This window comes from Rhinoraja longicauda, chromosome 14 (genome assembly GCF_053455715.1).
Source record: "Rhinoraja longicauda isolate Sanriku21f chromosome 14, sRhiLon1.1, whole genome shotgun sequence".
Classification (NCBI taxonomy): Eukaryota; Metazoa; Chordata; class Chondrichthyes; order Rajiformes; family Arhynchobatidae; genus Rhinoraja; species Rhinoraja longicauda.
The window spans coordinates 50,974,396-51,118,574 of NC_135966.1; the positions used below are offsets into that span (position 1 = coordinate 50,974,396).

The 144,179-nt window shown below is 43.1% G+C and overlaps 1 protein-coding gene and 1 long non-coding RNA gene across 3 annotated transcripts; one reads left to right on the plus strand and one right to left on the minus strand.

Annotated features, from left to right (window-relative positions):
* Positions 1-8,651: 8,651 nt before the first annotated feature.
* syce3 (synaptonemal complex central element protein 3) lies at positions 8,652-15,997 on the minus strand. 2 transcript variants are annotated; one of them, XM_078411240.1, is made up of 3 exons: positions 15,903-15,962; positions 11,612-11,714; positions 8,652-9,141 (listed from the first exon to the last, which is right to left on the minus strand). In XM_078411240.1, exons 1-3 carry the CDS (start codon positions 15,939-15,941, stop codon positions 8,987-8,989), a joined length of 297 nt encoding a protein of 98 aa, XP_078267366.1. In that variant the 5' UTR covers positions 15,942-15,962; the 3' UTR covers positions 8,652-8,986. The 2 variants fall into 2 exon arrangements, 1 of the variants encoding a protein (XP_078267366.1); XR_013548062.1 differs by lacking the exon at positions 11,612-11,714 and having other exon boundaries at positions 9,013-9,141; positions 15,903-15,997.
* A 180-nt stretch (positions 15,998-16,177) lies between these two features.
* Positions 16,178-44,280, plus strand: LOC144599961 (uncharacterized). Its single transcript, XR_013548063.1, has 4 exons — positions 16,178-16,263; positions 17,405-17,452; positions 33,971-34,093; positions 42,750-44,280. It is a non-coding gene; the product is annotated as an uncharacterized LOC144599961 (long non-coding RNA).
* The last annotated feature ends 99,899 nt before the right edge of the window (positions 44,281-144,179 follow it).

Sequence of the window (144,179 nt, forward strand, 5' to 3'; positions counted from 1 at the left end):
CAGCCGAGCCGCACCCCGCGCCGTGAGGAAGAGAAAAGTTCCCCACACCCACCCACCCACACCACCACCCCCTCCCACACATACACAACCAAAAAAATATATATAAAAACCATCCCAACACCGACACACAACAAAAAAAGGGAAAAAAAGACGGACAGACTGCTAGTCAGCCGCTGCCGTTAGGCGCCGCCACGTCATGTTTTAATAGTATGTGTTAAATGTATGTTTTTGGTGTTCTTTAGCTTGTTTTAAGTGGGGGGTGGGGGAAGCTTTTTCTAATCTCTTACCTCGACGGATATGCGATTTTTTTCCATATCGTATCTCCGTCCGCACTGCAGCCCAACATCGAGGAGTTGGCGGCTTTTGCTGGAGACTAATTTTGAGAGCTCCACCACGGGTGCCTGCAGACTTACCATTGTGGAGTTCACAATCCCTTTGCCAGGGATCGACCTCGGAGCTCCAACCGTGGGTGCTTGTGGACTTAACGTCACGGAGCCAGCGGTCTCTGGTCAGAGATCGACATCAGGAACTCGAAGATGCAGCAGCTTCGACCGCCCCGACGCGGGAGTTTTGATAGCCCTGATGCGGGAGCTTCGACCGCCCCGACGCGGGGGTTTTGATAGCTCCGATGCAGGAGCTTCGACCGCCCCGACGCGGGAGGTTTGATAGCCCCGATGCGGGAGCTTCGGTCGCCCCTACGCGGGAGTTTCGACCGCCAGCTGCAAGAGCTTCGATCACCCCGACGATGGTTCGACTGCCCCCACCAAGGGAGAATAAAGATAAAGAGGAAGCAGATTGGACTTGTTTTGCTTTCCATCACAGTGAGAAATGTGGGGAATCCGTTGTGGTGGATGTTTATGTTAACTTTTATGTAGTTGTGTGCCTTGTTGCTTTTTTTTTGCGTATGGCTGTATGGTACATGGTACTTAATTGGTACATGTGACAATAAAAGACCTTTGAAACCTTTGAAGTGTCATGTACATCTATGCAGAGTAATAGATTTGAAACCAGACCTGCTATGCTCATTAAATATAACTTACTTACATTGTCCTAAACTCCCTTTTTAGTTGAATTACTTCTCATGTATTTAGCTTAGTTTAGCGTGGAAACAAGCCCTTCGGCATTGACCAGCGATCACCGCACATTAACACTACCCTACACACACTCAGGACAATTTACACTTATACAAAGGCAATTAATCTACAAACCTGTATGGAGTGTGGGAGGAAATCGAAGATCCCGGAGAAAAACTGTATAGACAGCACCCATAGATGGGATAGGACCCGGGTCTCCGGCGTTGCAAGCGCTATAAGGCAGCATTTCTATTGCTGCACCACCATGATGCCCACTTACAAAAGCTCGAGTCTTAATGTCATCTTTGGTAACTGCAAACCTCAGCTATGGCTCCCCCTTTCTGTTTGTCAGGAAATACTCATGCTTCAAGATGAATGGGCCTGTGCTTCCATGAGGAGAGCTGTGCAGATGTAAATGGTTGAGTTTCAGACCTTCACGGGAACCACAAATGTTATGTTTGTTTACACCTTTGACACGTTGAAATCGTAACTCTCAACATTTAACGTAGCTGACACCTTAATTCTTCTCTCTGGTGATCACCATTTCCAGTCATTTCTGTTTTACTATTGAATACTTATTTTCAAAAATAGCCTTGGTACAGGACAACCACAAAACACATAAATTCTACCTCACTTTTATTCTGAAATACCACCTGAATAGAACAAAGAAACAGAAAGAACACAGAATTTAAATACATTTTCTTACAGTTTTCAACACCATGGCAAGCAATAACTGTTCAAAGTTTTAGAAATTTTGAAAGATATCATTTTTTTAACTACTCTTTCTGGTCTGATATTTCCCGATAATGCTTGTAACTTTCTTCTCCACGCTTGATTACTTCCATCTTTTCGGGAGAACTACAGCATATAATCAAGTCACACAGCTGGAGCTGAGTCTGCACTGAAATACAAAAGGCAGTAAAGATATTAATTATTTGACAAGGAAATATCATGCATAATTTGTAATCGAAGGATTGGAAGCAGCGTTGCCAAAGAAAAGTCGTGTTGTATTGCAAAGAGGCAATGAAAGGAACATGGAAGCATTCTGAACTTTGCCTATGATAAGTACTATCTATAGGTTGCACAGCAGCAGATTACCAAAATTATTCCAGCAACAGCGACAAGTTCAAAATCTCAGTTATCAAGAAATTGACAAAAGAGACTCAGAAACATCTTCGTGTCCATGTCACACACTAAACTAATGGACAAAAATCTAAACAGCCTTTCCAGGTGAGGCAGAGATTCACTTGAACCTCCATCAACCTCGTCCATTGAATTTGGTGCATTTGATGTGTCCTCCACTACATCAGTGAGCCGATGGAACCATTTTGCCGAACACCTGTGCCCTGTCATGGTTACTTGAAGCTCCTGGTCGCAAACCATTTTAATTCTCCGCCAGATTCCGCCACCTACCTGTCCGTCTTCTGCCTCCTCCACTGCCAAGGTGAGGCCAAATACAAACTAGAGAAACAGCACCTGATAATCCACCTGGGTATCCAACCCTGTGGCATGGAAACTGAATTCTCTAATTTCAGGTAAGCTCTGCCCCTCTGTCTTTTCCTCTTCCTCTGATCAACACTGGTCCTCTCATGCACATCTTCCATTCCAATCCCTCTCCCTATCCCCTATTACCTAGTTTCTCTCCCCTCCCCAATCCACTTCATCTGTCCATCATCCCCACACTCTGCCGACTGGTCCCTACATCCCTCCACTGTGTCCATCTGCCGTTCCTGACTCTCTTATTTGTTCCATGCGTCACCTTGATCTATTTATTCAATCGTCTGCACTTTTCTGTTGCCTCCATCTATCACCTCCCAGTCTCTGTTGCTTCCTCAATCCATTCCTCCCCCACCTGACCCCATCTACCCCTCCTCATCTGGATCCACCTATTGCTTGCCAACTCTTGTCCCCCATCTCTTTATACTAGCTATCTCCGTTCTATTCTTTCAGTCCAGATGAAGGTACCGACCTGAAAAGTCAACTGTAAACTTTGCTCCACAGATGCTGCCCGTCCCACTAAGTTCTTCCGACAGATCTTTTTCTTTTGTTTTGCACAAAAGTTACTGTTAATTCATTGTCACTAATTCAAAATTCTGGGGTTTTTCCGCACCATTGCAAGTAGAAAATCAGCACAAGGACTATAATACTTCAAGAAGAACTAACATCACATTATCTGACTAACTATCTGTAGGCGATAAATATAATTAAATTGTATAGCAGTCTTCATATCATTTTTGAGAATAGTTATTTTGTATGAGCAACTATCAATTAGAATAAATCTAAATCCTCTTTATAGATTACCTAAAATTTTGAGGAACACTTAGATTACAGAAACCCAAATGAAACTCTGTTTGATATCAGTTTTCAAGATGCGAAGGAAAGGGTAGATAGTTTCACCATTTATAGAATAGGATCACTAGATCTATGATATGCCTCTACTTCCTTAGAAGGCTTAGGAAGTTCGGCATGTCCCCAACAACTCTCACCATCTTCTACAGATGTGCCGTAGAAAGCATTTTATCGGGATGCATCACAGCATGGTTAGGGAACAACTCCATCCAAGACCGCAAGAAATTGCAGATAATTGTGGACCCAGCCCAGACCATCACGCAAACCAACCTCCCTTCCATTGATTCCCTTTATACCTCACGCTGCCTCAGCAAGGCCACCAGCATAATCAAGGATGAGTCGCACATGGCCACTTCCTCTTCTCTCCTCTCTCATCGGACATAAGGTATAGAAGTGTGAAAACACACCTCCAGATTCAGGGACAGTTTCTTCCCAGCTGTTATCAGGCAACTGAACCATCCTACCATAACTAGAGAGCAGTTCTCATTGGAAACCCTCAGCCTATCTTTGATTGGACTTTACTAGCTTTATCTTGCACTAAACGTTATTCACGTTATTGCCTTTATCATGTATCTGTACACTGATCTGTTGACTGGTTAGCACGCAACAACAATTTTTCACTACACCTCGGTACATGTGACAATAAAACTGAACTCAAACTCAATGATAAGATGAAAATTTGACTTTTGGCTAATCAGTGTAAGATCGTTAATATACCTAATAATAATAATAATAATATTCATTTATTGTCATTGCAACGAGTACAACGAAATTAAAAAAATAGCCAATCCTGACGGTGCGTACAAACATATATGCACAAAATGCAAAAACAAATAAATACATAAATACAATTAAATACAATTATATTAAGTACAAGATTTTTTAACGGTGTTGCCTAGTGCAAAGGTAGTGTTCAGTTCTCGTATGGCCCTGGGGTAGACATGGAAATCTCCATTTTATAATATTCACCGTGATCTCTCACTGATTAAGTACAGGAAGCTTTCAGGAGGCAGATTTCCCTGTTTCATCTCCCATTCCTGCCTAACATATTAGTTCAAAGATGTTGAGTGAGAACCAGATTGTGCTCAACTGTGTTCCCCTCACACCTTAAATAACCTATGACTTGTCTTAATTCAGATCATATAGGAACAATGGTGATTGGAATAAATAATGAAAGGAAACAGAGAACTATAACATCATTCAGATGAAATCAGTCAACAGTTTTTAGATGAGGATGGTCAATATTAATAGAAAAAGCAATTAGCATGGAGAATAAAATTTAAGTGTTCATCCATTAAATGAAAATATAACATTTCCTCAAAAATTTTATATCCTAAATTTTTCAAGATTAGTATAATTTAATAAATCAATTCATCCCTAAATATACTATAGTTACCATATATTTTGTCCATATCTTCTGACATTATTTCTAAGCATTTAATAATTTCTTCAAGAACGTTTTTATTTTCAGCTACACAATGATTATTCATTAATTCCTTCTGCATCTAATTCAAGAAATAAATATAAATTATTACCTAAAATAACGAGTCACTCATTTTACTTATCAGCAATTTTGACAAAATAAGAGAAATTTAAAATATCAGAGAAGTGACAAATAAACATTCTAATTTTCTACTGCAAATCTATTAGTCTACCTCTAACACTTTGACCTGATAAAGATGCACCAAATTCAGTTGTTGTTATATGAACATATTAAGCATTTTTCTGAGTATAACGACTAGCACAGATTTGTTAAGGGGTAGATTATGTCTCAATTGGTTGAATAATTTAACAGAAGCAGCACAGCGGCACTACTGGTAGAGGTGCTTTCTCACAGAGCCAGAGACCTGGGTTCAATCCTAACTTGGGTGCTGTCTGTGTGGAGTTTACACCTTCTCTCTGTGACGATGTGGGTTTCCTCCAGGCGCTGTAGTTTCCACCCACACCCCCAAAGACGTATAGGTTTATAGGTTAATTGGCCTCTGTAAATTTCCCCTAGTGTGTAGGGAGTGGATGAGACAGTGAAACAACATAGAACTAGTGGAATGGGTAATGGTCGGTGTGGACTCAGTGGACCAAAGGGTCCACTCTATCTCTAAATTAAATTAAACTAAAGAAGCAGTCAATGGTTAGGGAAGTCTTCGATATTTACACAATCTTTCAGAAGCCAATTTTACATATTTTTTATTTATGGGAAAACGCATCATTTCAAGTGTAGCATTTATTATATTGCAGGATTATACAGAAATTAAGAGTAAGAAAATGGACTGATAACATTTCTCTGTCGGGCCAAATGTTCTCCTTCTGCACCTTGTAAATCAGTCATGATGGTGCGTGACTTGTGGAGGAACATGTAGCTGATATTACTGCCAAATGACTGCTGTGCATGTCCTTCCAAGAGGTATGTGCTATAAATTGGGAGGTACTATCAGGATGGTCTTGGCATGAAACTGCAAAGCATTTTGCAGATGGTTCACACTGCAGTTTGGGTTGGAGGTTTTGTTGCCAATCAAGTAGGCAACAAGAAGGTCAGTTCCATCCAGACAAAGCAAACTACTTGGTGGCATTGTAAGCAGTTTAATGCCAGCACTAAATTGCAACAAGGTAATTACAGATTGAACAAAGGAGTAAAACTGTCACAAGTATATTCATGTTCATTCATTTGTTGGAACTAAAAACGCATAAACCAAATGCATTCTAAATGGTGAAAAACTACAAGACCTGAGGATCTAAAAAATGGGGGCGGGGGTGAGAGGGAGCCAGTGGGGGAGGTGAAGGGATTTTTGTAGATCTATCATCAAAATATCATAAACTGTCACAGAAAATAATCAAACCATTGAAAGGAATATTGGCCTTTTTTTGTCCGACGAGGGAATTAAATGTAACATCTCCAAGTTTGCGGATGACACAATGTTGAGTGGCAGTTTGAGCTGTGAGGATGCTATGAGGCTGCAGTGTGACTTGGATAGGTTGTGTGAGTGGGCAGATGCATGACAGATGTAGTATAATGTGGATAAATGTGAGGTTATTCACTTTGGTGGGAAGAACTAGAAAGCAGATTATTATCTGAATGGTGTCAGATTAGGAAAAGAGGAGGTGCAATGAGACCTGGGTGTCCTTGTATATCAGTCACTGAAAGTAAGAATGCAGGAACAGCAGGCAGTTAAGAAAACAAATGGCATGTTGGCCTTCATAGCAAGAGGATTTGAGTATAGGAGCAAGGAGGAATACTTCAGTTGCACAGGGCCCTGGTGAGATCACACCTGGAGTATTATGTGCAGTTTTGGTCTCCTAATTTGAGGAAGGACATTCTTGCTATTGAGGGAGTTCACCAGGTTAATTCCCGGGATGGCGGGATTACCATGTGATGAAAGATTGGGTCGACTTGGCTTGTATTCACTGGAATTTATAAGGTTCAGAGGGGATCTAATAGAAACATAGAATTCCTAAGGGATTGGACAGGCTAGATGCAGGAAAATTGTTCCCCGTGTTGGGAGAGTACAGAATCAAGAGTCACAGTTTAAGAATAGGGGGTAGGCCATTTAGGACTGAGATGAAGAAAAGCTTTTCAGCCAGAAAGTTGTGAATCTGTGGAATTTTCTGCCACAGAAGGCAGTGGAGGCCAATTCACTGGATGTTTTCAAGGGAGAATTAGATTTAGCTCTTAGGGCTAACGGAATCAAGGGATATGATCATATTGAATGGCAGTGCTGGCTCGAAGGACCAAATGGCCTACTCCTGCACCTATTTTCTATGTTTCTAACATAGTTATGCCACAGTTGAATAAAAACACTGGCAGAAATCATATGTAGCTAGTTTTTAACTGTACTACTTTCAAGAGGAATGAGCAGGAGTAATTTATTTTGCTGCGAGCTACTCAATAATCCAAACTCCCATCCCACCCATCTGCTCCCCACACTGCCGCCACCATCCCAAAAACTAGATGCTTCCTCTGACCACCATCTGCATCTCTCGACCACCTGAAATGTACATTGTGCCCCCTTTGGCTTCAAAATAGGGACCACTGTCAGACCACAATCAAATATTTACTTTGATCAGAGCCCACTGGGAACTTCCATCCAACATTCTGTGATCAACTCAAACCCATAGACAATGTGGAATGCACCCTACGACCAACCACATATTACACACAAGCCTCCAATGACATGAAACGAGTAACTGCTAAATTTTAAATTTTGCATTGCCATTACATGTATGAATTATATTAAATCATTTTGATTTAATATAATAACATTGTGAATTATTGTCATTTCAGAGAATGTAGCTGCATTAACAAGGTTGTGTAGTTTTAGACTCAAGGTAAGAAATTAGTTGAGGTTAATTATAAATATGGCTTATGACTTAAGAACAGTTATGGGACAAAGATAACAAATCTAAAATTCTGGCCCCAATCTCAGGAAAAGCAGAACAAAATTGAGAAACAGTTCCTGCGTAGACTACATTTTTGACAAAGGCCAACGAAGGAACATGTTAAATTGAGAGCCACTCAATTACTGGTTTGATCTTAGAAAGGAGATAGGAACTCCTATAACAACAAACACGACAAAACATGTAGCATTCAATATTGATAGCACCCTGAGGATTTTTGTGAATGTTTGCACCCTAAATCAATGGAATCAAGGGAAACCACTTGAACCAATATAAAATGAATGTGTTTAGAAACCAATATTATTAGAGTACCCTGAAAATCTGAAGCTCTGGCCTCTGAGTTTTGAATCATGTAACATCAATATCACAGCTCTGGCCTCTGAGTTTTGAATCATGTAACATCAATATCACAGCTCAGCAGAACCTTATAAAAATTAATTGTATGAATGTGGTATGTGGACAAGTTGAGTATGGTAGGAATCTGTACATGAACCCATATTATTCATGCAAGGATTGTAGTCTTAGATTATAGGGTTGTCTATTTAAAGGAAACGATGATGAATCACCTGAGATATCAAATAAGACAATAGTGTCCACCTACAGTAAAAAAACACATTATTCTCTAGGATTTCTAAAAAATTCTGCCATGTAGAATTTCCTATTTCCGACCTTAACTTCTCAATTAAAGATGCTAAAAGAGAAAAATATTCCAACAGTAATAATTTTGAGCGTCAGCTATTTTCGGGGTCTATTTATATATCTTTCAACTCTAAAGTTGCTTTCTTAAAATAGAGGCCAATAGAAAAACATGAGGAAAACAGGCTTTTAATAGGAAAAGACAAATTGCAGACAAAATACAAAACAATATTGCTATTGCCTATCAAAACAAACACAGCTCCATCAAGTATATTCATACAAAATATTCTGAACAAGTAATTAACATAATGGAGTAGACATGTGTCTTTGGCTATGGTGCACAAATCAGATTCTCATTACTCATTAGATGATATTGAAGTCCTTTGGCTGTAAGAAAATTAAACATTGGTTCCTTATGTAACATGCAGCTGATCCAATATCTCATGTTGTGTGCCACCACCCACAGCTATTTTTTTACTCCAATGAATCAAAAATATGGAACATGTAATCATGAATGCAACACATCATAATTGTTCCAATTAATCTTCTTTTGGCTTGTTTAAAACTTCTTTGTAGTCCTTTGAAATGGACTGTTTGCAGCTCAGATATGCTTCATTCAGTCGCATCATTGATTCCACAACAGAGGGGTCTGTACGCATGGTAACCATGTCATAGGTCATACAAGTTGCTTGCACTAGAAAATGTCAGCAAATAAATTAATTAGAAAGCCATATAAAAAGAACTCTGACCCCCAAAAATAGTTTACAGCATGGAAACAGGACCTTCGTCCCAATTCGTTCATCCTGACCAAAATGGCTTCCTGAGCTATTCCTATTTGTCTGGATTTGGTGTATATCTCTCCATTGTCCAAATGTATTTGAAACATTGTAATATCCATCTCTATCACCTTCTCCAGCACCTCATTCCATACATCCACCAACCTGTGTGTGTGTGTGTGAAATCTGCATCTCAGATTCTGTTAACCCTTTCCTCTCTGATCTTAAATCTATGCCCTCTAGACTCCCCTATCCTGGGAAAATGACCGTGATCCACCTTATCTATACTCAACATGATTTTATAAAACTCTCCAAGGTCACCCCTCAACTTCCATCGCTCTTGGGAAAACAGTCCTGCATCCCCAGTGTCTAACTATTGTAAAATCTGAGTTGCTGGCATGGAGACAAAAAAAAATGCAGATGCTCGAATCTTGAGTGAAAGTCACTGAGTCAGACAGCATCTTGGAAGGAAATGCAGACAATGTTTTGGGTCAGGACCCTAATTCAGACTGATGGAGTAGTGGGAAGCTGGAAAAGAGGCAATGGTGGGGTAAAACTTGGCACGTGATGGGTGGGTAAATGAGGGGGGGGGGGTGATTGCCAGATGCATGGTGATAGTGACAAAAGCTAGTGGTTAAAAAGAGAACAAAAGGGTGTCAGATATGAAGAGGAGTGAAATATAAAGCTGGTGAGAGGATATGGTTGGAAGAGGACACGGGAGAAACAAAAGAACAGGGAAGAAAGTGAAATGGGGGAGTCCGAGTCTCAAAAGGGTATACAGCTTCATAGTGCAATTGCAAAAGGAATGCCCAAAACAACAAATAAATGTATGTCAGTAAGATAGCCATATCCTGAGTATTTTTGAAAGTGTCAGACATTCAAAATGATTCAGAAGCAAAAGCAAAACACATAAATAAAAAAACTCACATCAAATAAAAATTTAAGAAGTTGATACTTTTCCATGTCCCTTATGATCATTATCTTCTTTTGAAATTAAAGGTGAAGCACATCCTACACCATGTTCAAGCTGGCACAGAATATTCATGTAGATTTTGCACCAAGCGATGGGAAATTACATTTTAAAATCTTTTGCAGGATTCCATGAAGTCCATAAGTTATAAGGGCAGGATTGGGTCATTTGGCCAATCAAGCCTAATCCACCATTCAATCATGGCTGATCTTTCTTTCTATCTCAACCCCATTCTCATGAAATATCATGAAATAGATAGCACCAAGAACCAGAAGATCCGGAAACAAGTAACTGTGCAATGTCAACAGCACTGCTCAATTGACGTGTGTGCTTAACAAAAAAAATGTTTTGTCTTATTCTAATGCTCCTATTAATTTATTTTCAGAGCTGTCACTGTCACCTGCAGAATCCTCCAAACTAATCATGGTGTGGAAAGTCATTGACACAACCTTTAAGACCTTGACAATGTGCTGAATCTTCCTCGAACTGGCTACTGCCTGGTCTTGCTGTCTGGAGTCCCTGCCATTATGACCTTAATTGTTTTGGATGTGGAGGGTTTAATAAACTAATCCTTTGCATTTGTGAAGCAGACCAGGCTCTAAACAATGAGTATGTTTCAGTTACAACACGCTCATACCCACCCCTGAAACAACCTGACAGACAGAATAATTTAAATGACATAAGGTGAGTAGCTAAATTACTTGGAAGAAACTCCACCATGGGGGTGGAGGCACCGGTGACATTGAATTTCTGTCCTTCTAAATGAGTAAAATCCATACTCCAATTCAGGGAGCTATTCTTTGATGATTGAGTGGTGAGTATTGAGAATTCTGGTGATGGCTTGGGAGACCCATCTGTAGTTACTGCATTAAAGTTTGTTTAATTTCTTAACAGATCCAAGACCCTCTGGTTTGTCTTCTCTTCCTATACATGGGACTGAAGGCTATAAATTTACAACTGAAATTTCTCAGTTTATAAGATGGCATGTGGTGACCTTTAAGGTTTCTTGTCGGTTGTTAAGGCAGCAGACTAGTGCTTGACCTATTGAATATTTCTAAAATCTTCCCTTTTATTTTAGACTACTTGCATCTGTAGTATATTACTTGCATGAAGTGCCTAATGACATACATTTACACAATTTCTCACTATTCCCAGACATATATTCATATCACCTGATTTCAGGATTGCTTGTAAACCTTTTATTTCCTGAGATCTACTTTCTTATTTTGACTAATCTGAAAACTTCACTCATTGATGTCACCTCTTGGCTTGTTGATCCAGGATTCCCTGGATCTTTCTCTCCAAGGTGACCAGAACACCCGTCAGATCCTGGAAATCTCTTACATGTTTGCTGATGAAACCGACCAATTTCCCCCAAAATATAATAAAATCTAATCACAGGCAGTAACAGGCTGCACCTGACAACATCTCCAACTCATTTAAATTTTCTTCCAATTCATTGCGTGTATCTCCAAGCAATTTTATGAGATCTTCATGGGAACACTCTATTGCTTCTGTTATCTATAAAAAATTGAGACCATAAAATTACCAGAATAATTTTTAAATGTGGTTTTTAATAATGCACTATAACTTACCTATTTTAAACAATGATGTCCTACTCTGAATGATCCTAAGGATACTGAACAATACCAAAGGACAATTTCATTTCTGAAGAATTTCATTGTATTGAAATGTCAAAATAGTAGCCTTTAAGTTATTAGTCAAAGTAAAAATCAAATGTCACTGTAATTTCCTCTGATAACTCTCCTGAGAAAATATACATAGGATTATTAATTTGATGGAAGGCATACAACTTAAGTGCAATAAAACTTGAAATTAATCAGATGCCTGCTGCATCTATTAGAAACATAGAAAATAGGTGCAGGAGGAGGCCATTCGGCCCTTCGAGCCAGCACCGCTGGCATGTGCAGAGGGTTTAATTCAGCGGAGGCACCGACTACACCCAAACATAGGAAGTCTGAAAGCCAAAGGCAAAGTAATCAAATGGTTATTAAGTCCCCAAATCAAATTTATATTTGGTGTCTTTCCAAAATGTCACTTGAGCACCTATGAAGGGACTTCAACTTCATGATTCTAATTTGAAAAAGGATTGAAAAGTGAGTCACCTATCCTGCGTCGTTTTCCTGGAATGATGTGCATAATTCATGTGGTAATACGTGCCACATGCAAAATGGAAGATATATAGTAAAAACATTGTTCTCCTCCAGACCTATTTTGAGTTTTAGTCTTTGGTAGATACCATATTGGTGGATCTCTGTAAGGGATGTATTTACAAGCATGTGTACTCAGCAAGCTTTAAGAAAGTAAGCTTCCCAAAAGATGAAATTTAGTCTCATTAATGTTTTGTATGTTAAGATATAACACACAAATTCTGAAAAACATGTTACTTGGTACCTTTTCCATGAGTATAAATAAATAAATGTAATACCGGTTCTTCAAAAATCTATGTTGACTATCTCCACATGCCATGCATTTATGAAATATGCTCTTTTATTCTCTCCTTCCTTTCAATATATTCAGTCAGTCTATTTTTGCTTTAAATAATTTATATTTTATGTCTACTACTTCATTTGGAGGTGAATTTTAGTTCTGATCAATAATGAGATGGAAGCTCTAGATTACAATTTCTTATCAGTGATTAATTCTTCATATTCATTACAAAATTTATATTTCTTAAAATATTCTTCAAATGTTCTTCCTTAAAGTTAACAAAGATAGTTGTGAAACTGTGCAGTAGAGACCTCAGAACATCCATGACCAATCTGCTGTTTGTAACATAAAATTAAAGATTCTAATACTGTCTATACGCTTTCAATGGGTGCTGTGAAATCAGCCACACCTTTCGTTCCTGCCCTTACTAAAGGTAATTTATGACAGATGCTTGAGCATTAATCACAAACAGGTGTGAATGTCACCTGTATGGCATACACTTTGCACCTGCTGCAATTCATAATTTGCATTTTATTTCAAATTTTAATCAGTTTAATTAGTTGGGGAACAATCATATTTGACTTTCAAACTGAATTTACTTTCTAGGCTGTAACTAATGTTCTAGAATGCAAAGAATAGCATAGGCAAATATACTGTGTAAGAAAAGAAAATAACTGCAGATGCTGGTACAAATCGAAGGTATTTATTCACAAAATGCTGGAGTAACTCAGCAGGTCAGGCAGCATCTCGGGAGAGAAGGAATGGGTGATGTTTCGGGTCTCGACCAGCATTTTGTGAATAGACAAATATACTGATCTTTATTGTTGGCAGCATTTAAAAATAAGGAATGCTATAAATATACTAGGTTCAGGAATGAGAACTAGTTTAAACCGAATATAGACACAAAAAGCTGGAGTAACTCAGCAGGACAGGCAGCATCTCTGGAGAGAGAGAATGGGTGACGTTTCAAGTATTCAGGAAAGAGTTCAGGAAAGTGTCATGGTGTCAGAAAAACAATCTAGCCTTTAATGTCAACAAGACAAAAGAGTAAGTTGAAGACCTAAGGAAGTGCGAGAATGAACACAATCTATCTTCATCAATGGGGCTGCTGAGGAGATGGTTAACAGCTTCAAGTTTCTAGTTATCCACATCACCAACAACCCACCTTCATGCTAATGTAGTGATCAAGAAAGTACATCAGCATATTTACATTCTTAGGTGTCTGAGAAGATTAAGCTTGTCCAAGAGAATTCTCTTGAACCGCAACAGATGCCCCATAGAAAATATTCTGATGTGCTGCATCTCAGCCGAGATGGCAACTGTTCTGTTTTTGACTGCCTGAACCTGCAGAGGGTGGTGAACACAGCCATGTTCAACACAAGTCTGTCACTTCCTTCCACCTAGTCCATTTTCATGGGTGCATTACACCAAGAAGGCTGGCAGTATCGTCAATGATGCCTGATATGTTGGCCATTCTCTGTCTTTTTTCTATCTCTGGGCCAAGATATTGGAGCTTGAGAGCCTGAACATCCAGACTTAAGAACAGTTTTTTTCCCGACTGCTATCTGCCTCATGAACCAATTAACACCTCCTTATCAGAGGTGCTGCCACGTAATCTTACCCTTGACTCTATCGTGTTAGTTATTCCATTATTGCACTTTAGTATTCCTTATGCACTACTTTCCCACTTTGCACGACACAGAAGTTCTGTATGCCTCCATCGATGCATTGTAGAAAGCATCTTTTCAGGATGCATCTGTTTGTTTGACAATTGCACTTCCCAAGACCACAAGATATTGCAGGTGTAATCACTCAAATACTGGCCCCACCCCACAAATTACTCCATCTACACCACGCTGCCTCAAGAAAGCATCCAACATAATCAAGGACCGTTCACATCCTGATCATTCCCTAACTTGCCCTCTCTCCTGTCACACGGAAGATGCGAAGGCTTCATAGCATGAACCACCAGATTCAGGATCAACTTCTTCCCTATTATCAGAATACTGAATATCAGAATTCTATCAGCCAGGGTGTTGTCCCAATCTCTCAACCTACCTCATTGCAGCCTTTGCACATTTTTTTAATCTGCACTTTCCTCTGTAACTGTATTGCTATAACACAGTAACTGTTTTTTTCCCCATTGCAGTGCCTGCTGCACCGTGGAAATGGTTTGACTGGATAGCACACACCCACACACACAAACTTCTTCACTGTGTTTTTAGATGACACTGATAAACCGATACCAGTATCTTGCATCATTCTGCTGTTTTGTACTGGTTCTTCTATTTACTGTTGCATTTATTATTATGTATCTAGTTTATACTGCGAGCTTCACGTGAAGAAGTAGTTTCATTGCCTGTACATGGCAATAAACTAATCTGGAACTGAAAACAAAACACGAGGAAGGCTGGGCTGGGCAGGGGCCAGGATCATCGTCTAGAGGGGACAGTTCTGTCTCCTCAGACGCTGTCCGGTTCACAGAGAGCTCCCAGCAACGTCTTCGCCTCAAGCCAGTGTCGCCATTGAGGATTTTCATTGTATTTACACCTATAAATCAAATAGACCTGATAAACATTGAAAACAGGTGCAGGAGTGAGTTGAAGGGCCATTTGAGCCAGCACCGCCATTCAATGTGATCATGGCTGATCATCCACCATCAGTGCCCCGTTTCTGTTTTTCCCATTAGCTCGGGGAGAGGGGGTGATTTGCCACCGGTGATGGGGCAGCGCTCTCCACACTGGCGCCGCTGGTGGGGCAGCGCTCTCCACACTGGCGCCGCTGGTGGGGCAGCGCTATCCACACTGGCGCCGCTGGTGGGGCCCCGCTCTCCACACTAGCGCCGCTGGTGGGGCAGGGCTCCCACACTGGCGCCGCTGGTGGGGCAGCGCTATCCACACTGGCGCCGCTGGTGGGGCCCCGCTCTCCACACTGGCGCCGCTGGTGGGGCCCCGCTCTCCACACTGGCGCCGCTGGTGGGGCAGCGCTCTCCACACTGGCGCCGCTGGTGGGGCCCCGCTCTCCACACTGGCGCCGCTGGTCGGGCAGCGCTCTCCACACTGGCGCCGCTGGTGGGGCAGCGCTCTCCACACTGGCGCCCCTGGTGGGACAGCGCTCTCCACACTGGCGCCCCTGGTGGGACAGCGCTCTCCACACTGGCGCCGCTGGTCGGGCAGCGCTCTCCACACTGGCGCCGCTGGTGGGGCAGCGCTCTCCACACCCCCCCCCCCCCCCACCCGGTCGGCGAGAGCGCGGTACCTGCGGCGGGCCGGCGGCCGCGTCCTGTCCGTGCGCCATGTCGGCGGCTGCACGCGCGGGCTCGGGGGGCGCGGGCTCGCGCTCTGTGGCTGCGAGCTGGGGGGGGGGGGGGGGGGCGCGGGCTGGGGCGGGCACGGGCTCGCGCTCTGTGGCTGCGAGCTGGGGGGGGGGGGGGGGGGGGCGCGGGCTGGGGCGGGCACGGGCTCGCGCTCTGTGGCTGCGAGCTGGGGGGGGGGGGGGGGGGGGGGGCGCGGGCTCTGTGGGCGGCGCGAGACTCGGCGACCGTTACAGCGCTCGCGACGGGCGGGCGGGAAGAAGCGGCGGGTCACTGACGGCTCAACCGCCCAACGCCCGCCGTCAGGTAAAGCGATGGGGGGAGGGGGGCGGGATGTGGGGGGAGGCGGCAGTGGGGGGGGGGGGGGGGGGCAATGGTTTGGGACGTGGGGGGAGGTGCAGAGGTTTGGGATGTGGGGGGCGGGGTTTGAATCGCGAGGGGGCAAGGGTTTGGGATGGGGGGCAAGGGTTTTGGGATGGGGGCAAGGGTTTGGGATGGGGGGCTCAAGGGTTTGGGAAGGGGGGCAAGGGTTTGGGATGGGGGGCTCAAGGGTTTGGGAAGGGGGGGCAAGGGTTTGGGATGGGGGGCAAGGGTTTTGGGATGGGGGGCAAGGGTTTGGGATGGGGGGCAAGGGTTTGGATGGGGGCAGGGATTTGTGATGGATGGGGCAGGGATTTGGGAGGGGGTGGGGGTTTGAGGCAGGTGGGAGGGGTTTGGTGAGGGGGCAGGAGTTTGGGAAGTGGGGTGGGGGCAGGAGTGTGGGGAGAGGGAGACAGTGGTGTGGAATGTGGGGTGGGTTTGGGGAGAAGGGGTAGGGGTTTGGGGAGATTGGGGCAGGGGTTTGGGGAGTATAGGATGTCGGGGTGGGAGTTTGGGGAGAGGGGGCAGGGGCATGGGGAGGGAGGGCAGGATGTGGGAAGGGGCAGGGGAGGGGGGCAGGGATGTGGGGAAATGGAGGGCATGGATGTGGGGGTGGAGGCAGGGGTTTGGGATATGGGAAAGGGGCAGGGGAGTAGGAATTGCAAAAGGGGCAGAGGTCTGGGTTGTAGGGACAGGCAGGGTTGTAAGTGGTGGAAGAGGGTGGCAGGGGGAAGTTGGGAAGTTGGGGGGGGGGGGGTGGTGGGATTATAGTCTTGAGTGAGGAGATGTTACCAACCAATATTTCCAGATTTGCACATGTATGAATGGGCATAATAATACACATCAGCATGTTTACACAATAAAATCTTGATCAGCAACGCCAGTCATCTTTTACCATGCATCTGAACATTTTCCATTTGATATTACTGCAAAAATCATGCATTTTTCACAAATTTCTTAATTATTGTTGTAATCCACATGTTAAGAAAACTGTTGAGACAATTTTAGTATAGGAAGGAACCGCAGATGCTAGTTTATACCGAAGATAGACACAAAATGTTGGACAATTTTATGGTTCTCTTTGCAGAATGTATGGAGACGAACTTCCATCAAATATCATGCAGTCAATGAAAATGTACGTATAAGCATTGGTATAATTCTCATTAATGGAATTTAATAAGAATTGACCGAAATGATATTTGCCACCTAGTGAAACATTTGAAAACTGCAAACAAAGTCAGTGTGGTACAGTGGATTTTAAAAGTCCTTGATTTCTTCATTCTATCTGCTGCACATTGTGATTGTTGTTATTTATTTTATGCATCCAACTTTTCTTAACCATATTTAACAGTGTTATTTATCGATCAGTGCATCTCCATTTATTGTGCCATATTCAAACATTCTCTCTGGAGCACCTTAACCTTTGCTGTCTTAAAGAAAGGTTTTCCAAAAGCAGCAACTTCAAATCTCTGTGTCAGTGGGTCAGGCAGCATCTCCAGAAAAGGAATGGTGACGTTTTGGGTCAGGACCTTTCTGCAGACTGATTGTAGGGATGGGGGGGGGGGGGGGGGGGGGGGGGGGGGGGGGGGGAGAGAAAGAAAACCAGAAGAGAGGAAGGGCAGGACAAAGCATGACAGGTAATAGGTTGAAGGAACGAGGAATTGCAGATGCTGGGTATTACTCCATACTTGTATGGAGCACCATACTTGTAACAACACGCAGGCTGTTCTCCTTGTTACCGTCAGGCAGACGATACAGGAATATGGCGCCGCGTACCGCCAGACTTGAGAACAGTTTCTACCATCAGGCCATCAGGCTTCTGAACTCATAAACACATTTCAAATCATATATGTTGATTATTTTTTAATATTGTCTTTTTAACTATTTTTAATATTGTCTTTTTACCTTACTAATGTCATTTTTTAATCTTATTTATCCTTGGAATATTATTGCTGAGGTGACCCGTTGTCTTGTCAAATACATTTCATTGTACTGTTGACCCGTGTGCCAACCTACATATGACAAATAACATTTATTAAATATTAAAATAATATGTTTCACAGCAGAGCTGTGTAGCAGGGGGCAAGTTTGTACATCAAAAAGCACAGACCTTTTCTCATCCTTTGGAAACTATTTTTAATGAAGGCTCACTTCAATGATAAAATTCATCATTACCTTCAATGCTCCAGCAGTCTTTATTCGATTGAGGAAAAAAGTGTTTGGACATCAAGACCTCTAACTAGCAGGAAAACTCAATCTGACTGCAGGTTTTCCTGCACTCCCATATGTTACTGACACCTGGATTACCTGCTGAGGCAGATCAACACACTAGAAAAATACCACCAATGCTATCTCTGCAGATGTCTCCAAATTCACTGGAAGTATAGACAAACCAACATCAATACCTTATCTCAGGCCAACGTCAATAGACAATAGACAATAGACAATAGGTGCAGGAGTACGCCATTCGGCCCTTCGAGCCAGCACCGCCATTCAATGTGATCATGGCTGATCATTCTCAATCAGTACCCCGTACCTGCTTTCTCCCCATACCCCCTGACTCCGCTATCCTTAAGAGCTCTATCTAGCTCTCTCTTGAATGTATTCAGAGAATTGGCCTCCACTGCCCTCTGAGGCAGAGAATTCCACAGATTCACAACTCTCTGACTAAAAAAGTTTTTCCTCATCTCTGTTCTAAATGGCCTACCCCTTATTCTAAAACTGTGGCCCCTGGTTCTGGACTCCCCCAACATTGGGAACATGTTTCCTGCCTCTAACATGTCCAACCCCTTAATAATCTTATACGTTTCGATAAGATCCCCTCTCATCCTTCTAAATTCCAGTGTATACAAACCTAGTCGCTCCAGTCTTTCAACATAGGACAGTCCCGCCATTCCGGGAATTAACCTAGTAAACCTACGCTGCACGCCCTCAATAGCAAGAATATCCTTCCTCAAATTTGGAGACCAAAACTGCACACAGTACTCCAGGTGCGGTCTCACTAGGGCCCTGTACAACTGCAGAAGGACCTCTTTGCTCCTATACTCAACTCCTCTTGTTATGAATGCCAACATTCCATTGGCTTTCTTCACTGCCTGCTGCACCTGCATGCTTCCTTTCAGTGACTGATGCACTAAGACACCCAGATCACGTTGTACGTCCCCTTTTCCTAACTTGACACCATTCAAATAATAATCTGCCTTCCCATTCTTACCACCAAAGTGGATAACCTCACACTTATCCACATTAAACTGCATCTGCCATGCATCCGCCCACTCACACAACCTGTCCAAGTCACCCTGCAACCTCATAGCATCTTCGAGGCACTAATTGACTCAATTTTGGTCATTAAAACATGCAGTGCCCTCTTCTAATCAACGGCAGGTTGATCATTCACTTTACAGTCTTGAGAGATGGTGGTAATCAGCTCTCATGGATATTTTATTTAAAATCTAGCTATGTCTTTGCAAAGTGTTAAAACTGCACATCAAGAGAGTGAGGGATATTGATCATCTTTAAGGATTTAAATTGGTTCATTATTTGTCCCTCGATAAGGAGTACATACAGCTGCTGCTATTTACACTCTTAAGAAATTAGCATTGTTGCATTGTTTTATTTAAATTTGATGTATAGCCCATTGATCTGATACTGAATGTCACTTAACATCATGCATGTATTTCTCCTTGTAAAGCAAGGTCTGGCTCACTTTGTGTTAATTGTGGGGAAGAAATTGATCACAGACTAAATTAAAATAGATCAATTTTAAGATTGGTGGTACATTTGTGTTCTTTTATAAATGTCCTGTTTCCACTTAAAATGAAAGATACACCTTGCATTTGAACATTATACAGTGAACGGCTAATAGTTTGAACAGAAATATAGCAAAAAAGAAAGAAGCAATGTTTTACTTTCCTTCACTCGTGCATTAAATCCTAAATCTTTGTGTATTCTGCTTCTAGACATGTAATTCAGTCAGCAAATGAAGTAGTAACGAATAATTACAGTATAATCCAATTGTAAGGAGAGACCAGACAGGTTAGATTTGTTTATCGTGGAGTGGAAGAAGCTGAGGGGTGACCTGACAGAGTTATGTAAAACTATGTAGCGGATAGATAGGTGAACTGTAAAAAAAATTTAAGTAAATGGTAGTCTAAAATGGCATAGGTTGAAGGTGAGAGGTAGGTGGTTTGGCAGAGATCTGAGGGAATTGTTTCACTCACAGGTGGTTGTACTCTCTTGCGCTGCCTGATTAAGTAGTGGATTCAGATAAGTTCATGGCATTTAAGAAGCATCTGGACAAGCACTTGAATTACCAAAGCATAGAAGGCTACAGACTTAATGCAGGTAAATGGAACTCATGTAGATAGGAACACATTGACTTGATGGATTGAAGAATTTGCTGTATGATGCTGTCATTAATAATGGTCCAAAATGTACCCTTTACCTGTACTTCTACATTGAAGTCCTTTTCTTTCTGTTTATAAATTTTCCAAGTAACTTTTAAATGGTTCTCCAGTTCTTGATTAAAATCATATTATAATCAATTTGGCACCCAATATACAAATAGTGTTTCCTAATTCTTCAATCGTATTATTTCCAATTTACAGTATGAAGATGCACGTTATTGTTTAGCTACCTGTACCAGAAACTACTGTGTACTGATAGAGCCTCTGTACTCTTATCAAGCTTACATAGGTTTGACTGCTAAACTGTTTAACTGCTAACTATAACTTCAATTCACTTGTAATTCTCATGATGATTGTGAACGCAACTCACCACAGCGATTGTTGGAAGCTGAAGTTTTAGTTAATCTTGGCTAGATTAATTTAGAAAAGGTCTAAATTTAAAGCAAGATGTAAGGAGTTACATTTTGACAATGAGAGGGAAGAAGGCAATACTTAGTCCCTATTCTATGTTTATCTTTTAAATGTTCATATTTGTTTTAACAGCAGCATTGACATTTTTCTCTGTGGTGAGGACAGCTGCAAAGTATTCATGAAGGGGGTGAGCTGAATGAGAAGGTTGAATAAAGGATGAAGGTGCATAAAGGTTTAAGGTCAGTAAAGGAGAGGGAGCTGAGAGGTGAATGAAGTGGAGGGAGCAGAATGGGGTGGTGGGGAAGAAGGTAAGGATGTGAACCGAGAGAAAGGTGGGTGGGTCTGCAGTGGCTACCCTAATGTTGCAAAATACACGTTGGCATCTTCTGCTCCTGAGAACTGCCGTGGATGGAGTGGACCCCAAAGGATTGCCAAGGAAGAACGTTCATTATAATATTTGCTATGATTAACAGACCAAACATCTACCACAGCTTAACCTACAGGGTTTTACAAGTATCACAGGTAAGTACAAGCTTTTATGGAACCAGTTAATAGAGAATGTTGGATAAATATTGTTGTGGCCCATCTGCCATTTTAAATGTAACGTGTGTGGGTTAATGGTTCTCCTAAAATAACATAAAGAAGAAATACATACAAATTGACAATAGAAAATTGTCAGTATGATATGGTATTCCCTTTTGTCTGGATGTACTCAGATATATTGTTTTCTTTTTGGAGCTATATATTTCTAATTAGAATTCTAAATAATGCTTCAACGTCAACTTTAACTGGATAAACACGGGAAGATGTTTCAAAAGCAATATTTATCATCAATGTGAGAACAATTTATGTATCCAAAATATCCAATGTATTTCAAGGTTTGCTGCAAACATTTACTGAACCATGTTCTATTGTTAGTTTCTCTTTTTATGCTGCTGATCTAGATATAGTTCAAGGAAATATTTGTGCAGGTATTGTATATTGTTCTCCGGCATGACCTATGTTTGGTCTAAACATGTCTGTGTAGGGTGAAACTCATCAAGATTTACAGTACATCCTAGAGCCTTTAAATGTTTATTAAAACTAGTAAACATTGTATTATACTATAAAATGTATAATATACTGCAGCTAATATGACACTATTATGCAAGAAGTTACAAAAGAATTATGGAATAACACGATGGCTGTACAATGCTATAACACAATAGTTATATTCAAGATAAAGATAGGGATTTTCCTACCCAAAACATAACAGTTTTAATGTTCAGATCATAAAACATTGCTAGGTTTACTAATAAACATTTTGTCCCATATCCTCACCGTATGTTCTTGGTAGGCTGAATCCACTATGGCGGTTGAAATTTATGAAATCTAGAGTGCAGAATTTTTTTGCATGAAATATATCAAATATATTTGGATATATATTGGGAAGTCAAACCTGGGCAGGACCTTCACGGTGAATGGCAGGGCCCTTGGGAGTGTTGAAGAGCAGAGGGATCTAGGAGTGCCGGTACATAGTTTCCTGAAAATGGTGTAACAGGTAGATGGGGTGATCAAGAAGGCTTTTGCTATATTGGACTTCATCAGTCAGGGTATTTGGTATGGATGTTGGGATATTATGTTACAGCTGTACAAGACGGTGAGGCCATATTTGGAATATTATGTTCATGTTTGGTCACCCTGCTATAGGAAGGATGTCGTTCAGGTGGAAAGAGCGCAAGAAGATTTTAGAGGGTGTTGACATTTTCAAGGGCCTGAGCTATAGGAAGAGATTGAGCAGGCTAGGACTTTATACCTTGGAATGCAGGAGGTCGAGGGGTGATCTGATAGAGGTATATAAAATAACGAGGGGAATAGATAGGGTGAATGCCCAGAGTAGGGGAATCAAGAACCAGAGTGGGACAAGAATTAATGGGAACCTGAGGGGCAACTTTTTCACACAGAGCGTGGTGTGTAGTTGAGTTTGGTACTACAAAAAAATTTGAAAGGTATTTGGACAGGTACATGGATAGGAAAGATTTAGAAGGATATTGTACAAAATCAGGCAGGTGGGACTAGCGTAGATGGAGCTTCTTGGTCATCATGGGCAAGTTGGGCTGAAGAGCCCGTTTCTGTGCTGTATGTCTCTATTCTCATCTGGCAATGCAGATTCATGTAAAAAATTGAGATACAACCTTGATATGGCCATCAAAAAGGCTAAGAAGGATTTTTACTCTAAACTGGAGGATGAGACTGACTTTTGCCACAACTACCTGTGGCAGGGTGTGCATGTCATCACTTCCTACAAGGCGAAACCAGGGGTCAGCTCAAGTGACAACGAGGCACCGCCTCTGGATGAGGTCAATGCGTTCTTCACATGCTTCAATAGAGAAGACTACTGTGCCATCTCGAGCCCTCATATCCATCGATGGTATTGCAATCTCAGTCACTGAAGCCAATAGCGGAAGATTCTTCGGAAGAGTGAACTCTCGGAAAGCATATGGACATGATGGTGTACTTTGGCACATTCTCAAATCCTGCGTGGATTAACTGGCTGGAGGTTTTGTGGACATCTTCAACCTCTCATCACTGAGGTCCAAGGTCCCCAACTGCCTTAAAAGGACGTCAATAATACCGGTGCCCAAAAAGAGTAATGTGACCTACCTCGATGACTACCGACCAGTAGCACTAACGTCCATGGTGGTGAAGTGCTTTGAGAGGTTGATTGTGGTGAATATCAAATCCTACCTGAGCAAGACCGGGACCTGCTACAATTTGCCTACCGTCACAATAAATCAACGGAGAAGCAATCTCGCTGGCACTCTACTCTGCACTGGACCACTTAGATAATAAAAACATATATAGATACAAAAAGCTGGAGTAACTCAGCGGGACAGGCAGCATCTCTGGAGAGAAGGAATGGGTGATGTTTCGGGTCGAGACCCTTCTTCAGACTGGTTAGGGAAACAAGCGATTAGACGATGATGTAGTCCATTGTCAGAGGGATCATCGTCTATTTCTCTCGTTTCCCTTCTACCTAACCAGTCTGAAGAAGGGTCACGACCCGAAACGTCACCCATTCCTTCTCTCCAGAGATGCTGCCTGAGTTACTCAAGCTTTTTGTGTCTACGATATAAACCAGCATCTGCAGTTTTTTTCCTACACATAAAAACATATATGACAGGCTGGTTCATAAACTACAGCTTGGCATTCACCATCATCATCCCATCCAACTTTTCTGTTACTAAGCTCAGGGAACTGGGTCTCTGCGCATCTCTTTGCAACTGGATCCTTGACTTCCTCATCAACAGTAGACAATCGGTATGAATTCAGCAACTCGAACGTCTGGGAACGAAGGAGTGGTGAACACCACCCCAAACATCAAGGGTAGTAACCTCCTCACTATCAAAGGGATCTATCAGAGGTGCTGCCTCAAAAATGCAGCCAGCATCATCAATGATCCATACCACCCTGGCCATGCTTGCAGTTCATTCATGCCAGCAGAAAGAAGGTATAGGAGTCTGAAAACTGTGTTGTCCACCAGGTTCAGGAACAGCTTCTTCCCAACAACCATCAGGCTATTTAACGCTACAAACTCCAACTAAACTCTGAACTACGAACTGCCTGATTTTACTAGGGACTTCTGGCTTTTATTTAGCACTATATATTTTTTTGTTATTATATCATAAGTACTATGTTTAGAAATCTGATCTACTGCTGCAAGCAAGTATTTCATTCTTCCATTTCACACATATGACAATAAAGCACTCTTGACACTATATGAGAATTGAATCAGTATGCATTAGCATTAAATGTCAACGTTGTCGGATTTATAGAATTAACTTTTCTTTTTAAGTACTTTTATGCAGATAGTTCTGTTATAACACCTTTTCTATAATGCTATTTGGATATAATGCAATAAAATTATTTGAGAACAATGTTTGGTTCAATGGTACTTTATTATTACATGCACCAAGGTACAGTGAAATTCCATTTTTGCAAACAGTTCAATAAAAGTATTACTTACATAAGCACAATCTTAGATATGTACAAATGTACAGAAATAGTACAAGAATAGTATACAAGAGTCGCCATGTTTTGCCGCCTGAGTCAAGTCCAAGTTATAAATGTAGAGTTCTTAACTACATCGTAAAGACCTGTTGTCCTGGTGGTGTTGCAGGGTCAGCAAAGTCAAGCAAAGTTGTTTGTGTACTCCACCACTGGATGCCGCCGCTCATCTGATCCGCTTGCTTGGCCTTTTGGAGTAGCATTCGATTCAATCGAGCCCCATCCTGCTGCAGGACCTCCTGCGGCACTTTCCACCGATGTCTCGATCCGGACACATCGGCCCGTGAACTGTCGGCCCTCGCCTCACCTGGCCACCATTTAGTCTTCACGCACCTCCTGCAGCGGACCTCATAGCGTCCACAGAGATTTTGAGGGTGTGGGAGGTAAGACCCCAATCAGCACCTTTGTTTCTCTGCGCTGCCACCGCCATTTTGAATCTGAACATATCCAGTTGACCAACTTCAGAGACCAGACACTGACTGCCACGCTCTACTCACCCTCCTTTCTAGCCCTTGGGTACGAGCAGGGCTCGGTGGCTTGTCTCTTGGGGTCGGGTTTCCCAGCTCCATAGCAATGGATGAGCCAGGCCTGCTGCCGGGGGAAGGTGCAGCATCAGGGTCTGCAACATTAGTGATATTTCCAAGGTGGAGATTCAGAAGTTTGATCGATTTCCAGTATGGAACTCCATTCTATTGGGTGCACAATGATGCAACTGTTAGTGATGCTGTCTCCTAGCTCCAGCAACCCAGGTCCTGAATTTGTATGACACTGAAATACACTTTAATACATTTGCATTACACTAGGCGAATTGATTATAATGCAATTTCTGATAGAAGCTTGAGAACTGCTTACAAATTAGTTAGGAAACTGAAAAATAGAGAAAAAGCTGTCATGCAAAAAAAAAGTCTAGACCTTTCCATGTAACCTCCACACAGTAATCTTGTGAAATGATACTCTAAACAATATAACAGAGAGTGTTTCATAGTTTTAGCTCGCAGTAACGCAAAAATACTTATGGCTGTTTAAAAGGCTTTGTTTTTAAAATTTCGGCTAGGTAAAGAACTTTGCTTTTGTGGGTCTAAAACTCTCACCCCTTATCCTCTTTTCTCCATTGACACAATTGTTTGCTAACCTGATTTTCTATAATACGAGGTTTCTTGGGAATGCAACTATCACTTAATAGCAGTACTTGTATTAATAGAGTACTGTAGAACTGTCCCAATGGATAAGCTTGAAGCAACAATATTCTGGAGGAAGACACAAAATGCTGGAGTAACACAGCGGGACAGGCAGCATCTCTGGAGAGAAGGAATGGGTGATGTTTTAGGTCGAGTCCCTTCTTCAGACTGATGTCAGGAGAGTGGGCGGGACAGAGATAGAATGTATTCAGTGGACCTTAATCCAAAACAGCAACAATTTATTTCCCCCCAGAGATGTTGCTGGACCTACTGAGTTCATCCAGCAGATTGCTTGTTGCTCCATATTCCAGCTCCTGCAGTCTCTAAGGTGTGCGTAAACTTGACGTCGGCGGTATATTTGAAAGGGGAAGATTTGCACAATCAGTTGTTCAGGGTATACTTTAGCATCATAAGAAGGAGCATCTGGGTTCATGCTTCAAGTGGCTTGCAAAGGACTGTGGGCAGGATTGATCACTTATGCAGGTGGGAACAAGCTCCTTCAAATGATCGCCATGATGAGTTGCATTTAGAAACAAGAGGAGAATTATGTCAGTTGAAGATACAATTAACAGTTAAATTCTCTGTATCCCGGATAGAGTGCAGAGGCTATATCAGTACACAGTATCTTCACGTACAGGTAGTTCTGCTACAATGCACGTTTCCATACACAAATTGGGTGTGACGCAAGTATTGAATCCAGGAACAGGAATTTCTAGCGCAAAATTTGTTACTACTTGATTTTGATGGGGAGCAGCCCTTGCATTACGAGGGATTTTCATTTCCAGAAAATAGCCGGTCTCGCAATTTTCCACAATGCAGTCATATCATCTGTGTTTGTGTCAAAAGACACAAATTGAAAACAAAATTTTATGTTTACTTATGTACTTTTAAATCGCACAGGAAATTTTATTTTGTATCTCAAACTTTTTGGAATTCTGTGAGAGTAAATGTCCTTAACCAAATGGCCGTAATGCAGAAGTTGTCTGTCTGGGTAACAAGCAGCAGTACGTTACATCTTTGTATTGACTTTACATATTATAGTGATATATACTCTCTTCCATTTGACAATGACATTAATAATATGTGAAGATTACTAATGTGAAACTAGGATAACTAGAATCTTAATTTAATTTGCATGATAAATCAGGTGGAGCGTTGTGGACCCAAGAAGCCATATGTGATTATGATGTATGCAGTAGGAAGTGCAAAGCCGAGAATCAACAGAAGGAGAAATGGGCACTCAGTATTTCTAGTTAGGAATTAATTTGGAGTATTCATTTTCTGTTTATTTTATTTCTGGAATAAAATGGTCAGTAAAAGAGGGAAATTGTGGATTGCTGGTAAATGACTAATAGGAGAATATTGCAATAGAAATGAGCCTTGGTCAGGCAAAAAGATGTTTCAGCACCTTGTGTAACGTTCGCCAAATATTTTTTTAAGTTTTGCAATAAATATGGAAATTACCATGATTCGTGGAATTGTATCAATAGTGAGATTAATGAAGCAAAATCTACCTGATGGCATATTTAACTATTACCTGGGACAGGTCCTTTCATATTCTGATTGTTTTGGACCTATGTAAGGTTGGATTGTGTTGGCTGGAATGTTATGCTTCAATAAACATTAGTTGCTGTTCAGCTGTAGTACCATAGAGGTCAGTCCTCTTCATTTTTAGTCTCCTTCAAACTCCAAAGACGTACAGGTATGTAGGTTGATTGGCTGGGTAAATGTTAAAAAAAAAAATTGTCTCTAGTGGGTGTAGGATAGTGTTAATGTACGGGGATCGCTGGGCAGCACGGACTTGGAGGGCCGAAAAGGCCTGTTTCCGGCTGTATATATATGATATGATATGATATGATATGATATGTTTAAAACAGAACTGTCCTCAGCTGACATCCAACTAATGTATTTATTACTGAAAACTCTGGATTGTTCATGAGACATTCCACTTCCAAGTCTTCTTGTGTGGCAATTGTAAAATATGATTAACATTTTGTTGATATCTATATATAACTAAAAGTCTTATCTTACTCACCATTCGCCTGCGGTGTGCAGAATCAAGTTCTGTTATATTTTAAAAGTAATTCACTTTATAAACTTTAATAAACTTTATACTGTGAATGTGACAAGTTTCAACGGCCCGGCAGTCGCACCTGTGCAGTTGGGGAAGCGTTGCCGGGCCCAGTATCCGCGTGTGCGCAGTTGGGGGAGGGTTGTCAGGCCTGGCGGCGACGCGCCTGTGCAGCAGCACTGGCAGGACCGGCGCCCGTCCTGGCATTCCCGCGTCCTGGCATGCCCGCGGGAAGGTGGTGCAGCGTGGCGGCAGAGAGAAGGTCAAAGAAGATGTCCGCCAGCAGGACGAACATGGGGCAGCACCTTGCGGCCGCTCTCCTGCAGTATAATCGGATGGAGGCAGGGGGGCAGGTGGAGGGGATGTATGGTGGGGGGGTGGTGGGTTAGCTGGGCTCGGATGGAGGCAGGGGGGCAGGTGGAGGGGATGTATGGTGGGGGGGTGGTGGGTTAGCTGGGCTCGGATGGAGGCAGGGGGGCAGGTGGAGGGGATGTATGGTGGGGGGGTGGTGGGTTAGCTGGGCTCGGATGGAGGCAGGGGGGCAGGTGGAGGGGATGTATGGTGGGGGGGTGGTGGGTTAGCTGGGCTCGGATGGAGGCAGGGGGGCAGCCGCTCTCCTGCTGCTGGCCGCTGTGATGGCTGCCTGGGGCCGGGGTGAGTGGCTCTCTCTCCCCTTTCATCTCCCCCCTCGCCTGCCCCCGGCCCCGGGGGAGATTCCCCGGCCACCCCAGCCTCGGATGTACCCTGGGATCTTGCTATGCGCTTTTGGAGTGGGGCCCGCTGTCACAACGGGAACCCAACGGGTCTACGGGTTGTGTTTCGTTCAAATCGTGTACCATTTTGGCTGCTTTCTGCCCAACCAATTGTTCAAGCACTTTTGATTGCAACATGCACCTTAATTTAGTTCAACAAAGAAACTGACAAGTTACTAAAGACCCTTTATTAACAACGGGAGCCCAACGGGTCCACGGGTCATCTAGTTCATTATAAAGACTTGTGAATGAAGCCTATCTGTTACAATTTGTTCTTTCCAAAATTTTGTTTCCTCGATTTGTGATTTATACACTGTTTACTTTTAGCCTTGCACCACCAAATGTCAGAACACATACTTTCTACAGAGATCATAGCAAAACTGTGATTAATGTTTTGCAGCAAGTGTAACTTTATAGAGATCACTAATCATTCTTGGAATAATAAATCTTTTAAAAAATCTTAAAATCTGTTTTCCTTAAATTTGTTTTTGCTTTCATGCTTCACAAAACATAATTCACGTTATATCTCAGTTGATAAATGCTGCATCTCTATTTTGTGGACTTTGATGTAGGGTCTCCTAACTACCATGAATTATTGCATTGTGTTGATGATCAGGTGGTTGTTACTTTTGTTTAGGAATTACACTCAATCTTGCTGGTGTTGTTGCCATTATTGCTTATACAATCACATGCCACCTAACCAAAGTCCTGTAAAGCTGCAAAATGACCGCTTGACTCTTAATCTCAATGACCCGACCCATGAAGGCAAGCATATCAAAAGCCTTTTTTACCTCTCTATCTACTTGTTTTGGCACTTTCAGGGAGCTATGGACTTAAAGTCAAAAAACCCTCTATTCATCAATGCCGTTAAAGGTCTTGCTATTAACTGTATACTTTCCCCTTACATTCGACTTCTCAAAGTGCAACATCACACACTTGCTCGGAGTAAATGCCATCTGCCATTTCCCTGCATGTTTCTGTTGCTGATCTATATCCTGCTGTATACTTTGACAGCGTACCTCCTTGTCCACAACTCCTACAGCCAGCTGCTGATATACTTGCATGTATTTAGTGACTGTAACCAAAAATCAACATCTCTACTGTAACTTATTTTCCTAATCAAAGATTGGGTGTGCACGTTCAATTTCTGTTGCATTTCCAATATTCTCAAAAAAGAAAAACAGGATATTAAGATTACTTTGAACATAGAATTATGAATTGTTATTTATTCAGAAAGAGTAATCTATTCAATTCCAGTGAATTACTTCAGTTTGTGGACGAGTGGAAACAAATAGAACTATTTAAAATAATAATTTCCTTTGATAGTGGAGAACAGCTGTACGCTATTAATTTGAACTTAGGGAGTGACAGCAGATCAAATTATCTTCAGGTGCAATATTCAGATACGATTGTTGATTCACAAACAGTAATAAGTTAATAAATCCAACATGATATTGGAATTATTTCTTCATCAAAGAAACATCGTCTTTGTGAGCAAGTCTGGCCCAGATGTCAGAAAATAGTGATTAAAGCACAATTATGTTTCATTATCTTTAATTACATAACCCAGTTTAGTAATTTATAAGACCATAAGATTTATTTTGGGATGCACCAAAGAACTAAGAAAACCTTGATGCACATTAAATTGTGAAGATTGCAAAGTTCAATGTAAGGCAGAGGAAGGAAGTAACTAATTAATTTGAAATATGTTGCTTGGCACTAAACTGAAAATTATATGATGAATGGGGTTAAATATGATGAATGGGGTTAAATAATTTTATTTAATGCAAACATAGCAGAAATCAACATTGTTAAATACTCCAATCTTGTGGATTCTGGAGATGAAATTACAGCTTTTTGATTTTTGTGGGTTTGATTAATAATAATACTTTTTAAAGTGTATTTTAAGAAATATATTTCCCTGCATCTTGACAAATATTTGTACAATTTATTAAATGTCATATGAATTTTACATTGTCTAATAATTGCCTACTATACCTGAAGAATTTAGTATTATTATGGAGAAATATTATATTTCCATTCCTACTTGTATTTGGAAGGACTTCACCAATAAATATATGACAATCTTATGTTCCATAGAATCCTGCACCTATCAAGAGGCGGTGACTCCAAAAACAAACCCATCTTCTTTTACTTTGAGGCCAAGCTGAGAGTGCTTAAGACTGGGCTGAAACAGTCACAAACACGTTTAGCTTACAGTACGAAATAGATTATGCATTTTGGTTTTCTCCTGAGAGCTACATGTGTTAGTCCAGCCAAATCGATTCACTCCACATGACATCTAGAAATGAATCTGGGCATTGAATACAGCAAAGGCTCTGGAACTAGACAACAGTGCAGCTGGAGGACTGAAGATTATACTCCAGAACTAGCTGGTTCCCTTGAAAAGCTCTTCCAGTGCAGCTACAATGAACATCTTCTCAGCAATATGGAAAATATCCCAGCTATGTTGTATTCATAAAAAGCAGGGGTATTATCTATTCTAACCAGTCCACAATATAATCAGTCTGCTCTCAATCATCAGCAATGTGATAGGAGTCATTGACAGTGGTATCAAGTCTCATTTATTAAAACATAACCTGCTTATGAATATCCTGTTCAGGTTTTGGGAGAATCACAGCTCCAGAGCTCTTCATAGACTTGATTGAAACCAGAGAGGAGATTGAAGTGACTGCTTTTTACATCAAGGCAGCATTTGACCATGTGTGCATTAGTGCACCTTGATAAAATTGGTTAGCAAATTTCAAGGGGAAAATATTCTAATGGTTGAAGTTATCCAGCACACTAAGTCGTTTATGGTTGTAGGAGGTTATTATCACAGTCCCTGGGCATCACTCAATCAGCATTCTAGGCCCTGCCATCATCAGCTGTTTCGCCAATAATATAAACAAGGTCAGAAGTGATGTTTGACAAGGACTACACAATTTTCCATTTCATTCATATCTTCTCAGTAAGTATAATCCACATGTGCAGGTGTCAGACAAAGACACCATTCGGGCATGGTGTGATCAATGGCAAGTAATATTTGCACCACAAATGTGCCAGATCATGACCCTTTCCTGCAAGAGACAATGTAAGAACGTCAATGACATTACTATCATTGAGTCAGCTTTCACTGTAAACTCAACCATTCCAGCCATTTAAACAATGTGGCTACAAGAGCTGGTCAGTGTTTAGTTTGCCACCATAAGTAACTACCTTCCTGCCACCTCAAACCCATTCCACCATTGTCAAGATAGAAGTCAAGAGTATGGAAGATTTTTCACTTGCCGAGATGAGTGCTGCTCCAACAAAGGGAATTGCATTTTCCAGAAGTAGGCAACCAATGCAATTAGTTTCCAATCCACTATCCTAAATATTCATGCCTTACACTATTACCATATGGCTGCTGTATTGTGTAGTATCTACAAGTGCAGTGCATTTACTTGTGAGGCTAATTCAGCAGCATTTTGTGAAACCCACAGACAGCCAAGGTACTCCAGGCAACACAACAACCTGATCTGGAAATATATCACTTTTTTATTGTCACCGTTTCAAAATTTTGGAATTCCTTTCCTAACAACATTACGGGACTATCACGATAAGAACGGCATCTGTCCAAATGTCTTTTACAGGTTGTATTGTACCTGCCTCAACTACTTCCGTCAGCTCATTCCATATACCCACCACTCGCTGTGTGAAAAAGTTGTCCTCCAGGTTTCTAATAATTGTTTCTCCTCTCACCTTAAGCCTATGCCCTCTAGTTCTTGATTTCCCTATCCTGGGGAAAAAGACTCCATGCATTCACCCTACTTGTTTCCCTCATGATTTTATACACATCTATAAGCTCAGCCTCCTGCACTTCAAAGAATAGAGTTCTAGAAAAACATTCTCTGAGCTTCCACCTTGTTAATCCCCTTTACATTTTTATATGTTTCAGTAAAACCATTTAAACTTTCCAACAGGTTCCTTGACAGAGTCAGTAAAATAACTCCATACACCCACCTGTACCCGAGCTCCACAGTACCTTTGGGAAACAAAAATAGCTCAATCTCAGATTCAAAATTAATTGTAAACTAAACATTAAATTCAGTGAAGATTTTGCTATCCAAATAGTGAAGACACTAAGATTTCAGATTATTTTTAATGGAAAAAACACGCAACATTTGGGAACTACTCATTATAAGATAACAAAAAATTCAAAATTTACAGTGCAATCCATTCCTCCATAAACTACGCAAAAGTAATATTTTTACACAAAAGGCTCCTTATTCAAATGTATGGAATGGTGTTAAGTCCCTGCAGTAATACAACTAAACTTGCCACAGATGGTAAAGACCTGTTCACTTAAGTTTCTGGGGAATGGTAACACAAAGAGGTTTGACATGTCTAGAGACCGGCCTTTCAAAAATAAAAGTGAAATTTAAGACTGAAATCTGCATCTTATATGATTTAATGACATGGCGTTGTGGAAAGCAAGGTATTACTTGGTGCTAGATAGTATTTATCACTCATCAGAGTTTGTATTAGGTCACCAGAAGAAGGGTCTCAACCCAAAACGTCACCCATTCCTACTCTCTAGAGATGCTGCCTGACCCGCATTTTGTGATACCTTTGATTTGTACCAGCATCTGCAGTTATTTTCCTGCACAGGTCACCATATATAGATGGATCACCTGCTCAATGTTGTACCAAGTTCCATAATGTGCTTTTGTCCACTTGACAATTCATGTGGTCCAGGTATTGGGGAGAAGAAAATGTTTTTATAAATGCTGCTCTTTAATCTAGTTAAACACACGGCAATTTAACAACGATGATAAACCAACAACAACAACAATAAAACCATGGTGAACAGTGGGGTCCTCAATTAGGACATAACAGTCATGGAGAAATCTTCACTGAACCCAGAAGGTGGGTAACCATTTCATTCTCAAGAAGTAATTAAAGCTATTTGAAAGCTACCTAATGGTAGGCTAGGGAGAAAGGTGGCAGGTTTTGACCAAAAGACTGGTGCATGTAAATAGTGGACTATATTTCAACACTTCACATGAACTCATTTACACTATTTATAAAGAAGGAATTTTTTTACAAGTTAAAATGTCAATTTATATTCATGAACTTTAAAGTAAATGAGTTCCGTTGTTCATAAACAAATTTTTGTAATATTTCAAAAAACTATAAAAACAAGGAAGGAAGGAAGGAAAGAAGCCAGGAAAATAATTTTAATCATGAATGGCATAATTATTTAAAGCAAAATGAAATCTCTTCAAAGAATACTGGACATCGTTTTCTGCAGATATCTATTCTTTAAATCAAGACATATTTCTCATGGTGCTCTTCTGTGAAGTGGAAACATTTCAATGTTTGTAGAGCGTGAGAAAGACCACAATATATTTCTGCAAAGCGCAAATGGAGTGTAAACATATGAGTTCCACGATATAAAAACAATACATGCCGTTGATGTTGAATATTTTGAAATGGAAATTCTAATGCATTGAATGATTAGAAATTTGTAATGTTTTGCTTCCCATCGGTGATCTTTTTTCTAATAACCCTTCATGGATGCACACCAATATACTGAGCTGCAAATGTATATTAGGCAATTAAAAAAAAAAAATTATTGTCACCCCTTAGTTAATTCTGGCCTGTGGACTTCTGTTATAGTGTTATAGTTTTGTATATATACAGCACAGTAAATGCATGCAACCATTTGTTTATATGTATATTAGGAAAGCATACCAGGTGCATAATCTAATTGGTTCAACTGGAAATTGGCAGCAGAAATATATTTTTTGTAAGGAAAATAAACTAAGAGAAATATTTTTGAATCACTGGTACATCTGTTGTAGTCTGTGGCCTATTAGAAAAAACAGGCAGACAACCGAATTCGTTTAACCTCTTTATTCTACTCACCCAGGTGGGAGAGAGTCTAGAAACCGAAGCGTTTAGAAACGCTTAGGAAGCTAGTGTAGTCTCTCTCCCCGAATGCTAACAATTACACATATTTATACCCGAAATACATGTGTCAGTACATTTCCTGTTGCTACCTTATATGGCAAGTTTTACAATGTCCTATAAATCTTTGTGTCTTTCGGGACCTCCGTGTCCGTTGTGTCCATCGTGACCTCTTCTTTCTTGGGAACAAAGGGCAGTCCATATGGCAAGTTGTTCTTCTTAACACTTCAAAGGATGGCTAACCATCAAAGCCTTAAAGCCAGTTGCCCATATCAAAGGATACCCTTAGCCATAAACAGGATGTCCTGGCAACATAATCGAGCTGGAGCTTTTACACCTTTTTTACACCCCTGCAATAAAACCCACATGGCTACGCTGAATTTGAGCCCTTACATCCCCTCTTTGATTATACTATAATCACAGTCTTTTAAAGTGGTTGATTGACAAATATTTGGCATATACATGGACCGAAACAATAACAGATTAACAGAATCACAACAATTAACGCAATGATACTGCCATAATGGAGAATCGGCCCCCACACATATCCTAAACCAAACCAATCCCATCCTGAAGCATTAATTCGATCTTGGGCTAAATCTGCCCCTATTTTCTTAGTCAAGTCAAGTCAATTTTATTTGTATAACACATCTAAAAACAACCCACATTGACCAAAGCGCTGTACATCAGTTCAGGTACTAAGAACAAACATACAATGGCACACAAACATAACAGCACATACATAAACAGTTCACAGCACCCCCTCAGAGGGCTCAAACGCTAAATGCTCTTTCTATAACCTCCTTCACATGCCCCGCGATATTGGTGATATTAGAGGATACATCTGGTACAAATGTACAACATTCTTGCCCTATCATAGCACAGGTATCCCTTTTCTCGGCTAGCAGGAAATCTAGAGCCATACGATTCTGGAGAGTGACAAGACGCAGGGCCACCATTTCAGTTGTTAGCTGGCCTATTTGTTCCTGAGTCTCGTACAGTCCATCAGCAGTACAATTTGCTAATTGTTCCAGGGCACTAGCTAAGTTTCAAATTTCAGTTCCCGCCCGAGCGGTTCCCCATCTCGGGAATATTAGCCACCAAAACCCCTCAAACTCCGATACAGCTCAATTAGAGCTCCACTCTGGATGCTGCAGAGGATGATTTATGATTCGTAAAGGTGGGATCACAAAAGCTAGATAACAGCACCCTGTCCAGGTCTCATAAGATCCCTGATCATACCGTGGCGAAAGTCCTGGTAACCAGACATATGCTCAGCTCCCACATATTAAGTAAGTCCCATTAAGAGGTCTTGGGGGAACTGCAGTACTGATATGGGTGCATGTGCTGAATCCCACAGACAGAACAACTTCATTTGGTCTAGATCCCATTTTTTTAGAACAACTTCATTTGGTCTAGATCCCATTCTACAGAAACAAGTTGTATTTATTGGTGTTTCTGGAGAGTCATGAGGAGAATTAACTTGTATCCGGGGCCAATTCTCCTGTGTTTGATTAAGATAGGGTCTCAAGGACCACCCATTAAAACATTGAAATCCACAGTCATCCCTCATAATCCGTACACCAATTATTGGAGCCAGGGCTCTGTGAGTGATTCAAAAAGAACCGGGCAGACCTGGTGTACTAAAGCACCAGCTCACCCTCCGAGCAAATGGTTATCGCTCTCAATACTAGGCAGTAAATAAGTCAATAGTAAAGCGTGCACGGAATAGGAGTAAGGAAAGGTGTTATCCATAAAATAGTTCACCATGACGTTGCTACGCCTGATTAAAAGCTTTGTCAACTTGTAACATGAATTTAAAAATACCTGGACTGAAAGACAAAAACAAAATTCCCATGTAACCTCCAATTTTTCCCAGTCTATTCTTCCCCTCATCTCCTCTCGTAGGGACGACTGATGTAACCCTCGAGTTCGTCTACATCAACCCTGATACGGCTGCTGCTTCTTACATGGAAAACTAAATTCATCTGTCAGGCATTGGAAATTAAGCTGGCACAAAGCATGTCCACAGGGTACAACCCAATAGGCTTGGTCTCTCAATTGTTTAGCTCTGGTCTTATTAAACCATTAAACTATCCTGAGCAGGGTCCTATTCCTTCTGCCTTCCAGGGTATTGTGCCTTTGTCTCCTCTGCACATCATCTGATCGTCTTTACATAAATGTCATGGAGTAAATACAGATTGACCACAATACCATATAATTCTTGAGTGCACTTCCCCTAATAGCAGGAGTAACAATAGCTAAATAGCAACATCAATAGCTAAATCAATCCATCAGCTAAACACATCAACAATAACTAAGCAATACTTATAACTATGTACAAGTGGCAATTCAATAAAATCAATTTGTAAACCCCAATGTATTTTGGGGTGATACCATGTAGCATTTATTACATCCAACATTCCCCTCTTACCAGCATAGGTAAGAGAGTGCACATAATACAACAAAACAGGTAAAAGCGCGTTAGGGACACAAACTTTGCCAGAGGCAGTAACCCAAAGCAAGTCAGATTCGCAAGGGGAACACCCATCCTGGCTCCACTGGTGTCTCTCAGCCTCGGGGGCGTCCCCCTGAAGCTGGCAGAATTTCCGAAACACTGGGCATAGCGGTAGTTGCAGAAAACTGCTGTTGTTCGCCTGAAGAAACTAAAATGGTAGGGGTCAGGGCCTCTGTGCGTGCCAATGTGTCAGCCAATGCATTCCCGAAAGAAATGGGATCCTTGACAGATGTATGCGAATTACATTTAATGACAGCCAAGGTTTTTCGGGAGTGTTAAACTCGCTAGTAGATTTCGGAAAAACAGGACATTTTTAATAGGAGTACCTGCTGCAGTCAAAAAGCCCCTGTGCTGCCACAGGTTACCAAAATCATGTGCAACCCCAAAGGCATATCGTGAGCCGGTGTAAATATTAGCACATTGGTCAACGCAAAGGTGGCAGGCCTGCGTGAGGGCAAATAATTCAGCCTGCTGGGCAGCATGAGGTGTACTGAAAAAGGCGAGGGTGGGCAGCATCCTCAATCTCTAGCGCCGATCGTGCGGATTCTTACTCGTGGCGCAACTTAACCCTTTGTCTGGGACCTATCCATATTCCCTGATGCTGTCTCATTATCGGGGGGTAGTCCCCAATATCCTGACGGGGAGGGTAGAACCGGGACTGGCACCACCGCAGCCGGTGGCTCTGCCTGTGGGGCTGTGGGGATCGGACACGTCCAGGGTTCCTCGTCACCCTGGACTCCTGATTACCTAATAAAGCCGCTATATACTCCAGTGGTTCGGATTCTGACTTTTGTTGTTGTGCGGGATATATCCCTTTGGTACCGGTTTAAAATTCACCTCGAGCTCGGGTAGCACGGTCAAGTCTTAGATCATACACCTTCATTTTCCCTCCAACTTCGCTCCCTCGACTCCTGATGGCGCTTCTGCACCCCCTCTGTGATAGTCTCTATATTCCATGGACCTCCTACTGGCCAGGCCTCATTTCCCAATCTTTTCATTAACGAAGCAAATAAATAAATAACACATGTGTTGTACCGGGGCACCGCCATCACTCTTATCCAAAGACTGTCCCATATGTCTGATTGCCAATTATCCGAAAATATGTTATCAATAAATACTACCAATAAATATTACCAATAAATATTAATTGCACCCAGACCAAGACAATGACAAGAGTGACCGCCCCTTACCTTCCAAATCCGGAACCTTATCCTTATCCTTATCCTTATCCTTATCCTTATCCTTATCGGTTCGTCTGTGAATCTCAGTTGAACACGAAATCAACCCCAAACGAGGGACTTCAGTGTCTGAAAAACGTCAACGTCCGGGGTCTCGAACAACGGTCGAGAAGTGCACTCTGTCCCCTGCGGACGTGTTTCAGCCACCGATGCCGCTTAGTCGTTCGTGGTTGACGGTGCCAAAGAGATCCTGCCGACTACGCCAAATGTTGTAGTCTGTGGCCTATTAGAAAAAACAGGCAGACAACCGAATTCGTTTAACCTCTTTATTCTTCTCACCCAGGTGGGAGAGAGTCTAGAAACCGAAGCGTTTAGAAACGCTTAGGAAGCTAGTGTAGTCTCTCTCCCCGAATGCTAACAATTACACATATTTATACCCGAAATACATGTGTCAGTACATTTCCTGTTGCTACCTTATATGGCAAGTTTTACAATGTCCTATAAATCTTTGTGTCTTTCGGGACCTCCGTGTCCGTTGTGTCCATCGTGACCTCTTCTTTCTTGGGAACAAAGGGCAGTCCATATGGCAAGTTGTTCTTCTTAACACTTCAAAGGATGGCTAACCATCAAAGCCTTAAAGCCAGTTGCCCATATCAAAGGATACCCTTAGCCATAAACAGGATGTCCTGGCAACATAATCGAGCTGGAGCTTTTACACCTTTTTAACACCCCTGCAATAAAACCCACATGGCTACGCTGAATTTGAGCCCTTACACATCTAGAATCGGCATGGTGAAGCAGGGTTTTTATTTCTTATTACTGTCCTATGTAAGTATTAAAACAATATGATACTGGAAACAAAATATAATTATAGGTTGTTGGCTCTTGACCAAATGTGTTGGGAATAACTCAATGGATCAAGCAGCATCTTTGGAGAACGCATAGGTGACGTTTCAGGTCAGGATCCTTGTTTAGTTTGATTAATTGTGGTGGTTTAGGTGGGTTTACGGCAGATTGTGGTACTTTTGGTGGGTTTATCTCAAGCTACTGTTTTGTTCTTTGGTAGATACCATTTTGGTTGATCCCTGAGAAGTTTGTGTCAGCAGATATGTGCACTTAGCAGGCATGAAGAAAATAAATAAAATTACTGAAGCAGGAAACTCATTCTACATTTCGTTTTGTCTTGCAATGTTTTGCTTCAATGTGAAGATGAATAAAATTATTGCAGATAATTTTCAGGGAGTCACTTGTATGTTTTCTGCCTTTGTAAATTAAAAAAAAAACTTAGGGATACACATCACCAGTGTGGTATTACTATTCTTTGTTTTTGATATAGATTATACCTCTACTTACTGTGAGAAGCAGTCACATAATTTAATTTTGATTACCCACCCTGGACTCGGACTCTTTGATTTGTGGACTCATTGATCCAACAAGAACAAAAGAATCAGATCCGTCCCAATTATGACTTCTCAGCACAGCCATTACATGAACCACGTCCAGCTACCTATGTGAATAAGAAATTGAAAATTATTCCTACTGTCTTTACAATCAGATAGATGAGACTTTAAATAATTACATTTATTTGAGTTATATTTGTGGCTAGTCTTTAATTTTAATTATATTCAATTTATGATGAAGATTAGAACATATGCCTAATGCATAGATTAACTAAGTTTTTTAGTCAAATCATATTGCTTTTAGAAAAGGTGCAATTAATTATAAAGGAAGTGCAGGGGTAAGAAATTAAAGGGTAGAATTTCACATTTTGAAAAAGTGTACTGGTGGGTTGTGGTCTACAGGGAAATAACAGCAGTTCATGCAGGCAGCAAGGAGTGATTTCCCTATGCTCGTAATATTCAAGACATCATCATAATACCTGCAGTAATGCACAGGGGATTGAATCGTGCTTCATTTGAACTACTTGTACATTCACCCACTCATTTTTCCAGTGGCCCCACATTATTTTTATACTCCTGTGAGACAAATCATTGCATGAGAGTTGAAACACAATTGAAAAATAATTAAATTAGTTTAGTTTAATTTAGTTTATTGTCACATGTACCGAGGTACAGTGAAAAGCATTTGTCGCGTGCTAACCAGTCAGCAGAAAGACAATACACGATTATAATCGATCCATTTACAGTGTATAGATACATGATAAGGGAATATTGTTTAGTGCAAGGGAAAGCCAGCAAAGTCCGATCAAGGATAGTCCGAGGATCACCAAAGAGATACTAGTTCAGCACTGCTCTCTGGTTGTGGTAGGATGATTCAGTTGCCGAATGATGGATTTACACTATAAAATATCTGAATGATAGAAACTAATTAAGATTGATTAAAGTGAAAAAAGAAAAGTAACATGTAACTGCAATTGCCTCTACAGTACACATATTAAATAGGGTTGAAGAATAGAGCATCTATTTTAGCAACTTCGACAATTCAGCTCAGCATTCAGTAACTCATTTCTGCACCCTGGCTCTGGACTAGGTTGATAAGACCAGCAGTGTAGCAGAACATCTGATGTGGTGGTATTTGTTTTTTTAGTACACTTCTGACTTCTGCACTGCAATTTACAATTATGGAAGTCGGAAACGCATTGTTCTGTGTTCTGCAGCCAGCTGGTGGCTCTATGAAACTGCCAATTAACTGTCAGCATGATTTTGGTCCATTACTTTCAACGTTATTTTTGAGGTATAACATTAAAAGCACAATCCTGGTGGGAATTCTTAAAATTTCTAAATGGGAGCCATGGAATCAGAGACATAGTTCAGGTTAAGACAGTCTGAGCTTTGCTTTAAATGGCAGATCAGATATGAGGAGTGTTACATTTCCTCTGGTTGCAGAGAAATTTCCTGGGGCGAGGGTAGGTTTGGTGAGAAGGGACGAGTGAATCAAGGAGTTGCGGAGGGAGTAGTCTCTGGAAATCGGAAACTGGGAGGAATGGGAAGATATGTCAGATGGAGGGTTCACCTTGAAGATGTCGGAGAGTAATGAGTTGGATCTAGAGGCTTTTGTGGTGAAAGGTGATGTCCAAGGAAACCCTGTCCTTGTGTTGTCTGGTGGGAGTGGGATTGTGAACAGAACTGCAGGACACAGAGGAGACATGGGTGAGTGATCCATCCACAACCACGTTTACTCTTGGGAGCATTTGCGGTGGAGATGGAGAAATTGAGAGGAGAGGCTGGTGTCCTTTCAGAGGCAGGGCGGGAGGAAATGTAGTCAAAGTAACTATAGGAGTTGATGAGTTTCTAGCCGACATCGGTCAATTGCCTGTCCCCTGTGATGGAGAAAGTAATTGAGAAAGTGGAAAGAGGTGGCAGAGCTAGTCCAAGTGAGTTTGAGGACAGAGTGGAAGTTAGTGGTAAAGTTGATGAAATCATTTGAGTTCTGTCGAGGTGCTCTTGATATGGCTCCTCTTCTATTGGTGAGACCAAGGGTAACCTCGGCGACAGTTTCACTGAACATTTGTCATTGGTCTGCAAAGGTTTGCTGGATCGCCTGGTTGTTAATCATTGTAACTCCCCATCGCATTCCCATATCGACCTTGTCCTGGGCCTCCTCTATTGCCAGAGTGAGGCTACGCATAAACTGGAGGAACTACACTTCCTGTAGGGTAAATGACAAAGCAATGGAATAAACATTACATTTTCCAATTTTAATAATACCCTCCCTTTCTCCTGTCCCCCACCCTAGTGCACACCCATTTCTACCACTATACCACCCTTCGCTCCTTCCCTTTCCACCTAAATCCTTTCTTCTTGCTTTATAATTCACTTCTCTCCTTTTCTGACACTCTTTTGTCTCCTTTTCATCTCTAGCCTTTGTCACTTACTCCACACATCTACCGATCAAGCCACACTCACCTCTATCAATTTATCGCTCACCAGATTTTGTCCTGCACCTTTTTTTCCAGATTTCTCCCCTTTACTACAATCCATCCAAAGATGCGTGCGTGCCAGAGGTTGGACGGGGCCGCCTGGGTGCCGGACGCGCCGCCGTGAACAAAGAGCTGCCAAGAGAACAAAGGGAGACCCACATGATGGAGCCGCCAAGAACAAAGAGCTTAAGACTAAATGGAATACTTTGTAACTTTGTCAGCACCCTTTACAAGGCGATTCTGCATACTTGTATATGCAAAACAAAGAACCTCACTATGAAATGTCACGTGATAATAAAGTATAATTCATTCATTTATTCATTCATTCATTCATTCATTCAGATGCTGCCTGACCAGCTAAATTACTCCAGCATTTTGTGTTTTGCTCAAGGTTCCTGCATCTGCAGTTCATTGTGTCTCCACGTTATATCCAATTTGTATTAAGGAAACATTCATCATTGTAGAAATAGCCCAGAAAAAGCACGCAGCCACATAATTTCTCAGACTTATTTGCAAAATTTTAATGATTTTTATGCCTGGAATCTAGAGTATCTTTGAGCTATCACTAATTCTAGCTATTTGCCATTCTGAAAGCACTTTGTTCTGTGCTCATTGTGTTCAAAGTGGTTAATCTCACTTTATCCCAAATTAAAATCTATTTCCAAATACTTTTCAATTTTTTCATTTTATTACTATCTCTGTAATTTATTATTTCTATATACATATAGTATATTCTACAATCTATCTTTGTTATTGAGAAAAGTGAATGCAAGATGTTCTATCCCATTGTGGCCCTCACACATATCTTTGCTGGACTATCAATTTGTGCAGTTGCCTATTATCTATTTTCTGCTGCACATTTACTTCCTTACCAAGTCAATAATATGCCTTCAGTTAGATATACGTTAACTATTACTTTCTAGTGCTAGATATTATCAAATGCTTGTTGGAGGTCCATATAAGTTGCATCCAAATACATTCACCTGTCTATTGCTCCAGCAAAGTACAGAATCATCTGACTTACAACACATTCTAAACCATAAATCATCATAAAGCTGCCCCATACTAAGTTTCTAATCATAATGAATAGATATAATAAATGTTTTTTAAAACTTACTGCATAGTTGTGATTGCATATTTAGAAAAGATAGTTTAGTTGTGTAAATTGTCTCAAGCAATGTTGAATGTACCTGATTTTCCCCTTGCTCAGAAAGTATCATTTAGAAGGCTGGGTTGATGAGCTGTCAATTTCTGACCTCTTGTTGCAACTCATTTGTGCCCAGGGTATCTATCTCAGTACCCTTCCCTCTGATTACTTCCTAATTTGCATCAGTTGGATGTTTGCATTGGAGCTGAGGTTGAGTTCAGAAAGAAATCACATCCGAAGACATTGTAAGATTTCTTTCAAGTGGTATGAACTGTCATTAATTAGTTTGGAATTTGGCTTGTTCTATTGCTTTCTCTTTGTAAAATGCAAGTACAGTAAACCCTGATTTTAATGAACCTCTTTATAAAGGATTTTGGTTACAGTGGACAAACCTACAGATGACATCCCCGACTCGTACTGTCTCCCTTGCTGTTTAGTGCCCCAGCTTGTGAGGCCCTTTTCACCCACCATACGGTCTGGTGATACGGCTGTTGTTGTGGCTCATGTTGTAGCCTCTGGGGACGGAGCTTTCTTTGTGCCACCGCGACTGACAGGATGGGCTCAGTCACTGGTGGGGGTCTCTCCCCTCCCACCTACTGCTGTTTTTCGTTGTCAGCGGTGGCTTTGTCCACTCCCCGCTCATCCACCGCCTCCTCCTTCTCCCGTTGCTCTGTCCACTCAACGCCCTCCTCCTCTTTCTTCCCTGGAGTCGCTGACATACTCCAGCCTGGAGGCAGCAGCAGGTGAGAAGGGAGGGAGCCCCACGGTGACCGAGCCCGTCCTGTCGTTAGCAGCGGCATGAAGACAGTGCTCTCTCTAGGGGCTACAGTGTGACTGGCGAAGAAAGGGTTGCTGGTGCAGACCAGCGACGTTCGCACCTAGACACAAAGTGCTGGAGTGCTTAAACAGTCTGAAGAATGGTCCCGACATCACTTATCCATGTTCTCCAACGATGCTGCCTGATTCACTGAGTTATTCCAGCACTTTATGTCTCATTTGTGTATTAACCATCATCTGCAATTCTTCGTTTCAACTACATTCAATGATAATACCTTACTCAGTTATAATGGACAATAGGTAATAACGGACACCACACTCCTCCCTCCCTTATGGTCCATTCTAACAATGGTTTTACATGCTGATGAGTGCGATCTCCACTATTTCTTGATGAAGCCACCATCAAAGCGAAAAGACACGTTTAGTCAAAACTGGAGGGTCTGATAGACGTTTGGCAGCTGTGGTAGAGCTTGCATGACATTACTTCCCATAAGTGGAAACAAGTAGTAGCTCAAGTGACAGTGAACCCTCAAAATGTATCCGGCCCTGATGGTGTATCTGGCCGCATTTTTAAAACCTGCGCAAACCAACTGGCTGGAGTTTTTGTGGACATCTTCAACCTCTCACTACTACGGTCTGAGGTCCCCACCTGCTTCAAAAGGACATCCATAATGCCGGTGCCCAAGAAGAACAATATAACATGCCTCATTAACTACCGACCAGTGGCACTTATGTCCATTGTGATAAATGTTTCGAGAAATTGGTTATGATGCATATCAACTCGTAGCTTAGTAAGGACCTCGACCCATTACAATTCACCTATCACCAACAGATCAACAGCAGATACGATTTTGCTGGTTTTCCGCTCTGTACTGGATATTTGATACGTCAGCCTGGTGTATATTCGACTAAAGCTCGGCATTGAACTTCATCATCTCCTCTAACCTTAACGTCAAACTCGGGGAACAGGACCGCTGCTCATCCGTATGCAATTAGATCCTTGGCTTCCTCATCGGCAGACCTCAATCAGTATCATTTGGCAACAACATTTCATCTCAATGACAATCAGCACAAGAACACCTCAAGACTCAGTCCCCTGTTCTACTTTCTTTTTTATCCATGACTGTGCAGCCACATACAGCTTTAATGCCATCTTTAAATTTGTCGACAATGCCACCATTCTTAGACAAATAACAGGTAACCATGGTTGATAATCTGATTCAATGGTGCCAGAATCATAATCTTAGACAATAGGTGCAGGAGTAGGCCATTCGGCCCTTCGAGCCAGCACCGCCATGCAATGTGATCATGTCTGATCATTCTAAATCAGTACCCCGTTCCTGCCTTCTCCCCATACCCCCTGACCGCTATCCTTAAGAGCTCTATCTAGCTCTCTCTTGGATGCATTCAGAGAATTGGCCTCCACTGCCTTCTGAGTTCCACAGATTCACAACTCTCTGACTGAAAAGGTTCTTCCTCATCTCCGTTCTAAATGGCCTACTCCTTATTCTTAAACTGTGGCCCCTTGTTCTGGACCCTCTCCCAACATTGGGAACATGTTTCCTGCCTCTAATGTGTCCAACCCCTTAATAATCTTATACGTTTCGATAAGATCCCCTCTCATCCTTCTAAATTCCAGTCTATACAAGCCTAGTCGCTCCAGTCTTTCAACATATGACAGTCCCGCCATTCCGGGAATTAACCTAGTAAACCTATGCTGCACACCCCCAATAGCAAGAATATCCTTCCTCAAATTTGGAGACCAAAACTGCACACAGTACTCCAGGTGCGGTCTCACTAGGGCCCTGTACAACTGCAGAAGGATCTCTTTGCTTCTATACTCAACTCCTCGTGTTATGAAGGCCAACATTCCATTGGCTTTCTTCACTGCCTGCTGTACCTGCATGCTTCCTTTCAGTGACTGATGCACTAGGACACCCAGATCTTGTTGTATGTCCCCTTTTCCTAACTTGACACCATTCAGATAATACTCTGCCTTCCTATTCGTACCACCAAAGTGGATAACCTCACACATCCACATTAAACTGCATCTGCCATGCATCCGCCCACTCACAACAACCTGTCCAAGTCACCCTGCAACCTCATAGCATCTTCCTCACAGTTCACACTACCACCCAGCTTGCTCTCAATGTTAGCAAGAACAAGGAATTGATTAGTCATAGAGCATTGGATGGATAGAGTCATAGAGTGATACAGTGTGGAAACAGGCCCTTCGGCTCAACTTGCCCATAACGGCCAACAATGTCCCAGCTACACTAGCCCCACTTGTCTGCGCTTGGTCCATATCCCTCCAAACTGTCCTACCCATGTACCTGTCTAACTGTTTCTTAAACGGTGGAATAGTCCCAGCATCAACTACCTCCTCTGGCAGTTTGTTCCATACACCCACCACTCTTAGTGTGAAAAGGTTACCCCTCAGATTCCTATTAAATCTTTTCCCCTTCACCTTGATTCCCCTACACTGGGCAAGAGACTCTGTGTATCTACCCAATCTATTCCTCTTACGATTTTGTACACCTCTATAAGATCACCCCTCATCCTCCTGCGCTCCAAGGAATAGCGACCCAGCCTACTCAACCTCTCTGTTTTGCTCACACCCTCTAGTCCTGGCAACATCCTTGTAAATCTTTTCTGAACCCTTTCAAACTTGACAGTATCATTCCCATAACATGGTGCCCAGAACTGAACACAATATTCTAAATGTGGTCTCACTAACGTCTTAAACAACTGCAACATGACGTCCCAACTTCTATACTCAATACTCTGACTGATGAAGGCCAATGTGCCAAAAACCTTTTTGACCACCTTACTTACCTGTGACTCGACCTTCAAGGAACCATGCTCCTGTACTCCTAGATCCCTCTGCTCTACAACACTTCCCAGAGGCCTACCATTTACTGTGTAGCTCCTGCCCTTGTTGGACGTCCCAAAATGCAACACCTCACACTTCTCTGTATTAAATTCCGTCAACCATTCCTCAGCCCACCTCGCCAATCAATCCAGATCCTGCTGCAATCTTTCACAACCATCTTTACTATCTGCAAACCACCCACTCAGCAAACTTGCTAATCTTGCCCTGTATGTTCTCATCCAAATCATTGTTGGCTTCGGGAAGGGATCCATGAACCTGTTCTCATTAATGGGACGGTGGTGGCGAGAGGCAACAGCTTCAAGTTCCTGAGCATATGTATCTTTGAAGATCTGGTCTAGGCCCAATACAATCACAAAGTTAGCTTATCAACACCTCTATTTCCTTTGAAGATTAAAAAGATTTGGTATGTAACCGATTACTCTCTCAAACATCCACAGGTGTATAGCAGAGAGCACACTAACAGGTTGCATCAGTGCTGTGTTTGATAAGAAATGCCCAGGAACAAAGTAGGCTGTAGAAAGTAGTAGACATACTACTGCATCATAGCTTTGACCTTTCTTCCATCAAAGGGATCTACTATAGACGCTGCCTCAAAAAGACAGCTAATATCATCAAATGTGCACACCACGTTGGCCATGATCTCACCTTGCTGCTCCGATCGGGAAGAGGGTATAGAAACGTAAGAATCGCTACTTGCAGGTTCAAGAAAATCTTCCCAGCAACCGTTAGGCCCTTGAACCACACTTCATGGTCCTAATTACAACCCAACCTTAGCAACGACCTACTATTGACTTTGTTTTTGATTGCCCTATATACTTTGATTTTGAAGTATTATGGTCTGGTTATCTTGTATTACTGATTATTCATTTATAGTATTATTGATTATTGCACATTCATGTGTGTTATTGTGTTAATGAGCATGTAAAGCTGAGCAAATAAGAATGTCATCATTCCATTCTTGGTAATATGACAATTAAACAGTCTTGACTGGTTCCAAGGAAGATCAGGGCCTTTGATGCATGCATGTCAGATAGAAATGTCAGCTCCTTAGTTACCACATCCAAATTCTTACATTTGATCAACTTTTCTAAATGAATTAAAAAAGATTAATTTCGCTTTAAACTATCTGAAACTTTTTAAGTTTACAGTTTTAAGTTAAAAATCATACCTTAATATTCAGAGGCTGTCAAAGATAAATGAATCATTTATATAAATAATGCACACAATAAAATTTTGTAGAAAAAGAATTAATCCTTTTCCTCTTGAATTTTTTTAATTATTAAGATTGTAATGACTTTCCTTGAATAGTTTGAAGGCTAACTTCATGGCCTGTACCGTAATCTAAGTGAACCGGCTTTAAAATAGCAGATATACAGTGCCCTCCATAATGTTTGGGACAAAGACCCATCATTTATTTATTTGCCTCTGTACTTCACAATTTGAGATTTGTAATAGAAAAAATCACATGTGGTTAAAGTGCAGATTGTCAGATTTTAATAAAGGCCATTTTTATACATTTTAGTTTCACCATATAGAAATTACAGCTGTGTTTATACACAGTCCCCCCATTTCAGGGCACCATAATGTTTGGGACACATGGCTTCACAAGTCAAAGAAGCCATTATGAGACTGAGAAACAAGAAAAATACTGTTAGAGACATCAGCCAAACCTTAGGCTTACCAAAATCAACTGTTTGGAACATCATTAAGAAGAAAGAGCACTGGTGAGCTTACTAATCGCAAAGGGACTGGCAGGCCAAGGAAGACCTGCACAGCTGATGACAGAAGAATTCTCTCTATGATAAAGAAAAATTCCCAAACACCTGTCCGACAGTTCAGGAACACTCTTCAGGAGTCAGGTACGGATTTGTCAATGACCACTGTCCGCAGAAGACTTCATGAACAGAAATACAGAGGCTACATTGCAAGATGCAAACCACTGGTTAGCCGCAAAAATAGGATGGCCAGGTTACAGTTGATTTTGGTAAGCCTAAGGTTTGGCTGATGTCTCTAACAGTTTTTTTCTTGTTTCTCAGTCTCATAATGGCTTCTTTGACTTTCATTGGCACAGCTTTGGTCCTCATGTTGATAAACAGCAATAAAAGTTTCCAAAGGTGATGGAAAGACTGGATGCTGAGAGCTCTCTTATACCTGCATTAAGGAGGCATTTAAACACCTGAGCAATTACAAACACCTGTGAAGCCGTGTGTCCCAAACATTATGGTGCCCTGAAATGGGGGGACTGTGTATAAACACAGCTGTAATTTCTATATGGTGAAACTAAAATGTATAAAAATGGCCTTTATTAAAATCTGACAATCTGCACTTTAACCACATGTGATTTTTTCTATTACAAATCTCAAATTGTGGAGTACAGAGGCAAATAAATAAATGATGGGTCTTTGTCCCAAACATTATGGAGGGCACTGTAGTGAACTTCAAGAATTCTCAAGTGTAGAAATATTCCAGTGAATTGGAATATAACAAATGTAACACAGGCGCAAATTGTAGGAACATGGTGGAATCAATAATTAAGGAAGTGATGAAGCACGTTTAGAAGATCATAATGTGATTGGGAACAATGAACATAGTTTAATGAAAATGAAATCGTGTTTTAGAAATCTCATGGAGCTGAGTGAATGTGTAAGCAACATGATAGGTAAGGAAGAATCAGTAGATGTAAAATGTGTGAATTTGCAAAAGACATTTGATGGCATTGTGCATATGGTTGTTACAAAAGATGAAGACTTATTGTTTAGAGTAATTTATATATGTGGGTAGATGTAAAGATTGTACATCAAATGGATCTCGTTTTAGCTTGGCAAACTGTTTCAATTGAGAGATGAGGTCCAGTTACCAGAAATTACATTGAACATATCATGAGTACACTGTTGAATGCTCAGGACAAAGAGATCAGAGAAGTAGGGTGCATAATTAAAGTGACAAGTAGCATTAAACTCTGAGTCATGGTTGCAAAATGAATGAATGATTTCTGTAAAGCTGTCTTCCAATGTAAAGTATGATGCAGATTTTTCGTATTAAACTGAAGAAGTTGCAAGTAATTTTAGTAGTTGTTTCATCTGGGAAGAGTACTTGGGACTCTGGACAGTCAAAAGGGTGAATATAAAAGGGGAGTAAGTTATTTCTCCTGTCATTGCATGCAAAGGTGCCATTGACAATAAACAATATTGGAGTAGGCGTATTCCTGGAGTAGGCCATTCGGCCCTTCGAGCCAGCACCACCATTCAATGTGATCATAGCTGATCATTCACAATCAGTACCCCGTTCCTGCCTTCTCCCCATACTCCCTGACTCCGCTATCTTTAAGAGCTCTATCTAGCTCTCTCTTGAAGGCATCCAGATAATTGGCCTCCACTGCCTTCCGAGGCACAGAGAATTCCACAGATTTACAACTCTCTGACTGATAAAGTTTTTCCTCATCTCCGTTCTAAATGGCCTACCCCTTATTCTTAAATTGTGGCTAGATTAGCGTAAAGCAAGGCGCCAGGGGTTGCTCCCGACGGTGGGAGGGATTTTCGGATCTCACTGGACAGCTACCGCCCGCCTCAAGCTGGGCAGCCCCCAGCCAATAAGGTGTTGTCCCACCACGGCCAGCTATCCTCACTGGGTGCACAGAGATTAGGAGCCATCCGAACAGCAGATCACAACCATCGCACCTGCCAATGAAAGAACACATCAAAAGAGACCAGCTCTTAAACTGGGAACCTGGAATGTCCGGACAATGATGACCGTCCTCTCTGAAAACCCACAGGACATCAGCGATTCCAGGAAAACAGCTGTCATAAACAATGAGCTCAAGAGACTCAATGTAGACATAGCCACCCTTCAGGAAACAAGGCTGGCAGACTCGGGCACATGAAGGAGAAGGACTACACGTTCTATTGGCAGGGGAAGGACTCTTGTTTCAATATGATCCCCTCTCATCCTTCTAAATTCCAGCGTATACAAGCCCAGTCGCTGGGATGGAAAAATTCAGTTATGTGGAGAGATTCAGTAGGCTGGATTTGTTTTACTTGGAGCAGGGAGGCCTAAGGGGATCCTGAAAATGTATATAAAGTTCTGAGACATTGATGGGGTAGATATTTGGAAACTTGTTTTCATGGTAGAGCTGTTTAAGACTGGAGACCATAGGTTTAACATGAGTACAGTAAAACCTCGTTATTACGGACCACTTATTACGGACTACCAACCTTCACCACCAGGCCACACTGCCAAAGCCGCCCCTAGCCGCTTCCAGGATGGGCTGCTGACCCCACACCCATCCCTTACTGTCATCACAGCAGCTTCTAGGCCAGACCTCACTGTTGCCATCATCGGCCCACACAGCTTCCTGGGCCACTTCCAGGCGGCGCCTGTTGCTGCCACTGACCGTTGCCTACACCCTCAGACCGATTCTAGCCTCTTCACTGGCCGCCGGCAGTCCAGGCCATCAACTCACCTGGACTCCAAGACTAGTTCCAGACCAAGAGTCTGAAGAAGGGTCTCAATCTGAAACATTTCCTATCCATGTTCTCCAGAGATGCCCCTGACCTGCTGAGTTACTCCAGCATTTTGTATCAATTTGTGTATTAACCAGCATCTGCAGTTGCTTGTTTCTATTGCCTGCGGGGGGGGGGGTTAGTAGAGCACAGTTCTGAAATGTTCACTTGCAGCAAGACCAGTTAAAATTGATGAATGAACAGAAGATCAGAGATGATCCAAAGGCTAATGAATCTTGACCTGTTTACTCAACAGTCCAAGTTGGTGTATTGCCTAAGGATCTCTGCAACAATGATCTTGAAAACCTTAGTATCTAAACGTATTACTGGTCAGAGATTTGGAGGCAGAGGTATGGCTCCATATATTTTCTTGGTGTTTGATCTCAGGCGTATCTGTCTTGCCTTTCTAGATTCTGCCCATGCAGCACACCAATGTTAGACCATTATTGCAGCAGCCACAATAGATAAATTATTTTTGCATTTATCATGTTGCTTTTCCAACTCTGGTCCCACACCTGAGGCATCTGCCAACCTTCTAAATCTGTTGCCAGTCATTACCAACTACGTTTAAGGTGCCTGATTATCCCTTTCAGCAGTACAACCAGTAGGCAGCTTTAGAGTCGCCGCCTTACAGTGCCAGAGACCCGGGTTTGATCCTGACTACGGGTGCTGTCTGTATGGAGTTTGTACGTTCTCCCTGTCACCTGCCTGGGTTTTCTCCGAGATCTTCGGTTTCCTCCCACACTCCAAAGACGTGTAGGTTAATTGGCTCAGTATTAATGTAAATTGTCCCTAGTGTGTGTAGAATAGTGTTAATGTGCGGGGGATGGCTGGTCGATGCGGACTCAATGGGCCGAAGGGCCTGTTTCTGCACTGTATCTCTAAACTAAACCAAACGAAACTGCTGTTTATATGGGGGGCTGCAAAAAGCTAGCTCCCTGTGAGTGGCACGCACCATTTCCGAATCAGATGTATTTCATTAAGGAAGGTTCAAAATGACTATGCAGAAATGACATAATTACATGACTCAATATCCTGTGTACAACCCATCAGAAGACTCACTCAATTCAAGAGGAATTGAAGATGGGCATTAATGCCGATCTTGCCAGCAGCAATAAATATGTAAATAAAAATTCCTAATGTAAATACTAGGTTAACTCATGGCAGGTTTTGAGCTTGCTACAATTAAAATTAAAACACTGCCCAAATATTAAAGCTCAAAGTAAAAGCACATTATTATGTGCGAAATGTGTAATATCATTTATAAAGTTATATTAATGGGACAAAGTTAAATAAATGAAGATAAAGAACAGAAGGGAAAGAAAATATAAGGAAAATATGTACAGGCAGGACCTACTAATGCCTTCATCGATGTGCTCGAAAATGAATTGAGGGAGTGCATCTGAGTCGGAACTGAAATGAAGACAGTTATGCATAGCCCTCAAAAATATTGGCCTAGCTTGGGTCCAAGCTGGAGCCCATAGCCACACCTTTGATATGTAGAAAATGACCAGAATTGAAAAAAAAGTTGATCAACGTGAGGGCTTCAGCCAGGAAATGATTTTGTGGAGGGGCCTCATTGACAAAAGAAGTGAAGGGTCCTCGAACTATGCTAACGGAGGTAAAGAAATTGTACTTCCATGGTAAAGATGAGGCTATTGGGATTAGGGAATTGGAAACTGTCAAAGTGGCGTTGGGCATCAGATGTGTCACAGATGTAAATGGGAATGGGTGAGAACAGGAGAAAGGATAGAGTCAAGCCACAAAGGAGCAGGCTGAAGCAATGAATCTGCCAGGGTAGTCCTACTTGTGGAATTTGTGCAGGAGACAGAAGGTGCCAATGGGAGTTGGCACACAATTAGGCCTGAAACTGGAGAGCAGTGCTCCCAACAAAATGTTCACCATGACTATCTGGAAAACTGTAATTTGATGTTCAATACTGTGGACATTTTCCAAAGGGAGGAATGAGGTGCTGAGTGAGAACTGATGTCTGACCACTGAGAGACATAACCGCCATTACTTGTGGGTTTAATGTTAGATTTGAACACCCAAACAGTTTTTCCAGAAGAGGCAGTTATTCACTTGTACTTCTTCTGATTTAGTGTACTGCACAATGTGATCTCTGCTACATTGGAGAAACCAAACGCAGATTGGGTAATTGCTTTGTTGAACACCTGTGTTCAGCCTACATCGGTAACCCTGAGCTCTCTGTTGCCTACCACTTTAATTATCCATTACATTCCCACACTGACCTGTTGGTCTGTGACCTCCTGCACTGTTGCAATGAATCCCAATACGATCAAGGAACATCTTATTGTCTATTGTCTATTGTCTTATCTTCCATCCTGTTGCAACCTTCTGGACTCAATATTAAATTCCACAACTTCAGGTGACTTTATTTCCCTGTTTCAACCAGTGATCCATCTATCATATTGGTTGAATTTGTGTGATTTATTTTAACCTTTTTCTCTTTATTTTTCTTTTGATAATGGACAATAGATAATGGCCCAGCTTGACCTACCAGACATGACTTTCCTTCTTTGCATTTCATAACTCTTACAAAGTTTTATCTCTGTTCTTCTCTAACTGCTCCCATGACCTCACTAAGCAGATAACCTTGCTTACACCTTATGGTCACCCTGGTTTTACCCTATCAGAGATATAATCTCTCCCCACCGTCCCTGTATTTAACAAGGTTTCTTTCTCTCCTCCCTGACTTGACGTGTTAACTCTGTATAATTTACTCCAGATGTGGCCTGACTTGCTGGATATTTCCAATATTTTCTGTTTTATTTTAGATTTTTTTATTTTTTTATTCCATCATAAGTGCAAAATTCCATCATAAGTGCAAACTTCAGCCTATTATAGTAAGCAAGGTGTGGATAGTTAACAGTTTATTGTACCTGGGGCCATAATTAAGTAATTATACTGAACAAGTTTACAATCTAAATAGTCAATGAAAACATTTTGAAAAACTGTATTTCCCAGATGTTTAAACTGCAGGTGAACACTAACTAAAGTGCTAAATGTGACGTATAAGAAAATAACTGCAGATGCTGGTACAAATCGAAGGTATTTATTCACAAAATGCTGGAGTAACTCAACAGGTCAGGCAGCATCTCAGGAGAGAAGGAATGGGTGACGTTTTGGGTCGAGACCCTTCTTCAGACTGATGTCAGGGGGGCGGGACAAAGGAAGGATATAGGTGGAGACAGGAAGATAGAGGGAGATCTGGGAAGGAGGAGGGGAAGAGAGGGACAGAGGAACTATCTAAAGTTGGAGAAGTCGATGTTCATACCACTGGGCTGCAAGCTGCCCAGGCGAAATATGAGGTGCTGTTCCTCCAATTTCCGGTGGGCCTCACTATGGCACTGGAGGAGGCCCATGACAGAAAGGTCAGACTGGGAATGGGAGGGGGCATTGCAGTGCTCGGCCACCGGGAGATCAGGTTGGTCAATGCGGACCGAGCGCAGGTGTTGAGCGAAGCGAACGCCGAGCCTGCGCTTGGTTTCGCCGATGTAAATAAGTTGACATCTAGAGCAGCGGATGCAATAGATGAGGTTGGAGGAGGTGCAGGTGAACCTTCGTCTCACCTGGAAAGACTTTGGGTCCTTGGATGGAGTTGAGGGGGGAGGTAAAGGGACAGGTGTTGCATCTCGTGCGGTTGCAGGGGAAAGTGCCCGGGGTTGGGGTGGTTTGGGTAGGAAGGGACGAGTGGACCAGGGAGTTACGGAGAGGGGAGGGGAACGCAGAGAGGGGAGGGGATGGGAAGATATGGCCAGTGGTGGGGTCCCGTTGTAGGTGACGGAAATGTTGGCGGATGATTTGTTGGATCCGCTGGCTGGTGGGGTGGAAGGTGAGAACGAGGGGGATTCTGTCCTTGTGAGTGGAGGGAGGGGGAGCAAGAGCGGAGCTGCGGGATGTAGAAGAGACCCTAGTGAGAGCCTCATCTATAATGGAGGAGGGGAAGCCCCGTTTCCTGAAGAACGAGGACATCTCTGACGCCCTAGTGTGAAACACCTCATCCCGGGCGCAGATGCGGCGTAGATGGAGGAATTGGGAGTAGGGGATAGACTTTTTGCAGGGGACCGGGTGGGAAGAAGTGTAGTCCAGATAGCTGTGCGAGTCAGTGGGTTTATAGTAAATGTCCGTCACTAGTATGTCTCCTGTGATGGAGATGGTGAGGTCCAGAAACGGGAGGGAGATGTCGGAGATAGTCCAGGTATATTTAAGGGCAGGATGGAAATTGGAAGTGAAGTGTATGAAGTCAGTGAGTTCTGCATGGGTACAAGAGGTAGCACCAATGCAGTCGTTGATGTAGCAGAGGTAGAGTTCGGGGATGGGGCCAGTGTACGCCCAGAACAGGGATTATTTGACGTACCCGACAAAGAGGCAGGCATAGCTAGGGCCCATGCGAGTGCCCATAGCTACGCCTCTGGTTTGGAGGAAGTGGGAGGAGTCAAAGGAGAAGTTGTTGAGGGTAAGAACCAGCTTTGCTAGGCGGAGGAGAGAGTTAGTAGATGGGGATTGGCTGGTTCTACGGTCGAGGAAGAAACGGAGGGCTTCGAGACCATCTTTGTGAGGGATGGAAGTGTAGAGTGACTGGACATCCATGGTAAAGATGAGGGAGTGGGGGCCTGGGAACCTGAAGTTATCGAGGAGATGGAGAGCGTGTGAGGTGTCTTGGACGTAGGTGGGGAGGGATTTAACCAGGGGGGATAGGATGGAGTCGAGGTAGGTGGAAATATGTTTGGTGGGACATGAGCAGGCAGAGACAATGGGTCTGCCGGGACAGTTCTGTTTATGGATTTTGAGTAGGAGGTAGAATTGGGCCGTGCGGGGCTGGGGAACTATAAGTTTGGAGGCATAGGGGGGTAGATCGCCGGAAATGGTGAGGTCCGTGATGGTGCTGATGATATAGGTCTGGTGTTTGTCGGTGGGGTCATGGTCCAGGGATAAGTAGGAAGAGGTGTCTGAGAGTTGTCGTCTGGCCTCGGTCCGGTAGAGGTCAACACGCCAGACTACCACAGCACCTCCCTTGTCAGCAGGTCTGATGATTAAGTCCGGGTTGTTGCGGAGTGAGTGGAGGGCTGCAAATTCAGGAGGGGAGAGGTTAGAGTTAGTCAGGGGAGTGGAGAATTTGAGGCGGTTAATGTCACAACGGCAGTTGGAGATGAAATGCTAAATGTGAGGAATTGATATCAATGTTACTAAATATATTTTACTAAATAAGGAAGGAGATCAGCCAGTGCAAGACATCTGTTTATTACCTTGCAATGTGTAATTGTATAGCAAGGAGTAGATCAGCATGTTGACTATAAGATTCAAGTCTGAAGAAGGGTCCCGACCTGAAACCTCACCTGTTCATGTTCTCCGAGGATGCTGCCTGACCCGCCGTGTTACTCCAGCACTTTGTGTCTTTCATGAGATTCATTTTAGCCACGAGCCAACTGGATTAAAATAGTGAATTCCAATATATTATAAGATATTAAATTCTGGGGCCAGTTTTGCCACTTTTACTCCATACAGAATAGTTAACTTCTGTAAATAGAAGATGATGGACTCCTGTGGAGTTTCCAGCCTTTATAGGAAAGCTTGAAAACCTAATGTTTTTATTCTTTCACTCAAGTCAATGAGGCAAGGGTGTAAATCTGATAAATGAGTAAACCACTACAGACAATTCATCCAGCTTTTTTTTAATGAGGGGTCGTTTGGTCTTGTCTGAAATTTCCAAGAGTGCATTACATGCCCTGCCACCGCATTTCTGTCCCCAATCAGGCAGTAATCTATTTCCGTAATGTCTTCACTAGGCATGATGACGCTTTGCTGAAATTAGCAAAATGTGACACTTTTGACCATATGGATTATTTTTATTTCTGCATTTTGTCTGATTATTTGCTGAGGAGGTGAACCAGCGGAATAATTCTAGGGCTGCTTAAACGCTTCTCTCATGCCAATCACGAGAAGAATGTAGTTTCTGCTCCAATTACAGCTCTTCATTGCACCTGTGGGGCAGCTGGTGAATAAGAGTCATTATGTTCACACTGAGATTATTCACACTGATTTTATAGCTACGGGTGGCATCACATATTAAATTCACATAATTTGTGTGGCAAGATCTTCTGTAGAATTGGAATGAGTGCAGGATCTGAAGATATTTGTACGTTCTCCCCGTGACCTGCGTGGGTTTTCTCCGAGATCTTCGGTTTCCTCCCACACTCCAAAGACGTACAGGTATGTAGGTTAATTAGCTGGGTAAATGTAAAAATTGTCCCTAGTGGGTGTAGGATGGTGTTAATGTACGGGGATCGCTGGGCGGCACGGACTTGGTGGGCCGAAAAGGCCTGTTTCCGGCTGTATATATATGATATGATGATGATAATACAGGGAGTTAATTTGCAAGGGCTGATCAGTTATATCATTGTGAAAAGAATAAAGGAATGATTTTATGCCTCCTGCTTTGGACAATATTCAGAGAACACTACATGATCCAAATACCACTGTATCACTGATTTTCAAATAGAAAATAGGTGCAGGAGTAGACTATTCGGCCCTTCGAGCCAGCACCACCATTTAATGTGATCATGGCTGATCATCCTCAATCAGTACCCCGTTCCTGCCTTCTCCCCATACCCCCTGACTCCGCTATCCTTAAGAGCCCTATCTAGCTCTCTCTTGAAAGCATTCAGAGAACTGGTCTCCACTGCCTTCTGAGGCAGAGAATTCCACAAATTTACAACTCTTTGACTGGAAAAGTTTTTCCTCATCTCTGTTCTAAATGGCCTACCCCTTATTCTTAAACTGTGGCCCCTGGTTCTGGAGTCCCCCAACATTGGGAACATGTTTCCTGCCTCTAACGTGTCCAACCCCTTAATAATCTTATATGTTTCATTAAGATCCCCTCCCATCCTTCTAAATTCCAGTGTATACAAGCCTAGTCGCTCCAGTCTTTCAACATACGACAGTCCCTCCATTCCGGGAATTAACCTAGTAAACCTACGCTGCACGCCCTCAATAGCAAGAATATCCTTCCTCAAATTTGGAGATGAAAACTGCATACAGTACTCCAGGTGTGGTCTCACTAGTGCCCTGTACAACTGTAGAAGGACCTCTTTGCTCCTATACTCAACTCCTCTTGTTATGAAGGCCAACATTCCATTGGCTTTCTTCACTGACTACTGTACCTGCATGCTTCCTTTCAGTGACTGATGCACTATGACACCCAGATCTCGTTGTACGTCCCCTTTTCCTAACTTGACACCATTCAGATAATAATCTGCCTTCCTATTCTTACCACCAAAGTGGATAACCTCACACTTATCAACATTAAACTGCATCTGCCATGCATCTGCCCACTCACACAGACTGTCCAAGTCACCCTGCAACCTCATAGCATCTTCCTCACAGTTCACACTGCCACCCAGATTTGTGCCATCTGCAAATTTGCTAATGTTACTTTTAATCCCTTCATCCAAGTCATTAATGTATATTGTAAATAGCTGCGGTCCCAGCACCGAGCCTTGCGGTACCCCACTAGTCACTGTCTACCATTGTGAAAGGGACCTATTTATCCCCACTCTTTGCTTTCTGTCTGTCAACCAATTTTCTATCCATGTCAGTACCCTACCCCCAATACCATGTGCTCTAATTTTGCACACTAATCTCCTATGTGGGACCTTGTCGAAGGCTTTCTGAAAGTCAAGGTACACTACATCCACCGGCTCTCCCCTGTCCATTTTCCTAGTTACATCCTCAAAGAATTCCAGAAGATTAGTCAAGCATGATTTCCCCTTCGTAAATCCATGCTGACTCGGAACGATCCTGTTACTGCTATCCAAATGCTCTGCAATTTTGTCTTTTATAATTGACTCCAGCATCTTCCCCACCACTGATATCAGACTAACTGGTCTATAATTTCCTCTTTTCTCTCTCCCTCCTTTCTTAAAAAGTGGGATAACATTAGCTACCCTCCAATCAACAGGAACTGATCCTTAATCTATAGAACATTGGAAAATGATCACCAATGCGTCCATGATTTCTAGAGCCACCTCCTTAGGTACCCTGGGATGCAGACCATCGGGCCCTGGGGATTTAACAGCCTTCAGTCCAATCAGTCTACCCAACACCATTTCCTGCCTAATGTGAATTTCCTTCAGTTCCTCCGTCACCCTAGGATCTCTGGCCACTAGAACATCTGGGAGATTGTTTGTATCTTCCTTAGTGAAGGAAAAACTTCTTTGGTGTTGTGGCCCAAAGACTCTCAGTGTTTTTGCAGAGCAACAACTTCATTGACACGTCAGTGCAGAAAGCAGGGGTACATGGTTTCACAGGATGTCTGGAACATGCAAACGTCATCTGGCACCAGATACAAACTGCCAAGAAAGAAAAGAGAGATCTGCATGTGGTTTTCTTAGATCTTGCCAATGCCTTTGGTTCGGTGCCCCATGAGATTCTTTGGGCAGCTTTTAACTTCTTCCAGGTCCCAGAGGTCACCACAAAGCTGGTAAAAGCTTACTTCCAGGACCTCCAGTTCTGCATCACAACACAGGACAACACCACCGCTTGGCAGCACCTTGAGATAGGCATAATGGTGGGTTGTACCATCTCTCCTCTGGTTTTCACCATGGCAATGGAGCTAATCATTCGAGCATCACGATGGGTAGTTGGAGGGGAACGCTTGAAGAGTGGGCTGCGTCTTCCTCCAATCAGGGCGTACATGGATGACATGACCACTATAACAACAACAAAAGCATGCACCAAACGCCTGCTGGATAAACTCCAGGAAAACATCAAATGGGCATGAATGGAGATTAAACCCAGCAAATCCTGCAGTATTTCCATCATCAAAGGCCAGCTGACTGACGAAAGGTTCCGCATCAACAACGAGACAATGCCAACTGTCCTGGAGAAGCCTGTCAAAAGCCTCGGGCGATGGTACACCGCACACCTCAAGGACGCAGAGCAGATGGAACAACTCAGGCAGGATACAATCAGTGGCCTCAAGCAAATCAACAAAACTGCTCTCCCAGGGAAGCTGAAGCTTTGGTGCCTTCAATTCGGTCTGCTGCCCCGACTCATGTGGCCAATTACCATCTATGAGGTCACTTTATCTCATGTCAACCAGCTGGAGAGACTTGTGAACTCACAAGTGAGGAAGTGGCTTGGGCTACCGAGATGCCTCAGCAGCATAGGAGTCTATGGGAATGGAGCCCTCTCACTGCCAGTCTCAAGCCTGGTGGAGGAATTCAAATGCGCCTAAGCAAGGCTGGACATGACACTAACAGAATCCCGGGACCCAATAGTTAGAGGTTCGCTCCAACCCTAGCAACAGGGAAGAAATGGACTCCAGCAGCAGTGGTACAGGATGCAAAATCAGCCCTCCGACACCGGGACATAGTAGGCCATGTCCAAGGGGGCTTTGTCCTGGGAGCAATGAAACCTACCTGGCAAAAGGCTACTCCAGCTGAACGTCGGCACCTGGTGGTGGAGGAGGTGCGCCGCCAAGAAGAAGCAGCCAGGTGTGCCAAAGCCATATCCCAAGCCAAGCAAGGCCGCTGGATGAGGTGGGATGGCACTGAGAGGAGGAAGATCACATGGAGTGAGCTGTGGAACATTGGGAGGAGCCAGCGCTGCCGTCGCAGCTGCGGCTTGCCTGCAGTCCATCTGTCTTTTGTGCTTTTTGTTGTTTTTGTCTGAATTGTAGTTTTAATATGGTGTAGGGTTTGTATGTTATCTTTGGGGGGGGGGGGGGGGGTGGGAGGGAACGGGAACTGTAAAATTCTCTCTCCCGAACGGAAACGCGACCTTTGTTTCTGTGTCGTGTCTCCGTTCCCGCTGCGGCCTACCACCGGCCATGCACCTGGGACCACCTGGGGCTCTGGTTCGCAGAGCCCGCGGCCCGGACTCACCACCTGCGGCGCTGGCCGCCTTTGGATGCTGCGAGAGCGGCTGCGACTCGTCTCCGGAGGCTCCGGCGCGGGCCGCGTGGACGTCGGAAGCCCGCAGGCCCCTGGGTGGGGGCCGACATCGGGAGCTCCGGCAGCGGCAGAGGCAGCGTGTTCGCCCGTCCCGAATCGCGGGGCTTGGGTCGGCCCGCCGCGGACCTTTCACCGTCCAGCGCGGCCTGGAATAGGCCGCGGGATTTTCACCGCCCAGCGGGGACTTCAATGTCGGGAGCCCCGACCGCCCTGACGTGGCAACTCCAACAGCCTGACCGCGGGAGAAGACGGCAGGGGAAGAGAAAAGACATTGTGGCCTTCCATCACAGTGAGGAGGGACTGGAGGAGACTCACTGTGATGGATGTTTCTTTTTGTTTGGTGTTAGTTTGTGATTGTATGTGTTATTGCATTTTTATTGATTATTCTTATTGGTCTTATTGCTCAACTGCGGGTAATGTTTCATTTTACTACACATTTATGTGTATGTGACAAATAAACGACTATTGACTATTATTGACTCATGGAGTCAAGTATGTTGAGCTTTATTATCAGAGCCACGTATGACGTCCTTCCCTCTCCCACAAACTTAAATCTTTGGCTGGGAGAGGATCCAGCCTGCCCCCTGTGTGCAGTTCCAGCAAACCTCAAGCACATCCTGGTCAGTTGTAAGACCAGCCTAACCCAAGGCAGATACACCTGGCGACACAACCAGGTGCTGAGGTGTTTGGCCTATCAATGGCCATGCCTATCAATGCCCAGCTAACATTCCCGCAAATCCCATCGTTCATCCGGGAAGGAGAGAAACGGAAGACTACCACCTCACCTCTCAACTCATGCCCACTGAGCGCAGCCAGAGACTGGGAAATGCGGGTTGACCTAGGCCAGAGGCTTTCCTTCCCAGTTGAAATCGCAGCTACCAACCTGCGACCAGACCTCGTCCTCCGGTCCAACTCTTGTTAGCATGTTTTCATCATTGAGCTGACGGTGCCCTGGGAGGAGGCTGTGGACGAGGCATTTGAAAGGAAAAGGCTGAGATATTCCAACCTTGTAGTAGAGGCAGAGGAGCGAGGTTGGAATGTAAGAGTGCGTCCAGTGGAGGTGGGGTGCAGGGGCTTTGTAGCCAGTTCCACTGCAAGGCTCCTGAGGGAAGTAGAAGTCAGAGGGCAGGCCCAAAGGAGGGCAATCAAAGAACTTGCCAATGCCACCGAACGGAGCAGTCACTGGCTGTGGCTGAAAAGAAGAGATGTTGTCTGGGCTGCCACGTGACCATCTAGAGGCTAACCATAAGACACACACCCAGGTCTGATCACCCTGCGGTGGGTCTGCCTCGGCTGAGGGTGTCTTGTGATAAAAGGCCGAAACATCCAGTGACGTTGAGGTACACAACTGAAGATGTGTCTGAATGGTAGCAACATTACCTAGTGGTCACCCCCAAGAACAACACCAGTCAATTGTAGTGCAAACCTTAGGGATTGTAACATCTAGTCCTACTAATCAACCTTAGTGAAAACAGATCCAAAGTACCGGTTCAACTCGTCTGCCATTTCCTTGTTTCCCGTAATAAATTCCCCTGCTTCTGTCTTCAAGGGACCCACATTTGCCTGCACTATTTTTTTCCTCTTCACATACCTAAAGAAGCTTTTACTATCCTCCTTTATATTATTGGCTAGCTTACCTTCGTACCTCATCTTTTCTCCCCGTATTTCCTTTTTAGTTATCTTCTGTTGCTCTTTAAAAGAGTCCCAATCCTCTGGCTTCCTGCTCTTCTTTGCTATGTTATACTTATTCTCTTTTATTTTTATGCTGTCCTTGACTTCCCTTGTCAGCCACGGGTGCCTCTTACTCCCCTTAGAATCTTTCCTCCTCTTTGGGATGAATTGATCCTGCAACCTCTGCATTATTCCCAGGAACACCTGCCATTGCTGTTCCACCGTTTTCCCTGCTAGGGTCTCCTTCCAGTCAAATCTGGCCAGCTCCTGCCTCATGCCTCTGTAATCCCCTTCGCTATACTGTAATACTGACACTTCCGATTTTCCCTTCTTCCTCTCAATTTGTAGATTAAAACTTATCATATTATGATCACTGCCTCCTAATGGCTCTTTTACCTTGAGTTCCATTATCAAATCAGGTTCATTACTCGACACTAAATCCAGAATTGCCTTCTCCCTGGTAGGCTCCAGTACAAGCTGTTCTAAGAATCCATCTCGGAGGCACTCCACAAACTCCCTTTCATGGGGTCCATTACCATCCTGATTTTCCCAGTCTACATGCATGTTGAAATCTCCCATAACCACCGTAGCATTACAATTTCGACATGCCAATTTTAGCTCTTGATTCAACTTGCACCCTATGTCGAGGCTACTGTTTGGGGGCCTGTACATAATTGCCATTAGGGTCTTTTTACCCTTACAATTTCTCATTTTTATCTATACTGATTCTACATCTCCTGATTCTATGTCACCCCTTGCAAGGGAGTGAATATCATTCCTTTCCAACAGAGCTACCCCACTCCCTCTGCCCACCTGTCTGTCTTTTCGATAGGTCGTATACCCCTGAATATTCAGTTCCTAGCCCTGGTCCTCTTGTAGCCATGTTTCTGTAATGCCCACAACGTCATACTTGCCAATGTCGAACTGAGCCTCAAGCTCATCCACTTTATTTTTTATACTTCGTGCATTTAAATACAACACTTTAACTTTGGTATTCACCTCCCCTCTCACACCGGTCACCATTGGCCCTGACCTTACTCTTATCCCATCTAGAACTTCCTTTCCCATTTATTCGAGAGTCCTTTGCAATTTCTCCTGTATTCGCTTCCCCTTTAACTCCGTCTTCATATTCCCAATTTGTCAACCCGTCCCCCCCACTACTTAGTTTAAACCCACACTACTTAGTTTAAACCCATCCAAAGGCCCAGGTTCAGAAGAAACCATAAATTTTAACACTTCTAAAATAATTCGAATGAATAATATATTGACTTCCAACAGTACTTGTTAAATTTTAGGGATAAAAAGGCTTTCTTGCCTCTTCTTTGTCGGCAGCTGCAGCTGCACCCCCTGTCAACGTGCGCTGTAGCTGTCTCTGAATTGTTAGCATCATTAACTTGTCCAGTTGATGTGCCATGAGGTCCAGCTACGGTGACAGCGTTATATGGTGGAGCAAAGCACAAACTCTGCTTCATATATCACCAATTAGACACATGCATTAAAAGGAAGCCTCTGTGAAAATAGATTAGATATAGAAAAAAAAGGAAACAATAATAGATATGGCAGCTATTTGAAGTGTTATTAGGCCAGTAGTTCAGACGTATGAATTAAGATGTCATGACAAATATGAAAATGGAATTAATTAAATCTACAGTTGGTGTGCTGTCACGTGATCAAATGAGTTGTACGAGCAGATAACAATGTGGAGCTACAATGTTGTGGCCAGATTTATGTACAAACGTCATTGGTTCACTAAATCCTCTGTGAATAGTCCTTGCCACTCAATTCCAGAAAGCCATCCAGAAAGGCAGCAGTCCCATACCACTTAATTCACATTTTGGATCATCAGGACAGCAAGACAATATAGTAAATGTGGCCATGCCAGCCCTAACCACATCCTGAATGCAGATATAAAATTAATAAATTGAAAGGGAAATCATAGGAGCATATGGATATTTTAAAGCCCTAACTGGTTTGAATGTGCCACCAAAGTAAGGAAAAGACAACACAAGCATTAAAGAGAACATTATTTCTGGTGACCACCTGTGTTTCCTGCCCATGTCATCTCAGATCACTCACTGCATGCTTTAACAACTTTGAACCTGCTGGAAAATTCCGCTCCATGGTTGTACTGCCGACAGCTGTTTCATATGCTTATATTATGATGGAAACTTGAGCCACGATATGAGGCTGCATGATGCACTGGGCTTGTTCAATCACTGTCCCCAGCCCTGTAATTAAACTCTTTTTTTAATTAGATGATTTTTTTCTCCCAAAAAGTTACAAATGTTCACATGGAAAAAATGCAGAGTAGTTAATGTAGTTTCAGAAAGTACATGTTATTTGCAAATGAATTTAAATAGAGAGAAGTGTGAAGTGTTACATTTTGATAGCGAAGCTAAGAGCCAAAAAATATATATGAAGCACATAAATCAACTACTGCACAGTCCACTAATGGCTGTTTTGGACATTGCCCTGCCACTTGTAAACACATAATGGCTCAGTGCTGGTTAAAAAACACAAACTAAGTACTGGTGAGAGACATCAGATGACTAAAGATACATAGGAGATATAGAAAACAGTTTAAGGGAAGAGACATTTTATTAATCAACACGATGTCAGCATCAGTGCAAGGACATCATCAATTGTGCTCGAGGCAGTGGTGGGGAACCATCTTTTCAAGACGTCTAAACATCTGAACTATATCAGTTTTGTGTCCAGGCATATTTAGTATCCAGTTCAGTTTTTAATTTTAATCCCAGGTCTCTTGTGTCAGCCACAACATCATAATCCCACGTGTCATCTGCAAACATCTGCATGTATCTGCATGTATACATCTAAATGTAATAGTTACCCCACCACTACCTCCCTCATTTCCACCCAGGGACCCCAGCAGGACTTCCAGGTTAGACAGAAGTTCGCATACATCTCCTAGAACCTCATCTACACCATTTGGTGCTGTGGATGTGGCATCATTTACATTGGTAACACCAATTGTAGACGAGGTGACCGTTCTGCCGAATACTTGCGCTCGGTCCACCTGCTGGATCCCCTTATTTCCAACTTCCCTTCCCATTCTCATATCAACCTTTCTGGCCTGAGCCTCCTCCACTGCCAGAGTGAGGCCACACACAAAATGGAGGAACAGTACCTCATATTCTGCTTGGGTAGCTTACAACCTAATGGTATGTACATTTAATTCTCCAATTTTAGATTACACCCTACCCCATTTTTATTCTCCTTTTCTTTTCTTGCTTCCTTTCTTTCCTGACCCTACTGGACGCCAATTCTTCCACTATCCCAACCCACCTTCCCTATCCCTTCCACCCACTATTGCTTCCTCGTGGTTTATATTTCATTTATTTTTCAGTCCTCTTCTCTCCTTGCCTCGTTGTCTCCTTTTTAGGTCTTTTAGTCCCCTTTTGTTACCTTTGTCCTCCCATCAGTCAATCAAAAAAAATGCACTCACCTATATCCACCTCTCACTGAGACTGGAGTAACTCAGCAGGACTGACAGCATCTTTGGAGAGAAGGAATGGATGATGTTTCGGGTCGAGACCCTTCTTCAGACTAGTTAGGGATAAGGGCAACGTGAGATATAGACGATGATGTAGAGAGATAAAGAACAATGGGTGAAAAATTGTTTCTTTTTGCAAAAAAGTAATGATGATAAAGGAAACAGGCCATTGTAAGCTATTTGTTGGATGAAAACGAGAAGCTGGTGCGACTGGTGGGGGGACGGCTAGAGAGAGAGGGAATGCCGGGGCTACCTGAAATTAGAGAAATCATTGATTTCCGTCTCTCTCTATCCCTCCCCACCCTAGTCGCACTAGGTGACAACCAGGCAATACAATCAGTAAAATTAATCAGGACGACAGTGAAACTAGTCAGAAAACTAGGGTGGGGAGGGGCGGAGAGAGAGAGGAAAAGCAATGTTCACGTGAAGTTATTCAAAATTCATACCTCTGGGCTGTAAGCTGCCCAAGCAAAATCTGAGATGCTGTTCCTCCAATTTGCATTTAGCCTTACTCAGACATTGGAGGAGACCGAGGACAGAAAGGTCAGTGTGGGAATGGGAAGAAGAATTAAAGTGTTTAGCAACCGGGAGATTAGGTAGGTTCAGACGGACTGAGCGAAGGTGTTCAGCAAAACAATCGACTAGTCTACGTTTTGTCTCACCGATGTATAAGAGTCCACATCTTGAACAACAGATACAGTAGATGAGGTTGGGGGAGGTGCAAGTGAATCTCTGCCTAACTTGAAAGGACTGTCGGGGTCCATGGAGGAGGTATAGGGACAGGTGTTGCATCTTCTGCGGTTGCAGGGGAAGGTACCTGTGGAGGGGGTGGTTTGGGTGGGAAGGGATGAGTTAATCAGGGAGTTGCCGAGGGAACGGTCTCTGTGGATAGCGGAAAGGGGTGGAGATGGGAAGATGTGACTAGTGTTGGGATCCCATTGGAGATGGCAAAAACTTGGGAGGATTATGTGTTGTATGCGACGGCGGATGGGGTGAAAAGTAAGGACTAGGGGGACTCTGTCTCTGTTGCGACTAGGGGGAGGGGAAGCCAGGCCGGAGCTACAGCGTACCGAGGAGACACGAGTGAGGGCCTCATCTCTGATGGGAGAAAGGAACCCTAAAGAATGAGGCCATCAGAACACCTCATCTTGGGCGCAGATGCGGCGTAGACGGAGGAATTGGGTGTAGGGGATAGAGTCTTTGCAGGAAGCAGTGTGGGAAGAAGTGTAGTCGACCTGAAATGTGATCGTACCACTTGTCACATGTCCCTCTCCCTACCCTTTTCCATTTACCATAAAGACTGCACCCTCTGCATCTCCTTGGTTCACACATCCCTTCCCCCCAAACCACACCCCCCCTCCCCAAGTACTTTTCCCTGCAACCGCAAGAGCTGTAACGCATATCCATACTTGTCCTCCTGCAATTCCATCCATTGACGCCAGCACCTCAACAGGTGAGTCAGAGGTTCACGACAACATCATCCAACCTCATCTACTGCATCAGGTGTTCCCAATGTGTCCTCCTGTACATCGGCAAAACCAAGCTTAGACACGACAACCATTTTGCCAAACACTTGCGCTCAGTCCCTCAAACAGACCTCCCAACCCTTCCGAATTTGGAGGAAAGTTTCCGCTTTCTTATTGCATTTCCGCCATTCTGATTTCGCCTCACATTTTTCCGCAAAACACATGCCTCGCCTCGCCCCGCCCCACCGCTCGCCTCTGGCCGCGCCTCGCCGCTGGCCTGGCCTCGCCGCTGTACTCACCTCGTCTCGCCGCTAGCCTGGCCTGGCCTCGCCGCTGGTCTCGCCTCACCTCGTCGTTGGCCCGGCCTCGCCTTGTCACTGGCCTGGCCTGGCCTGGCCTCACCGCTGGCCGCTGACCCGGCCTCACCTTGCCTCTCGCCACTGGCCTGGCCTCGCTGCGGAGCGTGAGGCCCGTTGATGTTGAGAGGGGATGGGGGGGGGGTTGGGGTGCGGGTTTGGGGTGCGGGGGAAGGGGGCAGTGGAGTGGGAGGAGGGAGTGGGGGTCGGGGGGGTGGAGGAAGGGAGGGGGAGAGTGGGAGTGGGAGGGGAGTGGGGGAGGAGGGGTGGGGGAGTGGATTGGGGGAAAGGGGGGGAGGGTAGTAGGGGGGAGTTGGGGGGCAGTTGGGTTGGGGGGGACATGGACCGTTGTGATTTGCTGTGAAGACCACTGGAGCAAGTATGTCTTCAATTAAATTCGGTATGTGCAGTTTTTTTAATTAAACTCTTTCTTCATAACTTAGTCATACATTTTATGTCCATTGCCCTTTTATTCAACACCAAGAGAATTGGGATGTGTAAGGAAAAAGCAAAATAGAAAAAATAAAACAAAACAATTTTTTCTTTGTTGTAAAAAGTATTTCTGTTCAATAACCTTTCTATAATAGTAGAATATATTTATGATAGGCCTGACATTGTACATGTAGTCCAAGAACTACAGACTGTTGGAAATAAGTTGTTTTTCACATGTGAATGTAGCGCAACACGTATTGCATACTTTCTTTTGCTGAAAAGTTGCATTACGCGCCATATTATAAATTTTGATGTCAAATTCTGAATTTTGGACATCAAAATTCTGAATTTGTAAAATCAAATGTTGGGAGGTTTGCCCAAAGCTTGTTGGATCTCTCGGATGCTAACCCTTTTAAGTCTCCTTCCCATCCCCATACCAACCTTTTGGTACTGAGCCTCCTCCATTGCCAGAATGAGACCACATGCAAAGTGGTGGAAGAGAACCATATCTTCAACTTGGCTATCTTGCAATCCATTGGTATGAACATTGATTCACCAATTTTAGGTAACACCTCCCCTTTTTTTGCCTCTCTCTCTCTTGTGCCCACCCTGATGTTCACCAATTTCTCCCACTGTATTTCTCCCTTCTCTCCCCACCCCTAGGTCCCCTTCTAACTATATCCATCTTTCTTGGGTTTTCATTCCTCTTTCACTCATCTTCTCACCCTAACTGAAACCCTTTTGTCTTCTTGCCTCCTTTTTGTCCCCTTTTGTTTCCTTTTCATCTCTATTCTCTGTCCTCCCTCTACCAATTAAATCCCTCACCTGTATCTACCTCTCACTTGCCAGGCTTTTCTAGCCCCCCCGCCACTTTGCCAGCTTTCTCACCCACATTACAATAAGTCTGAAGGAGGGTCCTGACCCGAAACGTTGCCTACCATGTCCTCCAGAGATGTCTGACCCACTGACGTGCTCCAGCACTTTGCTTTCTCAGCAGAGTTCAAATTTGCATGGGTTATGAGATCTATAGATGAACAATAAAATGTATTTATTTTCTATAAAGTATTTAAATTCATATTTGTTAAATAATTGGAGTTTTATAACATATAAATTCATGGAATAGTATTCTATAATAAATAAATATTTCAATGTAATTAAGTGAATAAACTTGAAGTAAGTGTACATTTGGTTTGGTGGAATAGTTTAATATAGGTCTCTAAATTTCCATGTAAATAATAACTCCACCTAGGACCATTTAAATCCAATGATAATACATTAATCACTGTCCATTTTTGTAAGAAAATAACTGCAGATGCTGGTTTAAATCGAAGGTAGACACAAAATGCTGGAGTAACTCAGCGGGTCAGGCAGTATCTCAGGAGAAAAGGAATGGGTGATGTTTCGGGTCGAGACCCTTCTCTCCAGCATTGTCATAGTGAGGCCCAGAACAAACTGGAGGAACAGCATCTCATATTTCGCTTGGGCGGTTTACATCCCAGTGGTATGAACATTGATTTCTTTAACTTCAGATAGTTCCTCTATCTCTCTCTTTCCCCTCCTCCTTCCCAGCTCTCCCATTGTCTTCCTGTCTCCAACTACATCTTATCTTTGTCTCGCCCCCTCCCCTGACATCAGTCTGAAGAAGGGTCTCGACCCGAAACGTCACCCATTCCTTCTCTCCTGAGATGCTGCCTGACCCGCTGAGTTACTCCAGCATTTTGTGTCTGCCATCCATTTTTGTAAATTAGATAATCTATGATTATTCTACGTAAACAGATTTGGTGAAAAGTTGTTTGTTTCTTTGTTACCATTGCAAAGTTAATTAGGATTGGAGGAAAACCATACTTAATTATGTATACCTCTTCAACATAATCTCTTTCGTACTTCCAACAGTCATACAAGGAATAATCCAGTCAATCTCTATAGCACTCCTCCATGGCAAAAACATCCAATCTGCTTTCCCTTTCCTGGAAAAACGAGCTGGCTCTTCATTCTACCTGTGTATATTTGTATTGTTTTTACACACATATTATTCCCTGCGATAATAATTTGAATAGCCAGTTTGAACAATATTCCTGATACATTTGATTAGATTAACTGCAATGATATAAATATGGATCCATCGGAATTTCAATGATGCAGAACTCACTGACTTCATAGATTTTACCACTAATTTCCATCCTGCTCTTAAATATCCTTGGACCATCTCCGACATCTCCCTACCGTTTCTGGATCTCACCATCTCCATCACAGGAGACAGACTAGTTACCAACATTTACTACAAACCTACTGACTCCCACAGCTATTTTGACTACACTTCCCACCCTGTCTCCTGTAAAAACTCTATCCCCTACTCCCAATTCCTCCATCTACGCCGCATCTGCGCCCAGGATGAGGTGTTTCATACTAAGGCATCAGAGATGTCCTTATTCTTTAGGAAACAGGGGTTCCCCTCTTCCAGTATAGATGAGGCTCTCACGAGGGCCTCCTCTATATCCCGCAGCTCCGCTCTTGCTCCTCCACTCCCCATTCGTAACAAGTAGAGTCCACCTTATACTCACCTTCCACCCCATCAGCTAGCATATACAACAAATTATCCTCCAACATTTCCGCCATCTCCAACGGGATCCCACTACTGGCCACATCTTCCCATCTCCTCCCCTTTCTGCTTTCTGCTGAGACCGTTCCCTCCATAACTTCTTGGTCCACTCGTCCCTTCCCACCCAAACCACCCCTTCCCCAGGTACTTTCCCTTGCAACCGCAGGAGATGCAACACCTGTCCCTTTACCTCCCCCTCGACTCCATCCAAGGACCCAAACTGTCTTTCCAGGTGAGGCAGAGGTTCACCTGCACCTCCTCCAACCTCATCTATTGTATCCGCTGTTCCAGATGTCAACTTCTCTACATCGGCGAGACCAACTACATGCTGTACCCTAGCAGAGAGCCACATACAGTTACTAAAAAATAGTTATTTGGTTCAACAAGTTAACAAATACCAACAATATTGAAATTAAAAGTCACAAAATATGCGACAAGCCAAGCAACTAAGTTGCCAATTATAGGTAGTTCGGCTATGATGCACATTTTCTTAACACGAGTTGGATTGATGAATGAAAGAACTGTTCTGTGGACATAACTGGTTATAATGTGATTTTTATTGAGGATTAGAGAACTACTTAAAACTGCTTTGCAAATTGACAAGCAGAAAAAAGCTGTCTTAGAAAGAAGTATGTAAGAAGGAACTGCAGTTGCTGGTTTAAACTGAAGATAGACACGAAAAGCTGGAATAATTCAGCGGGACAGGCCGCATCTCTGGAGAGAAGAAATGGTCAAGACCAGACTGTTTAGGGATAAGGGAAACGAGAGATATAGGCGATGATGTAGAAAGCAAAGAACAATGAATGAAAGATATGCAAAAAAGTAACGATGATAAAGGAAACAGGCCATTGTTAGCTGTTTGTTAGGTGAAAACGAGAAGCAAGTGCAACTTGGGGAAGAATAGAGAGAGAGAGAAATCAATGATTTATCTAACTTCAGGTAGCCCTGGCATTCCCTCTCTATCCCTCCCCCACCCAAGTCACCCTGGGCAAATTCCTCCAGTCCAATCATCCAGGCTTTCAACAGTCTAATTATCTGTTATCTAGGTGCTTGCAAACTCCAAAGCAAATGTTTGAATACAATGGAAAAGGACAATGAAAATAATATACTGCCTTCGTGTACTACTAGCTTTGTAGGCTCTGTCTGTCAATGATACATAACTGGAGGAATCATGAGTACAAGAGGTAGCACCAATGCAGTCGTCAATGTAGCGGAGGTAGAGTTCGGGGATGGGGCCAGTGTACGCATGGAATAGGGATTGTTCGACATACCCAACAAAGAGGCAGGCATAGCTAGGGCCCATGCGAGTGCCCATAGCTACTCCTCGGATTTGGAGAAAGTGGGAGGAGTCAAAGGAGAAGTTGTTGAGGGTAGGAACCAGCTCTGGCAAGCAGAGGAGAGTATCGGCAGATGGAATTAGATGGTTATTAGAAGGGAGATACGGGTTAAAAAAGTACCCAGAAAATGATTGATATCTGGAACACATTGCCTGAAAGTGTGTTAGAAGCAGACATGGTCAAATAATGTAAGAAGAAGTTGGATGTGTGCTTGAAAAGCTGTGACCTGCATGGCTATGGATCAAACGGTTTTGCCCTGAATTAATTCGTCTAGCTGATCAATGAATTCCTTCCTATTCATCTTAAATTACATAATATTTTTTCTCATCTCTTCTAAAGCCTTGCCCATCGTGTTTCATAACTTTGGGAATGCGAATGTGCGAGGTGGTCAATTGATCCCCACTTTCTTACACGTTGCAATTTTCCCTTTCCATTGATCAAAATAAAGAAAAGCCTCTCAGGAGGCAAATAACAGGAGATAAATTTGCTACTGTGTGATTTGTTTCCATTTTACTGCTGAGTCTCATTCCCTTGGCTTCATCGCTTGTATTTCAACAAACAAGAAATTCACATGCTTTCTTATTGTAGACATAAAAGATCAAAGCAATAGGATGTGGAGATGATGGTCTACAATAGGGAAACCATTTATACATAATCTATCCCAATTTATTCATTTGATTGCATCCTGAAGTTTATTCCCATTATTGATTATTCTGTGTAAGCAATCTGACCCTTCGATTTAATACTGATTATAAGGTGAGTTGTCAATATTTTTGCGTGTGTTGAATATGAACACCAAATGCACCACTTGACTCTTAGAAACTGTTGCCTCATCGGAATAAACAGAATATGTTTACATCTAAGATGAGGGGTGTTCTTATACAGGTATACAAAATCATGAGAGGAATAGATCGGGTAGATGCACAGAGTCTCTTGCCCAGAGTAGGTGAATTAAGGACTAGAGGACATAGGTTCAAGGTGAAGGGGAAAAAATTAATAGGAATCTGAGGGGTAACTTTTTCACGCAAAGGGTGGTGGGTGTGCGGAACAAGCTGCCAGATGAGATAGTTGAGACTGGCACTATCCCAATGTTTAAGAAACAGTTGGACTGGTAAATGGATAGGACAGGTTTGGAGGGATATGGGCCAAGTGCAGGCAGGTGGGACTAGGGTAGCTGGGACATGTTGGCCAGTGAGGGCAAGTTGAGCCGAAGGGCCTGTTTCCACACTGTATCACTCTATGATTCTATGACTCTATCCATCCAATAGCAGCAGCAAATTTTAGAAATCAAATTAATATTCTGAGTAATATTTCTTTTTTTATGACTGCTTGGTTTTGATTCAATGAGTTGGGGATAAATCAGCTATAACTTGATTGTTTCACGATTTGTAATTTATGGAAGTACTAATCCAATATGTCCTCAGATTTGTTATGTTTTACTGTACTCCTCGATTTTGGCTCATTTATTAAAATAAATTTTTGTTATCATTTTGGTGCAAGCTCCCATGTTAAATCAGCCAGAGAAGACATCAGTTTAATATTTTACTTAAAAAAATTGGTATTTTGTATGCATAGAATTTCAGTCTGCAAAATCATTACCTTAAATGGAGGATCACGTAGCACCTGTATATTTATATGTTTCAGGATCCAACCTCGAGAGATTTGAAACAAAGATAAAACTAGTTGACATGAGTCGTACTAGGGGGCATAGAGTCAAGGTAAGGGGTAAGAGATTTAGAGGGGAACTGAAGGATAATTTTTTTTCACATTGATGGTGATTGGAATCTAGCAGAGTAGGAGGAAGATGCTTTTATAGTATGTAGACAAACACCTGAATCACTAAAGCATAGAAAGCCATGGACCAAGTGCTGGTAAATAGGATTAATATAGCTGGGAGCTTGATGGGCCAAAGGGCCTGTTTCTGGACTACATGGTTCTATGAAGCAGTAGGTTTTGTTTCTGTGCATCTGACAGCGTAACAGTAGGCAGTTTTTGGATGTGCGCAGAGGTGTTCTGTGCTAGGTAGTCTAGATCTTGATGTTATTTGCATAAATTTGGGGCACCTGTGCGTGGACCACATTGTGTAGTAAGAGGCTGTATCATCACTTGTGAGGTTACTGATTGTAGATGATCAGCCATAATCACAATGAATGGCGGTGCTGGCTCGAAGGGCCAAATGGCTTCCTCCTGCACCTATTTTCTATGTTTCGATGTTTCTATGTCTGCTTTTGTGTGACATAATGGACATTACCTCAGCAGATCTTGGTCAGCACAGTGAGCCCTACACACGGAAGCCCTCTAAAGTAAATATTTACCTAGGTTTTAACAAGCCCTCATCCCAAAGCAGCAACCACATCACCTTCCCATCACAACACTCTCATCCTTCATCTGACCTGCGATCAATCCTATCTCCAATTCTGGAAGGTGCCACTCATTCTATCCTTTTTATCAATTTCCTTCATGCTCTTTGATTGAAAGTGTGCAAGGTCTGTTCAATACCATGTGACACTCTGAGCCTCGTGCTGTTACATTTTTCAACAGGGACTTCATCAAGACCATTAAGACAGCTTACATTACATGCAAAATTATTTGGAAGGAAATAATTAAAACCATTTTTGAAGTTTTCTGAGGCACATATTAAGTGGAAAGATCTGTACATCTACATGTAAAACATCAGAACTAAGTACAAAATTTCTCATTTATGAGAAAAATTTCATTAAAACAACATAAATATTTGCACCATCTAACACTTTTTCCTTCATAGATTAAAAAAATGAATATGTTGAATGGGAAAAATATATGGCAATTTATTTTAAACACTTAGTTATAATTAAAACCTTAATTAATTATTACCTTTAGGACACAGCATTGGTCATCTCACTGAATGGCACTGATGTGAAATGAGTCATTTTATTAGCTTTCCTTTGAATAAATTTACTTTTTTTTCAGTTGTTCCCCAGGATACCAAGCCCAGATCAAAAAATCTAATTGCTTTGCTTTTTTTTCTAAAATGTTATTTTGTCACGAGATTGATCCCTGGGATGGCGGGACTGTCATATGAGGAAAGATTGAAAAGACTAGGCTTGTATTCACTGGAGTTAGAAGGATGAGAGGGGATCTTATGAAAACATATAAAATTATAAAAGGACTGACAAGCTAGATGCAGGAAAAATGTTCCCAATGTTGGGCGAGTCCAGAACCAGGGGCCACAGTCTTAGAATAAAGGGGAGGCCATTTAAAACTGAGGTGAGAAAAAACTTTTTCACCCAGAGAGTTGTGAATTTGTGGAATTCTCTGCCACAGAGGGCAGTGGAAGCCAAATCACTGGATGGATTTAAAAGAGTTAGATAGAGCTCTAGGGGCTAGTGGTATCAAGGGATATGGGGAGAAGGCAGGCATGGGTTATTGATTGGGGACGATCAGTCATGATCACAATGAATGGCAGTGCTGGCTCAAAGGGCCGAATGGCCTCCTCCTGCACCTATTTTCTATGTTTCTATGTGTCCTGTGGGTGTAATAAAGTGCACTGAACTAGTTTCTGAGATGCTATTTATATGTTTCTAGCAGGTCCTGTCATTGAAAAAAACTTTAAGACAGCAGCACCAGTCACCACGACAATCATGTTTTATTGGTCTTTGGTCAAGAGTTCGCATCACTTCCCAATAGTGTCAAATGGTAGGTTTGCTGTACTAGGAGAGGGTTGTTTTTGTTTGTTTTAGTCGAAAGTGAGGGGCTCATTGAAATGTACAATATTCTGACAAGTTTAGTAAACTGGTTGTAGGGACAATGTAGCAACCCGCCTCCAGGCCCAGGCAGCCGCCATTGGCGGAGCGGGGGTGGGGGGGCTGGGAAATGTTTTAATAAATCTCAATCAAAATCGCGATTTTCCTTTAAAATTGTGTTTTTTCTGCATTGGTTTAGCACCCTCCCCTCCCCTCCCTCACTCCATCCGCTCAACCCCCCTATCTTCCCCACCCACTCCCCCCTTCCCCTCCCACCCCCCAGTCACCCACTCCATCCCCCCTTATCCCCCCCTCCATTCTTAGGGGCTCTCCGGCGGCGCCGCCATTCCCGCCCGTCGGGTTTCCATGGTGACGTGGAACATGGAGGTATTACTGCGCATGGGCGGCTGACGGGCACAGCATGTGGAAAAGGGATTTATTAAAGTTTAAAATGTGAATAACAAAATATAACAATTTGAACGTTAATAGGATTTCTTGATGAAGGAATTTTCAACATCAGCATCATTTCCCCTTTTCACAACAAGAAGGAGTTGTCGAAAATCGCCACAACATATGGTAAGAATGCCGCCAAAAGGCTCATCGTTCTTTTTGCATAGATCTCGAAGAGTTCTGTCCACCGCTTCAAAGCTCTCCCTCCTAATCATCGGACACTCATCCCAAACAATCAGTCTCACACTTCTGATCAAATGAACCATGTTGGAGTTCTTCTCAATGTTGCACATTGTATTATCGGTCACTTCGATGGCTATCTTGAATCGAGAATGTGCAGTTCTTCCACCAGGCATCAATGTAGCTGCTATACCAGAGGATGCTACAGCAAAAGCAACATCAACTTGACCTCGAACTTTGGAGAGGATCAAATAGGTGAGAATTGTTTTGCCCATTCCTGCTGGTGTATCAATGAAAAACATTGAAGGAACATTCCTTTCCAAGCAGCTGCACACATGGTCATACACTGCTCTTTGCTTAACATTCAGCAGAGGCTCCTTCTCTTCAACAAATCACTGTTGTTCAGGTCTATTGTACTGCAATTCACTCAGCAATTCTGGATTGTCACCATCAAGATTCATCCTTCCAAGTCTTGGTAGTGGCACATGAAAGTATTCCAGTGTCTTGTTGTAATTCACAAGCTTGTCTTGAATATACAACAGAGCCTCATCACGATGCCTCTCATCAATCATGATATTTGGATCATCAATTGTTCTCCGTTCTCTTTGAAGGTAATCTTCAGACATTGAATTCTTGAAGCGATCCCATAATTGTCGAGAAGTGTTGATCTCAGCAATCGTCAGCAAAACAAACAAATCTCTCATTGCTTCGGGAAGTCTTGTCCACTCAGCATCTTCCATCGTCTGTTGCCAATGGTCGTCAGTTTACAACAAACCTCTTTCTATGCAGACGTCTTTGAAGGAAGAAAGAATATGTCCATCATGCATCCTTGATGAATCGAAGGATACTGGCCCTTTTACGTGATGGAGAAGCAGTCTCAAGTAGTAGAGGTCTCCACATCTTGGTGAAACAGTATGCACTTGTCCCAGAAAGTGGGGTTCACAAATCCCTGGAAGATCTTCCACTATCTTCCCAACCTTTCTTCTTTACCATATCTTATTGTTCCTTGTGTAAAATCGGGGTACATCAGCGTGGTACAGTGTTCTTGCAAATTGATCTCAAGAACACAATTCCATGAATTCAGTTAAAGTTGTTCTCGTGATATCCTCATTTCTCACCAGCCGACCAGCATCGACTCTGATGACGACTTGTTGTTCTTGTGGTAGATGTTCCAGGAGTCGAATGACAGCGGGGTGTCCCTCATGAGTTGGAAACCCAAGGATTGATCCCACTGCTTCTGATAGACCGATGTATCTGCCAATAAAGTACTGTGCAATTTCGTCATCCCTGTTAACTCCAAAAACTGCTTGCTCACTCCCCTTCAAGGTGTACTTGAACACGTATTTGACCGGCTTTACAGAGGAGCATATCTCAACGTTGATGTGACATTTGAACAACTTCAAGAGTTGAGCATTACAGGGCACCACCCATTCAGAAGTAATAGGTCGATCCCGGCGTCCTTCTCGAAGTCCCAGAAATCCTCCCATATCCGGAGATCGTCTCCTGTACAGAGGATGTGACTCATCTCCACACCTTGTGCTTCCGATAAACGGCTTCAGGAATCTCTTTCTGCATCTTCCATTCGTCCAACATGGCGAGGTGAGGTCACAGTATGGTTCATGAACAGACCTCCCAACATTTGGTTTCACAAATTCATAATTTTGATGTCCAAAATTCAGAACTTTACATAAAATTCATAATATGGCACGTAATGCAACTTTTCAGCAAAAAAAGGAAATGCACGCCAAATGCACATACGCGTTGTGCTACATTCATGTGTGAAAAACGACTATTATTCCCAACAGTCTGTAGTTCTTGGACTCCATGTACAATGTCAGGCCTATCAAGAGTATATTCTGGTATTTATAGAAAGGTTATTGGACAGAAATACTTTTTACAACAGAGAAAAAATTGTTTTGTTTTGGTTTTTCTATTTTGGCTTTTCCGTACACATCCCAATTCTCTTGATTTTGAATAAAAGAACAATGGTCATAAAATGTATGACGAAGTTATGAAGAAAGAGTTTCATTTAAAACTGCACATACCTAATTTCATTGAAGACTTACTTGCTCCAGTGCTCTTCAACAGCAAATCACAATGGCCCGGCGGGCAGTGAGGTGATGTGAGGCCCAGGAAGCGGCGAGGCGAGGCCCGGGGAGCGGCTAGGCGTGGCGAGGGCCGGCGAGGCAGGGGCCTGGCGAGCGGCGAGGTGTGGCCCGGCGAGTGGCGAGGCGAGTCAAGGCGAGGCCCAACGAGCGGTGAGGCCCGGTGGGCGGCGAGGCGTGTCCCGGCGAAGCGAGGCCTGGCGAGCCGAGATGAGGCCCGGTGAGCGAAGAGACCTGGCGGGTGAGGAGGCAAGCAGCGCGCCCCGGCGGACGGCGAGGCGAGGCGAGGCCCGGTGGGCGGCAAGGCAAGACACGGCAAGGCCCGGTGAGCGGCAAGGTGAGTCGTGGCCCGGCGAGCTTAGAGGCCCGGCCTGTCGACCGTAGCAGCGAGGAGAGGTCCAGTGAACGGCGAGGCCCGGCCCGGACTGGCGACACCGGGTGAGCGAGTACACGCTATCTTGTACCGTTTCGGCTGAAGTTCGATCACAGACAAACAAACAAACGAGAGTTTTAGTATATTGATGCTACGGGCCCCTCACTAGCTTAATCAAGCCCTGACATGATGCCAAGATCATCACCATAGGCCTTCTCCTATCTCAGTTTTATATGTTTCTGGGTTTACCAGTGAGGCTCTCAAACAAAGAAGTATAAAGCTGGATTCATCTGGGTTGTCCATAGATATGCCCGAGCAATGATTATCCCACTTTATTATTATCCCATCGCATTCTCCCCAATGTAGCTATAATGCAGATATAGCCCTTACCCATGTCCTTGCAGCAGTCAGTTGAAGGCATAGAAGGAGTGGAGAAAGGATGAGGGACTCTTACAATACATGTTGTGGGATCACTAAAGTGTCCTGATGGTTGATCCTCAGGCCGTTGACCTTGGCACTGACATCTGTGGTAATCTCTTCCTCCTGCCAATTCATTTTTGTTCTGTGTGGCTTCCTATGCCTGTGACCGTGGAATAGTAATGTTCTCTCGAGAGCTTCAACCAAGATGTTGAATGTTGTATATGAGTGTTAGGGTGCCTGCATTGTGTGCTATGCCATTACTGTACATTGTGTGCTATGCCATTATTACGTCGTTTTAGAGTGCATTTAACAGGGGTTGCACTCCACAATCTTATCTATGTTTTCTTTTAACTCACTTAGGTCATCAGCTTCACCTTCCCCATTTAGAAGCACTCTTCACAACAATCCCCCCTCTTAACTACTACCATCCCTACCCTTGCATGCCCTGATTGCAAGTTGACCACTTAGTCAACATCAATCCCACCCTTGGCATCTTCTAGTCATCCTCAGCATCATCCCCCTTCATCCCAATTGCTGGTCCAACCCCACTGGTAGGCCACGTAATGGGAGAACCTTTTTGTCAAAGCCCAACTAAACAACACACAATAATACCTTGCAGTTGCAAATCCTCAATAAAATATGTTCATCAACAGATTAACACACTTTTCCAGACAATGGAATATCTAATCACCCTCTTTTCACCATGTCGTCAATCCTGCTTACCAGAATGTCATTGATAGATTTCTCAGATAACATCTCAGTTTCTCTTGAGATGTAATGCCACTTGAAACAATAGATAATGTCAAATTAATTATTATTATTGACATTGCTTAAGTTATTAGTTTTGTTCCAACAAAATCTGCTACAATCCCTGGATCCATCTGTCGTTTTATTCTTTACCTCATCTAATGGTAATTCATTTTTAATTCAACCTCTTTTGTTTTCCTTGTTTGTCGGGGTCTGTTCAATTTGCCAACACTTGCCAGCACTAATAACAATTAATGATTTGTTTGTGTCCTGGATTTCGTGCTGTAATGTGGTTTTTCAGCAGCTTATGTTCCTGCAGGTGTTAAGAGCTGTTTGCCACTATTTGGTCTACAGTGCTACAGCAACAGAACAATTCTGTCCATGTGGCCTGCAACCACATTTCAAACACTCGTGGGATAGGAATTTAGTGAAAAGTGACAACATGTAGTAAGGCTACCCAATTTATTAAAAATGTAATGTTAAAAGTTAAGGACTTTTCATTTGGCTTGTTGTGGGTTATCTTGTTCTACATCTCCTCTTCATTCTAGCCATTTGTACCATGCTACGGATAGCAGGGCAATTAGATCATCTGCATTTCAGTTCCAGTAGGCTGCTGCTGGGTGTATGGGGTTGCACATTTTCCTTGTGATCTCCTGGATTTTCTCTAGATGCTCTGGTTTCCTCCCATATCCCAAAGGCATGCTGGTCAGTATGTTAATTGGCCTCAGCTCCTGGTAAGTAAGTAAGTGGTAGAGTGGGGAGAATAAAATGGGATTACTGTTGGATTAGTCTAAATGGGTGCTTGGCATGAATTAGACATGTTGGCATGGACGTTTAGTTTCGTTTTGTTTAGTTTAGAGGTCTAGCATGGAACCAGGCCCTTCAGCCCACTGTGTCCGCGCTGACCAGTGATCTCCGCACACTAGCACTATCCTCCACACCAGGAAACATTTACAAAGCCAACTCTCAGAAATAAAAATTTACCAAGCCAACTCTCAGAAATAAATAAAACATCAGTGCATACCTTGATAGATGAACAATCTGCAGAAGCCAGTAAAGTATATTTAATACCTGGCAAACTCACGGCCAGCAAAGGAGAAGCATGGAGCAAAAATACCAAGATCATGCATCTTTTGAGTAATAACAAAATTCATAAAGAGGATATCTCATGGAACCAGCCTGAAATATGATATTTAATTGAACACTGTGGACCAAGGAATCATTGAATTGTGGAACAGAGGTCACAACTGTTTTTGTTAGTTCTACATTCTCAATAAAATGGATCCATGAAATGTAAGTTTTACTGATTCTCCTCCTTGGACTAACTCCCCGGTTCAAATCTCTCCATCCCCACAACACTGATGGTAAAAATCTTCATGATAACTATACTTCAGATAAATGAAATGGGATAAATAATTGAAATCCAATATTATTAAATGGATGATTGCAGGATTCCTATGAGGGAGAAAGAATATCAAAGTACCTTTGGATATCAAGAAGGCATTTAAAGAGGTAGCTTGGGGAAGAGCAGCAATGATCATGTTGAATGAGGAGGTATTTCTTTAGTGAATCTGTGGAATTCATTATCACAGACGGCTTTGGAGGCCAAATCATTGGGCAATTTTAAAGTGGAGATTAATAGGTTCTTGATTAGTAAGGGCATCAAAGGTTACGGGGAGAAGGCAGGAGAATGGGTTTTGGAAATCGGGGGAGCGCAACCAGTAGTTTTTCACTCCAACAAATCTAATGGAAAATCATGAATTGTAAGCAAGCGGAATCCTGCATTTAACTTCTTTTCAAAGTCATTCCTCAATGGGAGCATATCAAATATTCAAATTTTATATCCTCGTGAAAAGGAAACCCTAAGTGGAGATAGAGGATACAGTACTATGGGGAGGCATGCAACATGGACTCTTCATTATCAAAGATATCATTAAAAGGACAGATATTGTGGTAGTGCTCTTCCAAGAATTAGTTCTGCACTACATTTGTGCTTTCTGGTTATAAATCTAGTTAGAAACATAGACATAGAAAATAGGTGCAGGAGTAGGCCATTCGGCCCTTCGAGCCTGCACCGCCATTCAATATGATCATGGCTGATCATCCAGCTCAGTAGCCTGTACCTGACTTCCCTCCATACCCCCTGATCCCTTTAGCAAAAAGGGCCACATCTAACTCCCTCTTAAATATAGCCAATGAACTGGCCTCAACTACCTTCTGTGGCAGAGAATTCCACAGACTCACCACTCTCTGTGTGAAGAAATGTTTTCTCATCTCGGTCCTAAAAGACTTCCCCCTTATCCTTAAGCTGTGACCCCTGGTTCTGGACTCCCCCAACATCGGGAACAATCTTCCCGCATCTAGCCTCTCCAACCCCTTAAGAATTTTATATGTTTCTATAAGATCCCCCCTCAGTCTTCTAAATTCCAGCGAGTACAAGCCCAGTCTATCCAGTCTTTCCTCATATGCAAGTCCCGCCATCCCAGGGATTAATCTGGTGAACCTTCTCTGTACTCCCTCTAAGGCAAGAACGTCTTTCCTCAGGTTAGGAGACCAAAACTGCACACAATACTCCAGGTGCGGTCTCACCAAGGCCCTGTACAACTGCAGCAGAACCTCCCTGCTCCTAAACTCAAATCCTCTTGCTATGAATGCCAACATACCATTCGCTTTCTTCACTGCCTGCTGCACCTGCATGCTTGCTTTCAATGACTGGTGCACCATGACACCCAGGTCACGTTGCATCTCCCCTTCTCCCAATCGGTCACCATTCAGGTAATACTCTGCTTTCCTGTTCTTGCCGCCAAAGTGGATAACCTCACATTTATCCACATTATATTGCATCTGCCATGCATTTGCCCACTCGCCTAATCTATCCAAGTCACTCTGCAGCCTCCTAGCATCCTCCTCGCAGCTAACACTGCCACCCAGCTTCGTGTCATCCGCAAACTTAGAGATGTTGCATTCAATTCCCTCGTCCAAATTATTAATATACACTGTAAATAACTGGGGTCCCAGCACTGAGCCTTGCGGTACCCCACTAGTCACTGCCTGCCATTCCGAAAAGGACCCGTTTATTCCTACTCTTTGCTTCCTGTCCGCCAGCCAATTTTCTATCCACCTCAAAACTGAACCCTCAATACCGTGTGTTTTAAGTTTGTACACCAATCTCCTATGTGGGACCTTGTCGAAGGCCTTCTGAAAGTCCAGATATAACACATCGACTGGTTCTCCCTTATCCACTCTACTAGTTACATCCTCGAAAAATTCTATAAGGTTCGTCAGACATGATTTGCCTTTGGTAAATCCATGCTGACTTTGTCCGATGATTTCACCACTTTCCAAATGTGATGCTATCACATCTTTAATAACTGACTCTAGCATTTTCCCCATTACCGATGTTAGGCTAACTGGTCTATAATTCCCCGTTTTCTCTCTCCCTCCCTTTTTAAAAAGTGGGGTTACATTAGCTACCCTCCAGTCCTCAGGAACTACTCCAGAATCTAAAGAGTTTTGAAAAATTATCACTAATGCATCCACTATTTCTGAGGCTACTTCCTTAAGCACTCTGGGATGCAGCCTATCTGGCCCTGGGGATTTATCTGCCTTTAATCCATTTAATTTACCTAACACCACTTCCCGACTAACCTGGATTTCCCTCAGTTCCTCCATCTCATTAGACCACCGGTCCCCCGCTATTTCCGGCAGACGGTTTATGTCTTCCTTAGTGAAGACAGAACCAAAGTATTTGTTCAATTGGTCTGCCATCTCCTTGTTCCCTATGATCAATTCACCTGTTTCCGACTGCAAGGGACCTACATTTGCCTTAACTAATCTTTTTCTCTTGACATATCTATAAAAGCTTTTGCAGTCTGTTTTTATGTTCCTTGCCAGTTTTCCCTCTAGGTCTATTTTCCCTTTCCTAATTAAGCCCTTTGTCCTCCTCTGCTGGACATTGAATTTCTCCCAGTCCTCTGGTATGCTACTTTTTCTGGCTAATCTGTATGCTTCATCTTTTGTTTTAATACTATCCTTGATTTCCCTTGTTAGCCACGGATGCACTACCTTTCCTGGTTTGCTCTTTTGCCAAACTGGGATGAACACTTGTTGTAGTTCATCCATGCGACCTTTAAATGCCTTCCATTGCATGTCCACCGCCAACCCTTTCAGCATCAATCTTGGACAATTCACGCCTCATACCCTCAAAGTTACCTTTCTTTAAGTTCAGAACACTTGTTTCTGAATCAACTTTGTCACTCTCCATCCTAATGAAGAACTCTACCATATTATGATCACTCTTGCCCAAGGGGCCTCGCACAACAAGACTGCTAACTAACCCTTCCTCATTACTCAATACCCAGTCTAGAATGGCCTGTTCTCTCGTTGGTTCCTCGACATGTTGGTTTAGAAAACCATCTCTCAAACATTCCAAGAAATCCTCTTCCTCAGCACCCCTGCCAGTTTGGTTCACCCAATCTATATGTAGATTGAAGTCACCCATTATAACTGCTGCACCTTTAGTGCATGCATTTCTAATTGAGGGCAAACTCAAAAGATTCTATCTCGTTTTGATTGCTACAGTATTTTGTTTGTGTTCTGTCAGCTATCAGTGGAAACTCACTTAGATATTGAACTCCACGAGGCATTAAATGTAAAGCCAGAGGAAAGAAAACAGGAGGATGGGGATGGAGGGCGGGGAAATGAATAAAGAGGTGAGTATCCAGGTGGAGCACAGGGAAGAGAACAGGGTAAAAGGGTGAGAGGGGTTGTGGGTAGGTTACTTACTTAAAATTGGAGAAATCAATGTTGATACCATTGTGTTATAAGTTACCCAGGCGTAATATGAGGTGCTGTTCCCCTAATTTGCATGTGGCCTCACTCTGGCAATGGAGGATGCCCAGTATAGAAAGGTCAGTATGGGAATGGGAAGAGGGGTTAAAATAGTTAACAACTGGGAGATCCAGCAGGCCATAGCTGAACAATCTATTTTGTCTTTATACTATTTGCCTTCCTAATTTCTTGCTGCAAGTTGACTTTCAGTGATGTTTGCACTTCGGTCTTTGAACATCAACAATATCAAATTTCTCACCATGGTTACAGTTTCTCTCTGTTTTGGGCACCAACATGGATATCTTCACATATTTTTCACCCCATAATCTGCTATGTTATTAATCACTTATTCAGCTTTTAAATGTAAACTTGAAGCCTTTTTGCATCATTCCTCCTGTTCAAATCTCCCTGGTTTTGTATCATCTCTTGACTTGACTGGTACCTGCTGCATACACTGAGCGTGAACCAATTTTCATTGATCATTTCTGGTAGCATTGAATAATGAAGCAGTGTCAGTGAGACAATGGTCAAACCATCATAGGGAAGAAAGGAGGAAGGATAGCAATGTGGATTAAAGAGACTATTACAGAGAGAAGTTGCAGAGGAGTCAAAAACAGAATCTGTTCAGCTGGAATTGAAAAATAATACAAAGAACATTACACAACTGGGTGTATTTTTGGTCATCAATGTCGGGAAGGGAAAAAGAGGAGCGAATATGCTTAGAAATGAAAGAAAAGTGCAAGAACTGTAGGGTCAGTATAATGGTGTTTTTTAATCTCATAGTAAACTGGAATAGTAATAAGGTTAATAAGTTGCCATGACAAAAAGAGAAGGAGTGGAGAGGAGATTTCATAAAAGTTTGAAAAATAATGAAGGGACTGAACTTGGGTGGATAATGGCAAGCTCTACACTTTAGTGGCAGAGTCGAGGATTAGAGATCAAATAATGAAAAATTGAATAAGAGTGATGTAAGGAAAGTCTTGCTCATGCAGGGTGTGGTTGGAGTCTGGAATGATTGCCTACAGATGGTATTGGTATTGGTTATTTTATTGTCATGTGGACAGAGATGCAATGAAACATTTTGTAAAATCATACACTACTATATGTCAATACAATCAAGTCATACACAAGTATAATAGGTAGTGCAAAAAGAATATCTGAATGCAAGGGATAGTGTTACAACATTTTCACAATACAGTTGCAGAGAAAATGCAGATAAATACAAGGGCCACAATGAGGTAGATTGGAAGCTCGAGCTATATCCAAGCTTATGGGAGGACAGTTCAGTAGTCTGATGACAGCAGGGAAGAAGCTGTTCCTAAATCTGGTGGTTTGTGTTGTATCTCCTTCCTGACAGGAGAGTGAGAAGAGGGAGTGAACAGGATGAAGATGGTCCTTGATTATGTTGGCTGTTTTTCCAAGGTAGTGTGGTGTAGATGTAATTGATGGGGGATAAGGTTAGTTTGTGTAATAAAAAACATAATGTTTTATGTATTATGTTAATACATAACTCTCTGCAATTTCATGCGGTCTTGGGCAAAGCTGTTGCCAAACCAAGCTGTGATGCATCCTGATCGGATGCTTTCTATAGTGTACCTATACAAGTTCAGAAGTGTTAATGGAGACATACCAAAATTCTTTAGTCTTCTGCAAAAATGTAGAGGCATTGGTTTGCTTTCTTGGCTGTAACATCAATGTAGTTGGTATCGGACAAATTGTTGGTGATATTTATGGCCAGAAACCTGAAGGTGCCTCCATCCACACTTCAGCCCCATTGATGCTGACTGGGGCGTGTACATCACCTCGCTTTCTGAAGTTGATAATTACTCCATTAGAGGTTGTTGTCTTGACACCATATTACTAAGATGGGTTCAAGGTGGGTTCCTTTGTGGCCTTCAAGGTGGAATAGGATGGTACAGATTTTTTTCCAAAACTGAGAAAAGTGAATGGTACTAGAGAGTTTCTCTGGTTGAGAACTGGTGTGGATATGAAGGGCTGAATGGCCTTCTTCTGTGCAGTGACCATACTTGAATTTTGTCAAGGTCTTTGTGCACAAAGGTGCAGACCACTTCACTTGTTAAAGAGTTCAGAATGAGAATCTGCTCAGGCACAAGGAATTTCATTGATGAAGCTGCTGTTATCTGCAGAAGGGACAAGAGCAAATTTCAAAGTTCCTTTTCCATTGAAAAAACTTGCTACAATTGTGTGCTGAAGACTGATACCAAACCATGAAACTAAGATAAGAAATTGCTTTATTTTTAATCCTCTGCAAAGAACTTTTTCCATTAGAAATCTTGTCAAAAGGCAAATCATTATTAGCTATGTTCTGTGAAAGAATAAAAACTTAAACCAGATTTCTCATTTGCAGATAGTTAATATATCTGATGCAACATTCTATCATATTATTTTCAAATATACCCGCAAATGCATTTTTCATATATCTATGTGATTCATGTTTTCTTATTGCTTTCCATCAGAAGGTGAAATGTGACATTTGCAAGAAGTTTCGTAAACAGATCAAAGCAATTTGGCCTATGAGAGGTCATCATATGAGGTCATTTCATTTATGTTGGAACCACATGGATATTATTCAAATAATAATCAAATCTGTTATTTTTTTATGATTCATAAGTGGGTATTTATTGGCAATTCATGATGCATGTTGCACTCATGTGCTTTGAAAGCTGAATCACTGTTTTGTTTGCTATTGGGGATAGAGCCTTGCTAAGTTATTACAGTAAACAAAGTGAAACAAGGCAGAACCACTGAGCAAAGTGATATGGATTGATAAATGTCTCATAACATTGTAAACAATTGAGTTGTGTAACTAAAAGAAGGTTTAAGCTGGAGCAGATGAAAATTATGTCCATTGCTGGGGTCTTTTAATACCTGGCAGAAAATTAATACCCTGGCTATCCCATCATTTGAAACATTATTCTGGCATCATACTTCCTCTGACTGATGAGAACAATGGTTCAATGGTTCATTGGTCCTTTATTGCCACGTGTGCCGAAGTACAGTGAAATTTGATTTACCATACAGTCATACCAAAAAAGCAACAAGATACAAAACTACATAAAGATTAAACATAAACAACCATCACAGCGGCGTGTGAGAATCCCTAGGGCACACGGCATGAGCGGAGACCCATAGCTATCAGTTCAGTGTCTGGGCCACACACAAGCTCCTTCACCGTGATATGACCAGAGTTGTACCGACCACTGTCACTCTCTCTGCAGTCCCTGTCCGCCCGAACCGTCAGAAAGCCATCCACACTCGCACTAGACTCCGGGATGTCCTCATGGCACGATGTCCCAGCAAACACCGAGATCACTGCACTCACGGCAATCCCTCCTAGTCCCCACCAGCGCAGGCAGCACATCCATCTTGTTTTTCGGCGACCTCACATTCCCCACTGTGATGGAAGGTGAATAACATTGACCTTTTTCCTCCTTTTCTCCCATGGTCGGGGCGATCAAAACATCCGCAGTCAGGGCGATCAAAACATCCGCAGTCGGCGATCGAAGCTCCCGTGGCCGGGGCAATCGAAGCTCCCGCATCGGGACGATCTAAGCTCTTGCGATCGGGGCGATTGAAGCTCCCGCATCGGGGCGATCGAGGCTGCCGTGATCAGGGCGGTCGAAGCTCCTGCGGTTGGAGCTCCCGAAGTCGATCCGTAACAAAGGGACCACCAGCTCCACGATGTTAGGCTGCAGTGCGGACGGAGATACGATATGAAAAAAGTAGCAACTCCGTCGAAGGAAGAGATAAAAAAAGTTTCCCCCAACCTCCACCCCCCACATAATACAGAACTAAAGATACACTAAAACATACAAATAAAACAGTCTAAAAACAACAAAGGGACGAGACAGGCTGTTGGCGATGCTGCCACTTACAGCGCTACCTGGCGGAACTGGGAGCAATATCTGTATTCATCTCCAGCATAAATAGTGGACTGAAAAACTACTTGCTTTGTTTACTTGCAGAATAACCAGTTCTTTCTTACACTTTGTCCTTGTTAAACTGAAAATTCAAAGGGTCCACACTCAGCTACATTTTCTTCAGTGTTCGACTGCCTTATTTTCTCTGGAACAAGGGAAGTTGAGTATATTGAGATACAAATATATAGAAAACTATGAGAGGTGTAGATAGAGTAGACAGTCAGAAATGCATACCTCCACAATATTTAGTTCATTGTATATTGTGGAGGTATGCATTTCCTTTGTATCAAAAAGTTAACGATTTATCAAAGTGCACTATACTCTGGCACTATATCAGTGCCTTATGTTCACAATGAAGAATATTATAATAATTCATGTCACTCTTATATAGTCCCATTCTCCTGTATTCCGGATTTGAATGAAGCTGCTTTAAATCTCTAGTATTGCTTTTCATGTATTATGTTATTCTTATCAAAACAATTCATTAAGAAACATAAACCATATGGTCCTTTAACCTTTCAATGTAAATTATATTTGACATGGTACATTCAATTATTTTGTTTAGTTCAGTTTATTTTGCTGATGTCAGTTTTCTAAAAAAAGGATTGAAACAAAATAATGTACTTGCTGGATTAAGAGCTCTGGCCACAATCTACACTATTGATTTATTGGATGAGCTGAGTAAACATACTTTGTGTTTCCACTTTCCCAGAGCTATCAGAAAGCATTCATATTGAATTGGACCATTTTTTGGCAAAAAAAGCTGCAGCCATTTTGATCACATTATTTTTCCTTTGATAATCGGCGAGTCTGAAGAAGGGTCTCGACCCGAAACATCACCCATTCCTTCTCTCCCGAGATGCTGCCTGACCTGCTGAGTTACTCCAGCATTTTGTGAATAAATCAATTTTTCCTTTGATGGCCTGCTTCCATCTCTGGTTATGATTTGTGTATAGGAGTAAAGAGGTCCTTCTGAAGTTGTATAGGGCCCTGGTGAGACCATATTTGGTGTATTGTGTGCAGTTTTGGTCTCCTAATTTGAGGAAGGACATCCTTGCTATTGAGGCCGTGCAGCGTAGGTTCACGAGGTTAATCCCCGGGAAGGTGGGACTGTCATATGAGGAAAGATTGGAAAGACTGGGCTCACTGGAATTTAGAAGGATGAGAGGGGATTTTATGGAAACATATAAAATTATAAAACGACTGGAAAAGCTAGATGCAGGAAAAATGTTCCCAATGTTGGGGGAGTCCAGAATCAGGGGCCACAGTCTAAGAATAAAGGGGAGGCCATTTAAAACTGAGGTGAGAAAATACTTTTTCACCCAGAGAGTTGCGAATTTGTGGAATTCTCTGCCACAGAAGGCAGTGGAGGCCAATTCACTGGATGAATTTAAAAGAGAGTTAGATGGAGCTCCAGGGGCTAGCGGAATCAAAGGATATGGGGAGAAGGCAGGCATGGGTTACTGATTGTGGATGATCAGTCAGTCATGATCACAATGAATGGTGGTGCTGGCTCGAAGGGCCAAATGGCCTCCTCCTGCACCTATTTTCTATGGTTTTTATGTTTCTATGTCCTGGACTTGGTTTGTTTATTGTATTATTCTCTGACTATTTAATCTCAGAATACACAGTGAAAGTATTACTTTTAAGCTAATCAATTTTAATTGTTGAACCTTGGCAACAATATTGTCTTTGACAAGATCAGTATGTACATTATTTTGGGTGGATATTTGGAGAATAGCAATAGTGGCAAGAAAGTTGAACTAAAAGATGAACTCAGCTGCCTTTCAGTGCTTACAGTGCCAGAGACCCGTGTTCGATTCCAACTGCGTGTTATCTGTACGGAATTTGTACCTTTTCCCCGTGACCACATGGGTTTTCTCCGAGATCTTCGCTTTCCTCCCACACTCCAAAGACGTACAGATATGTAGGTTAATTGGCTTGGGTTTGAATACTTGGCATAAGTATAAATTGTTCCTAGTGTGTGTAGGCTTGTGTTAATGCGAGGGGGTCGCTGGTAGGTGCGGACGGTGGGCCGAAGGGCCTGTATCCACGCTGTATCACTAAGCTAAACTAAAATATTGATATATTGTGTACAGAAGTATAACATGCATTGAAAGGATATGGAACCACAAGGTTTATAGTCTCACAATGAATTATTTTGATAAACACACTCTTTACTATCATAAAATCAGAATTTGTTCTTTTGTACTCAGATGTTTTTTTTCCAAAATTGAACATACTCAAAAAATAGAAATGTTTTTTCATACTCAAAAAATATTGTTTTATCAAATATCTCGGTACTGTTGAGAATTGCAAACCAGTTATTTTCAGACCCATAATTGTGCATGCATATTTATCTGTTGTTTCAAGGATATGTATATGTTCACCTTTTGTATAGGGTTCATTTTCTCTTTTTAAGGTCTAGCTGTATTGGTGTAAGTGTTTCTGGTGACGTTACTCTTATCTTTAGAAGTATGTCCTGGCTATTATATTGGAAGCACCAGCACATTTGCTGAAGCATCGGATAAAGACATTTCAGATAGATATTTTATCTGAATGCTTGTAATCCATTTTGGTTTATTTGTCCATTTCCTCTTTTTATCTTGAAAGCAAGAAAGATATACGAACGCAGGAGAAATAAACAAATGTGAGAATGTTGGGAGTTACTTTTAAAGGATTAAATCACTCTTCCTTGTTATATTGTTCTACTATTTGAAGTACATCAGATAGAGTGAACACAGGGTTATCATGATCAAGCTCAAAGCAGACACATTGAGAGAGTAAGTGACAAGGAGATAAATGGGTTGAGCATTGGGCCTGGATCCACAGCAATAACCTTTGATTCACCTGAACAGATTTAGTTGGTTTGCTGGTTTTGCGTCACTTATTGTTCAAAGTTAAAAAGCTCAAAACATTCTGAAAACTATAAATAATCTCGCAGTTCACAGTGATTATGAAAATGTTACAAAAATAGAGTTTAATTTATGTTTCAATTTGGCTTTCATTACAACACGAATGTAACTCGAGAACACAGGTAAACCTTTTAATCATGAAAAATGCAGACTGTAAAGTTAATGACATTTTACCAATTTTATGACAATTATTTGCCACAGTATAATTACTTTGAATTCGCGAAGAGATTAAACTAAAATTGTTGTTAAGTGCTAATTTAATAATAGCTCAATAGAACTAAGTAACAATAAACACAGTCCACTCTGAATATTTGAGTCAGTGTCAAACAGAATTTATTTTTGCCATGAATTAACTATCGTTTCTCAGAGTTTACTGATCTGAAGTTCAAGAGGTGAATGGAACAAAGCTGTTTATTATCTTCAGTGTGGGAATCAACTGACAAGTACAGGAAATTGTCCATTTTTAATCAAACTCTTATCGTGAATAAAGAGAGTAGGGCATATAACCAAGCACAGAACAGTGTAGGTTGCTTCTCATGAAAATGCTACCATAAAAATGTGATTTACTTGCCATCTGTGTTCAGAATTATGGATCCAATAATTGTCCCATCTATTTGAAAAACCCCTCAAAATTGAAGTGTATCTGTTTAATAGTAATGTGATTTTTAGAAAATAAGACAGGGGGTGTAGGTTTATTAGGTGTTTCTTCCAGTTACTGTATGACAAAGTGGTATGCAAACTCATGCAGAAATGGAGCATTAATGAATACATTGCATACACGATGACTGAACTGATCCCATAGTTGGATGTGGCACATGAGAATCAATGCTTTTTTGGGATTATAACCCACATTTCTGGGACTGACATTGCATTTCTTGCATGTCATCCATTGCAACTTCCAAGGCTTATCTTTCTGCAGTAACAAAGGAAGAAGGAAGTAGGTGTTGGCAAGGTGAGGCAAAAATCAAACGTAGTATTGAAGCAAGATCAAGAAAGATATGAACATTAAGCACTGGAGTAACTCAGCGCATCAGGCAGCATCTCTAGAGAACATAGACAAGTTACATTTTGGATCGGGACCCTTCTTCAGACTCTGTCTGAAATATCACCTATCCATGTTCTCCAGAGGTGCTGCATGACCCGCTGAATTACTCCAGCACTTTATGTGTTTTTTGGTGAACCAGCATCTGCAGTTCTTTTGTTTCTAAAGATATGAACACTGTTATGTCACTTGGCCACATTCTCTTATACTGATCTCTGTGTAAGATTCACATCCAAGTATACTCTTTCTTTTTGCTTCAGTTCAAATGAATGCTACGATGGTAAACACTCTCAAATATTTACTCTAATCCATTCAGTACTCATGCTTGGTTTTTATCACAACCAATATAGTATATTCATTGCTTCCTGCAATATTTTGTTTATCACCATTTGAAATATTTTCTGTACTGACTTCAATCTCTTTGACACCTTGTGTGGACATAATTATTATAGATTTCCAATTGCCCGCTGGAGACTGAATGCATGCCACTAATTGTATATAATAATAATATTCATTTATTGTCATTGCAACGAGTACAACAAAATTAAAAACACCTTCTCATCTGCCGTTATCATCACAATAGCCGGAGGTGACCCCCCTAGGTGCTGCTTGCATGAATAGAGATGGCAGATTTCCCACCTCTCAGTTCAATGTGACCTGTTGGTTCCCTGCCTATACTAACCTCTGCACATTCACATCATCAGGTCCCAATGAAGAGGATAATAATGATATCACTGCTGCACCTGTAGCCCTTGTGACCCAACACTCGGTACTGAATGAAATTGTCTCTCATTCTTCAATGCCATCTCCATCCAGCAGCATGCCTTCATGTTTTGTGGAATTGAGGTCTGACCTGCCTAAAAGCTCCACCTGTCAATGAGCTTGTACACCAATCCGTCCCTCAACACAGAGACCAAAATTGTTATGTTTCACTGAGTTATTCAGATTCACGATGTCTGCACCATTTGCCTCCTCTGGCATCTGATTAAATGCATTGGATTTTCAGCTTTGAAATATTGCTGGATATAAATGAGACTTTAATGTCTTAGCCACCTCATTAGATAGGTATCAACCATGGTGCATGGCATCAGTAAATTGGCTGATGTCTTCTAAGATTCTGTGCCGACTTCCACTAATAATATGGCATTCTAATGCTCACAGAACACTGTATTTTATTCTTCAACATTTTAAACTGCACAATACCATTTGCCTCATAGATGGTTATGCAGTGATACACGTTAAAGGCCAAAGGGCCCATGCATTCTAGCATAATTGCTGAGATTTCCATGTTAGCACAAAATGCTCGAGTAACTCAGCAGGACAGGCAGCATCTCTGGAGAGAAGGAATGGGTGATGTTTCCAGTCGAGACCCTTCTTCAGAATTATATTTTATTTTGGGTCAAGACCCTTCAGAAATATACTATATTTTGCATATAATAATACTGGCACTGTTATTCGCGAAATGCATCTGTCTCCAAGGGGTTTAAATCCAGTAGCATTAATCTTTGAACAACTCCCATAATTAGTCTTCTTTAGGGTTAAACATGGATAGATTTTTTTTGTGATGATCAAAGTTCAGACCAAAGCCTCCAATTTCATAACCCATATAGATGCCAAAAGTAGTTTTTATGGGAATTGGCAATCTCTGAACAAGCTAATTAAAAACATCTTTGCACTGACAAGCAAGCTGCTGCATTGACACAAGACAAGACCAAGTGGAACTTTATCAACATGTTCAAATGTTACCTGACATTGGAGAACTTTTTGTGTGAACGGGGTACTGATTGAGAGTGATCAGCCATGATCGCATTGAATGGCGGTGCTGGCTCGAAGGGCTGAATGGCTTACTCCTGCACCTATTGTCTATTGTCTATTGTCTATAGCTAGTGTGCAAAGGCCACCTCACGTTCAGAGAATTAGCAAATTTCCACTTCAGAAGTCTGAAGAAGGGTCTCGACCCGAAATGCCACCCATTCCTTCTCTCCAGAGATGCTGCCTGTCCCGCTGAGTTACTCCAGCATTTTGTGTCTACCTTTGATTTAAACCAACATCTGCAGTTCTTTCCTGCGAGATTTCCATGTTGTTCTTTTGCATCAACTTTACCCTCTATTTTTAAGTGCCATTATCACATTCCATGGTCAACTCTGGCAATGCACACTCTCCTGGTAGGCGTCCATCTTTACTGGATTACTGCACAACTCACTTAGATGAGGAGCATTATCACTTTTTGTGTGACAGCCCGCTCACAGCCAGATAGTTAACCATATGAATTATTTTCTTAAAGTGAATGTCATCCCATCAACATTAAGGCAAGACTGGTAGGGGTGGACAAGGAGGTCAACACTGACATCATTACTTGATAACCTCTTTAACGTTACTTTGGAATTGGTCACAGAGAGGGATTTGGAATTACCATGTGTGGCATCGGGGGTGACACCGGGTTTGGCAGTAACTGTACCGCCACTCGCAATTGGGTGAACTCACACGGTATGTTTCATTTACAGAGACAAAGAAGTCCAGGACCACATGGTAAATAAAGAGCAGATTAACAATAGTTCAATTGATATTTGTTGTCACATGTGCAATTAAATATTACACAGTGAAATTCATTTTGCATATAATAATACTGCCACTGCCATTAGCGAAATGCATCTGTCTCCAATTTCATAACCCATCTAAAATAGATGGCAAAAGTAGTTTTTATGGGAATTGGCGATCTCTGAACAAGCTCATTAAAAACATCTTTGCACTGACAAGCAAGCTGCTGCATTGACACAAGACCAGACCAGACCAAATGGAACTTTCTCAGCATGTTCGAATGTTACCTGACATTAGAGCACTTTTTGTGTGATAGCTGGTGTGCAAAGGCCACCTCATGTTCAGAGAATTAGCAAATTTCCACAAAAATGTTCCTAACTTCACTGACAATGTTGAACTGGGTGGGATTATGAGTTGTGAAGTGGAGGAAGGGCTATTGAATGAGTGGACAAATAGGTGGCAGATGCAGTATAACGTGGATACTTGTGAAGACACAAAGATTAGTAGGACAACCAAAAAGTCAGAGTATAATTTGAACATTGGTAGATTAGGAAATGTTAATGTACGAAGGTATCTTAGAGTCCTTGTACACCAGCCACTGAGAGCAAACACAGACAGACGATGTTTTGGGTCGGACCCTTCTTCAGACTACAGATATACTTCAGATCACAACTTTGTGATAGCAGTTGCAATCCGTTATAGGAACAAAAATACTGCAACTATTTACAATCAGTCCTGACCACCATCTATTTTCCATTGAGGGTTTAGAAACAGGATGCAGGTTTCACACTTGTAGCTCAAACAATGTGAATTCTAACAAGAACCTAACTCTGTCACATTCAGTAGCCTCGTAATACAGTTTGAAAACATATTACATATCACATTTTGTTTGAAACAAAATAATTCCTTTTTTACAAGTTAACTGTTTTTTTCAGTGATGCTGACCTCTTGGGCTTGGGTTCTGCAAGACCCTGAAAACCTCAGATAGTCAAAAGAGTCGAGTGTTTAATTGTTATCTGTACTGAAATGGAACAATGAAATTCTTACTTACAGCAGCATGACATGTCATTAAACACTACTCAGTAGATAACATAACAAAAAAAAACAATAAATAAAAATACCCCCGATATTAGTGCAAAAACAAATGAAAAGCCTGAAGTTCCAAGTGTAATAGTTCATAGTTTAATTGGTGTTAGCAGTATTCACTGACTTGATGTTTGTTGGGAATGAAACATATAAGATAATTAGGGGATTGGACACATTAGAGGCAGATAACATGTTCCCAATGTTGGGGGAGTCCAGAACAAGGGGCCACAGTTTGAGAATAAGGGGCAGGCCATTTAGAACGGAGATGAGGAAGAACTTTTTCAGTCAGAGGGTGGTGAAGGTGTGGAATTCTCTGCCTCAGAAGGCAGTGGAGGCCAGTTCGTTGGATGCTTTCAAGAGAGAGCTGGATAGAGCTCTTAAGGATAGCGGAGTGAGGGGGTATGGGGAGAAGGCAGGAACGGGGTACTGATTGAGAGTGATCAGCCATGATCGCATTGAATGGCGGTGCTGGCTCGAAGGGCTGAATGGCCTACTCCTGCACCTATTGTCTATTGTCTATTGTCTATTGAACCTTGAGGTCACGGATTTCAGACTCCTATGCCTATTAGCCGATAGCATGAATGGTATGAGAGTATGGCCAGGGTGGTCTGGGTCTTTGATGATAATGGCTGCTTTCTTGAGGCAGCGCCTCCTATAGATCCCTTCCATGGTGGGGAGGTCAGTACCTGCGATGGACCAGGCAGTGCCCACCACTTTTTTGTAACCTCCTTCGTTTCGCCAACTGGGTGTTTGAGTTGCCGAACCAGACTGTGATGCAGCCAGACAATATGCTCTATTATTATCTTAAATTATCTGTGTTAGATACTTTACCTAACAAAGGTACTCACTAAAGAGCGTGATCTGTGAAAGTTGACTGTTGCTTCATCGGGAGGGGGCGCAACCTTAACTATGAAAATTAATTTTAAAAGGCAGTTAGTACATTGGTTTCCATTGCAGGAGGTTTCAAGTACAGGAGCAAGAATGTCCTGCTTCAACTATAGAAGGCCTTGCTGAGATCACACGTGGGGTATTATGTGCAATTTTGATCTCCTTATCATAAAGAAATTATTTTCTAATCTAGATTTTTGATAGAGGCAGGTGAGGGATTAGGTCAATAAACAGGCCACAGTAGTTAATGTGATCACTCTTAAATCTTCATTTTACTGTTTTATTTGTGAATGTGCTGAACATAATTTAAAGATTTTTTAATAATATAATCATTACTGTCATTTTTTCCGGTTGTCTTCTTTCGTATGTCAACTACAACAATCAAAAGTGGCAATTGGTGCTTCAGAGTACCGCAGTTGACGCTTTGCTGCAAATGTTGCCAGTTCCGTAGAACTACCCAGGGTGGATGACGAGGACGTTAGGCAGCTCCCACCCCTTTCTGGTTGTGCTGCTGGGGTTCTCAGTGATGGCCATCAACAAGAGCAGTGGAACTGAGTCAGCCAGTCATTCATTGTTGAGAAGAGATTTGGAGAAGTTAGACTATCACTGCCAGGTTGGCAATTGGACATTCATCGCTGTGGAGGCAGCGAGTGGTGCCCCATAAGTATTAATCCTGAGATTAACAAAATTACAATAGATTCATACAGTGGAAAATGCCCATTGGATAAGTTCTTAAATATTAACTGAAGTCAGGGAGACCTCCATCTCATATAAATGTTTGTGTTGGATGGTTGCCATTGTACCAGAAACCAAATGGTACCATGGTCAAGGCGCATTGGTTGTGCAAATGCCTCTCTGCCTAGGAACAGAACTAGTCAAGTGGGGGCCTCAAGAAAATCTCTAGGCTATGCAGTGACCCAATCACATCTAGACAGGATATATCTCCCTCATCAACTGTTAACAAGCTCCTCCTTCCCGGGTATAAAACTCTCAGTGGAGAGACTTAAAGGGAACCTCCCTATCTTGACTCTAATTAGAACTACATCTCAACGAGTGCAATGGCATTCTCCATTTGACTCCACATGGCCTCTTTAATCTGTGCAGTGAGCTCAGACTGGAGCCTGGACAGGGGTGAAGACCAAGAAAAAAAGGAGGGGATGATCTGTGTCCCCAGGAATCAGATCTCCCATAGGTGAATATAATGGGTGCTGTGGATGGTCTGGATGCATGGCAATGATCACAAGGATCTTTACTTAGTTGCTGAAGAGGAGCTGTATTTTCAGGAACTGACAGCCTTTTTGCATCCAGTTGGGGCATCATGTCTCACCTGACCCTTCAGGGAATCCATACTCTTGACACATTTAACATTACCCACTGGTCTCTAGCCAAGGAGAAGGAGACCCTTTGTCGTATGTTGTGTTGCACTGCAAACCAGATTAGCAGGTTCCTCTGGCAGATGTGGTCCAGGGCTTATGAACTCCTGGGTGACAGTGATCTTCATCTGTATATGTTAGACAACGTTGCCAAGGCACGTGAGTGCAGATGGAGCTGTTCCTGCAGATCACATCTCCATCACCACTAACATAGAAAACCTTAGTCTTCAGAAACATTGCTCCTGAGAGACCCTCCTCTCTGACTACAGCTTACCTTGGCACTGGGATCCGTACATTTCCTCTTGTTTGTGCAACATCATCACATGGACAACAGATGCATTCACTCCAAAACTAAGGCGATGCCAGAAAACTTTGTTCAACACAAGCCAACACTCCCAGTACAGTTGCTGCAAGATTCTCATAGCCCCAAGAAGGATCCAACATGATGCAGAATTGATTGACCCTTTACGTAGCCACAAAGCACAGCATAAGTTCCTTGATGTGGGCAGGACTTACCAACAAGGTTAAAATACTGTCGCTCTCAACCTCCTGGCCTCAATCATTCCGGATTCCACGGCTGATAATACTTTGAAATAATACTTTGATTAAAGTGCTGATTAGGAATGCAGAATATAATTACAGTGGAGAGGTGGTGATTCAGGCTGCTCTGTGTCATCATGCTGCAGGTGGTAGTTCTGTTATAACTGAGAAACCTTGTGTTAGGTTTAGGTATAGGTTTATTATCATCACGTGTACTATGGTACAGTGAAAAGCTTTGTTTTACATGCTGTCAATAAAGATCAGATATACTATACACAAATGTAATGCAGTCAAACTCAAGTGCAATGCTTTCAATGGTACATCTGTCAAAGTTTGTAAGAGTCATTGAAGGTATGCCAAATTTCCTCAATCTCCTAAGGAAGTAGAGGCACGGATGTGCCTTTTAGGCTTTCGCTTCAATGTGGCTGGTCTGCAACAGGTCATTGGTAATATTAATGCCATGGATCTTCAATCTCTCAACCATTTCCACTTTGACACCATTGATGCTGATTGGTGCATGTACTTCACCATGCTTTCTGAAGTCAATAACTTTAAAGATACAGCATGGTAACAGGCCCTTCGGCTCACCGAGTCCATGCTGATCATCCACATTATCACACTAGCCCTACAATATGTTATCCCACCTTCACATCCACTTCTTACACACTAGGGGCAATTTTACAGAGGCCAATTAACCTACAAACCCACATGTCTTTAGGATGTGGAGGAAACTGGAAGAAACCCAGTGGTCAAAGGGAGAACACCACTCAGACAGCGCCTGAGGTCAGGACTGAACCCGGGTCTCTGGTGCTGGGAGGCAGCAGCTCTACCAGCTGCACCACTTGGAGCTATCGTGGTGTCAGCACTCATCTCTGCAACTGGATCCTCGACTTCCTGACCAATAGACCCCAATCAGTAAGGATAGGGGACAAATCATCCTCTACGTTAATCCTCAACATTAGAGGCAGATAACATGTTCCCAATGTTGGGGGAGTCCAGAACAAGGGGCCACAGTTTGAGAATAAGGGGTAGGCCATTTAGAACGGAGATGAGGAAGAACTTTTTCAGTCAGAGGGTGGTGAAGGTGTGGAATTCTCTGCCTCAGAAGGCAGTGGAGGCCAGTTCGTTGGATGCTTTCAAGAGAGAGCTGGATAGAGCTCTTAAGGATAGCGGAGTGAGGGGGTATGGGGAGAAGGCAGGAACGGGGTACTGATTGAGAGTGATCAGCCATGATCGCATTGAATGGCGGTGCTGGCTCGAAGGGCTGAATGGCCTACTCCTGCACCTATTGTCTATTGTCTATTGACTCCACAAGGATGTGTTCTTAGCCCCCTTCTTTACTCCTTGTACACCCACGACTCTGCAGCCATGTACAAATCTAATTCAATTTTTAAATTCGCAGACGACACCACCATTTCGGCGCGGATATCAAATAATGATGAGACGGAGTACAGGATGGAGATCGAAAACCTAGTGTCAAGACAGCAACTTTTCTCTCAATCTCAGCAAGACAAAGGAGATAGTGATCGACCTCAGGAAGCGGAGCTGTACACACGCCCCAGTTTGCATTGACGATGCCAAAGTAGAGATTGTTGAAAACGTCAAATTCCTAGGAGTCAATATCACCAACAACTTCTCCTGGACCACCCATATTGAAGCATTGACCAAGAAAGCACACCAACGCCTCTACTTCCTTAAGAGGCTCAGGAAGTTTGGCTTGTTCCCTACAACTCTCACCAACTTCTACAGATGCGCCATAGAAAGCATTTATCAGGAAGCCTCACAGCTTGGTTCGGGAACAGCTTCATCCAAGACCGCAAACTGTAAAAAATTATCTCTCCCGAACGGAGACACGAACTTGTTTCTGTGTCGTGTCTCCGTTCCCGTTGCGGCCTACCACTGGCCATGCACCTGGGACCACCTGGGGCTCTGGTTCGCAGAGCCCGTGGCCCGGACTCACCACCTGCGGCGCTGGCTGCCTGCGGATGCTGCGGGAGCGGCTGCGACTCGTCTCCGGAGGCTCCGGCGCGGGCCGCGTGGACGTCGGAAGCCCGCAGGCCCCTGGATGGGGGCCGACATCTGGAGCTCCGGCAGCGGCAGAGGCAGCGTGTTCGCCCGCCCTGAATCGCGGGGCTTGGGTCGGCCCGCCGCGGACCTTTCACCGTCCGGCGCGGCCTGGAATAAGCCGTGGACCTTTCATCGTCCGGCGCGGCGCTCCAATGTCGGGAGCCCCGACCGCCCCGACGTGGCAAGTTCAACAGCCTGACCTCGGGAGAAGACGGCAGGGAAGAGAAAATACATTTTGGCCTTCCATCACAGTGAGAAGGGACTGGAGGAGACTCACTGTGATGGATGTTTCTTTTGTTTGGTGTTAGTGGATGATTGTATGTGTTATTGCATTTTTATTGATTATTCTTATTGGTCTTAGTGTTTCAACTGCTGGTAATGTTTCATTTCACTACACATTTATGTGTATGTGACAAATAAACGACTATTGACTATTGTCTATTGAGTTTCAGACTCGCAATGACAAAGTTATTTTTTTCCATAACAGTTCAAAAACAAAGGTATTTTTAATAGTAATACGTTTACTTTTGTTACTGCATGCTAAAGTACTAAAAGGCTTTATGTTGCATTACTTAAAAGAGTATCATTGAGCAAGTATCAATAGATGTAATTGCTTGTTAATTTCAATGGTCACCAGTAGTGAAATGGACAGTGTGTTCTGAAGGGACATTAGTGTCTGATTAGGTCAGGCAGCATCTCAGGAGAGAAGGAATGAGAAGGAATCTCTCCTGAGATGCTGCCTGACCTGCTGAGTTACTCCAGCATTTTGTGAATAAATATCTTCGATTTGTACCAGCATCTGCAGTTATTTTCTTATACTTAGTGTCTGATTATTGATTACATGAAAACAGATTTTTGTTTCCCTCAAGACAGCTTTTTCTCTCAAGACAGCTTTTTTCTGCTTGTCAATTTCTAAAGTAGCTTTAAAGTGTTTCTCTACTTTCCGATTGAAATCACATTGTTCCCACCTAATTCAAACAGTGTTCTCTAATTCATCAGTCATGTTACATACAATTAGTGTTATGGAAACATGCATTATAGTAGATGTACTCGTATAAGAAGGAAGTAATAGTCAGAGAGAGTGCAGAGAAGATCCAGCCCTGATATCCCCAGGGTCAGTTCTGACCTGACAGAGATTATAAAGGGCAGCGATAGCCTAGATAGTCGTAAGTTATTCCACTTACCCAGAGGTATCTAAAACTAAAGGAGATAGGTTTAGGATAAGTATAAGTGGTTTAGGGTATCTGAGGAAGTGCTTTGTCACCCAAAAGATGGTTGGAATCACTGCCTGAAACAGCAATGGCACAGGTACTTTCACAATATTTAACCTAAATGAACACTTGAATTACCAAGGCTTAGGCGGTTATGGACCAGGTCCTGCTAGATGATACAGATAGGAAAAACCCAAAGTGAGGTTTCTATTTTCCTTTCATCTATTTCTCCAAAGCAATCTGGCTGATATGTTTGTCAGATAAAAATTGTGCATAACTCTATTAGTGGTTGTACCTTTATGCCTTTAACATTGGTAAACAGTGTCGCTGTGTGAATGTGGGAAGGAACTGCAGATGCAGGTTTAAACAGAAGATAGACACAAAAAGCTGGCGTAACTCAGCAATTCAGACAGCATCTCTGGAGAGAAGGAATAGGTGACGTTTCGGGCCGTGACGTCTCAACCCAAATCATCACCTATTCCTTTTCTCCAGAGATGCTGTCTGACCCGCTGAGTTACTCCAGCTTTTTGTGTCTATCTTCAATGTGTTATATACCAATCTGGTGCATCTGGCAAATATGTTAAGTGAACAGAATACAATTTCAGTGATCTATTGTCTCACAAAACTGCCATTACAGTTCTGATGCATCTGAAGTACACTTTCCAAACTCTTTTTAAAAAGATCAGCAGCAACAGCAAAGATGAAATAAAATGACCAGTTGGACGGATACAGATCAATCAGTTTTAATCAAGACTTTGTTTCATGTATTTAGAGAATAGGTGGCCACTCTAAAATATGGCACATATCAGCCGCGGATGAAGGGAATTAGCCAGAGACTCGAACGATGACAGTGACTGACATTGATTTCTGCAGTCAAATCTGGCCATCAGGGAGAGAACCTCCATTGTGCTATTTAGTATTCCAAGCAAGCCATATGGATCATAATCAATCTGGTCACTTAATACTGAGCATCCACAAGTAACTGAGGACCACACAAGCAGCAGGAAGATAAATCCACGATCAGTGACCTCACGGCCCAATGAGGAGTGCAGAAGGGCGTGCAGGGAGTAGCATGGGCATACCAAAGAAGTAGGTGTTAATCTGCTGAAGCACCAGCGCAGGATTTAATGTCATGTTCAAGACTAAAGTGATGGCTAGCTTAGCTGCTCCCATAGAATCACAGAGTTGGCATCTATCCAACAATGTGAAAAATGTTGGCATCTATCCAACAATGTGGAAATTCACACAAAGAGGACAAATTGAACCTGGCAGCTAACCACCCAACCAGTCTATTCTTAATCATCAGGGAAGTGATGGAAGGTGTTGTCAACAATGTTCATCACAACAACCTGCTCACTGGTGCCAATTTGAAACAAAGAACTGAATACTGAGGTGAGAAGAGAGTGACTCCTCTTGATGTTAAATGCGGCATCAAGGAAACATGAAATACTGAAATCATTCAACCTCAAAGGGAAAAGACTCCAATGATTGGAGTCATGCACATTGGACTCTGTGAGTCAACAGGCCTGCTTCCATTGTAAACTAAACTAAACGGAACTAAAGAGACAAAAGAAGGTAGTGATGGTAGTTGGATGTTAATCCTTCCAGTCTCAGGGTATCAATGGAAGTTCTGCTGGACGTTGTCCTAAGACCTGTTATCTTCAGCAACTTTTTATTCCATCATAAGGTCAGAAGTGGAGATGCATATTGATGATCAAAAAAATGTTCAAATCCATCAGCAAAGATACTTCAAAGACGTACAGGTATGTAGGTTAATTGACTGGGTAATATGTAAAAATTGTCCCTAGTGTGTGTAGGATAGTGTTAATGTGCGGGGATCGCTGGGCGGCGCGGACTCGGTGGGCCGAAGGGCCTGTTTCCACGCTGTAGCTAAATCTAAAAAAAATACCATCAGCGTATGCATGGAAACAGAGCAAAGGCATGGGCTGATAGTTGATATTAAGGAAGATGCCCACCGATAAGTATAGCTCCAATAAGATCAACAAATATCCTAGACAAAGCAGCCTGCTTGTTTGGCATCTCCTGTCCCATGCTATAGATTAATTCCTTCCACAACAAATTTTGCCTAGGCTTCTCCAAAAGCACCAACTAATCCTTGATCTCTACCACTAAAAATAACATGGTCATCAGAGGCAGTGAAACCATCAGCACATTCTCCTTCAAGTCAGACATCACCCTGCTTTGTAAATATATCACTGTTCATTCATCATCAATGGGAGTAAATCCTGGAATATTCTCCCCACCAGCACTCTAAGTTAGGGACTAGCAGTTTAAGAAAGCAGTTCATCCCCAAGTTCTCAGGGGTGACTAGGAATAAAAGCTGGCCTTGCCAGTTGTAGCCACATCCCAAAAAAGTTTTAAAAGAAAATAATTCACTGTGACATTGCTGCACCTAAATTTCAGGTTATGATCTGCTACACATGCGATGCTTTGGAATCCAGTAAAAAACAGCAGAGCTCTTTGTAATTATAAAGGTTTCTGACCTTTGAAATCATCATGAACAAGCAAGGTTAAATATGCCAGACATCCTCTGCACACAACACTAGTCCAAGGGTTGGATCCTGGTGATAGGGGCTTCCCCCTACGATCATGTGTATGTTACCTGTCTAAAACTGCATTACAAGCTGCAAACCTCAGTACAATGAAACATACAAGAGTCCAATGGAAAATGCAGTCTGCCATCTTCTGATGTGATTCGTATATTTACACCTGTTTGCCACCCATGCACTGCTTGCACTGCCCTCAGCAAAACTCCACACACTTTGTCGTAGACGGTCTCATCCACCTGCGCATCAACAAAAAGAGGAGCTTGCCACAAGGACCGCAGGAAGACAAGGAGGAGGAAGATGGTGAAAAGGAGGAACAGGAGAATGGATAATATCAGGCAACGCAAGTGCAATGCTGTGCAGATCATGTGATATCCAACAGAGAGAAGGTTAACTGTGGTCAAGTACACCTCAGCAACTCTCTCATGAGGGCGTTACTTCATGAAGCTCACTCAATGTGCCTCTGTGTTGGCAGCCAGGCCTTTTCAACAAACATTTTGCCATCAACTTGGATCAACATGTAAATGATACTGGGAAATCGCCAATGTTCCCATTAAATTCATTCCACCTCACAGGAGTGTAACGAAAGGGCACTCTATTGTTCGAAACGCAAGGGATCAGATCATTGTACAAAGTGTCATATGACTAGAAACAATACTCCGGTCATACACTGAGCACTTTTGTTACTTTGATCCAAAATCACTGTCTAGAATTTGCTTTGGGAAACAAAAAATGGCAGCCTCAACAGAACATGGCAAAGAAACTTTGTACTTGGAAAGACTTCATAACAAAATATATTTCAAACAAGCAAACTTGCAACAGCTGTGGTCTCTTGCATTTGGCATCCACAAAGCCCATTGCCTCATTGAGATAATGAATTGCCATCGGGAACCTTAAGATAATGCATCAATCCAGCACTGATCAGTAATCAGCTCTGAAATGGCCTCTGAAAGACAAACTCACTTCTTGCAAGTGACGACCTTTCATTAATAAGGTGAGTCATCAGATTCACTTACTGTGATCACTCTTGTTACGGTCAACTGAGTGCAGAGTAGGCAACAACTAATTGGTTGAAAGACTAATCATGTTCAAATCAAATGGTATTGCACTTTGTGCATATTCTCTGAGAAATTGATCCTATTTGGGTTATCCCCTCTTTTCTGATTCAGAGCTAATGTTCTCTATCCCAGCCAGAGTCAGTGTGGGTTAAGTCCAACATTCACCAAGCCTTGGCATGTTGGCCTTCATAGTGAGAGGATTTGAGTATAGGAGCAAGGAGGTCCTACTACAGTTGTACAGGGCCCTGGTGAGACCACACCTGGAGTATTGTGTGCAGTTTTGGGCTCCTAATTTGAGGAAGGACATTTTTGCTATTGAGGGAGTACAGCATAGGCTCACTAGGTTAATTCCCGGGATGGCAGAACTGAAATATGATGAAAGAATGGGTCGACTGGGCTTGCATTCACTGGAATTTAGAAGGATAAGGGGGATCTTATAGAAACATATAAAATTCTTAAGGGATTGGACAGGCTAGATGCAGGAAAAATGGTCCCGATGTTGGGGGAGTCCAGAACCAGAGGTCACAGTTTAAGAATAAGGAGTTGGCCATTTAGGACTGAGATGAGGAAAAACTTTTTTCATCCAGAGTTGTGAATCTGTGGAATTCTCTGCAACAGAAGGCAGTGGAGGCCAATTCACTGGATGTTTTCAAGAGGGAGTTAGATTTAGCTCGTATGACTAACAGAATCGAGGGATATGGGGAAAAGCAGGAATAGGGTACTGATTTTGGATGATCCGCCATGATCATATTGAATGGCAGTGCTGGCTCGAAGGGCTGAATGGCCTACTCCTGCACCTATTTTCTATGTTTCTAACCCTTAGTCACTGCACTCAGCCTCTTTGCGAAAGCCAAATTTTAGTACAAATAATTCTGCTATAACACAATAGTTGCTTTACAAATCAACTTATAAACTTCATGTTTAGAAAATCATGTTATAAAAACAATTGTATCAATGGGGGAAAGGGGGTTAGGAACCAGAGAGTTTCAGATTGGCAATAATAAAGTTTTCTTCCAGCTGGATTTTCAAAAATAAAGGAGTATTTAATAGCTGTAAATGTATTTTTGTTACAGTAAACTAAAATTATTAATGGCTCTGTGTTACACTGAGACTGACAGACTATGTTCTTAAAAGACAATGGTGTCTGATTACTGTGGGGAGGTTACACAAAAACTGTTTTCTCTGTACGTCTGTTTTTTCAAAGATCGGTTTTATCTGCTTGCCAATTTATAAGTAATTTTAAGTAGTTCTCTAGTTCCTGATCAAAATCTCATTATAAACAGTTCAGCCCACTTAATACAAATAGCGTTTCTTGATTCATCAATTGCATTATATCCTACTTGTTTTATTAAAGCATGCTTTATAGCAGAACTATATGCCTCAATTCCTCGCAGTGCCATTAGAATGTGAATATGATATTGCAAAAGGCGCTATATTTATTTTTGAAAATGTACACAGGACCAAACAGCTCAGGCATATGATGTAACAGAGTTATGACGTTCAATACTTTAGTCTTTGTTTTTCCACTGGAGTTCATTGATAGAAATGCAAGTTGTTGCTGATGAATTGAAGCTTCTGATTCATGGTCAGAACTTGCTTGCTTTTCTAGAACTTGGGAAGAACTGGTCCCTTATTATTTGTTGAGCACGGTTATGCAGCACAAATCTGACTGCTGCAATTTTGAGGTCTTGGTGGAATGCAGAGAAAATGTCTCCTGATTTGTCCCAACCAAACTGGAGTGATCTTCCAGGAGGACTGACCCCAGAGTGCGAATGTGGATCATCTGATTTTGGATCTCAGGTAGTTAAAATCTGCCAGTGGCAGATATTAGATATAGATTTGGCTTGAATTTCCACTACGTAACAAACGTTAGAGTGCTTAAACCCATAGACTATTGATCAGTTGACAAGTGGGCTGAGTCAAATGGAGTTTAATGGAGTTTAATGCAGATAAGTGTGAGACACTGCATTTTGGGAAGTCTAACCAGGGCAGGACCTACACCACAGTGAATGATGGAGAGTGTTGTACAGTATAGGGATCGAGGACTGCAGATACATAGATCCTCAAAAGTACAGGTACATGGTCCCTCACAGGTAGAAAAGATGGTCCAGAAGGCTTTCAGAATACAGTGCATTCAGAAAGTATTCAGACCCCTTCACTTTTTCCACATTATGTTACATTACAGCCTTATTTTAAAATGGATTAAATCCATTTTTTGTTATCATCAATCTACACACAATACCCCATAATAAAAAAACAAAAACAGGTGTTTAGAAATTTCTGCAAAGTAATTAAAAAGAAATAACTGACATATCACATTTACATAAGTATTCAGACCCTTCACTCAGTGTTGAGGCACCTTTGGCAGCGATTACAGCCTCAAGTCTTCTTGGCACACCTGTATTTGGGTAATTTCACCTATTCTTCTCTCAAGCTCTGTCAGGTTGGATGGGGAGCGTCGATGCACAGCTGTTTTCAGGTCCCTACAGAGATGTTCAATCGGGTTCAAGTCTGGGCTCTGGCTGGGCCATTCAAAGACATTCACAGACTTGTCACGAAGCCACTCCTGTGTTGTCTTGGCTGTGTGCTTTGGGTTGTTGTCCTGTTGGAAGGTGAACCTCCGCCCCAGTCTGAGGTCCCGAACGCTCTGGAGCAGGTTTTCATCAAGGATCTCTCTGTGCTCTGTTCATCTTTCCCTCGATCCTGACTAGTCTCCCAGTTCCTGCCGCTGAAAAACATCCCCACAGCATGATGCTGCCACCACCATGCTTCACCATAGGTATGGTATTGGCCAGGTGATGAGCAGTGCCTGGTTTCCTCCAGATGTGACGCTTGGCATTCATGCCAACAAGTTCAATTTTGGTTTCATCAGACCAGAGAATCTTGTTTCTTATGGTCTGAGAGTCTTTTGGCAAACTCCAAGCAGGCTGTCATGTGCCATTTACTGAGGAGTGGCTTCCATCTGGCCACTCTACCATTAAGGCCTGATTGGTGGAGTGCTGCAGATATAGTTGTCCTTCTGGAAGGTTCTCCCATCTTCACAGAGAAGCTCTGGAGTTCTGTCAGAGTGATCATCGGGTTCTTGATCACCTCCCTTACCAAGGCCCTTTTCCCCCGATTGCTCAGTTTGGCCGGGCGGCCAGCTCTATGAAGAGTCCTAGTGGTTCCAAAGTTCATCCATTTAAGAATGACGGAGGCCACTGTGCTCTTCGGGACCTGCAATGCTACAGAAAATGTTTTATACCCTTCCCAGATCTGTGCTCGACACAATTCCTTCGTCTTCATGGCTTGGTTTCTGCTCTGACATGCACTGTCAACTGTGGGACCTTATATATAGACAGGTGTGTGCCTTTCCAAATCATGTCCAATCAATTTAATTTACCACTGGTGGACTCCAATCAAGTTGTAGAAACATCTCAAGGATAATCAATGGAAACAGGATGAACCTAAGCTCATTTTTGACTGTCATAGCAAAGGGTCTAAATATTTATGTAAATGTGATATTTCAGTTATTTCTTTTTAATTACTTTGCAAACATTTCTAAACACCTGTTTTCGCTTCTTCATTCTGGGGTGTTGTGTGTAGATTGATGATTAAAAAAAAGAATTTAATCCATTTTAAAATATGGCTGTAACATAACAAAATGTGAAAAAGGGAAGGGGTCTGAATACTTTCTGAATGCACTGTATTGACCTTCATCCATCGGGGTACTAACTATAGCAGTTAAAATGTTATGTTACTGTTGTGCAAGATGTCGTTGAGGCCACATTTGGAGTATTGTGTTTGGTTTTGTTCACCCTGCTATATGAAAATGTTGTTAAACTGGATATTAGGGTCAAACAAGATTTACGAGGCTGTTGCCATGGCATGTGGGCCTGAGCTATTGGGAGAGGTTGGGCAGGCTAGGACATTATTACTTGGAGCATAGGAAGATGAGGGGTCTATAAGATCATGAGGGGAATAAATAGGGTAGATGCACAGAGTCTTCTACCGAGAGTAGGGGTTGCAAGAACCAGGAGACATAGGTTTAAGATGAGAGGGAAAACATTTATTAGGAACCTGAGGGGCAACCTTTTCACACAAAGGGCGGGTATATGGAACAAGCTGCCAGAGGAGGTAATTAAGGCTGGAACCATAACAACATTTAAAAGACATTTAGACAGATATAGGATAGGAATGGTTTAACTGGGTATGGACCAAACACAAACAGGTGGGACTCGTGTAGATGGGTCATTTTGGTCAACAAGAGCAAGTTGGGCCGAAGGTCCCGTTTCCATGCTGTATGACTCTATGACTCTAAACATTAATTCTCAAACCACATGTAAATTTGTAAACCCTATTATGAATAACATTTTAGGTGTGCAGTATGTGAAACTTAACGCTTACTCCCTTCACTCATTTGCCCTCTGCCCTCCATAGCAGCCATGGTATCTGTTGGCTCGGTCTTTCAAAGGCCTCCATAGCAGGTGTCCGAGCCCTGTTATAATTGACCGCTCTCTAACTGTGTGAAACGGCATAAAGGTTCATGACCATTTTGGACATTTGCTCTGTTTACCCAAAGTGTTGTTCATGAAAATAAATAAACACTTGCGGACAGCTGTTCAAGTGTGGGTGCACCAAACCTTGATTATTTAATGCTGCAAAAATGGAGCTGATTAATTTGTTGGTACATATATATTCATGAGGTTGTGAACACCATTCCCATGCACTAGGCTGAATTTTAATATCAAGTGACTGTACCACTCATAATTCTTGCATTGATGTAACGTTGTTTCAGCAAGAAAATTAAATATATAATAAAGCCATAATGAACCTTGGCCCATAATAAATATTACATTTGGTAAGAAATTTACAACTGTGCTTGAAACAGTGATCGAACAGCAATTTATTCAACTTATTCAGCAAGCTGCTTCACAATCTACTTTTCCCCTGAATGAACTGTGTGGAAATCATTGCAAATGGTGCTCCCATCTGCAACCCGGAACATAAATCCTGCCAGGAAGTTGGAACAAGTTAATTTAGGCCACTCAGAGAAGTGAGGTTTACTGTCTTACCTCTTACATCTTATTCATCTTACAAGTATGATCGATGAATGAATAATTCTAATAATCTAATTGAAAACGTTTGCAAAAGGCTAACACAAATTAAGCAGAGATTCCGTTTTGGTGCAGTCAGCATCCTGGGTTCAAAATAAGCCCAAGATTGAGTTACTTTGGAGGTTTCTTGTTCTGAAACGTTCATTCAAACTCAGCTGTTGGTCCAAATATAAATTCTGTCAACATGCTTGATCTATAATTCAGAATATGATTTTAAGCAAAAGCAAAATGTTATGCTTTCATAATACTATTTTTGTGGACAATTCTGTATCTGCCGATGTGGGTCTGTGGGCAAAATCCAAGGAGGTGGAGCAGAAATGAAGGCCACACACCTCACCTGTCGGTACTTTGATCTCCATTGTTTCTGACTTTACTTGCCTCTTCATCATCCTGATCCCATTTACTTCCCCGATCCCGATATCCATTGGCCCTATTTTAGTGGATCTTGCCAACAGACCCACATGGTCTGCTCATTGACAGACACAGACTTGTAAAAAAACCCGACATGCTTTCTCTCCAGTTGCTCTGGTTCCTTCTCACAATGCAAAGACATGCTGATAGGGTTAGTTGTAAATTATCCTTCTGTGGCAAAAGAATCAAAGGCTGAGATGAAGAGCCTGTGGGAGAGACTAAGTTGCATGTCGAATCAGGAGAGGGAGAATGGGTTTGATAGGATTGCTCAGTTGGGAGACAACAGGGGCACAATGGGCTGAGTGGCTTCCAACTGAGTCATAATGAGTAACTAAGTCATGCGCCCTCTGCCAGCCGGGTGGGGTCGGATGGGGCCGTTGACTTAACTGAGTTCCAGGCCCAATCCTGGCTGTGGATCTCCATGCTGCCAGCTCCAACTGCGTCATGTTGACTGACTCGCCTGGGTCCTGCTGCTCCCCCTTTTCTACAAGAAACAACACTCTGAAGAAGTGTCCCGACCCAAAACGTCATCTATCCATGTTCTCCTGAGATGCTGCCAGATCTGTTGAGTTACTCCAGCACATTGTGTCTTCTTTTATAAACGAGCATGTGCAGTTCCTTGTTTCCCCAGGCATTTTCCTATTTGAGTGAAGAGTAGACTGGCAGAAATACAAAACTCTGGACGATGTGAGATACTGAGGCTTTAGTCACTTTCAAGAAGGAGGCATGGGTCAGGTACAAGCCGCTGCCGGCGTGGGCTCTTGCACACGGGCTCAGTAGACTATTTATGCACACTTGCTAATCAAGGATCGTGGGTATGGCAATACTCGACTGGACTGTATGGAAAAAGATTTGCTATGTTAGCACTTCTCACATGTGACTAAAGCACCATTTTTTCCCCAAATCTGGAGGAGTATATGGGATGGAGAAGTGAAATCAAAATCAGGTGGACAAAGAGGAGACATGAAATAAACTTAGCAAAAACATTTAGGGGAATCCAAAGAAATTGTATGTGGAAGGAAAGCAAGTGATTTGGGAGAAAAAGAGCCATTCAAAGATCTAAGTGGACATCCATGTGTGGAGCCAAAGAAGAGGGGCGAGGACCTACATAGAAACATAGAAAATAGGTGCAGGAGGAGGCCATTCGGCCCTTCGAGCCAGCACCGCCATTCATTGTGATCATGGCTGATCGTCCCCAATCAATTACCCGTGCCTGCCTTCTCCCCATATCCCTTGATTCCACGAGATCCTAGAGCTTTATCTAACTCTCTCTTAAATGTATCCAGTGATTTGGCCTCCACTGCCCTCTGTGGCAGAGAATTCCACAAATCCACAACTCTCTGGGTGAAAAAGTTTTTTCTCACCTCAGTTTTAAATGGCCTCCCCTTTATTCTAAGACTGTGGCCCATGGTTCTGGAATACCCAACATTGGGAACATTTTTCCTGCATCTAGTTTGTCCAGTCCTTTTATAATTTTATATGTTTCTACAAGATCCCCTCTCATCCTTCTAAACTCCAGTGAATACAAGCCTAGTCTTTTCAATCTTTCCTCATATGACAGTCCCGCCATCCCAGGGATCAATCTCGTGAACCTACGCTGCACTGCCTCAATTACAAGGATGTCCTTCCTCAAATTAGGAGACCAAAACGGTACACAATACTCCAGATGTGGTCTTACCAGGGCCCTATACAACTGCAGAAGAACCTCTTTACTCCTATACTGAAATCCTCTCGTTATGAAGGCCAACAATCCATTAGCTTTCTTCACTGCCTGCTGCACCTGCACGACAACTTTCAGTGACTGGTGTACAAGGACACCCAGGTCTCGCTGCACCTCCCCCTTACCTAACCTAACTCCATTGAGATAATAATCTGCCTCCTTGTTGACCTCAATGATCTTTCTTGTGTTTACCATGGAGAAAAATGTGAAGACTAGGGTTAGTTTTCATTACAGTACAGGGGTTGCTAGACACCTTAAAAGGCATGAAGTTCGATAAATCTCTAGGATCTGGAGATATATTGTATGAAGCTAGAGAAGAAATTGCAACATCACTTGATGATGTATATGTATCATCATCAGCCATAGGTGAGTTATTGCAAATCTGGAGCATTGCTAATGTTGTGCTCCAGAACCACATTTAAGGAAAACTGTAGCGACCATAGAAAGTGGTCCTAGTTGTCGAACCCTCAGATTGGCCAGCAAGGTCACATGTGGGTGCGACCATAGGGATTGGTCCAGAGAGCGACACCGCTGATTGGACAGCGTGGTCATGTGCGCTTTTGGCGCCCAAAAAGAGTCAGTTGGGAGACGTCTTCGAAGAGAACAGTTAGTTTTAATGGTTGTCTGTAATCTTGTTAAGAAAACTTTGTAATCGAATATTGCTGTCGCAATAAACTTCTTCAACAAAGAACAAGTTTCCAGACTCACCATATTGGTGACCCCGACGTGATCCAGCCGATCACTTACCATGAGTGAATCAAACGCCTCATTGTTGGTTCCTACGCTCAGCACACCGGAGCTAAGCGCGGTCAGCGTTCACCTTCCGTCGTTTTGGATACATCAACCACAACCTTGATTTGTCCATACCGAAGCCCAGTTTCACTTAAGAAACATCTCAGCAGACGCAACAAGGTATTACTACCTCGTCAGCGCTCTACCACCGGAGACGACCGCGCGGGTGATGCGGTTCATCGTCAATCCTCCGGCAGAAAACAAGTACGAGGCCATGAAGGCACTGTTGTTACGGACCTTCGGGTTCAGCAGGCAGGACCGAGCTAAACGTCTTATGCACCTACCGGATCTTGGAGATCGGCTGCCGTCCGTTCTCATGGCTGAAATGTTAACGCTAGCAGGTGAACATACGGATTGCCTCATGTTCGAGCAGGCATTCCGAGAGAAGCTTCCCGAAGATGTCAAACTTATGCTCACGGATTGTTCTTTTAAGGACCCCGTGGCATATGCAGAAAAAGCTGATGCGCTCATGGCGTCCAAATCGAAAGAAAGAGGTTCGATCAACAAGGTCTCGACATCAGCGGCTGCGCCACAGCGACATCAAGATGGCGCCGCGTCTCCCGCCATTTCTCCAAAAGCCCGCCAAAAGGATCCGCACAAGCGCGGCTGGTGCTATTACCATCTACGATGGGGTGGAGAATCCCGCAACTGCCGCTCGCCTTGTACCTTCTCGGGAAATGCCTCGGCCGATCGTACATAGAGGCAGTTGCGATTGGCCAGACCTGACGCCTCTACGTACGAGACCGATTCACAGACACAGAATTTTTGGTTGACACGGGAGCCATTGTCAGTATCGTACCACCGACCGACCTTGAGACCAGATCGGGTAAGACAGGTCCTACCCTCATCGCGGTTAACGGCAGCCCCATCCGCACATATGGTACGCGGAAAATGTCCCTGGTTTTAGGCCTCCGCACGTATGAATGGCCATTTATTATAGCAGACGTCAGCCAGGCGATCCTAGGCGCAGATTTCCTCTGGGCCTTTTCACTAGTCCCCGACGTCCGCGGTAACGACCTCCGACCCTCCGCCAGCAACGATGAGCCCGCCGCTCCGACAACCGCCACCCCGCCCAGCCCGACTGTCCAGGCCGTCGTCGCGGCCCCCGACTCGTATGCTGAGGTCCTGGTGGAGTTTCCAGAGCTGCTCATCCAGCGTTTCGACGCCCCTTCGGCCAAGCACGGCATGGTCCACCACATCCGCACCGAGGGCCCCCCCGTTTTCGCTCGGGTGCGGAGGCTACCGCCCGACAAGCTGGTGGTGGCGCCGGCGGAATTTAGGAAGATGGAGGAAATGGGCATTGTCCGTCAGTCCGACAGCCCGTGGGCCTCGCCGTTGCATATGGTCTCCAAAGCATCTGGGGGGTGGAGACCATGTGGTGATTATCGGCGTCTCAACGCTGTCACCATGGCTGATCGCTACCCCATACCGCACCTGCAGGACTTCTCGTCTGGGCTGGAAGGTGCGGTGGTGTTCTCCAAGATCGATTTGGTGCGGGGTTACCACCAGATTCCTGTGCGGCCGCAGGACATACCAAAAACTGCCACGATCACTCCGTTTGGGTTGTTCGAATGGTTGCGCATGCCTTTCGGTTTAAAGAACGCGGCACAGGCTTTCCAGCGACTGATGGACCGTGTGGGTCGGGGTTTGCCTTTTGTGTTTATTTATTTAGATGATATCCTGGTCCCCAGCCCCTCAGTGCAGGAACACCGGGCCCACTTGCGGGCCGTATTCGAGCGGCTCCAGGCACACGGGCTCGTCATCCAACCCTCCAAGTGTCAATTCGGCTTCCCTTCTCTCGATTTCTTAGTGCACAGAATCACCCCTGCCGGCGCCACCCCATTTGCCCAAAAAGGTGGAGGCTATCCGGGCATTTCCGCGGCCCACCACAGTGAGAGGTCTGCAAGAATTCGTAGGCATGGTTAACTTCTACCATAGGTTCGTCCCGGCAGCAGCGCGGGTCATGCGCCCGCTCTTCCAGTGCCTTGCGGGTAAACCTGTAGAGTTGATATGGACCCCGGCCGCGGAGTCGGCCTTTGCAGCAGCTAAGGCGGCATTGGCAGACGCCACCATGTTGGTCCACCCGACCGCCTCCGCCCCCACGGCCCTGATGGTTGATGCCTCTGACGTGGCGGTGGGTGGGGTTTTGGAGCAGCAGGTGGGTGGCTTTTGGCAGCCCTTGGCGTTTTTCAGCAGGCAGCTGAGTTCGGCTGAGCTGAAATATAGCGCCTTTGACCGAGAGCTTCTGGCCCTCTATTTAGCTGTTCGTCACTTCAGGTATTTCCTTGAAGGCCGCCCGTTTGTGGCCTTTACGGACCATTAACCATTAACTTTTGCTTTTTCCAAATTGTCCGTCCCATGGTCGGCCTGCCAGCAGCGGCATCTGACTGCCATCTCCGAGTTTACCACCGATGTCCGTCATGTCGCTGGTAAGCTTAATGCCGTTGCTGACGCCCTGTCACGGCCTGCTTTTTCCCCCATTTCAGCGGTGGACTGCGAGGTGGATCCCCAGGAGCTTGCGGAGGCACAGCTTCTGGCGGATACCGCCTCGGTATACCAGTCCGCCACTTCAGGGTTGAAGTTGGCTCAGGTGGCCTGCAGGCCGGAGGGCACAAAAGTCTGGTGTGATGTTTACCTTCCCCGCCCCAGGCCGGTAGTGCCGCCCTCCCTTCAGTGCCGGGTGTTCGATGCCATTCACGGGCTGGCGCACCCATCCATCCGCTCCACCTCTGCCTTAGAAGCCGCTCGGTTTGTGTGGCATGACCTGCGTAAACAGGTAGCTGTTTGGGCCCGTTCCTGCGATCCCTGTCAGACCGCTAAAGTCCAACGACATGTCCAGCCCCCGGTACAGGTGTTTGAGGTCCCAGCGGTCCATTTTTTCCATATTCACGTGGATTTAGTAGGACGTTTGCCTTCCTCCCGGGGCTACACCCATCTGCTCACGGTGGTGGATCGGTTCACCCGGTGGCCAGAGGCTTTCCCATTGTCAGATACCTCTGCTGCCTCTTGTGCCAGGACCTTGGCTCTCCATTGGGTGGCACGTTTCGGGGTTCCGGCTGTTATTACCACCGACAGGGGGCCACAGTTCACTTCGACCTTCTGGGCCACGCTAGCAGAGCTGTACGGTTCCCGATTGCAACACACCACGGCGTACCACCCTCAGGCTAATGGGCTCGTGGAGAGGTTCCACCGACAACTCAAGGCGGCCCTCAGTGCGAGGCTGGAAGGCCCGGACTGGGTAGACCAACTTCCCTGGGTCCTTCTGGGCATCCGGACCGCTCCCAAGCAGGATCTCGGTACTTCGTCCGCGGAACTAGTATATGGCTCGCCACTTCGAGTACCCGGGGATTTGCTTCCGGACTCCTCCGGCCAGCTGCCTCCAGTTCAGTCAGTCTTAGCATCTCTCCGGGCACGCGTGGGTTCCCTGGCCCCGGTTCCGACTTCACGTCATGGGTGTCCCATGGTACACGAACCGCCTGCCCTGCAGGACTGCGAGTTTGTATTTCTGCGTAAGGATGCCCATCGTTCCCCGTTGCAGAGGGACTATGAAGGGCCGTTCCGGGTTTTGCGTAAGGGGACGGTCACCTTCACCTTAGACGTGGGCGGCAGGAGTGAGTTCGTCTCGGTGTCCAGGCTTAAACCTGCGCACTTGGATCCGGACCGCCCGGTCCTGGTCGGCCAACAACCTCGATGAGGTTGGCCTCCTGCAGTTCCGCTCAGTCCAGGACCCCCCGCTCCGGTAGTTCCACCAGATCCGGAATCCCCTGCTCCTGTGGTTCAGGCTGCCCCTCTCCTTACTCGTTCTGGTCGCGAAATCCGGCTCCCTGCTAGGTTCCGTACCTCGGGTTCTGGGGGGGGTCATGTAGCGACCATAGAAAGTGGTCCTAGTTGTCGAACCCTCAGATTGGCCAGCAAGGTCACGTGTGGGTGCGTCCATAGGGATTGGTCCAGAGAGCGACACCGCTGATTGGACAGCGTGGTCATGTGCGCTTTTGACGCCCAAAAAGAGTCAGTTGGGAGACGTCTTCGAAGAGAACAGTTAGTTTTAATGGTTGTCTGTAATCTTGTTAAGAAAACTTTGTAATCGAATATTGCTGTCGCAATAAACTTCTTCAACAAAGAACAAGTTTCCAGACTCGCCATAAAACTATGGAAAAACCTGGGAATTATGGGACAATGAGCCTAACATCTGTTGTAGGTAAATCCTGAAGAGGATTCTGAAGGTTAAGATATACTGTGGATGTGTTTGAAAAAAACAGATATTGATTAGGAATAGTCTGCATGCCCTTTCTGTGGGAGATCATGTTTCACAAACAAGTTTAGTTTAGAGATTTTTTTTGAGATACAGCGTGGAAACACGCCCTTCGGCCCACCGAGTCCGCGCCGCCCAGCGATCCCCGCACATTAACACTATCCTACACCCACTAGGGACAATTTTTACATTTACCCAGTCAATTAACCTACAAACCTGTACGTCTTTGGAGTGTGGGAGGAAACCGAAGATCTCAGAGAAAACCCACGCAGGTCACGGGGAGAACGTACAAACTCTGTACAGACGGCACCCGTAGTCAGGATCGAACCTGAGTTTCCGGCGCTGCATTCGCTGTAAGGCAGCAACTCTACCGCTGCGCCACCGTGCGCAAGATAGAGCATGGGAACAGACCCTTCAACCCACCGAGTCCACACTGACCATCCGTTCACACTAGTTCTATCTTATCCCACTTTCTCACCCATTCATGACATAGCAAGGGCAATTTACAGAAGCCAATTACGTATAAACCCACACTTCATTGGGATGTGGGAGGAGACCAGTGCACCTGTAGGAAACCCACACGGTGACAGGGAGAATGTGTAAATTCTACACAGACAGCACCTGAGATCTGTATTGAACTGGGTCTCTGACGCTGGGAGGCAGCAGCTCTACCAGCTGCACCACTGCGCTGTCCACATTGAAGACCTTGTCAATCTCTTGCAACTCCCAATGTAGATGCCCACGTTGGTTTTTGAGAGCCTTATTCTCTCTCTAATTACCATTCTTCCCTCAATATAAAATCTCTGGATTCTCTTTTATCTGATCTGCCAGAGGCACCACATGCCCCCTTTTAGCCCTCTGATTTCTTTCTTCAGTATATTCCTCAATTACATCTATTACCTATACTTGACCCATACTTCAATCTCCTCTTTTCCTGACCGGAGCCTCGATTTCTCTTGTCATTCAGCATTCATTACTCCTACCTTCCTTGCCTCTCACTCTGTAAGAACATGCATACCTTGAACTCTCACTCTCTCCAGTTTCGAGATGCACCTTTGCCTTCAAACAACCTGCTGTAGGGCACCTGCTCCATTTCCTGGCTCTCTATATATTGCCTGAGGCCATTTTTTAAAACGCTCTTGATGAATTCCACCCCAACAAAACATATTGGCTGTGTCAGTCTATATTAGGAAAGCTACAATCCACCACAATCACAACCCTTTCATTCTTGCAACTGTTTGCATTTACCTCGGTTTGAGGAAATCAAGAACAAAAGGTCATAGGGGGAAAGCTTAGGGGAAAGATTTACTACAAATCTGAGAGGCAACTTTTTCCCACAAAGAGTAGTGTGTATTTGGAACAAACAGCCAGTAGAAGTGGTTGAGGCAGGTAAAATAAGAATAGTTAAAGGACATTTGGACAGGTACATAGATAGGAAAAATTTAGAGTCAAATTTTAAGTCAAACATTTGTAACTGGGACTAACTTAGATGGGCATCTTGGCAAATTGTGTTGACGGGACTGTTTCTGTGGTATGACATGGGTGAGTTATTGCACGTCTGGATATTGCTAATGTTGTGCCTTTATTTAAGAAACGCTGCATAGAAAAACCTGGAAATTATAGGACAGTAAGCCTAACATCTGTGATATGTAAGGTCCGGCGGAGAATTCCGAGGGGTGTGTTTGAAAAGACAGAGATTGATTAGGAATAGTAAGCATGTCTTTTCTGTGGGAGATCATGTTTAACAAACTTGCTTACGTTTTTTTTTAAAGTAAGCAAAAAGGTTAATGAGAGCAGGGCAGTAGATACAGTCTGTATAGACTTTAGCAAGACCTTTGTTGAGTTTCCGCATGGTAAGCTAGCCTGGAAAGTTCAATCATATGGTGTCCAGGGAGAGCTAGCTAATCAGATATATAATTGATGAAGCACTAGTCCACTAACCTCCAGTCCACCAAACAACCTTCCACCGCTACCCTCTGTTTCCTTTCATGAAGCCACTTCTTTATTCAATTTTGAACGAATTGGGCTGAAGGGACTGTTGATGTGCTATTTGACTCTATGAGTCTACATAGGTGCAAACATTCAAAGAAGTTGACTTAAGTTAGACTGCTTACATGTAAGGCAGGGACTGGTGTAGCACAGAGGCAGTCCTGTTGTGAAGCCATGCACCTTTGGCATTGTTGTCAGATAGCAGCTGTTGCTTTCCATTCAAGGAAAAAAATATTTGGAATGATTTAAATGCTTTGCATATGGTGCAACCTCTGCATATATGACTCACAGAAAATCATCTTCCTCCATGTATTTTCATTTTATATCTAATTGGAAATGTGTGAATTAACTGGCTGTGATGAGGTGAGAGAGTCTGCTGTCTCTTTTTAATCTAAATTGCCAAATGAGAATCTATCTGTTTTTAAATTATTAATGTATTTTTAATTGATCTCTGTGTATTGAAGTGCAGAAAAATGGATTTCCAGGATGAATTATGTGGAGTTCAGATGCTTCCTAATCAGCACAAGCAGATGATGAATATAGGGGGGTAATGGTTGGAGGTGTGACTGAGGTAAAACTTTTCACTGAGTTAGAGGAACACATTCAGGACTCATTGTGTAAAGCACTACCAGCTTGGGAAATTGAGGCAAAAGTGATCAGAGGGCTAATTTTCAATCTCCACTGACTTTTTGCCAGATTCCCATCATAAATGCAGAGGTCAGGATCAAGCATCCTGTTTGTTTGTGAGAACTACTATAATATCACTTAACATCATAGAGAGATCCAGTTTAGTCTATTGTCCACACTGACTCTCACTTACTCCACCTCCCATGCCTTTTCCCCCTGCATTCTCTTATTTTTTTCCAAATATTGGCCCATTTCTCTTCAAAAAGTTATTATGGTTTGTCTATCTGCCTGCGTTCCCGGTCGAGGGTCATCTTCAAATACGGGTGATCATTTATAAATGATGCAGTACTAAAGGGAAAATGCCAAACAGGTTCACGAGGTTAATCCCTGGAATGGCGGGACTGTCATATGAGGAAAGATTGGAAAGACTGGGCTTGCATTCACTGGAGTTTAGAAGGATGAGAGGGGATCTTATAGAGACGTATAAAATTATAAAAGGACTGGACAAGCTAGATGCAGGAAAAATGTTCCCAATGTTGGGCGAGTCCAGAACCAAGGGCCACAGTCTAAGAATAAAGATGAGGCTATTTAAAACTGAGGTGAGAAGGAACTTTTTCACCCAGAAAGTTGTGGGAGATTTCAACATGCAGGTAGACTGGGAAAATCAGGTTGGTACTGGACCCCAGAAAAGGGAGTTTGTGGAGTGTCTCCGAGATGGATTCTTAGAACAGCTTGTACTGGAGCCTACTAGGGAGAAGGCGATTCTGGATTTAGTGTTGTGTAATGAACCTGATTTGATAAGGGAACTCAAGGTAAAAGAGCCAGTGATCATAATATGATAAGTTTTAATCTACAAATTAAGAGGGAGAAGGGAAAATCGGAAGTGTCAGTTGAGCTTATAGGACTTGGTATTACAATCCCTACTGTAATCGGCACTTTCTTAATCTCTTGAGTGGGGGTAGGGGTAAAGACTTTATTGGGGTCATCAGGTGGGCACCCTCCTTCCTTGGTGTTTTGTTGATAGGCCCAAGACACCACCAGAGGGCTCATCAGCGATACCTGGTGTCCCAGGTGCCTCCCCTCCGTTTTTACTCCTGTTGCTGGTCATTTTGCAGCCCAGTTGGAGTCTTTCCTCTTCAGCCACAGCCAGTTGCTGCTTCGCTCGGCAGCTTCTGACAGCGACCCAGACGGCTTGCCGGAAGGCCTGTCCTCGGGCTCCCATTCCCTTCAGGAGTCTGGTTGTTGACATCGCTACAAACCCTCTACAACCAACCTCTACAGGGAACCTGGGCAAGACCAGCTGCATTGTTTTGCCTCAGCTGCTAAGTCTGAATACTTCAGGCATTTGCGTTCATGCGCTTCACCAACTGCAGCCTCCCAAGGCACAGTTAACTCCACGATGTACAGGGACTTCTGTGACGTTGACTACAAGATCAGGTCCGGCCTGAGATTAGTTGTGATGATCTCTGGTGGAAATATGAGCTTCTGATCTAGATCACCTGCATTTTCCAGTCCCGGGCAGTGTCCAGGAGGTTCGGTTCCTTTCTTGCAAATGGCTTCTCTGGAAGTTGTCCTGCTCTTATAAAATGGGTGGTTTTCAAGAAACCAGGCATTGGGGGAGGGAGGGCATTGGTGGTAGTTCTCCTTCCTTCCAAGGTAATCGCCAGTTGTCGCAGGACCTGATTGTGCCTCCATGTGTAGCGGCCTTGTGAAAGACTGGTTTTGCAACCAGTGAGGATGTGCCTTTATGTTGCTGGGGTTTGGCAGAGAGAACATGATGGATCTTCTCCAAGCCACTGGTTCAGGTTCTTGGGTGTGGGAAGAACATCGTAGGTGGCTCTGATGATGAAGCTAAGACGGCTTCCTTCCATCTCCCACAGACCCTTCCAGTTAAGCCTAAGATGCTCCAGGTTTTCCCAGGTAGTCCACTGGCCCTGTTTGGACTGTGAGACTGCCTTTGCGCATCTCTCTGCCTCCTCTTGCTGACGAATCTCAGCAACTACCAGCTTTCTTCTCTGGATGGATGTTGCCTTGTGCCATGTGGGTCGACCTGTCCCGAGTTCAATCCCACCTCTTCCCTGCTGCACTTGTCCTACAATGTCTCTGTGCCTGAGAGCAGATTTTGCTTGCTGTACAGCCTCCGATGGGGAAGGGAATCCGATGGGGATGGAGAAGGGAAAATCGGAAGTGTCAGTATTACAGTATAGCAAAGGGGATTACAGAGGCATGAGGCAGGAGCTGGCCAGATTTGACTGGAAGGAGACCCTAGCAGGGAAGATGGTGGAACAGCAATGGCAGGTTTTCCTGGGAACAATGCAGAAGTTACAGGATCAATTCATCCCAAAGAGGAGGAAAGATTCTAAGGGGAGTAAGAGGCACCTGTGGCTGACAACTGAGAATGATCAACCATGAATGGTGGTGCTGGCTTGAAGGGCCAAATGGCCTACTCCTGCACCTAATGTCTATTGTCTATTGTGAATTTGTGGAATTCTCTGCCATAGAAGGCAGTGGAGGCCAATTCACTGGATGAATTTAAAAGAGAGTTAGATAGAGCTCTAGGGGCTAGTGGAATCAAGGGATATGGAGAGAAGGTAGGCACGGGTTACTGATTGTGGATGATCAGCCACGATCACAATGAATGGCGGTGCTGGCTTGAAGGGCCAAATGGCCTCCTCCTGCACCTATTTTCTGTTTCTATGTTTCTATTATGTTTTTTATCATTAATTCCATAAAAAAAAACACTGGGTGCTAGAATCAACTGTGCTGATTGTGAAAATTGATGAATTGAAATGTATATTTCCGTATGCTTTTATATACCCTAATTACCACATAATCAACTCATCCAACTTTTCAAATTAATTTTGTCCCTGATTAGCAGATTCTTACCTTTATTACTCAAGATCTAATTGTTATGAACAGGTGCTGCAAGATTGAGCATATTATGTTTAATGTGCTTTTATCAGCCTGGGGTTATTAATGGGGCAGTTTAATGCTCAGTTGTCTATTGTGCAGTTTTAAGTTATGAGCTATTCTTAATGGTTTCATGACATTCATTATTTTATAGACATGAGTCATGTAAATGATAACATATTTAATACTGCAAATCATTTTGCTTATATTTGGACAGGCAGAAGTCTGTTTCAAAGTAAAATTGTGTAACAAAATGCTTGTGGCTGAAATTTGTTATGGTTACTAATAAACTACCATTGTAATACATGTACCCTTGTAAACTGTCAACACCAACACCATTTTAGGAAATGGATATCATTTTATGGAGTCATAAAGGACTGCCGATGCTGGAATCTTGAACAAAACCAAACTACTAGAGGAACTGAGTGGGTCAGGCAGTGTCTATTGAGGGAAATGGGTTGGCAATGTTTTCGGTTGGGACTCTTCTTCAGACTGATGGAGTAGAGGGCAAGTAGCCGGTAGAAAGATGTGAGGGGAAGGGGTAAGGCAAGAGTAAGCAAATTATAGATGGATCCAAGGAAGGAGAGTTTGTTGGCAAATGAGTCAGGTGCAGGTGAGAAGGCCGGAGATGCCAGTTAATGCTGGAGGTGATGTGGAGAAGAAAAAAGGGGGCAGGGTGGAAAAAAGGAGGAAAATGGGAGACCTTGAGTAAGAAAGGTGGGTGATGAGTGAATGGAGGAGAGGGATCACAGGTGTGGGAACAGGAGTAGATAGAAAAATATGTGCATGAGGGGGAAGGAAACTTGTGTAAATGAGGAGAGGGCAGGGTGTTACCTGAAATCAGAAAATTCGATCTTCATACTGTTGAGTGGAAAGCAACCCAAGAGAAAAATTAGGTGGTGTTTTTCCAGTTTGCATGAAGCTTCACTCTTGCAGTGGAGAAGGCCAAATACAGGGGTAAGAATGGGAATGGAAAGAGCAATCATTTAATTCCACCAAAGATTATGGTGAATTTTATTTATCTCTGCCTTCATTGTGAAGTGATGATGCAGAGGTGTAGATATACAAGTCCACATTTTCCAGTGTCTCACTGCGAACATTTAACTTTCAGGACTTGGTGTTGTGGATTAGCAGCACAGGTTTGACTGATGGATGTTGAGTGCAAGATCCACCGTGTTCATGTTTGGTGAGCAAGTGGACAGTGAGTTAGAGGTTAACCTTGGAATGGCTTGTTATTGGTTTAGTATAGTCATGTGGCCCAAGATAGAGTGGAAAACTTTGCTTGCGTGCTATCCTGCTAATCATACTGTACATGAGTAAGTCAAGCCACACACAAGTGCAACAGGTAGTACAAAGAGAAAATACCAGAGTGCAGAATATGGTCTTTCAACATTATAGCATACAGAGAAAATGGAGATTAAAAAACAAAGTGCAAGGATATGATACAGATTGGGAGATTGAACCTAGCTCGTAAGAGGTCCATTGAATAGATTGATAACAATGGGAAAAAGGTTGTTTCTGAATCTGGTGGCACATGCTTTCAAGCTTTTGTATCTTCTGCCTGGTGGGAGAGGGGAGAAGAGAATGTGAGTGATGTTTAGTTATGTTGGCTGCTTTCCCAAGGCAGCACGAAGTATAGATGGAGCTAACCTGGGACAGGTAGCGTGTGGTGGGAAGGGGGGGAGGGGGTGGGGGGGTGGGAGAGTGGAAGGCTGGTTTGTGCAGCTCAAGCACAGAGATTTTGGTAACCTTGGTTTAGAATGGGGCCTAAGAGATTAGTGGGAAGTAAGTTATCGAGTGCACCTAAGCAGGATTTGAAATTATATAGTTAACTGGGTGGGCAAAGATCTTGCAAATGGTGCATAATAAGGAAAATATGACATTTTCCATTTGGGCGGGAACAATTTTTTAAAAAGCATATTCCCTTAGAAAGCATTTTGCGAAGGAACCTCATATCGTAGAAAATTAAGGTATCACAAAATGCTGGAGTAACTTAACGGGTCAGGCAGCATCTCAGGAGAGAAGGAATGGGTGACGTTTCGGGTCAAAACCCTTCTTCAGACTGAACAATTTTACCAATGGAGAAATGGCTTTAGATGCTTGAGAGTTTCCAACTCGCAAAGCAAAGTTATTACTCCCGCAGGATTTTCAAAATGAATGGTCATTTAAAAGGAATACATTTATTTTATTAGCGCACTATAAAAATCCTAAAGACTGTATTTTTAATAATGTATATGCACAAATATTAATTTAAATGATTGCTTATCAATTTCTATGGGCCTCTATGGTTAAAGCAGCAGCTGTGAGAAGAGACAATGCTGTCTGATTACAGCGGGGAAACTGTTTTATTTTACCCAATACTGTTTAAATCCAATGCAGCTTTTTTTCCTGCTTGTCAATTTGCAAGGTAACTTGGATCTCTAGTTCCAAATCGAAATGGAATTATGACCAATTCCTCCATGTTATGGGAGTCAAGGTAGATAGATCCCCCCCCCCCCCCCCCCGTTGTCATAGATGGATCACTCGCAAACATCTCAACTGTGTCCCCTAGTTTTGCTCTTACTCCCATTTCCCTCAGATGGAACAAGGATAGAGTCAATGTGGTCTTTACTTTTCACCCCACCAGCCTCCGCATCCAACCATGATTCTATGACAATTCCACCATCTTCAATGTGATCCCTCTACCAATCACATCTTCCCATCCCCACCCCTTCCTGCCTTCTGCAGAAACTGCACCCACCGCAACTCCTTGATTCACACATCCCTTCCCATGCAAACCACCTCCTTCCCAGGTACTTCCCCTTGCATCCACAAGAGATGCAACGCATGTCCCAATACCTCCTTCATCACATCCATCCAAGGACTCCAGAAGTCCTTCCAGGTGGGATAGAGGTTGACTTACACATCCTCTAACCTCATCTACTGAATTAAGTGTTCCTCACTTGGCCTCCTTTACATCGGCAAGTCAAAGACTAGGCTCTCGTTTCACCAAATATTTGCACTCGGTCTGCCAAGGCTTCTTGGATCTCATGGTTTCTAACTATTTTTACTCCCATTTCCATTCCCTCCTAACCTTCCAATGCTGGGCTTCTTCCACTGTCAGAGTGAGACCGCACACAAACTGGAAGAATAACATCTCATATTTCACTTGGATATCTTACAAACTAATGGTATGAACATTAAATTCTCCAATTTTAGGTAATCAACCTGCTAAGAACTCCCCGTCCACCCCTTTTTACCCCTCACTTCCTTATGCCCCATTTGGATGTGTGCCTATTTCTCATTTTCCGCTTCCCCCCCTGTCCCCATCCACCTATATTCCTTTCTCTGGCTTCACAATTCCTGCCTTTTCTATCCTTATATTCTTATCTCATACTCTTTGTACTTTCATCCTTTGTCCAACATCTGACAACCAAATCCCCCTCACCTATATTCACCTATCACTTGCCAGACTTTGTCTTGGCCCCATCTCTTGTCCAGGTTTCTTTCCCTCCACTGCAATCAGTCTGAAGAAGGGCCTCAATCCGAGAAGTCACCTCTCCATGTTCTCCAGAGATGCTACTTGACCTACTCAGTTGCTCAGCACTGTGTCTTTTGTAGATGTATTGTTCAATCAACTAGTCATTTTGTGCTTCTCAACAGATTGCATACTTCTGATTTTTTTTCATTCAATCCTTTCAGAAATGTATTAATAACCACATCCACTTTTTTCAAACTCGTTAAATATGATGACTATGTACCTATCTGGTATCCCAACTCAAACTCTGTCTCAACATCTCTATTTAGTATGATCCAGATTTAATTTTGCAGCAGTATTACAATAGAGATTAATCTCAACATCACTTTGAAGTCAAATATTTAAATTTATTTCACCTCAGTACATCCTGAAATAGATAATTAGCTATTTATCTCTCGTCATTGCTCGAATCAAACTCAGAAGTTGTCAGCAGTTTAATAGGATTTCTAATCAATCATTTTGAGGGTCACATGAAAGAATGACACTGATAATTTTATAGTCAATAGGATTAACATTAATTAGAACAGTTTGACAAGCAAAAACTAAGCCGTCTTGCAAAAAAAGCAGCCTAGGGTAAAAAAAACAGTTTCTGCATAATCTCCCTTCAGTAACCATCAGTAATTTTTACAAGAACACACATATTGGAAACCTTAGCTCTTGAGGCCATATCATATGTTTTTGTAAGGTTTGACGATCAATATTTGATAATACCTGTGCCTAATAAGCTAAAACTAATCCTTCACCATGGTGAGAAGGTCTCAGCAAAACTGCGATATTGTGTTAAACAATGAGATTATTGTCAGTTCAAAGTGAAGAACATTTAAGAATTAAAAAGTTTAGTATTTCCATTTGCAAAAACAAATGCCTCTTATATACAAGTGTGCTACTAAAATCATTTATTACATTGAAAAGCTCAATTGGCATCAAGGAACATTATTTGAAAATGGGTTATTATATCTGCTTTACTACTCATTTTAAAGTATTATTTAACTTGCAAAATTGTTACTGCTTAAGGTCTATAATAGATCAGTGATAAAACACAGTATGTGGCCAAAAGTTACATTAGGAGAGGTACACCACTGAGCTGATCCATCTCAATATTTAAGTGCTTAGGCCAATGGTCTCAATTATTAAAGCAGCAACTTTGAATTACTTCACCTGCTGGTCTCTCAAATGAGAACTGCCCATGCCTTCAGGTGTGAATTAAATTCTCTTCCATTTTCCTTACTGTGACCCTGGTGGTTGTGGGAAAAGAACAGCAGTGCTCAGGGCCGGGATCAAGTTGGAGTCTGATTTGGGGATCTAATTGAAATTGTCTTTGGGCATTGGCGGGCACGTTAGATTTTTGGGACTGCTGGGTAGTCAGTGATCAGTGCTAGAGTTGAGTTGTAAGGGAGTTGAATGGCAAGTGGCAAGTGGAGATTCGAGGCAATTTGGTGTGTATGGGGACATGGAGTTGGGGCTTGGAGTAGCATCACTGAATGAGGGGGGGAGTCAGGATCAGTGTTGGGGGGCACATAGATTTGGTGGGTCACATCGTCATGCAGGAAGGGATGGTATTTCGGTGAAGGAGGGTGATGAGGAATCAGAGTCCAAAGCAGAGAGGGGCCTTCTTGAGTGGAGTCACCAACCCAAATTTGGCAACCGCTCAGGAAACCACACTTTAAAATCCAGGTACTTCAGAAACACATGCCCCAAAGAAACCTTGCATTAAGAATTACATAAATGACAACACAATGCTGGTACAAATGATGTAACAATCAGATGTCATCTGTAGAATATTTTGGAGGGCCGCAATTTGACTTGATAATCAACACATTTGTTTCCTACTTTGGAAATGACTAATTTATCTCACGTGAAAATCTGATAAAAACAGTTGACTTAGTGTAATGTACAGTACCTGTCAGCCGAAAATCATTACAACATTGAGAAACGTTTCCGTGGCTCTGCAGCATCAAACAATAATTATTCATTAATTGTAGTCCTCTGCAGTGTGGATCTCAGCTCTACTTTTAAGCCATTAGTTGGAGCCTGTCTGTAGTGTATTGGAACAGACACAGACAGCCAGAATTGTACCAATTAATCTGAAATCAGACCCTTAAACCTCATGCAGCATTTAGAAATAGAACATGGAACAGCACAGCACAGTAACAGGCATTTTGGCTATTATGTCTTTGCCGAACATAATGACTACTTAAATTATTCCTTTCTGCCTGGACCTATTCTGTGTTCCTCTATTATTCCCTGCATGTTCATGTGTCTATCCAACAGCATCTTAAACACCACTCTCATATTTGCTTCCAACATGTTGGGTGGCATAGTGCCTCAGCTGTTAGAGCTGCTGCTTCACAGCTCCTGGGACTCGGGTTCAATCCTGACCTTGGTTGTCTGCATAGAGTTTGCATGTTCTCCCTGTGACCGTGTGGGTTTCCTCCGGGTGCTCTAGTTTCCTCCCACATCCCAAAGACGTGTGGGTTTGTAGGTTAATTGGCCTCTGTAAATCGCCCCTGGTGTGTAGGAAGTGGATGCCAAAGTGGGATAACATAGAACTAGTGTGAACCGGTGATCGATGGTCGACATGGACTTAGTGGGCTGAAGGGCCTGTTACCATGATGTATCTTTGAACTGAACGAAACCACTTCAGACAGCGTGTACTAACACCCACCATTCCCTGTGTAAAAGACTTGCCCGGCATATTTCCTTTAACCTTTCCCTTTCTGACCTTATAGCTATGATATTTGATATTTCCATCCTTAGAAAAAAGGTCTGACCGTCCACCCTGTCGATACCTCTCATAATTTAAAATGCTTCTATCAGGTTTTCCCTTAGCCTCTGGTGCTTCAGAGAAGATCATCCAATTTTCTCCAACCTCTCCTTTCGCTAATATCCTCTAATACAGGCAGCATTCTGATAAACCTCTTCTACACACTGTTCAAAGCCTTCACATCCTTATTGTAACTGGGCGATTAGAACTACACACAGTACTCCAAAGGTAACCTAACCAAAGTTTTATAAAGCTGCCGCATGACTTTCTGGCTCTTATCCTCAATGCCCCAACCATATGCCTTCTTCACCACTCTATTTACTTGTGTCTCTACGTTAAGGTACTCTGGACCGGAACCCCAAAGTACATCTATACATCAACGCTGCTGAGGGTCTTGAGCAAGGTTGTTAAAATTGGAACCCTATGCCCGAGCTATGTGATTCTCATGCTTCTGTGTCAGACTTCCAATACAACTGCACAGAACTTAAAGCTTAAAGGTAAAGTGAAGATCCGCTGTGTTAAGGGACAGCAAATAAATGAGATCTTTTGTTGTTGTGTGCAGCATGGAAACAGGCCCTTCAGCCCATCGAGTCCATTGATCAGCTGTTCACACTAGTTCTATGTTATCGCACTTTCTCATCCACTCCCTACACACTCGGAGCAATTTACAGAGGCCAAATAACCTACAAACCCGCACGTCTTCGGAATATGGGAGGAAACCGGAATGCCCAGAGGAAACCCACATGATCACAGGGAGTATGGCCAAACTACACATAGATTGCCACCGAGGTCAGGATCAAAGCCAGGTCTCTGGTGCAGTGAGGCAGCGGCTCTATAACAGCTGTGCCATTGTGCCGCCCTGTGTGTTTTACACATGCTGCAGAACGATTGAACCTTTTCTCCACGTACCAATGTTTTTCAGCTGATCGTCACAATACAGGAAGTCTGTGCTGAGGTTATTTGTTCCGCATTTGGTGGCGATTCACACAGTCAAAATCGGCAGTAGTTAATCTTTCCACAAGCTGTTGGCAAGAACAAAATAGTTGAAAATAACATCTCTCCAATAAATTGTTTCAGAGAAAAACTTGAAGATGAAAGAAATTCCTATGGATTTCCAACCCACTCGATTTCCATCTTTGACACATTCACAGTCAGATTCCCGACAGGTCTGACAAGGTAATAGGATGTTATTAGTTTGGAACAAAAACAGTTTATCTCCAACATACTTACTTTGTCCTAATGTAAGTTGGGAGCAATGTGTCACAGCCAACATTGTACATTGTAGCGCAGCGGCAGAATTGCTGCTTTACAGCGAATGAAGTGCCGGAGACTCAGGTTCGATCCTGACTACGGGTGCTGTACTGTAAGGAGTTTGTACGTTCTCCCCGTGACCTGCGTGGGTTTTCTCCGAGATCTTCGGTTTCCTCCCACACTCCAAAGACGTACAGGTATGTAGGTTAATTGGCTGGGTAAATGTAAAAATTGTCCCTAGTGGGTGTAGGATAGTGTTAATGTACGGGGATCGCTGGGCGGCACGGACTTGGAGGGCCGAAAAGGCCTGTTTCCGGCTGTATATATATGATGCCTAAGATGAGTAAAAGGTGGGATGTTTAGCTGAATGGACAATCTTGTTTATTTCACCTTAAGCTTTCTGTTTAGCTTTTTAACTCAAAATTTCTTTGCAATGTTTCTTACTCACTAAGCACAGACCAGAGAATATAGATAAGAACATAACAAGCAAGAATAGGCCACAAGGCTTACGATGCTTGGTCTGATTTTCAATTAAATCATAGCTTATGTTTTGCCTCAGCACCACGTTCCTGCACTAATCCCTCATCCCTCCAAAAATCTAAACGTTTCTTTTCTACTCCTACATGCTGCTCAAAGGTGAGTAATTTTATTGTGGGAATATAGTGCAGACATCGTGAATTACTTTCACCCCAGCAACCCAATGACCCTGTAACCAGCCGTGGCAATGGTCCTGATATCTGGTCATTTGGCACAGGCATGAAATATCTCATTTGCCTGGTACAAGATGGAGCAGATCTTCATAAAACAGTTGAACAAGAGAAGATTTTACGTAAAATAAATTGGATCTCCTCTGTAATGAAAGAAGAGGTCATGTTCTTTTCATCTTTGGTTAGATGAGGGTCTTAGACAGTAGACAATAGACAATAGGTGCAGGAATAGGCCATTCGGCCCTTCGAGCCAGCACCACCATTCAATGTGATCATGGCTGATCATTTTCAATCAGTACCCCGTTCCTGCCTTCTCCCCATACCCCCTGACTCCGCTATCCTTAAGAGCTCTATCCAGCTCTCTCTTGAAAGCATTCAGAGAATTGGCCTCCACTGCCTTCTGAGGCAGAGAATTCCACAGGTTTACAACTCTCTGACTGAAATTTTTTTTCCTCATCTCTGTTCTAAATGGCCTAGCCCTTATTCTTAAACTGTGGCCCCTGGTTCTGGACTCCCCCAACATTGGGAACATGTTGCCTGCCTGTAACGTGTCCAACCCCTTAATAATCTTATATGTTTCAATAAGATCCCATCTCATCCTTCTAAATTCCAGTGTCTACAAGCATAGTCGCTCCAGTCTTTCAACATACGACAGTCCCGCCATTCCGGGAATTAACCTAGTAAACCTACGCCCTCAATAGCAAGAATATCCTTCCTCAAATTTGGAGACTAAAACTGCACACAGTACTCCAGGTGTGGTCTCACTACGGTCCTGTACAACTGCAGAAGGACCTCTTTGCTCCTATACTCAACTCCTCTTGTTATGAAGGCCAACATTCCATTGGCTTTCTTCACTGCCTGCTGTACCTGCATGCTTCCTTTCAGTGACTGATGCACTAGGACACCCAGATCTCGTTGTACGTCCCCTGTTCCTAACTTGACACCAATCAGATAATAATCTGCCTTCCTATTCTCACCACCAAAGTGGATAACCTCACACTTATCCATATTAAACTGCATCTGCCAAGCATCCGCCCACTCACACAACCTGTCCAAGTCACCCTGCAACCTCATAGCATCTTCCTCACAGTTCACACTGCCACCCAGCTTTGTGTCATCTGCAAATTTGCTAATGTTACTTTTAATCCCTTCATCCAAGTCATTAATGTATATTGTAAATAGCTGCGGTCCCAGCACCGAGCCTTGCGGTACCCCACCAGTCACTGCCTGCAATTCTGAAAGGGACCCATTTATCCCCACTCTTTGCTTTCTGTCTGCCAACCAATTTGCTATCCATGTCAGTACCCTACCCCCAATACTATGTGCTCTAATTTTGCACACTAATCTCCTATATGGGACCGTGTCGAAGGCTTTCTGAAAGTCAAGGTACACTACATCCACCTGCTCTCCCCTGTCCATTTTCCTAGTTACATCCTCAAAAAATTCCAGAAGATTAGTCAAGGATGATTTCCCCTTCATAAATCCATGCTGACTCGGAATGATCCTATTACTGCTATCGAAATGCTCCGCAATTTCGTCTTTTATAATTGACTCCAGCATCTTCCCCACCACTGATGTCAGACTAACTGGTCTATAATTTCCTGTTTTCTCTCTCCCTCCTTTCTTAAAAAGTGGGATAACATTAGCTACCCTCCAATCCACAGGAACTGATCCTGAATCTATAGAACATTGGAAAATGATCACCAATGCATCCATGATTTCTAGAGGAACCTCCGTAAGTACCCTGGGATGCAGACCATCAAGCCCTATGGATTTATCAGCCTTCAGTCCCATCAGTCTACCCAACACCATTTCCTGCCTAATATGAACTTCCTTCAGTTCCTCCGTCACCCTAGGATCTCTGGCCATTAGATCATCTGGGAGATTGTTTGTATCTTCCTTAGTTGAGACAGATCCAAAATACCGGTTCAACACGTCTACCATTTCCTTGTTCCCCATAATAAATTCACCTGCTTCTGTCTTCACAGGACCCACATTTGCCTTGACTATTTTTTTCCTCTTCACATACCTAAAGAAGCTTTTACTATCCTCCTTTATATTATTGGCTAGCTTACCTTCGTACCTCATCTTTTCTCCCCGTATTTCCTTTTTAGTTATCTTCTGTTGCTCTTTAAAAGGGTCCAATCCTCTGTCTGCCCGCTCTTCTTTGCTATGTTATACTTATTCTCTTTTATTTTTATGCTGTCCTTGACTTCCCTTGTCAGCCACGGGTGCCTCTTACTCCCCTTAGAATCTTTCCTTCTCTTTGGGATGAATTGATCCTGCAACTTCTGCATTAATCCCAGGAATACCTGCCATTGCTGTTCCACCGTCTTCCCTGCTAGGGTCAAATCTGGCCAGCTCCTGCCTCATGCCTCTGTAATCCCCTTTGCTATACCCTAATACTGACACTTCCGATTTTCCCTTCTCTCTCTCAATTTGTAGATTAAAACTTATCATGTTATGATCACTGCTTCCTAATGGCTCTTTTACCTTGAGTTCCATTATCAAATCAAGTTCATTACACAACACTAAATCCAGAATTGCCTTCTCCCTGGTAGGCTCCAGTACAAGCTGTTCTAAGAATCCATCTCGGAGACACTCCACAAACTCCCTTTCCTGGGGTCCATTACCAACCTGATTTTCCCAGTCTACCCGCATGTTGAAATCTCCCGTAACCACCGTAGCATTACATTTGCGACATGCCAATTTTAGCTCTTGATTCAACTTGCACCCGATGTTGAGGCTACTGTTTGGGAGCCTGCAGATAACTCCCATTAGGGTCTTTTAACCCTTACAATTCCTCATTTCTACCCATACTGATTCTACATCTCCTGCTTCAATGTCACCTCTGGCTAGGGAGTGAATATCATTCCTTACCAACAGAGCTACCCCACCCCCTCTGCCCACCTGTCTGTCTTTTCGATAAGTTGTATACCCCTGAATATTCAGTTCCCACCCCTGGTCCTCTTGTAGCCATGTTTCTGTAATTCCCACAACGTCATACTTGCCAATGTCGAACTGAGCCTCAAGCTCATCCACTTTATTTTTTATACTTTGCGCATTTAAATACAACACTTTAACTTTGGTATTCACCTCCCCTCTCACACCGGTCACCATTGGCCCTGACCTTACTCTCTTATCCCATCTAGAACTTTCCTTCCCATTTATTCTAGAGTCCTTTGCAAATTCTGCTGTATTCGCTTCCCCTTTAACTCCATCTTCATATTCTCAATTTGTCAACCCCTCCCCCCCACTACTTAGTTTAAAGCCACACGTGTAACACTAGCAAACCTGCCTGCCAGAATGTTGGTCCCCCTGCTGTTAAGGTGTAACCCGTCCCTTTTGTACAGGTCACCCCTACCCCAGAAGAGATCCCAGTGGTCTAGAAATCTTAAATCCCTTCTCCCAGCACCAGCCCCTCAGCCATACATTCATATCCCCGATCTCTTTGTTCCTGCCCTCACCAGCACGAGGTACAGGCAGCAGTCCAGAGACAACCACCCTCGACGTCCTACTTCTCAGTCTTCTTCCTAACTCTCTAAACTCACGTTGCAGTATCTCCTTCCTCTTCCTCCCAACGTCGTTCGTGCCCACGTGCACAACTACTTCTGGTTGATCGCCTTCCCTCGCTAGGATGTTCTGAAGCCGGTCCGTGATGTCTTGAACCCTGGCACCAGGGAGGCAACAGACCATCCTCGAGTCCCGCCTGTCGCCACAGAATCTACTGTCCATACCTCGGACAATGGAGTCACCCACTACTATGGCTCTTCCCGACTTCAGTCTCCCCGGTCGAGTCTCCTTTCCTGGATTAGAGCCACCGACCTATCCGCCGCTCGGACTGGAAGCGTCTTCTACCCCAACAGTTCCCAAGAGGGTGTACCTGTTTGCAATAGGCACAGCCACTGGGGTCTCCTGTAGTCCATGTTTACTCCCCTTTGAAACGGTGTTCCACCTTCGCTAGACCTGGACCCTTGGCATGACAGCCTCACAGTAGGTCCTGTCCAGGAAACTCTCACATTCCCGGATGGCCCTGAGGTCATCCAGCTGCCTTTCCAACTCCACCACACGTCCATTCAGGAGCTGCACCTGGACACAATTCTTGCAGGTCTTAGGGTGCCTCAAGTGAAGTACTGGGTGCTACGGGTGTAAATTAAAACAGAACAGTGTACAAATTTAAACAGAACAGTGTAATGAAATCGCTAAAGCTCAGTTCAAAGTTGGCAACATACCTATGTGTGTAAGTGATATGACCTGACTTATTCAAGAGAGAGCTAGATAGAGCTCTTAAGGACAGCGGAGTAAGGGGGTATGGGGAGAAGGCAGGAACGGGGTACTGATTGAGAATGATCACATTGAATGGCGGTGCTGGCTCGAAGGGCCAAATGGCCTCCTCCTTCACCTATTGTCTATTGTCATAACCTGACCTTGTGCAAGTAAGTAGTGCCTGGAAGCTACCGAGTCATGGAATCTTACAGCACAGAAACAGGCCCTCTGGTACATCACGTCCGTGCCAACTATGAAGTATCTACACTAATCCCATTTAATTGCCTTGGTCCACAATGCCTTGGTGATCTTTGGGGCTTATCTAGATACCTAACTACCCCAGACATCACTCAGGCTGTGCATTCCAGGATTTTGTAACAATTCTGTTACTCTTTGATCTAGGAGATCATGACACTCTGAAGGATTTTAGGACTGCCTTGTTTCATAGTTTTCATGTTAACTAGTCACGCTAGTGAAACAAAGCTACAAGACGTGCATCAAAAAAATCTGTTTTTAACTGTTTTTATTAATCCTACTTATAGAGACCTTTCAAAATTCTTACGTGTTGATTTCTTATTAAAAAATCCCACTCCCCTTAGAATCTTTCCTTCTCTTTGGGAAATCTATTGAACAAAGTAAGGTGATCAACTGTGAGGTGATGAACTGTTTCCATTCCTAAGTGAAATGGCTGACGGACTTGTCAGGATGTTGACTGTGGATATTCCAAAAATGGAAATTAGATGGGATGGAGATTCACAGGACCTACTGTCATCTTCACGTTGTTCTCAAAAGCTCATCCTTGATTAGATTTTCTTTTAAGGTACTTTATCCTTGCCAATGACAAACCAATCACATGTGAAGGACGTAAGCAAATGATAAAGGCAACATCACAAATCAGAAATGTTAACTGTTCTCTTTCCACTAAGGCTACCTGATCAGCTTTTTTTTCGCCATTATTTTCTTTTTTTATTTCAATGTTAAAACGTTGCAAATGCCGAGCAGCTTTTGTAGAAGTGCTTTACGTTTCTAATTCCATTTACTTTCCTCTTTAATCTGTATACTCTTAAATAGTCTGATGCAGCATCATGGCCTATTATTCATGGGTTACATTATTACCTCCAGCGCAACCTAGCTTTGAGTTGGAAAGGCCATAGGATTAAGAGAAATTGTGGATGAGATGGGCAATAGGGAATGATGCAAACTAACTTAAATTTAAGCAACTTAAATTTGCATTTTATCCTCCAGTGATCATCGATGATCATTTTCCAATGATCTCTCGACTCTGGATCAGTTCCTGTGGACTGGAGGGTAGCCAATGTAACCCCACGTTTTAAGAAAGGAGGGAGAGAGAAAATGGGGAATTATAGACCAGTTAGCCTGACATCGGTAGTGGGGAAGATGCTTGAGTCAATTTTTAAAGAAGTTATAGCTGTGCATTTGGAAAGCAGTGACAGGATCGGTCAAAGTCAGCATGAATTTATGAAGGGGAAATCATGCTTGACTAATCTTCTGGAACTTTTTGAGGATGTAACACTTAGAATGGATAAGGGAGAGCCAGTGGATGTGGTGGGTATCTGGACTTTCAAAAAGCCTTTGACAAGGTCCCACACAAGAGATTAGTGTGCAAACTTAGAGCACATGGTATTGGGGGTAGGGTTTTGACATGGATAGAGAACTGGTTGGCAGACAGGAAGCAAAGAGTAGGAATTAACGGGTCCTTTTCAGAATGGCAGTCACTGACTAGTGGGGTGCCGCAAGGCTCGGTGTTAGGACCCCAGTTATTTACAATATATATTAACGATTTAGACAAGGAAATTAAATATAACATCTCCAAGTTTGTGGATGATACAAAGCTGGGTGGCAGTGTGAGTTGCAAAGAGGATGCTATGAGGCTGCAGGGTGACTTGGATAGGTTGGGTGAGTGGGCAGATGGATGGCAGAGGCAGTATAATATGGATAAGCATGAGGTTATCCACTTTGGTGGCAAGAACAAGAAGGCAGATTATTATCTGAATGGTGTCAGATTAGGAAAAGGGGAGGTGCAACAAGATGTGGGTGTCCTTGTACATCAGCCACTGAAAGTAAGCACGCAGGTACAACAGGCAGTGAAGAAAGTTAATGGCATGTTGGCCTTCATTGCGAGAGGATTTGAGTTTAGGTGCAAGGATGTCCTACTGCAGTTGTACAGGGTCCTGGTGAGACCGCACCTGGAGTATTGTGTGCAATTTTGGTTTCCGAATTTGAGGAAGGACAGTATTGCTATGAGGGCGTGCTGCGTAGGTCCACCAGGTTGATGCCTGGGATGGCGGGACTGACATATGATGAAAGAATGGGTCGACTAGGCTTGTATTCACTGGAATTTAGAAGGATGAGAGGGGATCTTATAGAAACATATAAAATTCTTAAAGGATTGAACAGGCTAGATGCAGGAAAAATTTTCTCGATGTTGGGGGAGTCCAGAACCAAGGGGTCACAGTTTAAGAATAAGGGGTAGGCCATTTAGGACTGAGATGAGGAAAAATCTTTTCACCCAGATGGTTGTGCATCTATGGAATTCTCTCCCACAGAAGGCAGTGGAGGTCAATTCACAGGATGTTTTCAAGAGAGAGTTAGATTTAGCTCTTCGGGCTAAAGAAATCAAAGAACATGGGGAAAAAGCAGGAACGGGGTACTGATTTTAGATGATCAGCCATGATCTTATTGAATGGCGGTGTTGGCTTGAAGGGCCGAATAGCCGATTCATGCACCTATTTTTCTATGTTTCTTCTAGTGCTGTTCTCTAATTTTTCTCAGCTTGGGTTACTGTTCTGGGGGTAACTTCTTCTAAATCGTCCAAGTTGCAGTTGTTTATATGTAAACTTTGAATGCGAGTTGGCAGATTTTCCATTGATGGAGAACGTGAAAGCTCCGTGCTTTCATACCCAAGTCCACTCAGATGTCCTTCGAGCATGTCTCGGCAATGTCAATGATGTCATCACATCTTATCGAAACTCAGTCCGCGTTCTACTGCCGACTCTGGAAAGTTAAGTGGACAACATGTGGCAAAAGAAGCCTTTGATTAGTCCGCATTAATGAGCATCTGTTAGGAGGAACTTGGCATGTTTACCTAAAAACTTGGATTCAAAAGAGAGGCAGCTTGAATTATTTGTCAGAATCATTCTCTGCCCACAATTGTATAAGCTGAATATGTCACATCTGATTAGACTTGAGTCATATTCAAACCAGCAGAATTTGGAATACTAGAATGTTGAAAATGGCACATTTCACATAAGTCCATGTGTGAATCACATTTCCACAGGAGAACAGACAAAGCAGGCCACTTGTGGCCGTTATGGTAAGGAATGACTAAGAAAGGAAGGAGTGGAATTTTTTTGATATCAGCACAGTGGCAGATACAGAAATGGAATGAGTTACAAGGTAAGCAATTTTGATTACAACACAGGAGTTTATCTCTTGGTAATGATTATGGAACTAGAATTTTCAATAACCCCAGGATTTTATGCTGAGGAAGATATGGAGCTCAAAATACATCTCAATCAACACCAAAATATGCATCTTTAATTCACGTGTGAAGCAGGTATGGATCAGAGACATGGAAAACAACAAAACACACAACAAATAGGCCGCAAACATTCATCAACACCTGCCTCAGGAGAATTCTAAACATCTGGTGGAAAGACAAAGTAAGCAATGTGGACCTGTGGAAAAGAACAAGCCAGGATCCCATTGACCTACAAATTCGAAGGAGAAAATGGAGTTGGATTGGACACACCCTCAGAAAACCTGCCACAAACATCACCCGGCAAGCCCTGAAAAGGAACCCCCAACGAAAAAGGAAAAGAGGTCGCCCCAGAAACAGCTGGAGAAGAGGTGTCCAGGCAGAAATGTCTGGGGGTGGGCTCAACTGGGAAGATCTCGAAAGAAACGCCTCAACTGAGTGAGATGGAGGACATTTGTTAATGGCCTGTGCTCCCTAGAGGAGCAAAGGGCTTAAGAAGAAGAAGAAGGATTTTATGTGCAAAGTTATGATTCCTGAGCAGTAATAAAATGCACAGCAGTTCCTGGGATCTCATCCTTTACCTGTCAGCCATCCTGTTTATTATTTATTAACTTTTAGAGCAGTGCTTCATTTGATTAACTAAAAGAACTCAGGATTTCAAAGCAGGTATGAGAGCACAGATACATTCCCAACACGGCTTAGCCGTGAGCTGAGTGATCATGTGGTACAACACTAATTCAGAGCAAGTGAAGTGACCAAAGCAGCCGACTGATGCTTGAACTGATGACTCCCTTGTGATGCCCGAACTTGCCAAGTGAGAGATCCGGGCATCTATAGGACCATAAATCAAGTCTCATTAACATTCTCTTGCAATGCATCCCTTGTTCGTTAGACTGGATATTGACATTCTACAATACTGGAACAATCACCAGATCATTGCTGTTTGATATACAGTAAGAACAATGGAAAGTTTCACAATATGTGGTGAAACTCAGCAGGGCTTTCTGTAAAGGAAAGAAACATCTCTTTGCTGAGCAAACGTCAGAGGAGACAGCCTGTCAGGCAACAGAAGGCAGAGAAACTCACCCTGTCGTGATTGTAGAAACATTTGCTTCAGCAGCAAGTAAAATATGTTTAGGTACAGCAGGCAGTGAAGAAAGCTAATGGCATGTTGGAGGTACAGCAGGCAGTGAAGAAAGCTAATAGCATGTTGGCCTTTATAACAAGAGGATTTGAGTAAAGGAGTAAAGAAGACGTTCTGCAGTTGTGTAGGGCCCTGGCGAGACCACATTTGGAGTAGTATGTGCAGTTTTGGTCTCCTAATTTGAGGAAGGGCATCCTTGCTATTGAGGCAGTGCAGCGTAGGTTCACAAGGTTAGTCACCGGGATGGCGGGACTGTCATATGAGGAAAGATTGGAGAGATTGGGCTTGTATTCACTGGAGTTTAGAAGGATGAGAGGGGATCTTATAGAGACGTATAAAATTGTAAATCTAGGACAACTGTACATGTAGGACAACCTAGATGCAGGAAAAATATTCCCAATGTTGGGCGAGTCCAGAACCAGGGGCCACAGTCTAAGAATAAAGTGGAGACCATTTAAAACTGAGGTGAGAAGAAACTTTTTCACCCAGAGAGTTGTGAATTTGTGGAATTCTCTGCCACAGAAGGCAGTGGAGCCTAATTCACTGGATGAATTTAAAAGAGAGTTAGATAGAGCTCTAGGGGCTAGTGGAATGAAGGGATATGGGGAGAAGGCAGGCACGGGTTACTGATTGTGGATGATCAGCCATGATCACAATGAATGGCGGTGCTGGCTTGAAGGGCCAAATGGCCTCCTCCTGTACTTATTTTCTATTTTTTCTATGTTTCCCTCTTCACATCCACATCCTTTTTGCTTCATCCAAACAAAGGTGAAACATTATCACAGTGCTCTGATGTTATTTGACATGCTTTGTATGATTGTTCCCCAACAGTCCTCCAGTACAAATACCCATACACCCTGTGTAATGTTATTAAACTGGAAAGAGTCCGAAAACGATCAATGAGGATGTTACTGGGACTGGAGAGTTTGTTGATAAGAAGAGGCAGAACAGGTAAAGACTTTTTTTGTGCTGGAGTGTAGGAGACTGATGGGTGAGCTTGTAGAAGTATATAAAATCATGAGAGGCATGGTCATAAGCTCATAAGGAATAGGAATAGAATTAGGCCATTCCGCTCATCAAGTCTACTCCACCATTCAATCATGACTGATTTATCTCTCCCTCCTAACCCCATTCTCCTACCTTCTCCTCTGACACCTGTACTAATCAAGAATCTATCTATCTCTGCCTTAAAAACATTCACTGATTTGGCCTCCACAGCTTTCTGTGATAAAGAATTCCACAGATTCACTACCCTCTAACTAAAGAAACATCTCCTCATCTCCTACCTAAAAGAACGTCCTTTAATTCTGAGGCTATGATCTCTAATCCTAGACTCTCCTACTAGTGGAAACATCCTCTCCACATCCACTCTATCCAAGCCTTTCACTCTTCTATATGTTTCAATGAGGTCCCCCCTCATTCTTCTAAACACCAGCGAGTGCAGGCCCAGTGCTGACAAATGCTCATCATATGTTAACGTACTCATCCCTCGGATCATTCTTGTAAACCGCCTCTGGACCCTCTCCAGAGCCAGCACATCCTTCCTCAGATATGGTGCGCATGATTGCTCACAGTATTCCAAATGCGGCCTTATAGAGCCTCAACATTGCATCCTTGGTTTTGTACACATGCTCTCCTAAATAAATGCCAGCCTTGAGTTTGCTTTCTTTTCTACCGATTCGACTTGCAGATTAACGTTTTGGGAGTCCTGCACCAGCACTCCCAAGTCCCTTTACACCTCCGATTTCTGGATTCTCTCCCCATTTAGAAAATAGTCTACGCCTTTCTTCCTACTACCAA

Bases quoted from the DNA above. Each gene is read 5' to 3' on its own strand.
- syce3 (XM_078411240.1), bottom strand. From the start codon at position 15,941: ATGGCGCACGGACAGGACGCGGCCGCCGGCCCGCCGCAG. The intron at 11,715-15,902 runs GTACCGCGCTCT...AATTTTTTATAG, and splicing joins CGGCCGCCGGCCCGCCGCAG to ATAACAGAAGCAATAGAGTG. The intron at 9,142-11,611 runs GTGCAGCCTGTT...GACATTTTCTAG, and splicing joins TGAGTTGGAGATGTTGTCAG to TGCAAGCAACTTGTATGACC.